At 43.9% G+C, this 144,179-nt stretch overlaps 2 protein-coding genes across 21 annotated transcripts; one reads left to right on the top strand and one right to left on the bottom strand.

Moving 5' to 3' along the window:
• The first annotated feature begins 31,074 nt into the window (after nt 1-31,074).
• Nucleotides 31,075-61,963, top strand: MAP7D3 (MAP7 domain containing 3). Of its 9 annotated transcripts, none has more exons than XM_070502174.1 (19): nt 31,075-31,422; nt 37,885-37,983; nt 38,078-38,158; nt 39,269-39,432; nt 42,397-42,511; nt 43,350-43,454; nt 46,220-46,315; nt 47,698-47,823; nt 50,062-50,714; nt 51,692-51,816; nt 52,172-52,299; nt 53,538-53,670; nt 54,919-55,057; nt 56,041-56,145; nt 57,151-57,204; nt 58,486-58,588; nt 59,623-59,818; nt 60,715-60,986; nt 61,592-61,963. In XM_070502174.1, exons 1-19 carry the CDS (start codon nt 31,350-31,352, stop codon nt 61,597-61,599), a joined length of 2,775 nt encoding a protein of 924 aa, XP_070358275.1. In that variant the 5' UTR covers nt 31,075-31,349; the 3' UTR covers nt 61,600-61,963. The 9 variants fall into 9 exon arrangements, with proteins under 9 accessions (XP_070358275.1, XP_070358272.1, XP_070358273.1 ...); XM_070502171.1 differs by having other exon boundaries at nt 52,094-52,299; XM_070502172.1 differs by having other exon boundaries at nt 50,062-50,762.
• A 5,474-nt stretch (nt 61,964-67,437) lies between these two features.
• On the bottom strand, nt 67,438-126,304 carry FHL1 (four and a half LIM domains 1). 12 transcript variants are annotated; one of them, XM_070503161.1, is made up of 8 exons: nt 120,805-121,185; nt 119,449-119,522; nt 105,170-105,240; nt 72,233-72,414; nt 71,556-71,730; nt 70,775-70,944; nt 70,116-70,302; nt 67,438-68,962 (listed from the first exon to the last, which is right to left on the bottom strand). In XM_070503161.1, exons 4-8 carry the CDS (start codon nt 72,386-72,388, stop codon nt 68,808-68,810), a joined length of 843 nt encoding a protein of 280 aa, XP_070359262.1. In that variant the 5' UTR covers nt 72,389-72,414; nt 105,170-105,240; nt 119,449-119,522; nt 120,805-121,185; the 3' UTR covers nt 67,438-68,807. The 12 variants fall into 12 exon arrangements, with proteins under 12 accessions (XP_070359262.1, XP_070359260.1, XP_070359263.1 ...); XM_070503159.1 differs by lacking the exons at nt 119,449-119,522; nt 120,805-121,185 and adding an exon at nt 126,111-126,304; XM_070503162.1 differs by lacking the exons at nt 119,449-119,522; nt 120,805-121,185 and adding an exon at nt 125,869-125,910.
• Between the last annotated feature and the right edge of the window lie 17,875 nt (nt 126,305-144,179).

Genomic DNA, 144,179 nt, shown 5'->3' with positions numbered 1-144,179 from the left:
TGTCCTTTTGACATATCCCCATGATTCTTTGAGCACCTCCTTACTTTTTGCACAAGATATCCCATGTTTACCTTGCATTTTGCCTGCTTCAGACCTAGAATCCACCATTTCTCTTAGGTGCCCCTGCTTCCATTGAGAGGATAACTGTGTCTAGAAACCAAGATCTGGGTCATTCCTGAGTTTGAAGCTGAAGAATAATGTGAGTCGACATGTTGTAAGAGGATCACTCAGGCTGCTGAGCTAAAAATTGACTCTAAGGGGACTAGGGAGAAACATCCCCCTCATGCCCCACTGCTCCCCTTCCTCAAATCCCATACTTTGCCTATAGTGGACCATTTAGAGTGCCCAAAATGCACCATGCTGTTTCATTCTTCTGTGCTTTTGCAAATGCTGTTCCCTTTGCCTAGAATAGTCTTTCCACAGGCTGCCCCTCTTGACCTTGGCCATCTGACAATTTTCTACTCAGTCTCCGAGACTTGACACAGCTGGTTTTTCCTCCGTGAAGCCTTCCCTGCGCCATTCCCTCCACTTGCATCCCCTCCCAGGCATAAACTAGCATTCAGGCCATTGTGGGAACATACAGCCTCTCCTTCAGTCACCTTTCTGGACTCCTAGGAGAGAGAAAAATCACCTTTTGGGGTTTCTTTTGTCCTAATGTATCAACAATAATGATTGACCCTGTTGTTGTGGGGCCCTAGGAAGCTCAGGTTCACTAGGGCCTGGCCCCATAATATAAGTGAAGCCCCAAGGCTGGAATGGTGGACTCCTTGAGACTACACAGGGGTAGCAGGACTTCCAGGAGAGCAGAAGTCTGCTCAGACAGCTCTAGCAATATAGGGAGGCTGGAATCCAAAGGAACCTGGGGCAGAGGGAATAGGGAGGTAGGCTTGGCTAACTAGAAGGCATGACTTAGCTGAGTTTTGAGGCTTATGTAAGAACATGCCCCGTCTCTTAGTGCCCTCCAAATCTTATCGGAGCCCATCAATGACCTTCCTCTTGTTATCTGACTATGAGCTAAGGTCAGCCAAGTAGGTCACACCTTTTAAATCAGCTGGAAAACTGTGTAAGACGCCTTAAGTTAATCTTCTGGAAAAGGTCTAGCTTTCTGAAACATTTCCTTCAGAGTCTCAGAGATGGGTCTTATTAGCAACTCTTGGGTCCCATCAAAGTTCTCCAATGTCAACGCCTTCCAGTCAAAGACCATGGAGAACACATCTGTAGTTGAACAAGTTGGGTTTACTGCTTATTGCAACAAGGGAGAACACACACCATGGGGAACCACGAGGCATCTCAGTAAGAGGGAGTTAGAAAAGACGTGTTACAGAATTTGGGCTTTGGATAGTTAAATCAAAGAGGGTCTAAGGAAGCAAGGGTTTGCTTTAAACTAGGTGCTGTCACACAGCGGGGACAATTTTATCATCGGGTATCTCAGTAAAGTTTATCTATAGGGAGGACAGACTAGAACAAGGATAAATATAAACATACTATAATTGGTAAAGAAGTAGCAGTCACTCATATTAGCCAGGAGAGGGAGATGTTTGGCATTTTGTGGGCTGCACGGCAACCTTGTTTTTGTCTCTGCTTAGACAAAATTATGAAACAGCCTCGTTTTGTCTTACTTTATCATGGTGTTAGAGTAACCTTGTCTGACACTGGTGTTCTGTAAGATTGTTGGTGTCTAACAGGAGAACAACGTGGTCTAGCTCTGAGCACCAGGCCAGCTTATACCAACGCTGAAGCCTGGCTGTGAGTATCAGACCACTTCCTGGATGTCAGACGCTGCTTCTTTTCTTTCCCTTTTGGCCAGGGGCGGATGAAGTCAGGCTGCAGGACATTACTCCGTAATATCCAGATTTCCCTACTGCTGGTCAGGAGCTTATTTAGAAAACATAGTCTGTACTTGGACTAGAGTTGGTCTCTCTTGCTTGATGCAGGAAGACTTGCTGCATTCTCTGAGACAAAAATGGCTGCACAGAAAGAAGTGAGTATAACAAGAGTCTGAGCAGGTTGCATCAGCCAGCTGTAACACAAGCAATTATCAGAAACATACATCGGTAACGGGTCTCAAAGTTGGGGGCCTAGATTATGAAACCCAGGCAGTGAAAACAGCTCCCAGATTCCAATAAGCTCTGTTTTAAAGCAAGTGGCTTTTCCTTTTAGCCTGGCCACAAACTCTTCTCCCTGCCCCGTATACTTATAGAAGTATAATAAGCAACATGTGCTATACCCCAAACTCCCCCATGGCTGGCTAAGAGGAAATCAAGGGCTACGTGATTGCCCGGGATAACTCTAGCTAATGAATTTAGAAGAGATTTTTGGGCTTCCAGAGCAGAAGTGTGTCGTTTATGACTTCTAGTAGGGGCAGAGACAAGTTTCGGACCACCTTTCTAGTTGTATTATCCCCATTATGGGAATTGCAGTGCACAGTGTAGGCATCAAGAGGGACTCAATTATCCCCCTTGGAAGTTCTCTTGAATACCTTGTGATTGCCTCATTTTGGAGGCCTCTGGGTGTCCTTCCCAAGGTATAAGGCTGACATCCACATAAGAAGTAGCACCCTAGCGGAGCACAGATTAGGATTATTAGGAGTATTATATTAGGAGGGTAACTATCATTTACCACAATGAGAGTGAGCCAATTTGTGTCTCTCGAGATGGACAAGTCCCTTTAGTGGAGTTAAACAGTTCCTGCAAAGCAGGTTGAAGAGAAGAAACAGACCATTGCAACCAGGATAGCCCCAATATTAGTGTCTACACCTGACTTACCAGGCCTTGCTGATTGGATTATAATCACTTCAGCAGAAGCATTTTTGTTTGTTTTTGAGGAAAATTAGCCCTGAGCTAACATCTGCTACCAATCCTCCTCTTTTTGCTGAGGAAGACTGGCCCTGAGCTAACATCCATGCCCATCTTCCTCTACTTTATATGTGGCACGCCTACCACAGCATGGCTTGACAAGCAGTGCAAAGGTCCACACCTGGGATCTGAACCAGCGAACCCCGGGCTGCCGAGAAATGGAACGTGTGAACTTAACTGCTGCGCCACTGGACCGACCCCAGAAGTGTTTTGTTGACGTGAGGTCGAGGTCCAATTTTTACAAGACCAAAGTTTGGGGTCAATGCTGTGAGGGAAACAAGTGCCAGAAGGGACTTGTAAAAAGGGAATCCACCTCCTGAAGTGTTTAAAGGAACAGCTATTAAATTTTTGCCGGCAGAGGCCGACGGGGGGTAACAGATCCAGCAGTCAGTTAAATTCAAAGTGGTGGTTATGGGAAAAACACATAGAGTTTTGTTTTTCCTTAAGTGGTAGGAGATCCAGGGAGGCAAAAATAATCAGACGGAAATAAGAGAAGTCACATTAGTGTTCTAGAGGGCAACAAAGTAGAATAGTAGGCAAGATTAGCAGAAGAGTAAAGGAACAGACAAAAGAGGGTTGAAGAATCAGAAAACTGATCTTGTTCTGTCATCTTGAGCGAAAGCTGTCCACCTCTGAAGTCAACAGCCTCTGGAAGATTCCTAAGAATCCAAAGCTTAAGGTCTCCAAGTGGAGTGGATGCCCAGTAATCAGGAGAAGCGACGTAAATCTTTTGAGTTGGGAACCATCAATCCAAGGCCCAACACCTGGGAGCTGTACCCGCTATGACACTTGTTAACAGCACCTCATAGGATCTTTCCCGCTGAGGCTCAGGAGCAGTTTTTTCTCTTTTCTAGAAGATATAATCTCCAGGTTGCAGAGCACGCAGAGGTCGTTTAGGTAAATATTTTGGAAATGCAGCTTGTATCCATTGGCGATAAAGCTGGAGGTACTATATGAGTCCCTGCATTAACTAATCTTACCTGTTTTTATTGGGTAGAATCTGAGACCGAGGGTGAAATTCCCAAACACATAAGGTGACCTGCTATTAATTCACAAGATAACTTGTGGGTCCCAGAGGGGGTTGATCTTACAGACAGTAAAGCTAATGGCAATACTTTAAACCATGGAAGTTTTTGGATTTCTGAGAGCTTTGCTAGTTTTGGAATTCAATTAATTCTTTCTACTTTTTTTTTTTTTTTTGAGGAAGATTAGCCCTGAGCTAACTGCTGCCAATCCTCCTCTTTTCGCTGAGGAAGACTGGCCCTGAGCTAACATCCACGCCCATCTTCCTCTACTTTATATGTGAGGCACCTACCACAGCATGGCGTGCCAAGCAGTGCCATGTCTGCACCCGGGATCCGAACCAGCGAACCCCAGGCCGCCAAAGCGAAACGTGCGCACTTAACCGCTGCGCCACCGGGCCAGCCCCTAATTCTTTCTACTTTTTATGAAGACTGGATGATAAAGACAGGGTAGTTTTTGGGTAAAAGGGAGAAGATTATAGAGCTCCTTAAAAACAGTGCTGGTAAAAAGATTTCCTTTGTCACGAGAATTAAGTTGTAATTCCCCAGGTTGGCAAAAATGAAATCAAGATTTTATCTTTGTTACAGTTAGGGCCTGTTACACGTTGAATTGTGTACCCCCAAAGTTCATACATTGACATCCTAACCCTCGGTATCTCAGAATGTGATCTTGTTTGGAACTAGGGTCTTTGCAGATACAATTAGTTAGGTTAAAATGAGGTCATCAGGGTGGGCCTTAATCCAATATGACTCACGTCATATAAAAAGGAGAAATTTGGGAATTTGGAAATAGTAAAGAAACTTGATGTGAAGAAACACAGGGAGAAGACAGCCATCCACAAGCCAAGGAGAGGCCTGGGACAGATCCTTCTGGCACAGCCCTCGAAAGAAACCAACCCTGCCCACGTCTTGCCTTCAGACTTCCAGCCTCCAGAACCGGGAGACAATTGATTTCCGCTGTTTAAGCCGCACACTTGCGGCCCTTTGTTACAGTAGCCCTAGCGAAGTAACACAGGGCTGCAGCCCTCTGACAGGAAAAGCTTTAACCCACCTTGAAAACAAATAACGACCAGGCATATTTATAGCCTATTGAGGAGACATTTGCATACAGTCCATTTGGAGGTGTTTGAAGGGCGCTCCAGGCTCGGGCTCCTGTCCACGACCCACCCTGACAGTTGAACCAGGGTTGGGCTGTTAGCAGGCAGGACATGTTTGGGAAGCATCTTTGACAATCCCTCTAAAATTACCCATCAGTGTTAGTGTAATATCACGGCCAATTCATCTCTTCTGTTGTGGATCAAGTCATGAAGAATTCTTGCTAAAGTCCGTTTTAAAGGATTTGGTGCAACCAGTTGGCATCCTGAGAGTGCCAAATATTGTCTTTATGCAGTTAGCCTTCAAACTTTTCCCAGATATCTTTTTTCAAATTAGGGGATTATCTCTGACAGTTAACAACAAGCTCTGACAGTTAACAACAGTCTTTGTGGAATTTATTAATTCCTCTATGGTCTCCCCTTTCGGAATAATTACACGAGGAATTACCTTGGCGAACGCTGCATGTTTAGCATAGCGGTCAGCTACGGTTTCATCATGAGATTCCGGATCCCTGCGCTTTGAATGACGTTCCACCTTGTTTTTAGCTATTTCCTTAACAGCTTCTAAAAGTTCTTTAATTTGTTCATTTTTATAAATGTTTCTGTCAGAGTCAGAAGACCTCTGTTTCAAAGCATTTTGAAGTCAGGTCAACCTAAAACCATACACTTCCTATCAATATAAATATTTATTCTTTTATCTTTTGTCAGTTGCTAAGTCTAGGCGGGGGCAACCAATTAAACCACCTGAACTGATTTAATGTCTGCGAGAAGTGTATACTTTGAGTAAATTTAAGTTCGCGATAGCCTATCCTGCTTGTCAATTTTGGGTTTTACTTTTTATCTGTGAACAATTAACAACCCACAATGAAATTAGTGTTACTCAAGGAAGCCTCTGGAAGGTCTGTGCAGTTTATGGATAGTTTTTTTTTTTTTTAACAGAGGTAAGCAATTATGAGGTTTCCCTTTTCAGGCAAAGGAAAGAGGCCAGGTTTATACTGTTGCAGCTGTGGACAGTGATGTTTGAGGAAGAAAGAAGCGAGTGAGCATCGTTTTTTTAATACAGGAGATTTGCAGCATGGAGAACCACTAAGCTTAGTTAGAAGTAAACTGAAGCTTTCACGTGCTTTGCTATTGCTGTTATAGCTCTTAAACGAGAGGGCTATGTCTTGGCTGCTGGGTCTAATGAAAGACTGAAATAAGCAATAGGCCTCCGACGAGCCCCATGTAACGGAGGCAGTATTCCTCTTGCCCCTTTCAGATTTTTTATGAACAAAAGCGGCAGTGGGCTTGTGAATCTAGAATTCTGGAAACACTTAGTGATAAACAGCTGTTGTATCAGTCTTTGCACCTATATTCTACCTTGAAAAGTATTCAATCATTGAAATATATTCATATATAACCCAGTCCTGGTCCACTTATGTCATAGTTCAGGCCCAGTCATAGTAGGTTGACTACACACAATAGTGCAACCTGGGTGAGGCCAGGGTATAAACACAGACTCGCCCATGGGACAGCTCAGACGCTGGAGAGGAGCCTAGATGAAGACATCAGAAACCCACCTTCGTGGTGAGGCTCGTATCCAGACAGTTACCAACATCCACCCACCCACCAGGCGAGCAGCTACACTGCCATCAATCAAGTCCCATCAGAAGAAGCAGACTTGTCCCAAAAGAGAAAAAGAACCAGGTAAGGGGAGGTGTGGTGGATGGGCGCATTGACCAAGGAGCAGAGTGGTCACCAAGCTAGGGCTTAGAGGTGAGACTCTCTGAGAGAGACTAGTTATTTATTTGTTCTATTTGCTCCAAAAAGAATTGGAGACAGCTTACAAGGATTCATTCAATATAGAAATCTAAACAAATTTTAAATAAAGTAGGAAACACAGGGCGAAGAAATAAAGATACTAAGCCAGGAGCAAGGTAAAGATCTAGTTCCGACGCTGGGTCTCAAATCAAACTAACAGTAAAGGGAAGCATCTAAACTAGGGGGTAGAAGGCTTCAAAGGAGATCATGGATGTAGACTTCGAAAGATGAGTGACGTTCATTTGGGTAGAGGTGAAGTAACAAGCATTCCAGGCGGGGGTAAGCGCTAATACCTACACCACAACTGCGTCCTAGAGCAGAGATGTTGGGGAGGAGCCTTGGGAGGTGAACGGGGCTGGAGGCGGAACAAGCAACAAATCCTCAGGGTCCTGAATGCCTGATGAGGAGCATGACTGGGCTCCGCTGCAAGTACTCAGCAGTTTTCAAAGGTTCTGAAGTGTGGAAAACTTAGAGATGTGCCTTAGCAAATGTGTTGGATAATAAGGTAAATGATGAGTCTCAATGTGACTGTGTGTAAATCCCTAGGTATGGGAAGGGACAGGGACAAGTGTCTTTAACAAGGGTCACCTGGTTACTGTGATGTAAGGAGTCCATGACAACACAGAATAGCATCAGGGAGACTGGATGGGGATACAAGGGGACCAGGGAGACCAGATGGGATAGAGAGACTTCAGGGACCTCCTAGTTAATGACGGCCTTCTGTATTTGCACTTTTGCCCCCAGCTTTGCTTAGAGGGAGAGATACATTCCCTGATATAACCATTCGTGTGTCAGCAACAAGGTGCTTTCTGAGTGGTCAAAGGACCCATGGGCAGAGATGGGGAGGAGCCGTGATGCCTCCATTGTGAGGCATTGATGGTCCTGAAAACTAGGCTTCCCATTGGTGGAAGCTGGCCAATGGCTGCCTCCTACTTAATCACAGCCTCAGTATCAGCAGCCAATGTGCTTGATTCCCATCTCAATACCTCAATCATAGGGTAAGGCTGTTAAGAGGAATAGGGATGGCCCTGGAAGGTAGTGGTTCCCCCATAAAACTTCCATCTTCACACACTGCACCGTGCCCTAGGGAAAGGAATAGAGGGTGGCAGAAGTCATCCCTGACATCACTATTCACATATCAACTCAAGAGTTCTCTGAGTGGCTGAGGGACCCATGGGCGTGAGGGGCCATGATGCCTCCATTGTGAGGTGGTGATGATCCTGAAAACTAAGGATTCCCATGGGTGGAATCTGGCCAATGGCTGCCTCCTACTTAATTGCATCCTCAGTATCAGCAACCAATGAGCTTGATTCCCACCTCAGAACCCATAACACAGAGTAGGGTCATTAAGAGGAATAGGGATGGCCCTAGAAAGTAGTACTCCCCTCATAACATTTCCACATCACACTGCACTCTTCCCTAGAGGAAGGAATAGAGGGTGGCAGAAGTCATCCACGACATCACTAGTCACATGTTAGCACAAGGTACTCTCTGAGTGGCTGAGGGACTCATGGAGGGTGGGAGGAGGAGCCATCATGCCTCCATTGTGAGGCATTGATGATCTCCCAAACTAGGGTCTCCCATTGGTGGGAATGGCCAATGGCTGCCTCCTACTTAATCACAGCCTCTATATCAGCACGCAATGTGCTTGATTCCCACTTCGGTAACCATATTATAGGGTAGGGCTGCTAAGAGAGATAGAAGTGGCCCTAGCAGGTAGTGCTCCCTCCATAACACTTCCATCTTCGCACACTGCACCCTGCCCTTGGGCAAGAAATAGAGAGTGGCAGAAGTCATCCATGACATCACTATTCATATGTCAGCTCAAGGTGCTCTCTGAGTGGCTGAGGGACCCATGGTGGGGGAGGAGCCATGATGCCTCCATTGTGAGGCATTGATGGTCTCTAGAGCTAAGATGTCTCATTGGTGGAAGCTGGCCAGTGGTTGCCTCCTACTTAATCATGGCCTCTGTACTGGCAGCCAATGTGCTTGATTCTTACCTCAAAACCCTATCATTGAGTAGGGCTGTTAAGAGAAATAGAGATGGCCCTAGAAGGTAGTGCTCCCTCCTTAACACTTCCATCTTCACATGCTGCACCCTGGCCTAGGGGAAAGAATAGAGGGTAGCATTAGTCATCCCTGACATCACTATTCATATGCACACTCTGAGTGGCTCAGGGCCCCATGGGGAACTGAGAGGGTAGGAGCCATGATGCCTCCATTGTGAGGTGTTGATGACCTCTTGAGCCAAGGTCTCCCATTGGTGGAAGCTGGCCCAGTGCTGCCTCCTACTTAATCAAGGCCTCTATATCAGCAGCCAAGGTGCTTGATTCTAATCATAGCACCCCATATTGGTAGTCAGGCCATCAGCAGCAATAGGGTGGCCTTGGAATGTAGTAGTTCCCCCAAGACACATCTACTTCCACTCACTAGACCTCTTCCTAGGAAAAGGATTTGAGAGGGTAGCAGAAGTTGTCCCTGACATCACTATTCACATGTCAGTACAAGGTGCTTTCTGATTGGCTAAGGAACCCATGTGAGGGAGGAGGAATGATGCCTCCCTTGTGAGGCATTGAGAGTCTCTCAAACTAAGGTCTCTCAGTGGTAGAAGTTGGTCCAATGTCTGCCTCCTACTTAATCACATCCTCAATATCAGTAACCAATATGTTTTATTCTCTCCTCAGTACCCATATCATAGTTTAGGGCCATTAGGAGAAATATGGATGGCCCTAGAAGTTAGTACTCCCCTCATAACACTTCCATCTTCACACAGTGCACCCAGTCTTAGGTAAAGGATTGGAGGATAGCAGAAGTCATCTCTGACATCACTATTCCTATGTCAGCTCAAGGTGCTCTCTGAAGGACCCATGGGAGGAGCCATGACACCTCCATTATGAGGCGTTGATGGTCCTGCAAACTAAGGTTTCCCATTGGTTGATACTGGCCCAATGGCTGCCTGCTACCTAATCACATACTCTGTATCAGCAGCCCATGTGCTTGTTTACCATCCCAGCACCCCAGATCACAAGGTCTGGCCATTAAGACAAATAGGGGTGCCTTGGAAGGTAGTGCATCCCCCATGACACCTCCATCTCCACACAGTGCAATCCACCCATGGGAAGAAGTTCAGAGAGTTCCAGAAGTCGTCCCTTACATTACTCTTCACATGTCTAACCAAGGTTCTCTCTAATTGGCTGAAGGGACCCATGAGGGGAAGAGCCATGATGCCTCCATTGTGAGGTATCGACTGGCCTCTGAAGCTATGTATTCCCATTGGTGGAAGCTGAGCCAGTAGCTACCCTCCTCCTTAATAATAGTCTCTCTCTGCCAATCATAGTGGGGTTTGTGTTAGATCTAAAGGTGAAAAGGTCTCTCCCCCATTACCACTCTCCTGAGTATACAAAAAGCATAAGCGAGTTTTAATGAAGGGATTATTATGTCTTGAGACATTAAGTGATAAATGTCGCTGAGAGTTTGTGGAATAGGATAGACAGTATTACACAAAGTAGGAAAGGAACTTTTAAATCTTTCCGCGTAATTCTATGTAAATGTATGCAATATATGGTCTATATAATTTATATACTATATAAACATATAATGTAAAAACATTGCCAGTCAGAAAAGGTATGGGCCTTTTCCTGACCCCATTTGAATCTTTTGAAACTGATTTTAATTTGCTTTGGGGATATATATTTGAATCGGGCCATGGTTGCTATGGAGATCTGAAAGCTCATCCTAACTTCTCTGTGGTTATGTCTGAAATGATGTCTTTGGGGAGATTCAAATTATGAGAATGAGAACTGTGGGTGTCTGCCTCTCAAGATGCCACTTGTTATCAGCTACCATCATCTACTAAACTAGAAAGACTCATAGATTCCCAATCTTAATAGATGATTACATTTCATAGTAGATCTTTTATCCTGTCAACCATCCTGAATAACACACGAAATTAATTTGGGGGCATAAATGGATGTGCTTTTTAGGAGAGTTTGGCTCTATTTTCAGCTGTGAATTATGCATTAGTAAGAATTATTTGGACAGCATTCATCACCATTTCCGAAGTTAATGAAATTCCATTACACTTCGGTACATTTTCATTTCACCCAGTGGTAGATTAATTCTCCCTCACTCTTCCTGCCCCTGTCTCTCACTCCTCTTGTGCATCATTTACAGTAGTTACAGAGTGGGAACATGGAGAGGGTTCATAACTAGCATAAGTTAAGTAAGGGCCAGGAAAGACAGATGTTACTGATTCCCTCCATAATCATGATGTGCTCTATAACTCAATGCCAAGAAGAGCAAGCCTGCTTGTTTTCACAGCTGTCACTGCTGTTTCCACTGCTTAAGAATTTAGGGCAGGAGCCGGCTTCAGGAGCTTAGCTGGGCTACAACTTAGAAACCTAGCACACATCTCGTCTCCTTAACACACAGCTCCCACTTGTGAGCCGCCCACAGCAGCAGCACATGCCACCCAGTCACATCATTTGGCCTGGGGAGGGTCCTTGGGCAAATGGGAGGGCCAATAGCATTGCCAAGTCCAGCTTTGCCCCACTGAGGAGCAGCAAATTTGGAGCTCTCCTAGGTGCTGGATATTTTCCTTTAATTATGGTTGGCCTCGTCCTTCCCTGCTCCCACCCTGCTTCCAGCCCTAGTCATGGCTCAAGCCAAATGCTGTTCCCACAGGTCCCCTGCCCAATGGGCAAGAAATCTCTTCTGTCTAGTTGTCCAGCAACTAACCAAAGTGCACCCTGGAAGCTACTTTGACCCTCACTCACAGGAGGCTCTGCATATTTCTAGACTCTTCTTTTGGCTAATAGTGTATTTGTTAAAAGGGAGTTCTGGCTCTGAACTCAGAAAGATCAGGGCTAGAGTGCATTGGATTACTTTGGGAACACTGCCAAGTTCTGTCCCGACTTGAAACACACACTGTGTTTCCACAGTATGAAATGGAAATAATCTCTCTCTCACAGACTCCTTATGAGGAAGACATGAGAAAATGTATGGGAAAGTATGGAGCATGGGGCCTGAAACAGTAAATGGCAGTTATTATGATCATGACTAGCTCATTCTAATGATGCTCACTGACTGCATTCTGATTCTCTGTCTTGTCCCTTCTATTTGCTGTTGTGCACAGCCTCCTGCCCATCCCCCATGAGGCTTAGAGGGGAAAGGGTAGGCACTAAAATGTGATAGATCCAACTCCACTCACTAACACCCCTGGCTTCCCAGTCTAGGTCAGTCTAGTCCAATCTTGGCTGGCCTAAGCATGCTATTTGCTCCCTTCCCCATTCCCCGATTCTCATAAATACGCCCAGACACCTTTGTTGACATCAACTATTTGGAGATTGGCATTCAGCCTACAGAAAGTTTGGGAAGTTAGGGCTTCTCACTATTCTCTTTAACTGTTTCATTCAGCCCAGCAATGAGCCCCATCAGGCACTGTGCTAGGCAAAGAAGTATTTATTGAGTGCCTGTCCTATCCCAGGCACCACACTAAATACTAAAGATTTAATGATCAGCAAAATTAGACATGGTCCCTGTTCTCATGAAACCTAGTCTACTTGGGGAGGAAGATATCAATAAAATAGATGCATTAATGATTTAATAACTCAAAACTAAGATAGGTGCTTTGTAGAAGCAGTTTTACCATAATGCTAAAAAAAGTTAATGAAGCTTCAGGTAAACTCCCGGGCCCTTCATTTGAACAGGCTCCTATAAGTGCTGGGAGATGCCGGGAGTCATAGAGTATTCTAGGTGGAGAGGGATGTGGATATTAAAGTCACTCCCAAGATGTTGCAGGACTCGACGTGAAGAGAAAGACCATTTTCAGAGTGTTCAATGATTTCATTATACAAGTAATAGGTGACGTACAAACTTTCAGCTTTCAGGCAGATGTGTATTTTATTTAAGAAAAAGAAAAGAACTTTTGAATCACTTATAGAGGGAAAGGGTTCCAAATTCCTAGATATCAAAACCATACAAAAACAAGTCTGTTTCCATGGATGAAAAAGTCCTCCGTCAATTCTGTCAGAACACTTGGAAATGACCACAGTCAGATGGATTGTTTTCTGGTGGATGGTGTTCGGCCAAACTAACCGGAATAAAATCAACCAGATGGCAATCCCATTGATTGTACAATCATCGGTCATTTTCTAGTCCAAGAAAATAACCCCCACGTGAGCAATTCAGGCACGTAATAACAACATAGACTCTGGCTTATAGTAGTCATCACTTTAGATTACTCTTCAGCTTAATTTAGTTGCCCTGTGTAACACAATGTATATTTACTCAGATTATTTGACGCTCTCTAGTTCAATTAACTCCAGACAGGTCCCCTCCAGAGGTAAAAGACAGAGAGCATAAGTTTATTTGTCTACGTTAACCAAATTGGCAGGTAGTCAGGCAAACACCACCATGGCAACTTCTGTCTAGTGTGCTGCCCACAGCTCCCAAGCCTGGAGGGTGATTTGAGTCAGGTGGAGATAAGAGATTACCTTGACTATAATTCATAGCTGTTGGGGAAATGACAGAACTGGGGAGGTGCCCTACTCTTAGTGAAAGCAGAAGCCATTAATGAGGGGAAGTAATCCGTATTGATCATGAAAGGTACGTAAATCCTGTGCCCACATGCATATCCTTATCAGGAGATGTTCTCCAAGAGTCACCAGTCCTGGGAAGCTCAGGTTGCTGGGACTGATTTGGAACACAGCAAATTCGTACATAAACCTGAGGACCAAAGGCAGCATGATGCAGTCATTAGAGGGAGCACTGAATTAGACCGGGCACCCGGAGGCCCAGGCGCTGGTCCTGCCTCCACCACTGTGTAACCTTAGGCAAGACCTTTCTCCTCTCCTCTCCGCCTCACTAGGTCCCTCTGCAAAAGAAGAAGAGTTACACCAGGTAGTCACCAAGGTCTGTCTCTCTCTCCTCTCTCTCTCTCTCACACACACACAATCTCTCTCTCTCTCTCAATGTCTCTCTCTAATTCTACAAGCTCTTAGCTACTAGGAGGGATCTAAAGAAGTGACCAATTTCTTAAGATTGAAAGAAGACATGGATTCTCTCAATGGTGGGAATTAGGTTTCCAGAAGTGTGTAATCTTAATAGAAAGAATGTCAAATAAACTCTACTCTTTGGACCAGGCTTCGGGCCGAGATCATGAGTTTAAGTCTTCTTGACGGTTCTTCATTTTACTCTGGAATGATTTAGTCATCACATAACACGTGGCCACTACTGTTTTTGGCTACTGTCCCTATCAGGACCTACTTATAACAATGCTTTCTTTTAGAGACCAAATTATTACACATTTTCATCCTGCCTTTCTTGAAGATTTCTCATCTCAGCAGGAATATCCGAGAGGCCCAAGTCCTCTGCATTCTTGCCGGCGTTCGATAGTATCAGTTTTGGTTTTGCCTTCTTTTTGTTTCAGCTACCCTGATTGGTATGCAGTGGTATCTCACTGTGGCTTTAATTTGCATTTCCCTAATGACTAGTGAAGTCGAGCATCTTTTCATGTGCGAATTTGCCAGCATTATTCCTGGTGCATGATAATTGCTCCCTTCCAAGGTTTCAGGTGGTTTCCACTCCTTTCTTTGCAAATACATGATTTTAACAGAGGCCATCGAGAGACAAGACCTTACCTCTCCACTCAGAATTTTAAGTAGCAGTGGCGTGCTTAAGGAGAAAGGCATGGAGGAGCTAGGGAGACGAGGGGTGTGTCTTTGGGAATTTCTCACACACACCACACCATGTAAGCGACCACAGGCTTCTGGTAGTAAGAGTTGCCCGCATTCTAAAAAGTCTCTTCAACACTAGCTTCTCTGGATGAAACACACACACACACAAACACACACACACAAAGGGGCAATTTCTTTTTTTAATTAAAAACTTCTGTCAGTGAAGTGTACAGTGAAGGTAGGCAGCTAGATTGGCAGGCAGCTGTAACAAGTCGCTGAAGAACTGCCCCCATACGCGCTGCTGGCTGCATTATTACAGCTATGATTCATATAAAATGAGACGAGGACATTTACTCTCCTTACAGTCTCCGCTTCACGCTCTGAAATGAAGTCTCCACAGTTTGCCATCTCTTTTGCTGTTTAACAACAAAAAGGCAGCTTGAATCTTGAAGCCTGGCACCTGATTACAAAGTCTCTTTTGCCTCACTAAATATTTATTAAGCATCAAAAATATAGACAGCTCTGGCGGTCTAGCGGTGAAGATTTGGCGCTCACTGCTGTGGCCCAGGTTCGTTTTCTGGTCAGGGAACCACACCGCATATCAGTCGGTTGTGGCAGCTGAGTGTTTCTGTGAAGCTGAAAGCTATGCCACCAGTATTTCAAATACCAGCAGGGTCCCCCGTGGTGGACAGGTTTCAGAGGAACTTCCAGACTAAGACAGACTAAGAGGAAGGACTTGTCCACCCACTTCCAAAAAATTAGCCATAAAACCCCATGAACAGCAGAAGAGCAGTATCTGATAGAGCTCCGGAAGGTGAGAGGATGGGGCAGAAGGACCGGACAGGGTCGCAGGGTCGCGGGGTCAGTAGGAGTCAGAATCGACTTGGCAGCACATGCAGAAACTAAGCCATACAACCTGGGGCAACTTAATGGTATATAAGACATAATCTCAACCTCCAGAGGGCAGCTGGTGGTCTGCTTGCACCTTGGGTTTATTTCAGGAAGCCTCTCAAGTTTTCGCTTATAGTCCAGACTTGGGGTATGGAGTCTAGGCATGAGGCGAGGTCTTTATTTTATATTTTTATGGGCCTTTCATTTTTGATGACCCTCCATGCAAACCTTCCTTTCGTCTGCCTCACTTCCTCTTTTTTAACAGCATTCACAGCTTGTGTTCGACTATTTCCTGTTCGCATTTTCTAAATGCCCTTGTTTATTATTCTCTGCCTTTAAAACAAACTGTAGAGAGCATAAAATGTTATATAAGCCTTAGCATATATTTTTAGCCTAAGGAACAGAAAAACAGTTAAAATGGGGAGGAGTGGGGCAGGAGTCAACCACTGTTGTGTATATTCTGCTCATATTGCACAGATTTACGTGTACTAGATGCGAGATGATAGACAGAGTCTTGTTCAAGGCACCTCTTCACCTAATTGATAACTCAATGGGAGGAAGAGGGGATCATGTTTGACAACAAACACTGCAAGGAAGTCCGTCCCTTTCAGTGAATAATTCTGTGCATGCTTGTTTATTACTGAAAAGAATTTTGTGTGTGAGAGAGGCAGGTTTGAACCACTCAGATACACAGTCAGTTCCTAATTACCCATGTTAATAGAGAGAAGCAATTGTTCTGAAACACTGAAAGAACAGATAATCAAAAATTCTTTCCCTTCATTAGTCACCTGTTCTCCTACAGTCTGTCTCCCCCTCAACCCCTGCCCAGCAAACAATTTGTTGTAAATGAGGAAACATGTTTTCCCGAGGTAATCTCTCCCCCTACAGGCAACTAGCCTACCCACCTGACGGATCACTTCACCAAGGAGAGGCTGTAGGATTATAACGCCTCTGCGTTAACTTACACTGGGGTCTGGGTGGCCAGGAGGGTGGTTTCCTAGGGATAGAAATGTATATGTCCACTAGCCAGAGTGTCCCCGCGCACCTCCTGCTTCCTGTATGAGCGCCTCGGGGAGGCTGAGCTCTCGGGGAGGAGGTGGGACAGGGTAGGGATTAAGGGCTGGGATAGTCAGGGGGCCCGTAGGACTCTGGGTAAACTGAGTTGAGGCTCAGCTTACTCAGCTGTAAAATGAGGATCATAGTTACTACCCATTGGGCTTTTGTCAGATGTAAATGAGATAATGAATGCAAAGCCCCTGACTCAATGGATGCCCTTGGTGATGTCAGCCATGATGACGATGATGATGATGATGAAAGGTTGTTGACTGCGCAAAGAATCATTACAAGAGTAACTGGATCACCTCCAGCAGGGGCTGTGTTTGTTGCAAGTGATTTATTGTAGTTGCAGTGAAAGCTTTCGATTTTTTAAAATACGTTCTAGCAGATGCAAGTTATCCAGCAGTAACTTTTGCTTTCCCTCTCCCTTCTGATCATTCCCGCTGGCAGAGGAAAAGGTAAGATTACACGTGGTACACTGGGAGCCCCAGGCACTCCCCCAAGGGTGGGAATGTGTCTCAGGAAGATTGAGCTCCCCAGGCTGGGGCCGGTGAGCGAGCCCTTCCTCCGCCCCAGCACTGAGTGCCTTCTAGCGCTTGAAGTTCCCCTCAGCATCAGCTCCTCCAAGTTTCTGGCCAGACCACCCACTCCTCCCCACCGGGAAGACTCAGCCTTCCTTTGTATATGTAAATATCCTTGATTACATCTCCTAATCTTCCTTCCTGTATTCTCTTCTGAAGGTGATTTTGCAAATATCTAATCTTGTCCGTTCTGGGTGGATTTTATCGGACCAGTCTTTAGAGTTCTGGGATCAGTTTGCTGTCACCCTTGCCCACATTAACTACCTATATGACCTTGGTCAAAACACTTTTCCTCTGTACTATGAAATGAGTTGCCCTAGAAATTCTCTGAGCATGATTCCTTCCTGCTCAGACTTTCTAGATTTCTGGGATTCCAGCTGGGAGAGGGAGAGGACCGTGGGAAAGGTCACAGGATGTACAGCTTTGGAGGAGGCCAAAGACCGGCCGGTCAGGTCTCCTTAGTAATACTGCCCAGGGGCTGGCCCCGTGGCCGAGTGGTTAAGTTTGCGAACTCCACTGCAGGCGAATCCTGTGCGCAGACATGGCACTGCTCATCAAACCATGCTGAGGCAGCATCCCACATGCCACAACTAGAAGGACCCACAGCGAAGAATATACAACTATGTACTGGGGGGCTTTGGGGAGAAAAAGGAAAAAATAAAATCTTTAAAAAAAAATACTGCCCAGAGAAGCTCTTCTCCCAACCTCATTGTAGTCAAAGGGAAAGAGAAAGGCTGCAGAAACACTGTGAGATTTAACATATCAGTGAAGTCTCATAAATTATCTGGTCAACTGGATGATTTCTGGTAGTTTGTCCCTAGGCCACCACAGAAGGACCAGACCTTGCATGGAAGCCATGCTCCTTTTCCTCAGTAGGTGGCAGCAACACTTAGCTTTGCCAAATAGAAAAAGTGTCCTTTCTATGATGATCTCTATCATCTATATGTTTGATTTGGAAGCACCTCGATCCTTCGTATTTCTATTTCTATTTCTATTTTTCTGAGCAACTAAACAAGTGTCATTCCAACGAGAAGTAATCGCAAATAATGCTACAGAGTTCAGGAAAAAGCATGGAATGTAAAGCCAGGAAAGAACCGAAGCAAGAACTGAGTAAGACTCCTTAATTTGTAGAGGGTGAAACAGAACTGGAGTGACTTGCTCAAGGTCATGCAGGCAGGTAGTGGCAGGGTGGGCACTAGAACTCGAGCCTCTTAATCCCAGTTTCTCCCCCTTTGCTTGGTTTGGGAGGTGAATATGCCCAATAGTTTCATTCAGTAACTGTGTGCCCTAGGGCAGAGTAGTTAACCTCTCTGGGCCTCAAGTTCCTCATCTGTAATATGGGCATAATTATAATATCTACCTCAGAGGGTTTTACTAGAATGAGAGACCATGCATGTAAGGGACAGGGAGGCACATCACACTCAGGGAGGCATGTCACAGACAGGCAGGTGTGTCACACACAGGGGAGCCCAAAGGCATTTTTTCCACAATTTCCTGGGACAGAGTCTGATACAACACACCACATACACGGTTTTCTTCTTCTTTTCCCCACCCAGGACAGTGCATACATTTTTAACAAAAACAGTAAAGCTGTATTCAGGAAATAAGAAATGGGAGAGGTCGGTGTCCAAAGAGAAGACATGGAAGGCCTCTTTCAGCGCTAAGAGTCTCCCAACTGTCTCTGGTTCGGGGATTAAGGTGAACTGTGTCTAACTCCAGCTTTCTCCCTCCAGAGGGGAAGTGAGTGGCAGCGGCTCCTTCGCTCGCTGTCCCCAGCTCCGTCACTCGGCTGCCCACTGCAGTGGGAAGTCTCTGGGCACCCCGCCCAGTCTAGGTCATCTACCTCTTTGAAACATGCATAAGCCCATCAAAAGGAACATCATCAAAGCAGGTGAGTCTCGCCCTCCTCCTTCCAGCTCGACTTGGGGAGCACTGCATTTGCACATATCACAGTGTAACCATAATCGGGGACCCACTTCTCAGAAATGGCTCTTAGGATAAAACTACTGAGTCTCTCCAGAAAGCCTGGGGCCGGGCCAGGTAATGTGGCCTGGTAGAGTCGCAGAGAATCGCTGTCGCTACGTTACATCCCGGTGACGACAACGCCTCACATTTATAAAACGCCTACACATCGAGACAACGTTTTGTTTCCTCTTTACAAAGGACTTAGGGATTTTCATTTCATTTGATCCTTGAAACAACACTGGAGTCAGTATGGCAGATAAGTCACTACCTCATAAGTGAGAAGAGTATGAGAGGCAAGACGAGATCAAGCACAAAGGCCTTCGAATCAAACAGACCTGAGTTCATGTCACAGCTCTGGCATTTCCTAGCTGTGTGGCTCCAGCAAGTTCATGTTTCTAAGCCTCAGTTTGCTTATCTGTAAAATGGGGATGATATTAGTGTCTGCTCCAAGGGTGGTTGTGAGGATTAAATGAGATGAGGCACTGTAAGCAGCAGAAGTCAGAACAGGTACCCCAAGTCCAGCGGGCCAAATGTCCCAATTCAAGCACATGGATACATAGATGCACAGCCAGCCTTTTCTTTCTGAAATGGCAGGCTTTTCTTGTCAGCTGATCTTTGAAACCAAAATCACCCTTTTGGCCATGATGGAAATTCCCAAGTGGATCTCCAGCATTTTATTTGGTGAAGCACTCAGGATAGTCACACTTCCGGGTGTTGCTTTTGTTAGATTTTGCGTCGGATTGGTACAGAAACTGTTCATCCTGTTCTGTATTAGCATGGTCACTTGTGCTCCCAGACTCCACAGAAGGAGGAAGTCAGAAAAAGGCCAGGAAAGCACGAAGACTGCCAAGGGCAGAGGGTGGGGTGAGTGGGGGCAGGGAAGGAAGTTTCAGCTGGGAACCCCTCAGTTCCTTTTCTACGCCTAGAGAAGAGAGTTAAACCACTTTTTCCCCCCATTGGTGCAGTCTTTCATCACTAGTGACACACAAACACAGTAAACTGATGGTATTTTTCCGGAGAGCAATCGGGTTTGAAAGCTCTTTATATGTCTCATTCCATTTTTAAGAACATATTCCAAAGAAACAACCCCAAAAGGAGGACGGGGGTGGGAGGGCGGCGAGCTCTGTAAGATTGTTCCAAGCCCCACTATTTATAAGGGTGAAAAACTGGAAACGACCCAAATGTTCAATAATCGTAGAGTGTCTAAAAAAAGCAGAATCTACAAACCAGATGGAATGTTCTTTGGGCATTAAAATGGCAAGCATGCAGGCTGTGTTAAGTGAAAAAAGAAGATCACAGTGTGGTATAGACACAAACATTACAACTATGTAAACCTAAAATATAGTATGGACATGAATATAAAGGAAAGAAAATGTGTAGTGGATAGAATATTTTAATTTAGTGTTGTTTAGCTGCTGTGCGTGCCACTTTACAGACGTTACTTCATTTACTCCTCATGACAACTAATCATCTTGTCCATTTCTACACACACAAAAATCCCCCTGCTGGGACCATAATGTGGGTCATGTATAGCAGCATTTTGAAAATGAGACTTCAAAACACATGGCTCTGCCATTTACTAGCTGTGTGACCTTGGACAAGTCACCCCCTCCAAGTTGCCTCCTTTGTAAAATGAAGAGAAAGCTGATGAAATTTTAAATCTCTAGCTCCCCAAATCGAGTGTCTCTGAGCTATCCAATAAGTCATCATCTCAATTTTTCTGTTTCTGGTGCTTCTGAGAATCCTCGCTCAGAATGCCCACCCCAAAGTGTCCCTGAACAACATGCTGTTTTGAAAAGTATGGTGCAAAATGCCGCTGGAGAAAAGAGTAACTGATTTTCCTGTTTTAAAACAACACACAACTCAAAATATTATATTACTATCATCCGTATTTCCATGAATTTTGGGGAGCAGACTGAAAGTGCTCCCTTTCTACCACACCCAGACAATTGGCAGAGGGGGAAGCGAACTCAGAGAGAATTTGGAACCGTGCACAGATCGTGTAAGTGAAAAATGTTGGAAATTCTGCGCTGTGGCATCCCCGAGGTCAAAGGGAAACTTGAATCTGCTTTGTTTTCAGTTACATTAAGAAAACCTTGCCACGGAGGAAGCAATCTTTCCCCCAAGTGCAAGCTGTCCTGCTGAGGTGGGTGGAGCAGTGTGTTTAGCCACGTGAACTGGGTTAACCCCTCCTAGCCCTGGGGCCACGTTCTCCCCTCTTTGCCTGAAACCTCTGAGGCGGACTGTGGTCGTCTGATTCACATTCTCATTTGATGGCGCTTCAGCTTCTGCCTTACTCTTAAGAGAGATGGTCTCTTCATGCAAGATCTAACTTCCCATAAGCCATTCCCGTTTGTGGGATGTGAGGAGAGCGCGAGCATCCTCATGGCTGCAATCTATGGGTTAGGACTGTATCTGCTGCCTTGTGTGCCTGGGGGTGGGCGCGGGTGGGTCTGTGACCACACTATGTGCTTTGCTGCCACCTCAAAGGAATAGGCCCTACCTTGTCCCCCTCTGAAACAGGCCTTCTCCCCAACAGCCGAGGGAAGCGGAGAAGGAAGTGGGGCGCAGGAACACAAAGGGTACTGACACTCTGGGAAGCGCCAGGATTCTGGTTTAAAACGATTTCAAGTACATGAATGACTCCTCTGTTTGTTTCCCCCCAAACAAGCCTCTTTGTTAGCTAGTTACACACAATTACTATTCTTTGCATGGAAACTTGATCTCTTGTCTCTGAAGGCAAACTCCTCCTCCAGCATTGGGGTTGCAAAGTGCTTGTTCTCTTGACTCCTGTCTTTATTCTCTATCACCTGGTGAAAACTCTGTAGCCCTCTGGCCGCAGGTGAAAACAGTGGGGGAAGGTGTGGGAGTGAGGCAAGGGAGAAAAAGCAAGATTAGAAAGAATAGAATTAGCTATTTCAAGCCAAGCTGTGTGGTATGTTATCATTATTAATAGTATTAGACATTTTAGAGGATAATTCTACTGACCTCATAGCATCACTGTCAAGAGCAAGTGAGACAATATGAAAAAAATGCCTACTGCACTGCCTGGCGTGTAGTTCATGCCTCCAGAATATTAGCTGCTGTTATTACTCCTAACTATTTTATATTGAGCTCCTACTGTATATTGAGCATGTTCCTGATCCTTTATATCAACTCATTTGAAGATCAATAAAACAGTTTTAAGCAACTATTATCATCCTCATTTTACAGATGAGGAAACTGAGGCTCAGGGTCAAATAGTCTTTTGAGTGGCAGGCCTAGGACCCAAACCCAGATGTCTTGAGCCCCAAAGCCCGTGCCTTTTTCATCACACTGCAACAGGTCAAGGGCGTGTTTGGGAGCTTTACCAGTTAGCCAGTCTGTTACTCAATTTCGAATGCTTATATAATGACAGCATTTCTCCCTGAACCAATTTGCTTCAAATGCCATTTCCTCCTTCTATAAACCGAACACATCCCTGACTCACATTTGAACAAAGTCATTTCACATTTCGAATTTTCTTTCCCTTTCAGGCAGCCCTATGGCAATTCCACAGGCCCAGGGCCAAATTCCAGCTCATAGCGGAGGATGTGTGAATACCATAGGCTAAGAAAATAGCATGAGACGAACTGACAGCAGTCCCCACAGTGCTATCTCACCCAGCAATTTCCCAGCAGGCTGTGGATTAAGATATAAATGAAACATATGGAGATGGGAAAAAGCATATGTCAGGCCTGCTGTGGCCCACGTTCCTGTCAAGCGCACGCACCGGGTCATTTTCAACCATGAAAACACCACCAAGCAGGCTTCCCAAATATTTCTACAGAACTAAAATTGAAATCAGTGCTTTATTTCTCACACCTTCCTTCTGAAGTCAGCCCCATCTGCAGTATCCCAGGGTACACACATCCAGAAGGAACCCGAATTTGGCACCCACACTCGTCCTCTTAGAAAGAAAAAAGAATTGGTTAGTTCCAGAAGACTGAACAGTTCCTCCTGGGTATGTTTCAGTTGAATTAATTATTTCCCAAGCATAATAATAAATGTCATCAACAACAACAAAAACACATTGAACACAAACCCTCTAGAGAGCCCTGAGGATAAGACATCTAAGAATTTACCATCCAATAAATAGCGACCGTTTATAAAGCCTGGTTTTAGGAGCCATTTCTTCCAGGAAGCCTCTCGGGCTACGCTAGCATTTGGCCATCTCACTCATTCCCACCCCCACCCCCAGATTCAATTAGCATTTCGATTTTGCCATTCTCTTAGCCCTTGGTGTGGGCTGCCAGGCACTGCTTCTAGCGGCCCTCTCTTGCTCTGGCTCCTCGTACCTCTGGAAAGCTTGAGAACTCTGGAGTCAGGTTATCCTGAATCTGAGTCAAGCCTCTGTGAGGCGGGGGAAGAGTAAAGACCTAGAGGCATGCATGAGCCAAGGTGATCGCCTAGTTTCACTGCTGTAGAAATGGGTTCCTGGGAGGAAGTAGGGAAAAGTGAGGCCGGAGCAGCAGGTAAGGGCCAACTCGTATTGGACCCTTCCCAAAAACAACAGTTGCGAAGCATCCTTTAAGTGTGCCTTTCACAATTTAGCACTGTGTCCGTCTATTTCCTTCCCATCTCCGTTTCAATTTCATTGGGAGGATATAGGTCAAATTCCAGCTGGATTACATAATGGTTCCCAGCCCTGGATCAGCAATTCTCACTTTTTTTTTTCTTTCTAAAGATTGTTTGGACAGCATTTCACATGTATGTAGAGGAAAGAGCATTAGATAGGGTATCAGGAGACCTGGGTTCCAGCTGTGGGAACTTGAGTCAACACGCTTCTCTGAGCTTCAGGGGGAAATGACAGGACTAAACTAAGTGGCCCTGACAATCCTTCCTAGCTTTCACATTCCCTGATCTGTCCTTGACAGTAGTATCTGGAAACTAAAGAAAAGCAAAGTCAGGGGTATGTGTCTTTCAGGAGAGCAGAGCAATATGGTCTATTCCCCATTGGCCTCAGAGATACCCTGTGGTTTTTCTCTTCTCCTTGGGGGCCTGGAGGAGCTGGCTGTTAGGCTAACCTGAACCTTAGAAGTTTTGTTCTATGTTGCTGAGTACTTCACCCCAGCTGCACGTAGAGGTGATGAGAACCCATTGGTGAAGCCTACTTGGGCTCTCGGCTGCCCATGTGTGCATTCCGATAGACCCGCATGCCCTGGAGAGTGTGCACACAGGTCCCTTTGTACTCTCGGGCCCTTTTTTCTCTCAAAGTACACATTCTCTAAATAGATCTGTGAGCTGGCCATGAAGAAACAATGAGGTTTATTTACAGTGCAGGCTTTTGACTACACAACTGCATCAGCCCATTAACAAACAATTGAGTTTTGCAAAGGGAAATTCTCAAGAAGAGCCAGAGTTAAGGACAGATTTTGTTTTTAACCATTAAAAATGGTTTCATCCTGAGTCTCAAAATCTTAAAGACCTAAGACGTCTTAGAACGCCATGTGGTCCCAGATAGAACTTGATGATTAATGAAGTGCCATGTATAACTAGGAATGAGATTCCTTGCAACCACACAACCTTCTAATGTCTAGGTTAATACCCGAAGCAACAAAGCCCTCTCTCTGCCACAGAGGCGTCTGAGTTTGCAACACGCCAAACTAGGGGCTGAGTGTAGTGGGTGAAGGGACACGATCTACCCTAAATCTGACCAGAGGTCCCTGGAAAACGTCTCTCTCGGGTCGTCAGGAGAGCAGTTTCTTCTGCATTTCACTTCCTGTGTGTGATCTGGGTGTCTTTATTTTCCCCTCATTCACCTAACTAGCTCCTTTCAAAATGTAGGCGCGTATGTGTATACTGGGAAAAGAGAAGGAAAACCGTGTGTGTATGTAGTGTGTGTATCAGACTCTGTCACAGGAAATTGTGGTATAAGATGCCCTTAGGCTTTCCTGCCATGCCTCTCTTAGGTGATGCTCCTCCCTCCATTGTGATGCCCCTCCCTGCGTGGGATGCTCACCGGCAAAGCCTTGGTGATAGCTTGGCTTTCAATACACCCTAGGGCAAAGCATCTGCCTGCCCTTAGTAAAAAAAATGTTAAGTATCAGGATGTACATGACACTAGATCTGTACTAGAATTTTTAATATTTATCATCATCGAATTGTAGTGGTATTATGTACTCAGCTGTAGTTGACATCGCCCGAGACATTATTCAGTACATTTCCTTGGAGGTGTGTGTTATACAACTAATAACACTTATAAAATCAGAAACTCTGGGAATGGGGCCCAGCAATCTGTGTTTTAGCAAACCATCTCGACCCCTCTTTTCTTCTCATTTTCTCCCATCTGAATTTTACCAATTTTTAGCTCTATTCGAAATTCTAAAGTGTCTTTAAAGGGCATTCCTTGCTATTTGATACTTTTTTGGCATCTTCTAAAGCTTCCTTTATATTACAGACCTGTATTTAGAATGAGAAGGCACAGCCCGTGTTTGGTCTACTTTATTTGAAGTCAAGAAAAAAAAATGAGGACATTTTCTTGCCCTTTAATAATTTTAACTCTAGACCTTTTCAACACCCCGGTGGCCATCCAAAATATTTTCATTTCTTCCTCCTTCAGTACTGTGGGGCTTTTAGTACTCTCTTTCATTCATTCAACAAATACTCGATGCAGGATAAACAGTGCTATAGATGTAGCACGTTTTCCTTTACACATTCATTTCAAAGTCAGTCTGGAGTACTCAGTGTTTATTGACTCTGCTGAGTCTTTCTAGAAGGAAGGTTGCTTAAGAGGAGTCATATTTATCTCCTTTGCAAGACATATATTAAACATCCATTTTCTTTTTAGATTTTTTTTTCCTTTTTCTCCCCAAAGCCCCCCCCACCCCCCCAGTACATAGTTGTGTATTTTTAGCTGCGGGTCCTTCTAGCTGTGGCACGTGGGACGCAGCCTCAGCGTGGTTTGATGAGTGGTGCCATGCCCACGCCCAGGATTCGAACCGGCGAAACCCTGGGCCGCTGAAGCAGAGCACGCGAACTTAACCACTCGGCCACGGAGCCGGCCCCATAAACACCCATTTTCAATGGTTTCTTATTGAATACTTTGAGTCAACTGTATTAAAGGCTCAAGAGACAGCCATCCGGATACTTGTGCTGGGAGATGTAATTGTAGGAAGACCCTGCCTATTATAGAAAGTGCAACTTTGAAAAGGTTCGCTGTATCAGCCTGAGTGTAGGGACTGGATCAGTGAAGAAGTGGAAGACGTGGGTTAGGAATGAAGAGTGGATTAGGGCTCACCACCTGGTAAACTGAGAGTCACAGTGGAAGGAGTACTGGATCTATGTGGGCTTGAATCCTGGCTTTGCCACTTCCTGGCTGTGCTAACCTGGGGCAAGTTAGTTAACCTCTCTGTGCCTGTTTCCCCATCTGTAAAATGAAGATGATAATAGAAGCTATCTCATAAGGTCATGGTGAGGATTATATAAAATAATCCATGTAAAACCTTTAGCACTGTGCCTGCCATGGAGTGGGGCACTGGATGAATGACAGCTCTTCCTATATACCCATAAGTATCCAAGACCCACCTACTGCTCCAAGCAGATTGCCACCATGCCCACCATACCCTTCCCCTCTGAGGTTTCTCAGGGTTTGGAAATACCCTCCAGACTGGCTGTGGTGGCCTCTTCTTCCTCTCCTCAGCTCACTGCCCCCACCCTGGTGCGTTCAGGTCATGAGAATCAGCACCCCCACCCCACCGCAGGAAAGACCAGGGCCTCCCTAAAAGGAAAGGGTACCGACATCAAGGTCACCCTGGTCCTTCATGCAAAGGGGAGGGGGTTTGGGAGGAGGGGTACAGAAGGGTCACTTAGGGGAGGCATGGGGTGCGGTGCCGCAGTGGGAATCCAGAGCTGGGAAGGCTGCCAGCAACCAAGCGAGAAATGACCAGAGCCTGAGGTAAGTCTGTAACTTAGGAGAGAAAAAAAGCGCAGATTTGGGAAAAGAAAGGAAAATGTGAGTAGATTTGGCAAGAGATGAGTCCAGAGTGAAACATCACTCTCCTCCGTCATCACAGCCAAGCTGCAGCAGATGCTAGGCAAGAGGCAGAAATGAGAGGAGAGAACACAAACCCAGAGCCGGCTCGGCTGTGTGCATGACGGATGAATCTGACAGGTAGTGCAGGAAGGAGACGAAGAGCCATCTCATGGCTGTGGAGCTTCAAACTCCTAGTACGGTGCTGTCGTGCTGGCAGTTCAAATGCACAGTTGTTAGACTTGGTAAGTCCACCAAGTGTTTATTACACGTGAATTCAACTCTTTAAGACTTCATCATTTAATAGAAAAAAAATGTGACAATTCCTAGACCTATTACGACTGTGGTTTCTGAATCTTTTTCCTGCGGGTGTCAGGTTTAAGGGAAAAAAATAGCCAAGTAGGAAAAAAAGTGAGCAGGATTCCAGTTCTCTTTTGCTCACTGAGAACATCCGCTTTCCAATACAGGAGGAGCGAGGAGGCGCCTCCTGGGTTCTTTCCCAGCTCTGAGTCTGGGTTTTCTTCAGAGTAGACTCACTCTCCCCAAGCTGGCAGCCTTCAGTTCCAACATTTTTCTGAGAAATGTACAGACAGTCTTGTGGGGGCTCCTTAGGGAGCTCTCCTAGCCCCAAGGAAACATGTAAGGGCGTGCTGGCGTCTAATCCTTAGCTTAGAATCAGTGGAGGGCAGGGTTACTTCCCTGTCTCTCTCCCCAACCTGCCAGGCACAGAGTAGGTGGTCAGTAAAAGTTCCACTGAATGACTTACCTGCTGAATGAATGAATGAGTCCTAAACTTCACAGGATCTGTCAAAGATGTTAGCGAGAACTAAGGGTGATTGATAGAGTAAAAGAGACTTAAAAGGCATATCAATTAAGGCCATGTGTAGACCTTGTTAGGATTTTTATTCAAACAGAAAAAAGGAGACAATTTACAAACTTGAACACTGATTAGATATTTGATCATTTGATTTACCCTGCACCATGTTTTTCAAAACTTTCTCTTTTTTTGATGAGGAAGATTAGCCCTGAGCTAACACCTATTGCCAATCTTCCTCTTTTTGCTTGAGGAAGATTTTCACTGAGCTTACATCTGTGCCCATCTTCCTATATTTTGTTTGTGGGATGCTGCCACAGCATGGCTTCATGAGTGTGTAGGTCTGTGCCTGGGATCCGAACCCGAGAACCCCTGGCTGCCGAAGCAGAGCACGTGCACTTAATGAGTACGCCACTGGGCCAGCCCCTCAAAACTTTTAATGTTGTCAACATTTTTAAAATAAGAGATTTTACATTAGGGGTCGGCCCAGTGGTGCAGCAGTTAAGTGCACACGTTCCACTTTGGCAGCCTGGGTTTCACCAGTTTGGATCCTGGGTGCGGACATGGCACCGCTTGACAAGCCATGCTGTGGTGGGTGTCCCACAGATAAAGTAGAGGAAGATGGGCACGGATGTTAGCTCAGGGCCAATCTTCCTCAGCAAAAAGAGGAGGATTGGCAGATGTTAACTCAGGGCTAATCTTCCTCAAAAAAAAAAAAGAGATTTTACATTAAAATCCAGATTTCCAGCTTATTTTGAAAAACAGGAAGATCTGGCCACAGAAGGTCCATCTCCTCACTCAGCTACCTTGGGCTGGAATGAGGAGTGATTGCCCTCTTTCGGTCCTCAGGGCCAGAAGAAGTGCCAGTTCTTTCACAAAGGCTTCTCTGATCACCCCAACCAGGAGTGACTTCTCATCCCTCTGGGCTCATGGAATACATTTTAATTACTCCCCCAGCTCCCAGCATATGCTGCCTGTGTTGAGTTTTCCTAGACCTCTTATGGGCCCTCGTCCCCACACACCTGGGCCAGATTCAGGCCTTTAAGAGACTAAATGTTGAAGAGATTCTGGAGGATGCCTCCCCATATGTAATTCCAAGCCAAATTTGATCTTTCAAATTAGTGGTGCCGACAAGTAGGCTGAAGGCAAACTTTCTAGGTTAAAAAAAAAAATTCTCCAACTTCTTATTTTGAAAAACTTCAAACTCACAGAAGAGATGAAAGAATAGTAAAATGAACATCTATGTAACCATCTAGAATCACCAGTTTGTAACTTTTTCTGATATTTGCAGTTTTTTCCTCTGAACTACTTGAGAGTAAGTTTCAGACATTATGATGCTTTACCCCAAATTCTTCAACATTTCCTTCTTTAAAAAAAGGGCGTTTTCCTGCATGCCCACAATAACATTCTCACACTCAAGAACTTTGACCTTGCTACAAACAATATTATTTAACATACAGTTCATATTCAAATTTTCCCAATTGTCCCAATAAGGAATGCCCTTTAAAGCTATTTTTTTAAAGCTACTTTTTAAATTCAGATTCTAATCAAGGATCATGCGTGGCTTGATTTCTTTAGCCTCCTCTGATCTGGAACACCTGCGTGTGTTTGTTTTTAATCATTCCTGACATTACGTTTTGCAGCATCCTGGCCAGTGGTCTCTGTACATACACAGGAGCAGGGCTAGAATGGCTATAATGGGCGCTTTAATGCCACTTTCTTCCCCACTAGTATTAATCTACAATCTCACCAACACTTATTTTCTTCTCTTTAATTGTTGCTAAATCTATAGGCGTAACATGATATCTTGTGGTTTTCATTTGTATTCTCATGACTGCTAAAGAATTTGAGCACCTTTTCTTATGTATATTGACCACTTGTGTTTTCTTTCCTGTGAAAAGCCTGCTTATGACTTTTGCTCACTTTTTTTTCCGTTCTTCCCAAAGCCCCCCAGTACATAGTTGTATATTCTGGTTGCGAGTGCCTCTGGTTGTGCTATATGGGACACCGCCTCAGCATGGCCTGATGAGCGGTGCTAGGTCCCAGCCCGGGATCCGAACCAGCGAAACCCTGGGCCACTGAAGCTGCTGAAGCCCAGCGCGTGAACTTAACCACTCGGTCACGGGGCAGGCCCCTTTTGTTCACTTTTGGAGGTTGTCCTTTTTTTCTCTTTTTTTGCTTGAGGAAGATTGTCACTGGGCTAACATCTGTGCCAGTGTTCCTCATTTTATATGTGGGACACCAGCACAGCATAGCTTGACGAGTGGTGTGTAGGTCCACCCCGTGATCCGAACCAGCAGACCCCAGGCCACAGAAGTGGAGCTCAGGAACTTAACCACTATGCCACCCAAGCGCCCCTGGAGGTTGTCCTTTTCTTATGTATTTTTAGATCTTTATGCATTCTGGATACTAATTTATCAATTATGTATATATCTCAACTCTCGGGAAACAGTATCACATAAGGCTAAGCACATAGACACAGTGGTTAGATGTTTGGGGTTCAAATCCCAGTTCTGTTACTTACTAACCATGTGACTCTGGATAAATTATTTAACCTCTCTCTGCTTTAGTTTCCTCATCCATAAAATAAGGGTGTTAGTGGTACCTACCTCATAGGTAGTAGGGGGATAAAATGAGTTAATATATAATGCAGTTAGAACAGCGCCTGGCAATAGTAAGAGTCAGTGTTTGCTGTTATTTAGCTTCTTCCGTTTTACAGCTCCCATGTAATATTCAGACACAGGGGCTCCTCAAAGTGCTCGTCCCACAAGGAGTCTCCCCACCATGGCTACGGCCCCATCCAGAAACTGCACGCCGCACTAAGGACGGGCTGACTCCGCTCCGAACAGGCAAGCACTCCTGAAGGGATGTCCCCCATCAAAGGCGCCTCAGGCCAGTTACGTTTTTCCTTGTGAATGGGGAAAACATTCTGCAACCTCGAAGGACCCCTCCAAAATCTGGAGAGATTAATGCCAGGAAATCCTCTCCTTCACTTTACAGACCCACAAACACCCTAAAAACAACTCGCAACACTTTGAGACCTAAGTGTCATGATTTATTCTGCAACAATTTCAGAAAGACTCTACTCATGATCGGGCCCCTAGCACCTCCCAGAAACCTCTCTCTCTCCGGACCTCTCCCCGGGCCTCTTCCCCCAAGTTGGGCCTTTCTTTCTGTAGTGTTTCAAAGACTAGCAAATTCATGATACAAGTGCACCCAGGAGGCACTCAGTAAATGCTAAGTGAGTGAATGAATCAATAGAGGAAGGAACGTTGCTGGTTCCCAGGGAGAAGCGAGGTCAGAGAAAAAGGAACGCTGGATGCGCAAGCCGGGTGATGATTGGCTGGCCCCTGGGATGGGGGGGAGGCCTGGAACGTAGGAGAGAGTTGCTTTAGACAAGGTGGTCGCGGTCCCGCCCGTTTCGACGTGGTGCGTGGAGAGCGACGCTGCCGACTTTGAGGGTCCAAGGAGGGTGGGGCGGCCCCCTGGGCCCCGCCCCGCTCCGCCCCCGGGCGCCGCGGCCACGACCGAAGCGGCGGCCTCGCCGGAGCCTGCGCACTGGGCCCCCAGCGCTGCCAGCGGCTCTGGGCTCTGCTGTTTGGAAGATGGCGGACCGCGCCGGCGCCGGCGCCGGCGCCGGCGGCAGCACATCCTTGAAGGGGCTGCGGAAACGGATGGGTGAGCGGGCCGGCAGCTCCCGGGGGGCTCAGGGTCGCACGGGGGGCGGGCTTCCCGGGGCCCTGGGGACCGCTGGAGCAGCGCGGCGGGCGCCAGGAAACTTTGCTCCGGAGTCGCCCCGCGCCGTCCGGTCCTCCCCTCACCCCCTGGGACGGGATGGGTAGCCGTTTGGGGATTGGGGCGGGAGGGGAAACGGCCGGCCAGCGCCGCCAATGACCCAACTGCCACCAACGGGCGAACCCCGCAGGCGGGGCGCGAGAGAACTAACGGGCGCTGCTGGGGCCGGGGGGGCCTGGAACCCCTGTCCCCGCGGACGCCCCGAGCCCCGCCTGGCGTTGGGGGCGGTGGCCGCCCGCGCAGCCGCCGGAACGGACGCGCCGCTGCCCGGGATGTGCGGGCGCCCGCCCCGAGCCCGCGCGGGGACCGCCCCCGAGGCGGGGCAGCCCTTCCAGGCGCGGAGCCGGGGGGATTCTGCCCGGGGCGCTCGCGCTTTCCTCCACTCCCACGATCGCAACGCTCCTCTTTCCCAAAGGCTTCCCTTCCGCGCCCTCCTGGTCAAGGTCGAGTGAGGAGGGCGCCTTGGGAGTCCGTGGCTTTGAAAGTTGGGGTAAAACTTAGCTCTCTGCGCCTCCTGATTTGCCTGCTGTAGCACATGACTTCGCCAAGATGTCACCTTCTGTGGGACATCTTACAGACCCTAGGCTGAGCTGCACGGGAATCAGCACTTCAGAGTGGTGTCTCCTAAACTGATCCCATCGCCCAGAGCTATTTTCCCCTAAAATTGTTAATTTTGTAAAATTGGGCAGCGCATTGCTTAGCCCAGGAGATTGCCCCACTACCTGAGGGACATAGTATGTATTTCTTGCTTGTGGGAGGTTGCTTTTAGCTTGTTCTCAGCGTAGTTTCCTCCTATATGAGCTTGAATAAAATCATCTTATTGAAATCTTTAGAGATTTTTTCATTTGCAGTTGAAAAATTAGATTGGCTGCAATTGAGAGGCTGTATGTTACTTAAGAATGCTTTGAATCAACTCCCCAAAGAATGTGTCAGAAACCAATACACTTTGATCATTTCATAGGGAGAAAAACTTTTTTTTTCTGTCTCTACCTTGTGACGGTTCACCTGGAGACAGAGTCTGCAATTAATGAAGGTCGTTTTATTGCTTATTGACACCTAAGGCTCTCTGATTTTGGTTTATTTCAGTGGTTTAAATTAACCAGCATTCTGGATAACCCCCAAAAGCATTTGTATTTTGAATGTTGACAAGTATCTTAAAATTTTGTATGGGACAGCTGCTGGAATCCACAGTGTTTCAAAGCAAAAACTTAAAGCCATGCAAAAAAGGCTTAACCCAGAATGCTTCTTGACGTCCCTGCTGCCCATTTCGTGTTAGGAACTGAAAATGTCACCTGTTAGACTTTCACAGAGCACCAGCTTGACTAGAACTGCCCTCACGGTCTCAGCGTTTTCCTGAAGGGGAGAAGGAGTCAATGAAATGTTTTGCCCACTTTGTGGCAATTGCTTCTTTTTATTCTGCTATCTAGGTAACAGTGAGCAGCACTTAATCTATTAATCTGCTCAGTTTCATCTCCTGGGAGCCTGGCTGCAAGAGTTAAAACACTGTTCTGAATAAGTACCTTCCTTAGGCGCACACTGCAATCTACATATATTTATTATATACCTTCATTGTTATGTTTTCTGTGCATGGCGCTGTGCTAAGATTGTAGTGTACCAAAGAAGTACACTTATTTTAACAAAAGGTGTTTTGTATTTTTATACCGAATTGTTGTAAAATAAAAGTTTATGTGACTATTTCAACCAGAAGAGCATAAGAAATGCCGCTCCTGACTCGTCACCTTTCCCTTGTTTTTCTAAATTCGCAAATCCTTTCTCAGTTTAGAATAAATTATTCAAACAATATGTGCTAACAAATGCAGATAAAGGTACTAAGATTGACAGCCAGATCATCATAGAATTTTAGAGCTGGAGAAACCTAAAGATTATTCAGTCTAGCATCCAGAGTCCCAGCTGTAAAATCCTGGGCAGCTTCTGCAACTTGAATATGTGCTCTAATGGGGAGCTTAATATTTTTCCAAGTAGCCATTCCATTATAGACAGCTCTAAATGGTGGGAAAGTGTCTCTCATTTTCTTCAAGACACGGTATCTTTGGATTGGGTTTAGGGGTTTTCCAGAACTTTCTCTCAGCCCTTTGACTTTGTTGCTTTTTTAGGCAAAACTCTGTGAATCTGCCTTATTTTTGTGGTTCCCTGATTGCAGATTTCTTTGCTTTCTTCTTTTTTCTTAATGCTTTCTCGCCCTCTCCCTGGCCTAATGACGGGCAAACCGTCATAAGGCCATGAAGAGAGATCCTTGGTATGGGTGGAATGGATCTGCCAGGGACCACGCTACCCCCAACTGCTCTCCTTTGAATGAGGGTGGATCCAGGACAGGGCCAGCAGCTGTGGGAAAGGTCAGCTATTGGGCTGCTGGAAGAGGCTGCCAGGCCCCCCAGCGGGCACTTCGCAGCACTACACCCAGCAGCTCAAGACAGGACCTTGTGGCAATTTCCTCTTTTTCTTCTGTTATCCAAATAACAGTGAGTAACACTAAATCTATAAATCTGCCACAGTTGATTTCATAGTATAATTGTTCTCTGCCACAACCATAGCCCTTTTTCTAATAATAAAACCTTTCAATCATTTTTTGCAATCTACGCCCTTTGCTACCTAATGAAAATAGTAGTTTATGCGATCTAATATTTCTGAGTACAGGAGAAAGGATCTTGGGGAAGAAAGGTCATGGAGAGCTGGGACTACAGATTCAATGTGGAATTCTGAGAGTGATTTCAAGAGCAACAGCCGGGGCAGACAAGATAGAGTTGCTGAAGAAGTATTGGGAAGAGTATTTATCGTGAGATTAGCATTTTGGGGTGATTGTGCTTGGCGCAGCCTTAGGAAGATTATTATTCTTGAACTACTTGTCATGGAGAAGTGTTCTTCCTTCCTTTCTTGCATTTTAGCTTGCCCTAGTGGAGTGGAGCTCTAGTGACACAGATTGGGGGTGTGTGTGTGTTTTGGAGAAGGTGGGGACCGGGAGAGGTAGAAATTTTACACTATGTTGAAGTCAGTAATGAGCTAAAATGCTTTATGTCCCAAAGGAGCCTCAAAATTTCAGTGACTTTTTTTAAAAAAAATCTTCTTTTTTTTTTAAAGATTTTATTTTTCCTTTTTCTCCCCAAAGCCGCCCAATACATACTTGTGTACTTTTAGTTGTGGGTCCTTCTAGTTGGGGCATGTGGGACGCCACCTCAGCAAGGCTTGATGAGCGGTGCCATGTCCGCGCCCAGGATTTGAACTGGTGAAACTCTGGGCTGCTAAAGCAGAGCACGCAAACTTAACCACTTGGCCACGGGGCTGGCCCCCCAAAAATCTCTTAAATGTAAAGCATTCTTTAACTTTGGCATCGTAGTTGGCCCCTGCTTTTGTTCATTTCATTCTGAGGCTTTTATTGGGCTAGATAACCAGGATGATTGAATTTGTAAGTTTTCCCCTCATAGGAGAAGGCTTTTCTTCTTACGTCTTACACATTTTCTCTAAACTTAGGCCTTCCGTAGCCATGGCATAGTAGTGTTTTCTTTAAAAAAAATGGTAAATACTTTATTTAAAGATTTTTACGTTGCTGTATTTTCAAAGTATATTTTAAAGCAAAACCCATATATTTCATTTATTTATTGTTGAGTCAACTTTGTGCATTTAGACCTTGATTCCTTCTTTGTGATATTTTAAACAGAAGTAAATTTAGAAGTAGCTGAGGTGGGAATAATGAATTAAGTCCTATAAGAGTTAAAGTGGGTTTTGTGCAGTCTGGTTCTTGATAATTATGTAATATTTCAAAGTCAAGTTGCTTCTTAATCTACCAGTGAATCAAGTTCTGGCTTCACCGGGTACTACCTGTGTGACCTGGGAAAGCAGTGTTTAGCTTCAGTTTTCTCATCTGTAAAAAAAAAAAGGGGGGGGGATAATAATAAATAATATCCACTTTATGGAACTGTTATGAGACCTTAATGAGTTAATACAAATGAAAAGAACTTCGTAAGCGGTGAAGTGATACACGTTATATGTTATGGCAGTTTTCAGGAAAGTACCATAAATATAGATTAAGGTTCATAATTCAGTTTTAGTTAGAAACTCTACACATTTTCGTATTTAATCTCCGGGCAAAAGGTAACTTTTAACTTTAATTTGAGATTCAGAATTAGTAAAACAACTACAGAAATACTGTAGTACAGTTACTGCAGCTCACTCCTTCTTTCAAATGAATGCTCAGTAAATTCCGTCATTCAGTGGAGTTGAAGAAGATGGCCACTTTGTTAGGGTCAGACATAAAAGCTTTCTCCCATTGCCTGGGCATCTTAAATAATTTTTAGAGCCTGTCCTGTTGGTGAATGTATTTCTTGCCAGTAGGAATTTGGATATAAAGTTCTAAAAATCAGACTTGTTATTATGACCACTTTAACCTTTATATGATTTGGTTCATTATTCCCACTACAGCTACTTATAAGGTTACTTCTGTTTAGTAGAACCTTTAAATCTGGTAAAATTATGCATTTTGAGAGAAATTGACCTTATGGTCAGCTAACTTGTGCCAAAATAATGGACTTTCCTTAGGACTTCTAAGTAGGAAAACCGAATGTGCAAAAACAACTGTTGTTTTCTTTGTGCTCACATAGAAATGTTGTGAGTGGGAGGGGTGTATGTAGGAGGGTTTAATTAATTTATAGACTATATTTAGGAATTTTTCTTAATACACTAGTACTCAAGTTCAGAGGACAATTGGTGGTCCACAAAATTGCCAGTAATTGAATTATTAAGGAAGCTGAGAAAACTCTAATCTTCAAATTTAGCTAGGTCATGGATTATCTGAGCTGTCAGTTCTCTGCAGTAAAAAAAAGTCCTTTTTTCCTTTTGAAATGGCGAACCTTATGGCAGCAATTGTGATGTCACTGTCAAGGTTACTCTGTAAAATGACTCCTGGCCATCTTTCCTCAGTAACAACTAATGCTCAGAGTCCATTCATTCTATGAGTACAACAGCACCTCTAATCCCTTAATTTTTTTTTTTTTGAGGAATATTAGCCCTAAGATAACTACTGCCAATCCTCCTCTTTTTGCTGAAGAAGACTGGCCCTGAGCTAACATCCGTGCCCATCTTCCTCTACTTTTACATGTGGGATGCCTACCACAGCATGGCTTTTGCCAAGCGGTGCCATGTCCTCACCTGGGATCCGAACTGGCGAACCCCAGGCCGCCGAGAAGCGGAACGTGCAAACTTGACCGCTGCACCACCGGGCTGGCCCCAATCCCTTAATTATTTTACTTACCCATCTTTAACTGATATGTTTTTCTTGAGATATAGAAACCAGAATTGTATGCGGTATCGCAGGGGCGTATTTCCTGTGCTTTTATACAAGGGTAGAAGACAGTTTTCAGTGTTATTCTTCAGATCCTTCCTGAAGATGCCCAGCATTGTGGGGCTTTTTAGATACAGCCATACTTGGAATTAAAGGGTTCAGGGAATCCCCTATAATGACTCGTATGTGTATCATCCTGGAATTTTAGTTTTTCTTACTTTCTCTCAACTTGCGTTCCCCTAAACTTATATTTAAATCTTATTGAAGTTTATTTACCACTTTTCTGCCTTGTTTACACAAGACGTGTAAATTTATATTGTATAATTTATGCTTGTTTGCTTGACGTTTTTCTCCCCACAATAATCCCCTGTCATTGGAAATGCCTTGAGTGGTTTTCCACCTTCACTGTGCATCCGAATAGAGCTTTTAGCAACTGCAAAAGGCCTGGGCCCCACCCTCGGAGAGTGGGGGCAGGGAGGGGCAGGCATTGCTAATTTTTTTGAAGCGATTTAGGCGCCTCTAGTCTGCATCCGGGATAGAAAGCCCCTGGGCTAGGTAATTTATGAATGTACTCCTTAATATTGGGCCCAAGCTCTGGATGTCACTGTTGACACTTTTGCTTCCAAATTCAGATCCATAACTCCAAATCTTTTCTAAATTCCCAGTTTGTGGCGAAACATTTTTTCCAATTCCTTGCCAGCTCAGTTTTTCTTGTACTTGGTGTAATGTCTTGTCTGAGGCATTTTTGAAGCTATTAATCATTAGCTCCTACTCATCTACAAACTTGTGCTGCTACTCCCACTAAGGACTCTTAATGTCCACAGATATGCTGGAACATCCACAGTAAACACTTTTCTTTGTCAAATTATTACTGAACATAGTAGATACTCAGTATGTCTTTGTTGTTGACCCAGATTAATCTGTCATGATTTTGCCTTATAGCAGAGATGCTGTCCTTTATCATCAAAGATACATTGTATATTGCCGCCCCCTGTATTAGCTGTTTACATTCTTAATATTGTATACCTTTTCTTTATCTCCCTGTATTTTAGTTGCTGCTGCTCACGCCATTGCTGAAGAAAGACGGAATCAGAGTGGCCTTAGCTCTCTTCCGTCCCAATCCTCAAATATAAGATCAACATTTAAACCAGGTATAACTTCTAGAATGTGTTGATAGATGTCAAAGTGTCATATTATTAAAATTTGATATCCTATTAATATCTAACTCTATTCTCTTTTTTTCAGTAATAGATGGATCTGTGCTTAAAAATGATGTAAAACAAAGGTTAGCGAAAGAACGCAGGGAAGAGAAGAAAAGACAAGATGGTATATTTTAGACTTTTTAAAAAAATCAAAATGAATGAATTTTATGTTAAGGTTATATATTTCCCAAGTGGTTTTACTTACTTTTCCTAATCTGTTTATATGATAGATTACACTTTTTATAGTATGTATTATATTGGATTAAATGCGATACTAAATCAGGTAAAGATGGCCTGTGAAAAATATTTGATTAAATTGTTTAAGTTTTGAAGCAGTAGTTTCTGTTAGCTTTAATTTTCTGAAAATTAAGGTATGAAAACTTCTTGAACATTTGTGGAAACGAGCAGAATGGGCTTTCAGTAAAAATGATTCTAAAAATGGCAACGACAGATGCAGTATCTTTCACTGACTGCTGTGTTTCTCTAGGATAACTTTGTATCAATTAGGATCTAAAAGAAGAATCTCTCTACACCTGGAGAGAATGCTTTTACAACCATGCATTGTTCTCCTCTGGGCTTCTGAATCCAGTCAGAGAACTGGTGCTGAACCTCATTCAAATGGAAAATCACGGTCTTTGTTTTGGCGAGGAGCTGGTTCTTCCTGTAGCTCTTTAGGAGAGCATTTTACAACTGCATAGATGCTCTCCAGGCTTTAGTGAGGGGCCATCTGAATACAGAAAAACTTCCTGCTGTTCGGTAATGTGGTATGGAACGAAGCTCAGGAATGTAAAACGGGCATGCCTAATAATGGTCTGTATGGATGAGGCCTTTGAAAGAAGTTTCCTAGTAGAAGGGAAAAAAGAAGATAGATTCTGCCCATGTGGTCTTTTAAATTCTTTAATGTACAGCGTGTTAACCTGGTGAGGTTTGACTTCACCTCAGATCGACAGAAACATCACATGAGAGAAAATATTTCTTCTTAATTTGGAATTTTAGTTCAGACAGAATGAGAGACATCTATGCCAATTCAGTTCTCGAGTTAAATGAACACCCAGTGAAAATGATTCTGTGGTGGCCATCTCTTCACTTATATAATAAGTCTTTAGTTATTAGCACAGGTTATATTATTTTTAAGAAAGAGAATGAGCTGTGTCAACTTTTTCCTTCTCTGTGTGTAATGTGGAAAACTTAAATATTTCCTTGGCTCTCACACCTTGTATGTGGAATATTTCAGCTAATAAAGAAATACAACTACTTGAAAAAGAAAGAAAGTCCAAGATCTACTATGAAAAACAGATGGAAGAAAAGCAACGAAAGCTGAGAGAACAAAAAGAAAAGGATGAACAGCGGAGAGTATCTGCAGAAGAAAAAAGAAAACAAAAATTGGAGGAAGAAAGGGTACCTATTTTTCTAGCCTCTTAATCAGATGATACAATACTGCCTGGGTCTAGAATACTTTTTTCTTAGCCCTTGTCTGCCTTTGCTAGTCCAACCTGTGGAAAGGGGACCGAATCCCAATTCTTCCTTTCTTCCCTCCCACATCCGAGGCTCTTGGCCCTGTCCTCATCAGATCCCTGAGTGTAGACTCGGCAGCTGAGGTGAAGAGAAGCCTTGCACATCCAAGAAGAGAGCCCTCTCTACCTTCAGGACTTGGCACACAAGGTGCCTGTGGCCTGGGGTTTCCTCCGAGTGGCTCTCTATCCTACCAAAAAGCCTTAGGTGTTGTCCCATTGCCTGGAATTCTCCCAGCTGCGTCAGGCCCTCTGTGATAGGCTCCCATCTGCCTGGCTTACTTCCCACGACTCCTCTAACTGCTGACTGACTCCCACCCTACCCAATCCGAGCTCTCACTCTCCCTGACCTCATTCCCTGGCTGCTCCTCGTGTGTGCTGGCTCTCTCCTCTCCCTCTTGTTCCTCACCTTCGCTTTCTTTCTCTGTTTTGTGGCCCTGCCGCTCTCTTTTCCTTTCCAGACTCTTTTTTGGTGTCTTTGGCACTCTGTGGTAGGCTCTCTCTTTCCCTTCTGTCCCTCTTCAGTCAGTTTGTCTTTTTTTGTTTATGCTTGGGCATCTGGCTCCCTGTCACATTCTGTATGATTCTCTCTGGCAGCTCTGTAGGTCATTCCACTGCTTCATCCTCAGTGTCCTTGACTCCTTCTTCTGAAATTGGCATGTTCTCTGTGACACCATTCTCTTTCCCACAGGCATTCTCTCTTTTTCTGTATTTCTGTGACTCTCAAGTGTCCATAAATGTCTTATTCTGTCTTCTGGTTCTTTCTGACTCTGACTTTTTCCTACCTGAGGCGCCTCACTGTTCTTTCTGCTTTCTTTGTCTTAGCTTCTCTCTGTTTCCCTCTCCCCATCTTTGGACTTTCTGCCTTTTGTTCTCTCAGTGTGTGTGTTTTAATCTGCCTCTCTTTTTTTCTGTTTCTCTCATTTTTAAATTTCTTTTTCTCTCCTTTTCTCTTTTCTTCCATTTCTCCCCATGAGCCGCCTTCTCTGCATCTTTCTCTGTGGTGCTCACTTTTCCTCCTTACTTGTGCACACAGTTGCTCTTGAGCGTGCCCCAGCCCCAGCCCCTGCATCCATCTGAGGCTCTTCCAGTTCTTTCCCGTCCATGGTCCACTACCACTTTCTGTCTTTCTGAGCCTTTTGCTGTGGTTGTTTATGCTCTTTCACATTGAGTATTTGATGGACTCTCATTCAGAATTTCGATCACTCTCTGTCTTCCTCTGTGAAACATTTTCTTAATTTACTTATCTGTGGTAAAGAGAATGAAGACCAGAGAGAGAGAATGCGCTAAGACAGAGAACCAGAGAAAGTAAAATAGAAAACTTCTGTGTGCAGAGTGGGGGAGGGTCCCTGGTGGAGAGAGGCAGTTCCAGGGACTGAGGGAAAAAAAGCGCATCTTAGAGAAAGAGGAACCTGAAAGGGCGAACGCAGACAAAAGAAGAGAATGTAACAAAATGACAGTGCAGACCCAAGGGGAACCAGAGACGTGGTGGGGGAAGAGGCAGAAAGACAAGGAGAGAGGGCAAGAGGGAATCAACCCCAGAGGGTTCGTGTAGGGGAACCCCAGGCGGAGCAGGGATCAGGGACACTGTGAGTAGGCTGCACGTAGGAAAAAAGAATAATTCCATAGAGCAGGGAAAAAACCCAAACTCGGGTGCGGAGGAGGGGCAAGTGTGGACAGGAGATGCATTGAGCCAGGACAGTGGCTTACATATGAGCCGCAGGAAGGAGCCTGACAGCACAGAGGGTCCAGTGCATTGGGAAATTCTTACGAATCTGAAATGCTTTAATAAGACCAGGTGAACATCTGTTTTTAGTCTTTATTATGCTTTCTGGGTTTATAAGTAATTTAGAACAACTTACTTTCTGTTAGAAAATATACTTTTAAAATATTGCCATTAGAGAACATTTTATTTTAAGGATTGCAGTTGCTTTCCTCCTCAGAGGATGTGGATGACTCTCCACCTTTCCAGTATGTTTACCCGGTATGTTTGCCCTCAGAGAAATGGGGGGGGACACTGTAAGGGCGATGTTGCTATGGAACGGTTGTCAGGAAAGACTGGAAAACCTTCTGGCCTTGAAGTTGATTTGCTTAGCTGATAGAGTCCGTGGTTTGTTGCCGCACAGGGCTGAGAAATGCCTTCAAAAGGAAAACTGCCGCTCATTTCTCTGCAGTGGAGTTGTTTTGCCACTGTGGCATTGACATTTGTATAGCTGTCATCATGAGCAGTTTAAATTGAAGTTAGTCCGAGACAAACAGATCGATTATCTTTCTTAAAACTTTATCAGTTGACACCAGAATTCCAGATGCTACATTGTGGGTATAATAGGTAACTCTGGCATAGATTTCAGTTATATGTATGTTCGTTGATCTTTTTCCTGCCTCATTCTGCAAAGAATTTAAGGTGTATTTTAAAAAACACATACCAGAACCAGATGATAAGATAAATGGTTGAGGGAATCAAGCAGAGGGGAAAATTAAAGTAGGAAGATAATAAAATATAAGGTATGATTAGCATACACAAAGTGTACCACTGAGTCTTTGAATAGTTGCTAGAAATAGGCTGCAGATTTGGTCCTAAATTTCCTAATGAGATAAAAAAAGAGGGGAGCCTCATGGTCAGTTCCTCGATTCAGGTCCGTAAGATAAAACCTGGGTTATTCAGGAGAAGCGCTGATAGTGATTGCTACCTGAGACATGGCTCCAATTCTTTTAAAATTTTACCAGGTACAAAAAAAATTTTGCCTGATACAAAAATATGGTGATGGGGTTGTTTTATTACCCACAGATCAAAATTATACTAACCAATGTAATGAATGTGTGATAATTTGTTGCCATTTATTTTAAATAGGAGAAATTCAAAGCTGTTCTTTATCGTACATTGGAACGCAGCAACCGAGTGGATAATCGTCAAAAAAGATGGTCGTGGGAAGGCTCTATGACGATGAACTCTGAGAGTAAAACTGGTAATCAATGCAACTGTTAAACTTCAAGTTCACTCATGTTCATATTTAAATATTGACTGTTAGTATAAGGTTGCATTTACGACAAGGTTTTGAGTTTTGTCCCTTAAATGAAAATGCTGCCATGTATTCTTTGCATGCACAGTCAGTTGACATTTACATTTGTGTCATGTGAGATTGCAGAAGAAACAAGTGACATTTTATAATTTTTGCTTGAGGAAGATTAGCCCTGAGCTATCATCCCATTGCCAGTCTTCCTCCATTTTGTATGTGGGTCGCCAACTCAACATAGCTGACGAGAGGTCTAGGTCTGCGCCCAGGATCGGAACCTGCAAACCTGGGCCGCCAAAGTGGAGCACCTGTGCTTAACCGCTAGGCCGCAGGGCTGGCCCCTGTAATTTTATTTTATCCAATATATCCAAAAATCTTACCGTTTAAACTTGTAATCAGTATAAAAATTGTTAATAATTAATTAGTAAGCTTTACACAGATTATTTATCCAGTATATCCAAAATCTTACCATTTAAACTTATCAGTATAAAAATGATTAACAATTAGTAAGCTTTACACAGCTTTATCCAATGCATATTTTAAAAATAAATTGCCTGCCTTGTTTACTATGCATGTACTGTAAATTTTCCTGTGTGTGAACGTAATTCTACACAATTTCATACAACATAAGTGGAATTTATATGGTTTGTAAGACAGGACTGATAATGAACATTGTGTACCTAATTACTGCACATTTACATGCCATAGAACTACATCGCAGACTCATCGTGTTTCAGCTAATGATGCTTTCTTTAAATACAAGCACAGTAAATACTGTATTTTTTCTCAGCCCATAAGTGTTCTGCATCTACTGAAAAACTTGAACAGGAGGCTTCCGGTGTACACAAACAAATGTCCATGTCATCTGCAGGTCTTCAAAACTCTGTTGCCAAGAGTAAGTAGTTATTTCATGTATTCTACTGAATTTAAAACCAGTGAAATCAATTCTTACTATGGATTTTTACAATATCATTTATTTAGATTGTAGAACATTGAGATTTATTTCAGAAGAGCACCACATTGTTTTACAGTAGGTAGAAATGGTCGTTACTATTTTGTATTTTCATCAGTATAAATCCATGTTTGGTGATTTGTGTATTGATCGTATCAGATGGGTTTGTTAGGCTCAGGTAGCCCAAACTGAAACATTTTGACCAGAAGATGTTACCATTAAGTGGCACAATAATTTATTTTAAAATTAATCCATATTCTGTATAACCTATAAATGAAATCATTTTCTTTAGGGACTAGTTAGGCTAGTCATTAAGTTTCATGAATATTACCTAATTTAAGGAAAATAAAAGCATCATATAGCAGTGGACAGGTTGATCTGCTTCTCATGTATCATATTGGTTATTCACAACAACCTTGTAAAGTTGATGGGCAAGTATACTTACCTTCCTGGTTTTATAGTTAAGACCCCAAGGAATTCAATGATTTCCGTTCTACCATGCTTTTTTGATTTATATTTTGGTCATTTGCTAGATGGATTATGATATTTAAATGATAACATTTCACTAATAAGCACATGCTTTTCCCCAAAGCAAATAAAGTGATAACAGTGTTTAATGAGAGAAGCTCCACTTTTTAGAACTCTTTGTAGTGGTGATGTGACGTTCTTTAAGGTAAAATGAAGTTATCTATTATGGGTACTTCAAATACCTTTTCCTCCTGGTGTTTGCCCTTGTAATGAGTGTTCCTTATTTGAAAAGTCTTGCCCTGAGTGTGTGTCGATGCCCATTTCTCACTTGTAGCACATGGTGCTTCTCACTGATAGTTTTAATGAATTAGGCAACCATACTCATCAGTCAAAAAGATTTTTTCTTTCTTTCCAGAGGAAAAAATAGAGATTTTCACAGGAAAAAGACATGGCAAACATATTCCACATCATTCCCTCAAACTTAAACATTAATAAAGAAGAAATAGTACTTTTGGTGCCTTGTGAATTGGAAAAAAAACATAATTATAGTCTGAATTTAAAAATGTTTCTTTTGTATTATTTAGGGAACTTGACATTTTTTTGAGCAATCTGATTGCTATAAAATTCCATTACAGCAAAAGATCCTGGATCTCATTTAAAGTATAATTGCAGCAGTGGTTAACTTAGTGTGAAGGATTTCCATTTTTGTCTAAACGTTATAGCTTTCCTATGTTAAAGGATTTTTGTTTTGTTCATACTCACATTCTGTGTCACTTGTACTTTCAGGACTCTTAGAGTTTCCAACGCTGAGCTTCAGAGATATTTTGTTGTGTGTCAGTCTGGGTGCATCCCATTTTCTCTTCTAAAGGTCTAATAAAAGTTGATCTGCTTACCCCCGCCGCCCCCCAGTATGCTTTCCGCAAGCACTTTTATATATAGCCTGGGTTCATTCACAGATTCATGTGGGAAGATTTTTCTCTAGCACTTTGCTTGACATATGGTAAAATTAATTATTCACCAACTCAACCCTTTAGAAAAATGAGATAACATTCATGGCAATGTCATGTTTATATACTTTCATTTTAATATACCTTGATTGTTTTGCAAGCATTGACTATGTTTTCCTATCTTTGCTTTGAGGAATTAGCACAGATTTCTTCCACAGACATTACATTTGTAATATAATGAGCAAACACTAGTATGCTTTCGTTAATATGTCTACTTGTCGTATTAGTTAGACATGTAAAGAGAATGGACAGGTGATGACTCTCGCGGTAGTAATTAGTGAAATTGCACTGAAGGAGCAGTCCCAAGAAACTTGTTAGATGATTTCTTTACTGGTTTTTAATACAAGAAGGTTTGTGTGGAAGATACTTTGTGAAATAACTTGCTTATATTGCACACTCTGAAATGATGAATACTGTAATTAATGATTCCAGGGAAAATTAAATCAATGTTGGCAGTGGCTTACCTTTGTTAAATCCCTTCAATAGCCCTGTTTTAAATCTTCGCTGATTCAAATCTATTATTCTTCTGCTCATTGCTGACTCATAATAACCACTCACACTATTTTGTCATTTCTTGCAGTTACGATAATAAAGGATATGGGATAGAATCACGTGATTGAATTGAATACACCTCTGTGGTTCATGCTGCTCAATTACATTAGCAATTTGAGAATTTTCAAATGATGCTGTGTTGTCCATATGTACTTTAATTTACAGATGCCCGGAGGAGAAGTTATTTTTTAAACAGACATTCCTCAGTATTCTGAATCAGTGAAATGGAAAAGTGTCTACAGAAAACAGATTATTTTCCCTTATGAATAGTTTGAGTTGCTAAAATTGTGACATCTATACCAAATGTTAATGACCATTTTTGTTTAAAAAATACTAGTGACAAATAAAGTATAAATCACTTGAGTAATCGATGTCATGGATCAAAAGTTGTATATTTCTAATTTGGGAACTTGGGTGTTGTCAGATAGTATCAGACATTTTTCCTCTTAGTTTTTACCGTATTCTAAATAATTTTATTTCATTTCAGATAACTTATTTAAAGAGTGAACTAGTTTTTAAGTTTGGGGACTTGGAATCTCTATATAATATTTGAAATGTAAATAAATTCTTACAAGCAAGAGTAGAGAAGATTAAAAAATGTTTGTGAAAAGGAGTGGCTTACTCCTGAAATAATATATTTAAACAGTTTGTAAAAAATATTTCTTTGCCCTTGATCTCCAGAAAAAACAGAAAAGAGAAGAAGCTCGTCTTTGAATAGAAGATATAGCAAACTAAATTCATCTACGGAAACAGAACAAGTAGAAGAAAAACCAGTTGGTTAGTTATTTCTGAGTACCAATCTTAAATAGTGGTTTGAAAGAGATGTATTTATGTTGACATTCAGTTGCTTGAAAAGTCATTCCTAAAATTGGAAGCCAAAATAATCCCGTTTAACTAAAAAATGTACTTTGGTGCCATGCTTATTTGGCTGAAGCCAGAAGAGTCTGTCTTTAAATGAAATAGATCGTTGTGCCATCATCTGAGCAAGGAAGGAGTCTGTAATGAAACTGAGCAACTAGATCACAGAATGTTGGTGTAGATTTGTACTGGAGGGCTCGATGCCCTTCAAATGTTGCATCAGTTTGCGTTTAGAAGTTCTAAATTACTGGCCACATTTTGAGCTTTGAAGCTTTGCTCTGTTGCTTCATAGTGTTACCTACATCTCTCCCTTGTGCATATTTTCCCTGCTGATTATTGCATGCCAAATTTCATAATTATCACCAGAGTACTTTAGTTTGTAACACCTTCACACCTAACTCTTCCCTGTCAAACGTGATTGTTGCTTTTTGTTTCATACTGAACCATTCATTTACAGAAGATTCTCCACTTAATTGATTCATGTCACATCCTATTATAACGGATGTCATTGTCACAGGGAGCTTTCTGAACATAAAAATTTATTGGAGCAAGATATTTTTTAATATATTCAAATTTTGTGTACTTTGGATATAACTATATATTTTTTTGTTGTTGAGGAAGATTCACTCTGAGCTAACGTCTGTTGCTAATCTTCCTCTTTTTTGCTTGAGGAAGATTGTCACAGAGCCAGCGTCTGTGCCAGTCTGCCTCCATTTTGTATGTGGGTTGCCGCCACAGCATGGCTTGATGAGTGTAGGTCCACACCCAGTATCCAAACCTGTGAACCCGGGCCGCTGAAACAGAGCACACCAAACTTAACCATGCTGTGGAGCCGGCCCCTGGAGCAAGATACTTATAACAAGATTCACTTTGAACAAAAGAATTCAGTCAGTCCCTTGCAGCTTTTGGCAATGGCCTTGACCAGTACGACTGTCAGTGGCAGATATCTGTAGGAATCCATGTCAAAGTTGTTTTGTCATGTGCAGCTTTTTCTCCATATGAGAGTTCCTCCGCAGAGTCTCCATACATTGGGTGTGGTTCTGTTAAGTGTATCGCCTAGACTCCTTCACTGGGGTTATTTGGGATGCTGGAGTCGTCGCCCCTTTGTTCAGCTCCTCTCTTCCCTGACGGTGCCGTTCCATCAGGTGGCAGTGTTCAGTCCTATTAAGTGTGTGTTGGTTTCATTGCCTCTACTTTTAGGCTAGGAGAATTATTTGCAGCAGTTCACATTGCTCTTTCTTGCTTTGAGTTTATTTGTGAGACTTCAAATTGAATCCTTTTTGTTTGTTCTCGTTATTTAGCTCGTCAACTGTACACCAATGTTCGGGAGAATAATTTAATCACTCGCCTGCTTGCGCCCACAAAAGCTTCAATAGCCAGGAGCAGAAGTGCTGCTTCATTATCAGTCCCTGGAAGAGATACTCCAGGTAACAGGCATAGGGTAGAAAGCCTGGAAGGGCTAGTGTTTGCACTTAAAAAGTAGATTGCATCACTTAATTTATTGTGGTAAGGCGTAAAAAGAATTCGAATCAATAGTTTCCAAATGAGTGATTCCACCCAACATTTTATGTTGTATATTTAATAACTTCCAGCATGGTAGAGTAGTTATCTGGTAATAGGTAATTTATAGGATAAGGGAGGTAATAATGGCTGTTGTTGAATTTTAAAGCTCCGTGGATTTCTTGACCTGTGCTAAAATGTGGCACAGTACTGTAAAAAGTACTGGATTTTAAGAATATAGAAAAACCTCAATGATTAGGGAGAAAGCTTCCTACTGCACCCTCCTTTTTTCCCTAAAATATGGAAGGATAACACTGAACCGCTCTTAGGCTTTTAATTAAGAATGCAAAGATTGTTAGTAAAGTAAAGCAAATCTTCAGGGTTATAGACTGTTAGACACGCCTGGGGACAGTAAGAAGTCGTCAGTAATGGAGAGCTCTAATAATGCATTGTTCCCATCATTTTTTTCTTTTTTTCTCTCCACTTTTTCCTTTCCAGAATATATCTACCCCCTTGACTTGTTTTTCTGTCAATAGTCATATAATTAGTAAAATAAATCGAAATGCTCTCACAGACTTTCTCATGGGCAGCCTTACTTTTTTTGGTTCAAATTCCTGACTTTGTTTATGCCCACTTATATGTATGTCAGATTATTTTCTGCCAGTCTCCCCCTAATCTGTTGTAAGATATTTCTAATTACTTTCATTTTGGCTTAATATATTACTCCCTTCAAAGAACTCAATATTTTGTCAGAAATTTCTATAAGTAATGGAAATGTAGTTATTATACTTAATATATTTCTTGTAGCACAAATTGTTGGTGTGAAATAATGTTGAGGCACATGCAGATATGTAAGTAAAATGCTTTCTCCACCAAAGCAAGGGACTACAAAATAACATTTAATTTAGTCAGATTTTTTTATCCATAGGTAGTCAATCTTTGGTAATTTGTTCTATTTTAGTTATTTGATGAGATCATGTAAAATTTACCACTCATATCTAAAGATGAGGTGACAGATAAATTTACCAAGTCTTAAGAAAGCCACCACCAGTTACCTTTTTAAAAATGTTTACTTTATTATACAAGCAATAAATATTTAGTGTAAAACATTTTAAATATAATCTCCTATTATCCCAATACTCACTAATAACTGAATATTTCTCTTTGTGTTTATATACTTTTTTCACAAAATGGGGTCAAAACCTGCTTTTGTTTAAATTCAATATATACCATTTTCTATGCCCCAAAATTACATATTCTTTCTCTTAATGACTGCCTTAGTGTAGTCCAAATTTACTGTTGAATATTTGAATTAAATTTTCAATTGTTTCAATATTATAAACAGTGCTGTAATAAGTAACCTTGTACATACATTTTCATTTATTTATCTCATTTTTCCCCAAGGGTAAACCTAGAAGTGAGATTGTTGAAACAAAGAGTATGTACTTTTTAAAATGGCTTTTTAATGCATTATTGCCCAAATGCCCCCCAGGAAGCATGTATAAATCCACACTCCCCCCAGCAGTGTATGAGGTTGCCTGGTTCCCAACACTGGTATTAGCTCTTTCTTCCATCTTAGCTGGTACTGAATATTATCATTTTTGTCCATTTATCAGGCAACAATATTCGGATTGTTAAAACTGGAAGAAACTTTGGAGATCCAGCTCATTCTGATTAATATTGCAATTTTTAGTATGGGTGAGAAGATGCTCGCTCTTACATTGTATTCTAAAGCAATCATGTAGAGTGTCTTCTGTAATCATCTATAATGATAAAATCTCTGGCCTTCATGAAGTTGTTTAGATTACTTTCAAAAAGTGTTAAATATCTTGTAATTTTTCATAAAAATCATTCTGAACTATAGTGTGATTAAAATAGAAATGGCTGATTGCAAACATCAACTTTGGAGAAGCATCTTATTTTTATCTGTAGTGGACTGTTGCCTTCACAACGCCTCCCAATTGGTGCTGGTGCTTTTGAATACCAGCTTTGGGATGCTTCTGTCCTCTGTCTGATTCAGTTCACTAAACACTTCTGTGTTGTGTGTAATCCCTGTGATTTCCTAATAATCTCTCTTCTCTTACTGTTCTTATACATGGTACGTTTCTGTCTTGTCTGCTTTCTAACTGTATGGAATTTTACTCTCTGTCCTCATTTACTCACAGGCATCCACAGTACTTTGATCCAGTATGTAAATGTGCCCTTGCATATCCATGGCAGTGATGAATTGAGGAAGACCAGAGTGCTTCGCAAGTCAACATGGGCAGTGCTTCCTCAGCAGAAAGTAGAAACACCCTCTGAGGTGAGCCTGGAAGCACCTCCTGGGGCAAACATGGAAGTGGCCCCCAAGGCAAGCTTGGAAGCGGCCCCTAAGGCGAGTGGGGAGACGCCCCCCGAGACGAGCGTTGAAGCTCCCCCCAAGGAGAGCACGGAAGCAACTGCCGAGGCAAGGGGTGAATTACCCCTCCAGGCAAGTATGGAAGCAGCTCCAGAGGCAAGTGTGGAAGCGGCCCCCGAGGCCAGTGTGGAAGTGGCCCCTGAGAGCATGGAATCACCTGAGGTGAGCATGGAATCACCCAAAGCGAGCGTGGAATCACCTGAGTTGAGTGTGGATTCATCCCTTGAGGCGAGCGTGAATCCATCCCCCGAGGTGAGCATGGACTCGTCCCTCGAGGCGAGCATGGAGATGTCATCTGAGGCGAGCATGGAAGTGTCCCCCAAGGCGAGCGTGGAAGCCCTCCCCAAGGCGAGCGTGGAAGCGTCATCTGAGGCGAGCGTGGGAGCGTCCCCCAAGGCGAGCGTGGAAGCGTCATCTGAGGCGAGCATGGGGGCGTCCCCTGAGGATAGTGTGGCAGCCTTCCCCAAGGCGAGTGTGGAAGCGCCCCCTGAGGCATCCCCTGAGGGGAGCGAGGGAACTTCTTGCAAAGTGGAAGTGAGAGGCTCTCCACAGGTTTGTCAAGTGCCTTTTATTGACAGATTTTCTATTCAAGTCTGTATTTAGTTGTATAGATTATGATAGGCAGATTTCACAATATAAGCAACTTCTTTTTATTTTTTTTATGCTTTTTTGGTGAGGAAGATCAGCCCCGAGCTAACATCTGTTGCCAATCTTCTTTTTTTTTTTTTTCTCTCCGAAGCCCCAGTACATAGTTGTATATTCTAGTTGTAAGTGATTCCAGTTCTTCTATGTAGGACGCCACCACAGCAAGGCTTGATAAGCAATGTGTAGGTCCACGCCCAGGATCCGAACCAGTGAACCCCAGGCTGCCAAAGTGGAGCGCGTGAGCTTAAGCATTTGGCCCTGGGGCTGGCGCGACTAATCATTATTTATAGCATTCTGTAAGAAAATTAATAAAATAGGATAGCTCACTTTAAGTATTTAAAATTCTCTGCTATTTGTTGTCCCAGAGTTTCCCCCCCAAAGCTGAAATATTAATTTTTAATAGAAGGGAGAAAATGTAACAGTTTATATGAACTATGTTTCTAAATTCTGAAGAAAAAGTTTTTGAGAACTATTGTATACCGTTAGTTAGGATTTAGAAATAGAATTAGGTTTTGAATTAAAAGCTTTTTTTTAAGTTAATTATTTCTCATGACTTTCTTGAATTATATGATATGAATTATTAGTCTGGAAGAATGTCTCTCTGTACCTAATTCTCCTGCATGAAAGGGAAATTGGGAGTTTAAGGTGCTACAATTGTACTTTATTCAGAATATTTTTCTCTTAAAAAGAAAAGCCAGCTGCAGTAAGGTAAATGCTAGTAATTTCGTATCTGATTGTGTTGATCTGTTCAGAAACCGGAAATAGACAAACAGGCCTCGGACTCTGTTACCGAGAAGTGCCCATCGTTGCACATAGCTTCGTATAGACAGTCATCTCCTGCAAGCGGATTGCATCCACCCTCGCCCATCAGTGCTAAGTAAGTCGCTTCTTTGCAACTGTTCCTGATAGTTATTTTACCAGGGTAAATTTCCTGTCAGTGCTTCATAAGTGAAATAATGTATTATGCATGGTAACATTCAATATAAAGAAAAAACCCTTTAAAAATGGATTTACCTTTGTCTATTATAAAATACCATTATCTTATAGTATCAAGACCTTATATTTTATGAAATGGTACACTAAAAATTAATTAGCACATATTTATTACAAAACCATATTGATTTTCCTCGTTAACTATTACTTTTTCCCAACAGGCAAGTCCAAAAGAATCGTCCCCCGTCACCTTCACCTGTCACGTCAAAACAATCAGGACAGTCTTCTCCTTCCTACAGAATAATTTCTGTTCGGGCGCCCCTATTTGTACAACATGCGTCAAGTACCATGGGAAGGAAGAGAGAAGCAGTTGCTAAAACCACTAACAGCTCTGAGGCTGCGAGTCAAAAGCCTATGGCCTCCGAAGGTAAGTTCCTTTACTAAGAAGTTTATTTTGGCAACACGGAAAATCTCAAGGTAGCTTGGGAATGGTCAACTTCATTTTGTTCCCCAAGTCAGAGAACTTTAGGGAGTGAGCTTTCTTTTAGATGAAGAGAGCTTAACCCATCACAGGCACGTTGCTTACTTTTCCTTGCCAGAGCTTCTTACTCACCCCTACCCTCATAGTTTTGGAAATTCATTTTTGGAACTGATGATAAAAGTAGTGGTTGGATGAACGCATTCGTCTTAGGTGACCCCTACGGTTGCTTCCAGCTCTCATTGCGGCTGGTTCTATGAGTGGTCCTAAGTTGTTTTCCATCCTTGGAGAGAGCACATCTAGTCCTCTGTGGCCGAGCAGGTTTCCACTGGGGGTGGTCAGTCAGTTTCTGTACATAGGCCGTAACGTGTGTCCGGGCAGTACATGGATTCCTGAAAGCGGCATAGGTCTTTTGCCTGTCACGTGCCTTCTTAATCTCCATGGACATTATTTAATTTTAAATATACTACAAAATTTTGCTTTTTAGAGGAATTCCACAGTGAATTCTTTGTAACAGAAATAATCTTTTTATTATAAATTGTTCATTCCTGGTGTCTTAAAATCCTCATTTTCCTATGTGGTTTATTTAAAAATACAGAAATTAGTCACATGGACTAAAATAATATGCCTCCACGTGCTCACCTTATTTTACTGATAGTCTTGGTTTCTTTGGTTATCTACAGTTAGCCACTTTATGATCAACCAAATGTAGTAATATACTATTATTAATGGTTAGCTAAACAGTAATTATTTAGTAAAAATGATGCACAAATTTCAAAGTGTATGTTGGATTTCTTTTTGTTTGGTTGAGTTTTAAGATTTGTATACTTCAGTTGGACCAAGCATAAGCTGATCTTTTTCTGTATTCAGACCATCTTAATCTGTTTTCTCATCGGGTCAATTTACTCAGGTTCCTTAGAACAGCTAAACCAAAGTTGGAGTACATTATTTCATTTTGGAACAAGTAGTTGTTAAAAAGAAACAAAGTGCTACTTCTGTTGTTGGGGAGACAGTTGGGGTTTTGAACAAAATCTGTTATATAATCATGTATAGATTGCTTGTGTATAAATTTCAGACCTTGTCTATACTGTTGGGCTTTTTAATATTGTTGGTTGTCTTGTGCCTCTGTGTTGGACTGAGAGGCAGGAAGGTCCCTCATAACTGTTGTACGTCTGAATTTAAACTAGAATCTGGCAATAAAAGTGTAGCAGTGACTATGAATGCCGAGGAGGCAACAAAGATCTTGGCAGAAAAACGACGCCTTGCTCGTGAACAAAGGAAAAAAGAAGAAGAAAGACTACGAAAAGAAATAGAACAAAGGTCAGCACAAAATCCTCTTTTCTATAATACAAATCTTGATAGGGGCCCAGATTTTGCAAGTCAAAATTGACCATCATGTTAGATATCCTGTAAATTATCAAAGAGTAACTGAGTTTTTCTTCAGTGTGAATCAGAGATGACTCATTGCCTTCTGGGCATGTGTTGGAAGGATTTCAGGCGGAGGGGACACTGGCATGTAGCTGATGGTATCGTCCTCTTTGGTCTCCATGAGTTGTGTGCCAGTAAGGTGTGCTATAAAGATGCACACAGAGACGCTGACTCGTGTCAGGGTTTCACTCCTCGGCAGCAGCCCCTGAGTGATCACACAAGATGCTTTCTGTTGGCATTCACTGGTGTCAGCCTCTTTCTGTATTTCAGAAGGTTTCTGTAACTTTCGAATTTATAAACCTGGAAAGTGGACTGCCTCGTGTTTTACTAGGGGTGCTTTCCATTGAGCTTCGTGACGCCTGCATCTCATCGGTCACTGCTGAAAGGATTTCCTGTGGGCAGCAAATCTCACGTACAGTTGTGTGCATTCTAACTCAATCTAAAGGTTTCTTGATCCTCGACCTGGAGGCCTATTTGATTTGGGGCCCTGTACTGTAAACCTCTGTCCACTGCTTACAAAGAGTAACTACAGTCCTGACTGTTTTTAAGTATTAAGTGTTTTTGAAATATAATTGCACGCTTTCCATATATTTTATATGGGTTTGGGAGAAAGGAGAAGGGGATATTGTGAATAGCTAAAAACTATGACTTGAAGACTGTTGTTCATTGTTTCATGTAAACAGAGCTAATTTTAAAAGCCCTGAGTACTGGTCACTGCCACCTGGGCTTTCCTCTTCTGGGTACCACCAGAGCCTCCACTAAGTTACCCCTCTCACACGCCTGTGTGAGATTGGGTGTGAGCACGTGTAAATGAGACATTTTGCAGGGTCCCATGTGTCTGAAACAGTTAAGAAGGAGTGATAATATCTCTCGTGTGTGTGTGTGTTTTAAGATGCAAAGTAGCCTACTACTTGATAGAAATGTTTTTCCGATCCAAAAGGCTAGTTTCCTCCATTTAAAAAGGGTGAAATTGTGCAAATCCTGTGTAGTAACAACCCAGAAAATGTAGTGAGTCTGGTATAAACATAAATTGTGTTTACACAAGCAGTTTCACTATAAAAATGTACATACTACTGTGAGCTGTGGATGGTAGAGGCCAAGACCCACACTAAGATTTATATAAATATTCTTCATCATTAGGAGGATGAAAGACCTAGCGAAGAAAGCAGTTGAAGACCAAGAGGAGGAGTTCTCAAAATCTGAAGAAGATGGGCAACCACAAAAAGAGATAAAGAAGAAAGGATGTCAGGATCAAGGAGACCAGGAGGGCCTGTTGCAGGTTTGCTGGCTCTGCACTTTCTGGGGATGAGAACCAGATTATAAAATGCACTTGAAACCCAAAGCAGAGATGTGTTTCTCCAAGCACGAAGATGCACAGATGCAGCCCTCTCCGGCTGCAGTGTTCCATTGCAGTCTAGCTAGTACCCAGTACGGCTGAAAGCCGTTGCCGGTCCCCCTTGGCAAAATCCTAGAATGTGCTCCAGGTGAAGCAAAAGCAGAAGGCAGCACGTTAGAGCTTAGCAGCCCTTTAGTTTGCCTGCGCAAGCAATATTGCAGCTTGGCTTCAGGAAATCCAAATTGCTCACACAGGTCAAATGTCCTATGTGAGTTTTCCCAATCCTGCATTCTGTGGTGACATTCACAACTGCACCCCACACACCCCCCGACAGAAAAGATAAAAATTAGGAATACCTCTACAAGTGTCAGGTATCAGGTTTACCAATAAGAATGTCTTGCCCGTGTAAATTCAAATCACCGGGTCAGTAAATCCCCAAACTGAGCTCAGGCTAGGCTCAAATTGAATTATTAACACAGCCCAATTTATATTCCACTGTTAGTGTCAGTTATGTGTTACATAAATGATTGCGTGCATTTGTATTCCTTGAGAGGATACTTTTAAGAATCTCCTTGGTGCTTTAGAGAAGTGTAAGACTTTTGGCTCCTGTTGCTATGTTGATGGATAGCTACACACATGCTTTGAAACTGTAGTGGTCTGATGACCCCTATAATGACAACCCAGAGGTCCTGGAGGGGGCTAATAACATCCCTTCCAGGTCCTCAAGGTAATAGCCGTTTTGTACTTTGTAGCTAATGCTTCGAAAACTGATAATCCATGAATGCTGTATATATAGGTACTGTCAATTGAAAGGTTGTATTCTTTGATGCTGGATATCGTTTTACTGTTTAACTTTTTAAACTAATGCTCCCCGATGTCACTCAGATACATTGCGATTAAATGATATTTTTATATAAATTTCCTAGAAAGGGGATGCCAAAGTAAAAGCTCAGGAGGAGGCCGACAGACGCAAGAAGGAGCACGAGAGAATTATGTTGCAGAATATGCAGGAGAGATTAGAGAGGAAAAAGGTACTTTCTCTGTTGTGGGGGGTTTGGTTCTTTGTGTAAAACAATGTTGGGCACATGGTTTCAAAACGTGTTTTTGAAAATCACAAGTAAGTGATGCCCTGGCCCCTGGTTGTTTTCCCACTACACTCTCTGCCTTACCCAGGGATCTGACCTCTCCTTCCTAGAAGGGTCTCATGTGATTGATCATACCTGTCCCTCATGGACTGCTGGTGGCCATGACAGTGATGCCTCAAAGTAGCAAACCTCTGGGACAGTGCCCCTTTCAGCAGAACTACTCGGGTCATGGTGGGGGTTGGAGAAAGTTAGAGTTTCTCTGAGCTGAGCTGGGAATTGCAGCCCCTGAGTGGGCAGAAGCAGAAGGCGCAGGCGCCTCTGAGAGTCTGGGCTGCAGGCTGTTTGTAAGATAGGACCTCACTCTTCTGGGAGCAAGGGAAGTGCCGGGCCAGGCTGAGGTGCTGCAAGGCCTCGGTCAGGAGATCGCTCATCCTGAGGCCAGAGAGCTGCCGTTCTCTTCACTTCAGGGAGAGAAGTGTAACACTGGAGAGAGAACTCTTATCTCTCCTGCGTGTGCTCTTTCTAGTAACAAAACCTCTGACAGGATCACATCATTGGGGTGCATTCTTTTCATTAACATCGGCTTCAGTCAGGGTCTGCTCAGACTAAAACTCTGTTAAAAAGTTCTAATTGGTTTGCAATCATACGTGCTTTGTCTAAATAATGAATTTCCAAGTCTGCAAAATTAGGGGTGAGAAGTCATTTGGATTTCTGTGTTACAATAACAAGTAGACCTGTCACCTCTCAAGGCATTTTCTAGATGACTGAAACCAGGATTGGAAGGAAGAACCCAACTGCCACCCCCCAGGTCTTGTGTTGGTTAAGTCTGTGGCTTTGGAGCAGTCACTGATACTGTCCTCTTCTGGAAAATGGAAACAATCAACTTCTTCAGGACCACTGTTTTGTTTCTAATCTGTTTTCATATTTGAATTTTTATTTTCCTTTAAATAGAGAATTGAGGAAATTATGAAGCGGACAAGAAAGACAGATTCGAATGCCTCAAAGGTAGTCCCCGAGCTCCTACGAGCAGTGACTAGAATGCCTCTTGCTTCACGTTCTTGCCAGCTTTTTAATGTTTGCCAGTCTGGTGGTAATGAAATAAAGTATCACTTTGGCATTTCACTGATTATTAAAAAGGTTGAGCATGTTGTCACATCTTTAGCTAGCTTTCATGTGTGAAATGCTTGTTCAGATCTTTTGCCCAAAACTTTTGGGCTGCTTTGTGTTTTTCTCACTGATTTGTAGTTCTGTAAACGTTCTGGATGCTACTGCTTGCTTGCTTGCTTATGTGTGTGGCAGGGACCCTCTCCTAGCTTCTGGCTTGGCTTGTCTTAATACTGTCTTTGCTGCATAGAAGCCCTTAATTTTCACATCGTCAAATTTATCAGTGTGTTTGGTGACTATTGGAGCTGGGTGCCTTTTCATATGCTTCTTGGCCATTTGGAAGTTCACTTTGGTGAATTACCTCTTCGAGTCCTTTGCCCACGTGTCTGGTCACCCGCCTATTTCTTCTTGCGCTGGAGGAGTTTCTGCCTGTTCTGGTTACTAGCCTGCTGGATGTGTGCGTTGCAGGTGTAGGCCCCCACTCTGGTTTGCGTCATGCTCTCCTAAGGTCTTTTGATGAACGGAAGTTCATTTTACTGAACTCAAATGAGCCCTTTTTTTTCCTTTCTGGTTAGTGCTTTTTGGGTCTATCTCATAAGCATTTGCTTACCCCAGCATCCTGTCTTTGGATGGATCACATGATCCTAGGCCATTTTTCTCCAGATTCTGTACTCTTTACCCTCTGTGCTACAAAACTGATGTTTTGCCTCTTGACACTTGCCCAGTAGTGGTTATTCATATCATTATGAAAATTTCGAAATGTCCTTTCTGAAAAGTGCTGGGAGTCACCAATCTCAGAGATCCTGTAGCCCACTGGCCTGAGGAGTTTTACCTCAAGCAGTGGCCGAGAACTTTTTTAGCTCTTCACTTGTCGGCCCCACCTTGGAGTAGTTAGGACTCCAAGCAGGCAGAGACCGCGTGCTAACAAAGCTGTTGTCCCTTGGCTCCCACTCAGGGAAGTCTTTCATTCCTGAGTGTCTTTCCCTAGCTGAAAGACCCAACGGGGGCCACTTGTCCTGTCCCGTGCCCATTCTTGGGGCCAAAGAGGTTACATTTTTTACCTTTTAATTGAAATGATGAAAATTAGCCTTCAGTCCAGCCATGAAATCTGTCTTCTTTGAAATAACTAAGTCAGGATGATTGAGTATTAGGTGTAATCATGACTTTCGTTTTTTGTCGTAGGCTACAGACACATCCGGCAATGACACTTATGATGAGGATGAGGCAGATGATGAGGAGGAGTCAGAAAGTGATGAGGACTCCTTCGATGACATGCATCCATCAGGTTTGCTTGCATTTTGAGTGCTGTCACAATTTAGTCACGATTCAGGAGCCACACTGCCTGGGTTCCCCCAGGAGCTTCTCTGCTTGTACACTGTATGTCTTTGGGAAAGCTACTTAATCTCTCTGTGCTCTGTGTTCCTGTCTGAGAAAGGGGAAGCTAATGTCCTCCTCCTAGGGCGGGCATGAGATTTCAATGAGACAATCCGTGTAATACTAGAATAGTGCCTGACACATAGTGACCTCTCAGTGACTATTGGCTGCTGTGCTGCTGCTGTTACTATCTTTCAGGTTGTGCTGATGGACTATAGCTGGCAGCCCTTAGCCAAATGTGAGGCTTCCTCGCCATCTCATAGCTCTGGGCCTCATAATGCATGCGAGATTGACCACAGGTGGAATGCCGCTTTCCACCGCATTGAGAAAAATTAAAATCAGGTCAAGATGTGTGTGCCCTCTAAAATGTATTGTTGATTCCCTTGTGAGCAGGAGCCAGTATGGCAGCAGGAATTGGCATTTGAGAAAACACTGTTCGTCCCCCATTTATCCCACCAGCGGGTACTGGACACACACGTCAGGCACTCGGTACTAGGGAGATAGAGAGAGACAGTGGCTCTCTGCCTAGAGTCACTGTAGCCCGTGGGGAGACAGACATATGAGCAAATGGTGAGACTGCCACAAGCTGGTCACAGGAAAAGAAGTTTGGTCAAAATGCCAGGAGAACCTAGCAGGAGGGTGGGGCAGGTGTGCATCTGCCGTCAGCTGCTGAGGAACAGGTAAGGCAGGAGGCAGCCTTAGAGGCAAGACGAAAATGCGAGGCCGTGTTGGCAGCTGGGGAATCAGGAGCAGGGTGAGGGGCATGCCGCAGGCCTGCCCTGGCCTGGCAGTCTTGCCTGGCAGAAGACAGGGGACGCGCTCCTGAAAGGGGACCCTTCGTGCTTCGAGGGAAGAAAGAGTCGGCGACAGCACCACAGCCTTCTCCGCTTTTCTTGTCTTTGTTGTTGAAAGTCCAGGTTTAATCTTTTTCTCATTTTTTTCCAGCCTTTATCAATGGCATGGATGCATCCAGAAGACTCAAAACACATTTTAAAAATGTGAAGAACACTCCCAAGCTGGTGTTTTTAGATGCCACTTCTGGCCAAGTCCATAAAGAGACAAAAGCATGTTTTAACGGCGACACGGAAACCTTCAGACAAAAAAGCATGAAAGACCCATTGAGTCAGGACAAGGGGAGCAGGTGAGGCCCTGGGCAAGCCCGGCCGAGTCCGCCGGGGGGGCGTGTGACTGGCGTTCTCAGAGGGACGCACGGTCAGTGAGTGAGCAGTGGCTTACAGAAACGAGCTAATCCCCACGGCAGCCTTGCTGGGTACGGGTCAGCATTCCTATCTTTATAGACAAGGAAACTGAGGCACGGAGCGGTTGTGGGCCTTATTTTGCCCAATGTCGACTGTTAAAGGGCAGAGCCCAGATTCAAATCCAGACACACGTGACTCCAAGCTGTGCTTTTGTTCACGCTGGTCAGTGTTGTCTCATAAACCGGAGAAGGGGACGCTGAGTGGCTGCTGTGTACCAGGCATTTTACGTTACCTGTTTTCGTTCTCATGGCCACTCTTGAGTTTGATGTTAATGTCCTCATTTTACGTATGGGGAAACTGAGGATCAGAGATTAGTTTGAAAGAACAGGAACAGATTCTTGGAAAAGAAGGCTCCTTGGGCCATGGTCTGAAAAGACATTAACCTACAAGGCCCATGAAAACAAGAATCCGGTGAGAGGCACAGTGGCGGTGTGGAAAGAGCATTGCAGCTGGAGCACCCCCAGTGGTCGTCACTCCACCTTGCTCGCCTGTCTGGGGTCAGCTTCAGGCAGGGGTAGGGTTCCCAGAGCCCTGCACGCTTAACTGCTCCTAGCCCCTCTTGGCGTTGCCATGGAACCCTAGGACTTTGTGGACCCAAGTGGGAAGGAATTGTGCTCTGTGACCTCCAGGGTCCCTTCCAGCCTTCCCATTCTGTGATTCTGAAAGTTCATTTACTTCTGCCGCACTTCTTAGAAGTTAATTAAAGGATAAAGTTTCTTTTAGGACAAAGCCTTGTTTTTGGGATATTCAGGATTCTAACCAAAACATCTCTTTCCAGACTGTCCACCAAAAGAACGACAAGCCGAGCAGCAAAAAGCGGAAAGACAAAGGAAGCCAGTAACACCGTGGGAGCTTCCAGGAGTTTCCATTTGCAGGCGCAGGAATGGATCTCTGAGAAGATGGACACGAGAAGCATGACAGAGCCGCTGATGTCCACGGGCCCCCCTGATAACCAAAGACATCATCCGAAAGGTTCCATAACATTCCACCCAAGTGCCCAGAGGCCTTTAGAGGACAAGAAAAGAAACAAATCTGTTTCTGCTCGATTGCGTAAGGCCTCATCCATCTTCACTTGGCTTGAGAGGCAGTTGGCGTTAAGCCCTCCCTTGCTCCTGGTGGTTGTCCCAGGGCCATCTTGGCCCCGGGTAGCTTTGGAGGCGAGGGAGAAGACAGTGGTAGCTCCAAAGGCTAGGCTGATTTCGAAGTCTTCCGTTAAGTTAGTTTTGAGAGAGTAAATGACTTGATTCTAATTTGTATGTCCTGCATTTCCGGCCAGATACACAAAGTAGGTTCTTTTCACACCCCTGATGCCTCAGATTCCTGAGATCCTGATCTGCCGGCTGCTTTTCAGCCCGCACGTAATCATTTAGGGCAGAGGGCTGGTGAGGTCTTCGGAACTAGTCGCTCAACCTGTGTTTCTAAAAGCAGAAGGCCTTTGTTTTTCTTTCCTTGAGAAGCTCTCTTTGAAATTGAGCAGCAGCTTGGGTCCATTTGGAGTTGGGGATGTGGGGAATATTTATAAGAGCACCAATGTGTCAGCAACTGCAGGGGGGTTGGCGAGGGTCCCGGGCCTGACCTGAAGGAGGCCAGGGCCCAGTTGCTGTGAGACCAGCATCTTCTCTACTGATCTTTCTTTGCTTTTTCCCTCTGCTCAGATAAGTAAACCTCGTGCCGCCTGGAAGAGACTTCATCCTCCACTCTGGATTTCAACTTCCAGGCCCACCTCCCCCAATTTTTCCACCTCTGCTTTGAACCTGGCAAAGAAAATGACCATCAAAAAAGAGAAAACATCAAAGAGTCGCCTTAATGTATCTCAGAAGATGCTTATACCATCTTGACTCCTGCCAACAAGCAACAGTTCTGAGTAAAGAGGCCCTTTTGTTTTCCTATAAAAATCGCCCTTGTCTCATTTGTATGTTTTCCTGCCAGCACGTGTGCAAGTGCGCATCAAGGGTGTCTTTACAAGTTTCTGAAAGAATCTCTACCAAAGGAATACTTTTCTTTCAGTACATATTTGAAATCTTAAACTAGTGTTTATTCTGTTTAACAATGACATTAATTTAGCAATTAAAAACTCACATTTGATCTTGGAGAGAACATAATGGGTTATGTGAGGGACTCCAGGTTACACACGAGAGCCCTGTTCGATTGTCTCTAGTATACAAACACTTCTGTATTTGTATATTGCAAAATAGAGGAAGTCACATTTTACCAATATGTATATTTTTTATTGCCGTCGCCTGCCAGCTGAGTGTGCAGGTGCTGATGCCCCCGATGCTGGGCGTCCTAGAAAGCATGATCTTGGAACACTGAGCTGCTTTCGTGCCCTGGTCAGTGTTTCCTTTCGAAGTACACATTGGGGTCTATTTACCAAAACATGGGTTCTTTTTGTTGTGTGCCTAAAGCCGTATTTGGCTGTTGTCTGGTGGGCCAAGTTTGATTCCGCGAAACGTTTACTGTGTATCTTTTTCTGCTTGTGCGCTCCAGTCCTGCTCTTCAGTGTACACTCAGCCTTGGGATATGGCCCCCAAATTTGCTTGCCTTTCTCTAGCCACTGGCTGCAAGTGAGGACAGGAGCAGTGTAATTCTTCAGTCCCCATGACAGATGGACACTTGTACACAGACACACATATACACACACACGTGTGCACACAGGATATATGTTTCCTGAACTCCATCGAATCCTGCTTAAACCATTGACTATAACTTGAATGCAAATTAGTTGTCCTAATGGTAATAAGTTTCCTGGTGAACCACAAACAATTTGAAGCAGGGCCGTGTTCCTTTCTAGCCACCAGTCTTGGGTTACTAAAAGGAAGGAATTATTCTTTCTGATTTCTCTAGTTCTTTGCTATTCAGAGTACTGTACCTTTGTTATAGATTAGAGCTTGGTGCCTTAGATTTTGAAACTATTTTTATACACTAGGTCTTTTATATAGACAGCAGAGACAATCATCCTAACGTGAGTTTCTGGTATTTTTCTGCACAAATGTCACATGTTGAAACACTCTGTTACACTTCCTTATAAACGTGTGCTCTATCAAATAAACTTTGCAGATAAAGCAAGTTTTCTTCTCGTTATAATAAAAAATGTACTGATGGTGGTATAAAAGCTGACACCAATTGTTAACCAAGCTGTGAACACAGGCAGCTGGCAAGTTCAGTAAATAGTCATCAAATCCTCTGATGGCCGTCTTCTGCTAGTTGGTGCTTTGGCAGAGTTCCCCTTGTGGGACATTAAGATGAGAAGTTTCATACTCTAGTCTTCTTCCTGCACTTCTTTCAATGCTTTTTACTCTTCCCTCTGACAGCTCTGACTTACATTTGAGGCCAGTGATGAAAGTGTCTTTACTGTGGTAAAACGCACAGAATGTAAGTCACCACTCAGTGGCATTTAGTACATTGACAATGGTGTCTAGTTCCGGAACACTTTCATCACCCGAAGAAGAAACCCCTTAGCCTTTAAGCAGTCACTCCCGATTCCCTACCCCCTCCCACCAGCCCCTTTAAACCTCACATTGGGGGGCCGGCGCCGTGGCTGAGTGGTTGGGTTCGCACGCTCCATTTTGGTGGCCCAGGGTTTTCCTGTTTAGATCCTGGGCGCGGACATGGCACCGCTCATCGGGCCATGCTGGGGCAGCGTCCCAAATGCTACAACTAGAAGGACCCACAACTAAGAATATACAACTATGTACCAGGGGGCATTGGGGAGAAAAAGGAAAAATAAAATCTTAAAAAAAAGCACATGGGGTTCTTGCCCAGGATGAGGAAAACGTTTGCTTTTTAAAGTCTGAGTGTGTGCTGAGGCAGGAGTCGGGCTCTGTTACACATCTCTTCACGGCATCACTTGCTGTGCGAGGCAAAATAGATGTTCTGACCTGCCCATAAATGCTTAGTTTCCAGTCTTGCAACATGACATACTGCACTAGGTTTGGGTTTTGGTAAGGCAAGTTCCCCGTTTACCACCGGTCTTTGGGGTCTGGTGCTTATGAGAACGGCGGCAGCCATTCTCCACTTAGCATTCCGTATGTACTGTTGGTGCAGCCATTGGAGCTGTTGAGCCGGAAATTCCCTGGTGTGCACACAGCCTGAAACAAAGCACCCTGTTTACAGCTCCAAAGTGATGGACACTGATCTAGCCTCCCCCTCCTGCCTGGGCTGGTACCCTTGAACCTGTTAGGGGACACATCAGTGGCCTCAATTTCCCTTCCTCTCTGGATAGCCTCTTGGTGTCTTCTCCCCAGAGAAACTGGTCCCTGGCCTCTGTCAGTGGATTCTGCACAAGAGCACTTTGCCTACGCCTGTGTCATCTCGCACACCGAGAGTGGAATGAGGCCTTTTGACAGCCACAGTGCCCTCCGCACCCCGTAGGCCTGGTTGGTTGAAGCAGGCCCCAGAAAGGCCGCCTTGCCCTCGCTCTCCCCGCCAATCCAGCTCCAGTGTTTCCAGATGGGTGTGTCTCCTCATTTCCCCAACTGTTTTGTAATAACTGTAGTTACAGTACATGTACCGTGCGACAGGTACTAGTGGCATCGCTCTAAACCCTCATGACAACCCTGTGAGGTGTGGGGATTCATTTTGACCTGGGAGGACACAGATTTGTGGAGCTTGGCATTCGTTCAGGGTCGCACAGAAAGAGGCAAGTCTGTCTGATTCTAAAGGCAACACTCCATACTGCTCCGGGACTGGGGACAGTGGCTTGTGGCGTGGTAGCTAATAGACCGCCTTTGGTGCTGGAGATAAGAGTAATTGCTGCCATTTGTTGGGCATTTGTATTGGGTGTCAGTGGCCCTGCTAAGCACCTGTAGTATCATGTAATCTGCATGTGATTCTGTAGGGTAGGAAATCTGTCTCATTTCACAGGCGAGGAAACAAGCTCAGAGAGGGTAGGTAATTTGCCCAAATTCTCATAACTCGAAAGTGCCAAAGCAGCCAGGATTTGGAGCCAGGCAGTCCGGCTCCAGAAGCTACCCTATTAAGCCCAAATAGGCATGTTCTTTTTTTTTTTTAAAGATTTTATTTTTTCCTTTTTCTCCCCAAAGCCCCCCGGTACACAGTTGTATATTCTTCATTGTGGGTCCTTCTAGTTGTGGCATGTGGGACGCTGCCTCAGCGTGGTTTGATGAGCAGGGCCATGTCCGCGCCCAGAATTCGAACCAACGAAACCCTGGGCCACCTGCAGCGGAGCACGCGAACTTAACCACTCGGCCACGGGGCCAGCCCCAGGCATGTTCTTGATAAGCTGATCCCCTTAATTATGAGGGAGAAAAAGGTTCTCTGCTGAAAATTCAGTAACTAGGAATTTCTCCTCCTTCCTCCGGAGTCTTATGGTTGTTACTCTTTAAGTACTGAGGGGCTGGCCCCGTGGCCGAGTGGTTAGTTTGTGCACTCCGCTTTGGCGGCCCAGGGTTTCGCCAGTTTGGACATGGCATCACTCGTCAGGCCATGCTGAGGTGGCGTCCCACATAGCACAACCAGAGGCACTCGCAACTAGAATATACAACTATGTACTGGGGGGTTTGGGGAGAAGGGAAAAAAAAGATTGGCAATAGATCTTAGCTCAGGTGGCAATTAAAAAAAAATTAAGTACTGAACACTGTGCATGATAATTTCCTCATTGTGATGTGTCAGACACTGTCCCTGCCCTAAGGGGCTCACCGTTTCTATGGCAATGTGATGTCATAAATGATAGGCTAGATGTGTGCCCAGGGTGGTGATTTGTCATTAGCTGTGTGACCTTTAACCTCTCCGAACTTCAGTTTCCTCATCTGGAAAATGGGGATGATGCCGCCAGTGTTGGCTGCGAGGATTAGATATTACGTGTATAATGTGCCTGCTTCTCAAGATGCCTAAGTGTTCAGGGCAGGCCTCGTGTGGCAAGCCATAGCTAGAGGCTGGCCCCTGATGGGCCCGTTTCCTGGGTGAGGAAGCGGAGGAGGCAGTCTTCGGGGAATGTGGAGGAAGTGGTGGAGTGGTGATCCAGGGCACTTTAGGCAGAGTTGAGGCCCTGGCAGGAGTTCACACGGTGCTGGCGGCTGTGGTCTATAGTTGCGTGGCTTTTTCTCAGCAGAGCTCTTTGCCCCTGTCGTGGGCTGGGGTTTTGCAGGCCAGGGGGGATAGGAAGGCAAAAGCGTCAGAGGCCTGAGGGGGGACAAGAAGGGTTGACGTGCTAGGGCAGAGAATCCAGGGCAAGCAAGGAGGGAAGTTAGGGCGGGAAGGGGCTGAGAGGAGAAATTGGAGCAGTCAGTGGACTGAGGGGCAAAGAACTAGCAAGGTGAGAATCAGTGGGAGGACTAGGCAGGGCAGGAGCACGTGGGGAGAGAGGTGAGTCCGGATGCTGAGAGAGTCCAGGCTTTGCCGACGTGGAGGGCACCGGAGGTGTGTCACAGTCTTTCCCTGGGGAGGAGTCCTGAGAGAAGCAACGGAGGCCCGTGGGAAGGCGCGGTCCCCCCTCTCCATCCCAGGCTCATCCCCTCTGGGCTCTGCCCCTCGACCCCAACCGCAGTCTTGGTAACCCAGCCTGCTCCCTCGGGAAGTGGAGGGGCGCCACCTCAATCCCCACCCCATCCACTTCCTTGGGGGCCCAGAAGATGACCAGAGAGACTCTTCTCATTGTTTAACGGTTTTAACTGCTAACTCCTCTAGGGCCAGACACACACACAAGGGGATGTTCCCCATTCATAAAAACGCTCACGCCTTCTTGCGGACAGGTTTTGACTCCCTTCCGACATGGCAAATGTTAGCACCAAAGGGGTCCCGCTCTTCGCTTTTCCTACGCTGGGCCTGAGTCTCATCGAAGACTAACACCCTCTCCTCCCAACTCGGCCTTCAGCTGACATGTTGTTTGACCAGGTGCCCTAATGGCCTGCTGCAGACACTAGAAACGACCACGTGGGTGTGGGCAGTGTGGATGGCCCGAGAGCATGAGCCTCAGAGGTGTGTGGCAATGATCTAGAAGCTGCAACCTCTACCTCTGCCTACATTGTCCCTGTGCCCCTGACCCCTAACAGGCCCCTCATCTGGGCCCCCCAAGGAAGCACCATCCACAAGGGGATCAGGGCTGTCCCGAAGGCCCGACGGTGGAGGGAGTGGCAGTTGAGGACACGGCAGTGTTCGACGTGGATCCGGGGCTCCAGAGCGCACAGGGAAAGGGCAGCCAAGAAAAGAGGGACCGTCATGACTTCCTGATGACACGCTTCAGCTGCGATTCCCTCCCCCCCCCCGCCCCACCTCCCTGGCCAAAGAAAGTCAATTTACTCTTTTTAAGGGATGTGAACATCTGGGAAACGCTAGTTTGGGTCAGAGGGGGTTTCTGTCGTCGTTTTTAACTGGATCCAAGTGCTGTTCTAGGTTTGTTTTCTGTTTCTAATTCCCATGTTTCCCGCAACTGCATGAACTGAGTATGTCCTTGAAGGACGGAACAGAAGTGATTCCAGTTTCCGGATCAGGAGTATCACCCTCTAGCAATTCCACCCGGCAGAATGAAAAGACAGGAAGCAAGTTATTGATTATGCTGCTTTATTTCTGTATGGATACACTGAAAAGTTAGATGATGATAGCTAATGACAAACTGTAGAAATGAGGCATCGGCTTCTCTACCCACTCCTACGAGAATGTTAATATGTACTGTCATTACATGTTTACTGTTGATATCGTCTCATTATACTATGGCATATAACAATGGAGACAGAATACAGTAAGTGGGTGCTCCTGATCCCAGGGGAGCACTACGTGGAAATCCGGTTCTGCCTATGAGGACGGCGGCCTCCCTACTCCCCCCGAGATCCAGCTAAGCTCCTGAGGGACAGTCCTAAGAATCACGAGAGAAGGGACTTAGCAGGCCTCCTCAACACACGGACACAGAGCAGACAACTACTATGTTACAAGGGAGTCAACTCGTCACTGTTGGGAGATGTCATACCCGTGTCAATGACAGTCCTGGTGCCTGCTCAGCTACTCCTCTAGAGTTTTATGGTTTCTTCTGTAGGATGAACTTCAAAACCGCAGGAACGTTTGGGGGGGGATAAAATATTTTCATGCAAGTCTCCAAACCCATAAACTACGTTGCTATTAATTAAAACAAAAACATTACTAATTAAAAAAAAGAAAAAGGACAGCTGGGTTAGTTTTGTTAAGCTTCCAGAAGTATTCGCTGTGACGATGTTCCTCTGACACAGGGTCGTTTTCTCAGATCTGCCTACACTTCCCAAATCACCTGCACGTTCCATGCTTGAAGGTCGGAACTCTCAGAAAACACGCCACACGGGGAAATCAAGTGTTAGTAGGGGAAAGGTCAGTTTAGAATTACAGCTAAGTTCAAATGTTACTTTTCTGGAAATTCGGATTAGTCATTTGAAAGCACAAAAGAACAGAAGGGAGGTTTGATGAGGAAGTTAAACCATGCATTTCAGTAAGTTCTCTTTCTGCTCACGGAAAGGGTGAGCAGCCGAGTTGGAGCAGCCGCTGCAACTCTTGCGTGTCCCGCCGACACGGGGGTCCCAGCTGAGCCACGAGAGGCATCTCAGTGGGGGCTTCATCTCTTACGCTTCTTGCTTACATCACTAAGCGGCTAAATGGTCAGCACTTTTCTGCTCTATGATAAACATGCAGAAGAGTCAATCTACCTAAGTGTTCGGTTTTAACTGCAGCTATGGAGAAATGAACTTGGCTGCGACGTCGCTGTTCGCTAAATCCTAATATGATCACTGTGCGCCCTTATTTGAGTGATACTGTAAAATGGGAGAAAAGACAGAAGGAGCAACTTTGAAGAGGTGAAAGGCCACTCTATCCCTGTGGATGGTGCAGGGCAGAGGGCGAGGACACAAAGAACAAGACTCAATTCCATTTTACAGGACAGGAGCCCCTGTCACTTTACAGCTTTTTGGCACAGTCGGGGCAATACACTTGCTCCTGGTGGAAAACAAAGCGCTTGTTGGCCAGATTCACGGAGCATTTTTTGCAGTGGAAGCAGTAGTCGTGCCAGGATTGTCCTTCATAGGCCACCACACTGGAGCCTTTACCAAACCCTGTGGAAAAAACAAAAGAAAAGAAGAGAGACAACTGAGTGAACGCAGTGCGAGCCCCGCCGCTGCCGCCGCCGCCGCCGCCGCCGCCTTGCCCGTTCACGGAGCCAACAAGCACGCAGGGGCCGTGTCTGCCTGGCCCCGGGCCACCCTCTCCACCGCGCACTGTCCCCCACGCCGCCGCGACCCTGCTACGGCTCTCAAGGACCTGAGAAGATGCCAGAGCTCAGCCAAGGGCTTCCGAGTTCAAGAACCCACACTCCCATGCCACCGCTATCGCCCTGTGACGCGCACCGACCTCCCAGCATAACCAGTTTCTTTGATTTAGGTCAGGGCCATGGCATCAAAGTGGCCACCAGGAGGCAAACTTGGGCTGTTTGTGGGGTGTGCACTTACCGGGCCTCGAGGAGCTGCTAAGCTTCGATTTTTTCTATAAAGAACCACCACCCACGAGGGACAAGTCCTCTCTCCACCCGGATGCCTGCCCCGGAGGTTGGCGCTGGGAAACAGGGTGAGAGGCAAGCGTTTCCCGTGGCACACTGGGGGCTTCCTAGCTTTAGAGACTGGGTGGCTCACTCTTGACACAGTCCTTTTCCCTGAGGATGGCAAAAGTCTTCTCAAATGTACATTTCAAGGCTCCCCGGGGAGATGGGAAAATTGGAGGCGGGGGAAGGGCCCAGGGCACGTGGATCGCGGCCGCGAGATGAGGAATGAAGTGATCAGCTTGGCTTCTGATGGCCAACACCTGCCCACAGGCACCTCTGAGCTAGCCTTCCGCTATGGGGTGCTATAAGCCCACCTTATCGCTCTCCAGCCGCCCCTCCCCTCCCCTCTCCTCTCCCCTCCCCCCACCCCTGCCCTCCCCCCCATCCCCCCAGACGCCCCGCGCAGTGCCTGCCCGTGGCCGTGGGTCTCAGGCTCGTGAACGCCGGCAGCATCGTTAGTCAGCAGCAGTCAGAAGTGTTCTGTATTGCAAAGGCTAACCTGGCCTGGGGGAGAATCCAAACTATTTGGGGGCCTTCGGGAGCACAGTGGCAGGGGGAGAGGGCATTCTGTGGGGCCTTTGTGGATGAAACCGACGACGGAGGAAAATGAGAGATGGTTACCATGCGCAAAACCTAGCCTGGCAGACTTAGCAAGGACTCTTTAAGCCTACCAGTGATGGGGTTCTTGCATCCAGCACACTTCTTGGCCACAAAGTTCTTGTAGCAATCCACGCAGTAATACTGGTCCTCCACAGCGGTGAAACGCTGCCCAGCCAGCTTCTTAGAGCAGGTAACACACACAAAGCACTCGGCATGCCAGGGCTGATCCTGGTAAGTGATTCCTCCAGATGTGATGGCCTAGACCAGGGAGTGTAGCACCGGATTCAGATTCAACAACCAGTTTGTTGAATGCCTATTACGTGCCAGGCACTGTGCTGGGCGCTTGGGTATACAGTATCTCATTTAATCACCACAACAGCCATGGGAGGCAGGTGCCATTATTACCCCCGAGTTACAGATGAAGACACCGAGGCTCAGAGAAGGCGAGCCCCTGTGCGAGGTCACACAGCCACGAGGCGGTGGAGGCAGGCCTCTCGAGCCAGGGCCACCCGCGCCTCCGAGGGGAGGGAGGCCATGCCCGGACGGCCTGACTTGGCCCGGGCACTGCTTTCTACTACCACAGTCTCCTCATCTGTAAAACGAGAATAATAATTCCTACGTCGCAGGGCTGTCGTGAGGATGGAATGGGATAGTGTGTGTGCAAGTGCTCTGCCAACTCTCAAACGCTTTTAGAAACAACAGTCAATGCAGAACTCCCTTGACAACGTACCTTGTTGCACTTCACGCAGTGCTTGGCAAATTTGGCCTCGTGGCAAGTCACGCAGTAGAAGTCCTCCCCTTTAGGGAAGAAGCTTCCAGTCCCGATGACTTGCTTGCAGTTGCTGCAGGTGAAGCAGTCCTTGTGCCACACGGTCCCCTTGTACTCCACGTTTTGATCTCCTGCGGGGGGAAGCGATCGGATAGCCCCACTGACAGTGTTCTGCAGGGGGCTGCATCCGCCAGCTCCCGCCCTGGGCCCGCCAGAGCGGAGGGAATGCAGGCCCTGCAGATACTGGCCTCACGCTTCCAATTCCCCTACCCATGGGGGGGGTCTCTACAATGTCCTCCTTGTGGTTGTGCCAACCCCAGTTCTGTCAGGGGAGGGGACCCCAGCGGCAGTGTTTCAGGATCAGAGCCCTGACTCCCCACGCCCCTCCAATCCCCTTCGTGGACTCAGAGATGCAGTATGGGACTACCTGACCCACACTCACACCCTAGGGAAGAAGCATGCTTTGATCACTTACTATACCCAAATGAGAAAGCGCTACATACTTTTCACTTCTTTCTCTTGCCAGACAGTTCTCTCCAGTGTTCTTTAGTTTCCGAGTGTGTGCGTGTGTGCGAGCATATATGTGTACGCATATATACGGGTATATATATGCGTGCATATATATGCTAAAATCTAAAAGCAGCTCACAGCAGCATTAGCCCCATCATCACAAGCAACCCTGCATCATCTCTGCCCTCAGGGCCTCCTCCCTGGCCGCCCCGGGGGTGAGCGTGGGCAGTACCTGCCACGATCGGCTTGAAGCAGCCCTTGCACTTGGGGGAGTCCTCCCGAGTGGTGCACTTGTTGCACAGGATCTTGTTGTCCTTGGCCACAAAGGTCTCGCTGGCCAAGGGGTGAAGGCACTTGGCACAGCGGAAGCAGGTATCGTGCCAGTAGCGGTTCTTATAGGTCACCTCCTGGAAACCAAGCACAAGGGAGTGGGTCGCTGGGGCGCTGGGGTGCCGGGGCAGCAGCCCTCCCATCAAGGCTGACTTCCCGGGGCGGACTACTGAGATGACAGTCCTTACACCCGGGGATGCCCTGAGGTGAACGTTCTTGTGAGTAACACGAGGGACACTGAGGTGAGGATGAAAGACCCACAATCCTGAAACAAGGGGGAGACCACGACCAGCACAGCTGGCCAGGGCTTGACGCCCCTGCCACCCAGCCCAGTGTTAGACAGCCAGCAATGCCCCGACTCGGGGTGTGGCCAGGGAACGGCACTAGGAGCAGGGCCATCTCACTCCTCGGCCAGGGCCTCGCTCCTCATCTCCATGCCACTGCCTGGCGTGCCTTCCACACGGATGGCCACGGAGATGAGGAGAAGTAAGGACAGAGTGGGCTGCCGTAGTCTCAGCTGCAGGAAAACCACACTCCCGAGGCCGGCCTGCCCCGTCCCCACGTGGGGACCACCGTTACCTTGGCGTCCGCGCCGATGGGCTTGCGGCACTCCACACAGGTGTTGGCGCAGAACTTGTCAAAGCACTTCAGGCAGCAGTGGCGGCCATCCTTCTGCACGTACTTCTTCCCCTGCAGGGGGTCCCTGCAGTAGTGGCAGTCAAACTTCTCAGCCATGGTGCCCACCTTGTGGCTGGAGGGACCTGTGGGGGCAAGCAGGCAGAACAAATGACCAATGGAAAGGCCAGAACATTCTGCCGTAGAGGCTCCTGGGGACAGCTGCGCCCTCCCACATGGGGCCCAAAGGCCAGGGTCCAGCTGCCACCTGAGCCTGGCTGGCCACGGGTGCCAAGGTAACGGATACTTTACTATGACTCCTGGGAACAAAGAGCCCCTGGGTGTAGCTCCCCAGGGGCCAGAAGGCCAATGACCAGTGAGTCCCTGGGGACTTGGGAGAAATCCCTGTTGGGACATCCTACTGTACTGCTTCACAGAGGGCGCTGAGGGGGACAAGTGGATCAGAGCCTGTGTTGGCTGGACAGGGGTTCTGGGGTTGTGGTGGCTTTGAGCAGTGATGTGAACCAGTGCAGGGGTGTAATGGAGCAGGCAAGAGAGAAGCAGTGGTTTACACAGAAGGACACACAGCTGTGGGCACTGTCCGCACGCGGCAGCCCCTCGGAGGAGAGCTGCTCCGCTCGCTCACAGGCTGGCGGGCCCACCCTGGCTCGTGGAGGAAGGAGGTGCCCAGACCCTCTGCTTCAAGGGCTGCCTTCTAGATGGCGAGCCAGAAACCTCCCTGCCAGCTTCTGGCTCTCCCTCTGTAACTCCTTACTGGGGATAAGACAGCATCCTCCTGAGACCTCACTTTCCTCCTATCTGTAGAATTCAGTTCGTCTGAACAAAAACTTACTACTGACTCTAGACTACACTGGGCATGTAAGCGATCCTTATTAATTTGTTGAAAACATCTGCATTTACTTTAAATCTGGCAGAATACTTCTAAATCCCTGAATGGATCCGAAAGAGTCTTGTCCCAGACAGTTTGCTGACTTTTGAGGCCTGAGCAATGAAGCAAGAGAGGATTTATAAAAATGGCATTCTTAATTGGGACCCGCAAGTTTGGCAACTGTGAATTATTTGTCACAATGACGTGCAGTTTTGTGACATGCCAAAATCTATCCCCCTTTGTTCAAGCAAGTGAGGATCGACACAGTCAATGAGGTGTTACCATTTAGGACATTTGCTGTTTTAAAAACCGCAATTTTAAAGGATAAACTGGGGAGAAAAATGACTTTTAAAAACTGTTACGCTGATTATTCCAAGAACCCCCTTTCACTGCCTTCTTATGAACAACTCCCCTTGTCCCCGACCCGCCCCAACCCCAGACCACATGGCCGTGATCACCAGCATTGCAAAGGCTGGTGAATCCTGCCACCAAAAAGGTACCAAATGTGAGCTTCTGTTAGCTCTCAACATCTTCAAACATACGCTAATTTGTTCCTCTCTCCCTGAACAAGAAACCTACACGAGTAAACAGACAGCAATTATTGAATTCGCGCTGGAAACACGTGGATGGACACTGCTTTCTCCAGCCACCGCCTCCCCCCCCACCGCCCCACTCCCACGGTTACTGTGCTAGCAAGTACCCCTGGCGACACGGCGACACTGACAGCAAGAACGAGGGAAACAAAGGAGCGGCTGCCCCATACTCACCGCAGCTCTTCCACTAACTGAATGGCCCCAAACTCCCACTTTGGGTCCCATTCCCAGGTTTTTTTTTTATACAAACACATGTCCAAGTTGTTTGGATCCTGTTGCCACAGGCAACCAAATAGCAGAGAGTGAGCTAAGGAAACCACACCCGTGTCTCAGAAGCCGCCTCGCTGTGGCTGTGAACTCTCACTCAGGACCCTGCGTTCCAGAAGCAGCTGCCGATCAAAGGGAATCAGACCACTGAGCGGCCTCACACCCGGGCCAGCCACGGCTCCTGCTCGTGTTGACACACACACAGACCCCTTCGTCTCCCGAAACCTGACCATCGGAGCAAGGGAGCGACAGTCCTGTGCAAAGACAGTTGCTTGGGACAGTTGTGTCACAGTTCAGAGATTTAATGAGCCCAGAGAATGGTTCTTACTGGTACTTCTGCCCAAAAAGAAAACTGGAATGTTCCCTTACATAGGTGGGTTACAAAAGAAAAGTAGAGACGCAATGAACCAGGGTCTGTCTCCTTGAACTACACACTGTTTACGTACGGCAGCTTTTAAACTGCCTTTAGCCCCTCTGTGTATACACAAAAACGCGCCTGCCACAGTGAAGGCATGTTGAGACTCACTCTCCCCAATTCATTCTTGCTGGCTTTTCACATGTCACATAAAATCCTTGTCTTATTAGCTTTTCCATATGGAAACTGTGCACTCAACAAAGATTTACTTTCTTGTTAAGAGCTGAGTAGAGAAACCAAATAAATCTCCCATTACAGTAAATGCCAGGAAATGAAATTATCAGTGGCTCCTAAATGCCATTTGGCAGGAAATCAGAATTTGTAAGATTAGACAGTCCTGGCTTCCTGCGTGGCTGGTAACCACAGCTGGTTTCGCCCTTCAGAGACTATCTTCTTGGACCATACTTGAAAAGCCCTCCTTCTCCCTTAACCAAAGTCTCTGTTTAGAATAAAGCTTTGAACCCTACTCATTTTAATATCACTCTCTTTTGATGTCTTTCGAAGAAGGAATGAATTCCAAATATTTCTATTTTAAAGTACCATCTAGAGTCCCACCTGAGGGGACTCCCATCTCGGGGTATTTTCAAGTCTTAGCTTTATGATAAAAATACAGGTATTAGTGTCACACAAAGAAGAAACCACTAGAAAACACAGTGAATTTTCTTTAGAGGGATTCAGAGGTTTCGGAGCAAAGGAAAACCACTATGGCTCAGAGTACCAGAGAGATCTTACCTGACAAGCCTGCCCCACTTCAAAACCAAATGCCTTCAAACCATTATTTCACCCATGCCAAGTTCTTCACTGGTCACTTTCATAGTTCTAGAACATGACTCACTCAAGAGTTTCTAGGCATCCAGATGATGACATAATCCATGGCTCACCAATGAACATGGAAGTACCAGAGTGTGTTGAAAATGGAGTCAGGCAATGAAGTGGCTTACCACTTTATCATTCCTATAGTACAGGGTCTTAAACCAAGCAAAAGGAAAATTAAATGAATCAATTCCAAATTAATGGTACCACCAGGGAGAGTCCCACTTCTTGGTGTCCTCGAGTCCTAGCTTTAGGCATTGTTTCTTCTTTCTGTAGTATGAAAAGTCCAGGGTCATCTTACATTCCCTACCACTGATAGTGAAACCCAGAGTCTGCATCCAGATGGAGAGACAGATTTCAAAGGGCAGATCCTTTCAGAACTGATTTCCACGGTTGACTCAAGCCTTTTTCATGGGAGTGGAAACACTTATTTGTCAAGATAAAGTAGGCACTTCTAGGAATGTTGGCTTTATTGCCTAATAAGTAAACAGGCTGGAAACACTTAAAGCATGTTAACAATGTCGATGTCAAATGCATGAACTTTAGTAATTTTTTTTTGGCAATAAATCCAATTAAGCGGAACTTTGGGCAACTTGAATTAGCCTACTTCGTGTTTTTCTAACCTCATGATTATTTGGTCCAAAACTATTTCAAACCTCCACGTAATATGCTTAGGATGAAGTCTGAGCAACACATTCCTGCTGCCGAGAATAGCGACCATGCCAAACTTTGCATAAGGTATGGACGATGTGTGTAACAGCAAAATCTTTTGTGAGTACTTATCTTCAAAGAGGTTAACAACTCTAAGAAAACAGGTTATAAATGACAACACTGAGACAGACAGAAGCTCCTAAAAGACAGCAAATACCCTGATTTGTGGGCTCCACCAAAATGAGCGACAGTGAAGCTTTAACTTTATGAGGATAAAAAACTTCTGCGCTCTCCTTTCTTTCCCTTTGTTAGAAATAAGAGAATAGAGAAACATGAAGCTGGCATTTCACTTCTTCTTTGGGGCACTCTTTAATCTTACTGAATTACATATACTTAGGCATTTCTCTCTTAGGGAACAACTTTTTATCCCCTTAGCAATTCCTAAGTACATGAAGTATGAAGCCTTTTAACCTTCCAAACCTTCCAGATCTGTTTGCCTTGACCTACTGCTGTTACCTGGGAAAGGGCATGTCATCAATCACTAAATGAAACTCTGGATCCATATAGTTACAACGCCACTTCCCTTCCCGCCTATCTCTGTCCAGGCCATGTTCGCCCTGGGGTAGCCCTTTGACTCATTTTAACCTCACAGCGTGGCCCTCATCCCTATGTAGTGATGTGGTTTCTCAACCACAGAAAACTTTGCGAATACACTAGGAGCCCCGGGAACCTTGTATACATGGGTCACACAGCATGTGCCTGTTGATTGACAGCTGGAGATAAGTCACCACCATTAAGCTTCTAAAACCTCTTTTAAAAGCATCTTATAATAAAGATTTCTGTCTAGAAAATCAGGGGACAGCTCCTGTGACCCTCAAGTGCTGATGTGGGTCACATCTAACCCACAGTCCTTTAGAGAGTGAGGAGGGTAGAATGCAGTGGGAAATGTGACCGGGTGATCAAATTTCAGATACAGTCATACACTGCTTAACGACGGGGATACTTTCGGAGAGAAATTCGCTGTCAGGTGATGTCATTGTGTGAACATCATAGAGTGTACTGACACAATCCTACGTGGTATAGCCTCCTACACACCTGAGCTACATGCTACTAACCTTATGGGACCACTGTCGTATGTGCGGTCCGTGGTGGACTGAAACGTCATTACGTGGTGCGTGACTGTATTTATTCCAAGACGGTAGGCGGCCTTTCTTGCTACACCTGCTTTAAAAGACGCACCATCCTTCACTTACTAAACAAGTTTTCTCTTTAAGAAAATTCCTAAACTATATCCAACATGCTAAGAAGTGCCTACACAAACCTCAGTAACTCAATAAAAAGTTGTGGCTTTAGATTTAATCACATACACGTATGAGAAATATCACTTTGCAAAATTCATTTTTGTACTATAAACTCTCATCAGAGAAGATTCAATTTGTAGTTAATAATCTTGCTTGTGTTTTTATGTATATTTTCCCATGTATGTCTTGCTAATGTTCATTTTTTCCCCTTGTCCCCAAGTGGCTCAAAATAAGAATATTTGAGGAAAAAGTGAATAGTATGACTAAGCAGCATTTTTCTAACGATGTGCTTTCCCTAAGTGGTATAATGTATAGTGTAAACAATCACCAGCAACCCAAATGGAAAAAAAAAGTGCAGGTTATTTCTGGTTTGTTAATTGCTAAACCCAACATACCAGTACGTTAGTCATTCCACATATAAACACTGGCTTCTAAAGAAAGGGTATGTTGCTTTCCTGAGAACATTCAACAAACGGAACGAAGCCTTAGCCGATGAATAGGACACTTGTGCAGCAGACATGCTAATGCTCCTGGAGGTGTCGTCAGACATTTGGGAATAAATACCTAAGTAGCTGCAATGAGACGGAGTTCATGAGTCACGGCTGAAAAGTCACCTTTCATAGGGTTTCATAGAAAATCAGAAAGTGTTTTGCCCCTTAAAAACACAACATGTACAGGATGATGCAATGTTATTAGCAACTTCACTTGTACGCTGCATTTAGGAAAAGCCCTATAAATCTCTCTTGGGTCTCTGATATACAAGTACCACAGTTTTAGATTCGATCTGGTAACAGGAGGGTTGGATAGAGATTGTTACATGAAAAATTATGTGCCGATGAACTGCCGCCAAGCCAGATTCTATTCCAGCACAATTCTGTCCAGAGATGAAGCTTTTCTTAATGTTGCACACCTTACGTGCAGCAAGTTCTATCTGTCATATAGGGAAAAAAGTGCTTCTGACCTGGCAGCAACAGAACGCGTGTTTTTAGTTTCTCCAGTTGTGGTGAAGTAGTAGGTGGTCGTTTGGTGGTCAGTAAAAGAACAAAACGTTTAGTTTCACCCTCGATCAAATCTTCTGACTACCATTTGTCGCCCACTTGAAGAAGCCAGTCCAGTGTGCTTACTCCCTCTCACTCCCGTTTCATTTTCCATCCCTGGCCTGAAAAAGCCTGCCGGGTGTGTGTAACAACACTGGGCAGCGCTGGCGACGGGAATCATGGCTGGATAACACGGCAAACACTTTTACTCCCCCCCACCCCATGCACACCCCGGTCCTCAACGTGAAAGGCCAAAGGCTAAAGGAATTGAATCCATAGAATCTTGCAGACTGTAGGTGTTCAATAACGCAAGTATAAATTCTTGCCCTCTGAATGTCCTCTCAGCATGTGGATGGTCACTAAAAACGGATTCTGATCCAATTCCCCGAGCCTTTATTTTGTCCATAGAAAGCCCATTTCAGAGCAATGTGGATTTTCCTCCTGTGAGGACTTTTCTCTCATCTGCTTTCATGGGCCTATGAAGCTAACGCAATACAAGATGATAGTTCCTGATTTTAAAAATCATCCAAAAAGTGTCAATAATTTGTCTAGTTTAGTCACAGTTATATGCCTCCAGATTTAGAGAAGCAAGAATAATGTCAGGATTTGGTACAATTTAAAACCCAAGGTTGAGTGTACTATAAATATGTCACCTTTTAAATGCATTTCCCTATTCTGTCAATTATTTAAAAAATAAAATGGGGAGTTACTCTACCAGTTAACATGTGTTCAAGGTCCACTGGAACAACTGGCACAGCTGAATAGTTTGCCTACACCCGGAGAATGTGTATGGTGGCCAGTTACCACAGTCTCAGGCATGTGGTGCCATGTTTGTAAAACGGCTCCTGGGCAGTGAGGGGAAAAACCATACAGCTCTTCAACACTCGGGAACCAGAAAGACGTTGCATACAAATTCATTAAAGCAGGGAATTCCATTGCAGTACACTTGTTTTAAAACAACACAAGACATTTCAAAAAGTATTCCCATTATTTAAATATCGACAGGCAATTACAAGTTTTCAAAAATAATTCTTCCAAAAGACTGCCACCGACAATTACTTTGTCCCTTAACCTCAAAGCCAGGAGACAGGGCAAAGCGCCTGGTTTCTAAGCAAAGGGCCCGTTACTCAGGCAGAGGGCACTGGAGCAAGAGAGCGACAGCGTCGGAGGGGAAGCAGGCTGACTGTGGAGGACCGGCTTTCTGGGGAAAGCGCCCATCCTCGGTCCTGCGGCCCCCATCCCACGGCTGTCTGTCCATGGCCAAAGGGCTTCCTTAGTGCCAGGTTGCAAAACAAGGGGAAGACTCTCATGGGAATGATGGTCGAGAGGTTCCAAAACTTTGCCCCTTTTTCGGATAAGAACAATTAATAACCTCCTTGTCACATTGAAAAGATCATAGCTGTTTCTTCAGGAAGACTAAAAACACTGTTCAGAAAAAGGGAAGATGTGGTGAGTGATTATGGACTCTCTTAGTTATAAATACTCCTCCTTCCAGCTCCATATTCGATTGACCTTTTCTAAACACCTTAAATTTGCTTTAAAGCACTGTTAAGATGATCTGTATCTGATAAATAACCACAAATTCCTAAGCAAAAACCCACACACACCTTCTTTCCTCACACAATCTCTGACAGTTTCATAAGATGTCCTGAAAAACGTACAACACAGTAATATGTCTACTATTTTTAAGAAAATAAGCCACTCAAACTGCTAACTTTCCTTCAATAAGAACAATCTTTTGTCTTTGAAACAGCGTTCGAAGGCAAGGACAGAACAGAGACAAGCTGTGACTTACTATTTAGCCAAGACTAAAATCATTTCACCACAAAGTATCTTTTAGGCAAATGATGGATTCACTGCCCTAACAAAACGGTGCTCGACAGAAGACAAAGAACAGGCAGCTTTTACCTGAGTGTCTGTGGGAAGCCATGGCTCAGAGAGCAAGTTCAGGAGCAGCACCTATACCCGTCTTCCCTTGACCCCAGCTGATAAGGCTGTGGCTCATTTGTGAACATACATTTAAGGGGAAGCGGCTAACACAAAAATAACCGAGAGCAGATGGCCCACCCCTCCCCAGAGATCACAACCTTAATCCCACTAGAAAATTCTTAACCATTTTAGGTGATCCAAGGGAGAAGAATAGGACCCAGTAAAAATACCAAACACTACATATAAATACCTGTGGGCCTACTCAGCATCCAAATTAGCTCCAGAGCCAGAGAGGCCACATAGAAAGTCATCCCTGTACTAGAATAAAATTTGGACTCCACTCTGGCATAGCTTAACGCTGAGCCACCCTTATTAATCCACTTTATGTGCCCAAAGAGCTTGTATTTGGCCCTATGAAGAATTGTTTTGGTGCCGTCAATAATAAAAGTAACTATAAGAGATAGACATGTTACCAGTGTAATTAAAAGGGATTAGACACGATGAAGACAGAGATTCAGGGCATTATCCACATCCTCCTTGAGATGGACCTTAGTGTCAGACAGAGCAGGACAGGGCAGAGAGACATACACACATGTACCCGTTACGTACACAAGGAAGATACTTTGTCCCACAAATCAAACCTCCTGGTTTTCACTGTCAGGAATAACAGTAAAAATATGGATGAAAACGAAGACGGCAACCTAACACGTTACAACAGCTCAACTGGCCGCCTGATGGCTGGAGGCTGGTCATCCAGAAGGAGCTCGAGGAAAAGGCGAGGTCCTGAGGATGGCCTGGAAGTCCCTCCATGACCCTTGCTCTGTTTCTTCTCTGGCCTCATCCCTGCCCCCCTCACTCCCTTCGCTGGACCCTCACTGGCCTTCTCGCTGTCCCCCGCACCCTCCAGACACATCCCGCCTTAGGGTCCCAACCCCGGTTTCCTCAGCACAGTGCCTTGCACGGCTGCTCCTCTACTCCCTTCAAGGCTTCGCTCCAAGTCACTCTTCCAGTGATGTCGTCTTTGCCCACCCTATTTAATACTGCAACCGTGCTCCTCGTTCCCGCTTCCCTACCCTTCTCCTCAATTCATTCGCCACAATAACTACTTGATGAAAGAATGAAAAGAAGCAGAAAGTGTTAATCGAGCCTCATACAAAACCAAACACAGTCCCCCCTGGAACTCTAAAAGTGGCTTTGGCCACTGAACTTCAAGGAGGGCAGCCGACCTTCACTCTGGAACAGGCCCTGGGCTCAGTACCTTAGACACAGGGTCTTGCCTAGCGCGTGTCAGGGGTTTTGGCCCTCTTCACGCCTCTCCCCTACCAGGGGGAAGGCCAGGGGCACGTGTTACCTGTCTTCCTATGCCCAGCACACAGGAGGTAAGCAATAAATGCTTCACAGATAAATGAATGAACGAGCTTCACAATTCTTATGCTCTTCAAACATTTAATGAAAAGCTATTCAAAGACAGCCGAAATTGTCAGTAACTCCTAGTTAGCTGGAGTTGCTTACCCATCCAAGCCAGGATGTTTCAGGCAAATTTATTACATATTAAGGGCAAAAAATAAGACTGGGAAAAGAAGGGAAGTGATACGGTGCTCTCCTCCACACCCCTCTAGCATCTTTCTTATCCAGCCTGATAAATCACGGCAGGGAGGTGAGCCCCGTTTGAACACTATCGCACCCCTAAAATAAACTTAAGCTTTTCACGTAGAGGAAATGCACTGATTTGATTAGATAACTAACCTTTATGAACCCTAAGTTTTAGCGTGTGGTGAGGTATATTTTTAGGTAGAGACAAGGTATTTTTAAATGCGCCTCTTGTTGGGCTTGCTCTGAACAATAAGCTTAGAGCTTGCCCAATGCTCTCCTGGGGGAGTCAACTCTAGTTCAAGCCGGACATCAGGAGGAGCGTTCCTCTGCCAAGTATAGTCGATCCTTTAGCTGTCTGACCATTTTGAAAGGTGACAACAGAATATGGACAGACTCATATCCTTACGAAGTTAGCAAATAAACATAAATCGATTTTGCCTGAAACACAAGAGAAAATACAAAACCAAGAGAATAACCTTCTGACCATTAATTCACTAGTCAACAAGGAGCAGCCAGTGTGAGCTTGGAGCTCGGCGGTATAAACACACACTGACTTCATCCGCACTTTACAGCAACCATTAACTCTGCCTTCCTAAAAACTTGACGAAGCACGGCCATTGCCTGCTCTGACATTTGTCCCCTCTGCCCACGTCCTCAAGCCATAAAACTACACCTTTCACAAAACCAAGATAGCAAAGGCCCTTTGCAAGGTTAAAAAGCCCTGCTCGGTGAGAAGAGCTGGTAATTTTGCCCTGTCTTGGATCAGTGGTTCAGAAACCTTGACGGCTGTTTAGCAGACACCCGAGCGGTCACTGAAACAGATGGTTTCGTTAGCGTCTGAGTCAAATTCGTTACACATTAACAGTACAATGTTTAACAGTGTCCTTAGTAATCACTGCACTGTTTACAGAGCGCCTTGATATACTGCTGTTGGGGCCGGCTGGTGTTTGGTGAACAGAGCTCTTCAGTGTCTGAAGGCCACGTTTCAGACCATTAGTGTCTCACGCTCTAGCGTACATGCATCAGGAGGATTTTTCAGTGGGTGTTACGCATCAAAGCCCCTAAGTTCCCTCTTGCATGTGATCCTCTGAGAACCATTTACTTCAGCCATTATCTACACATTCACGTCTTCCAACTACCCTGCAGTTATATTTTAACCCACCTTTGGGCTCCACTTGTAGATGATACCACCCCACCCATTCATTTATTTTAGAAGATGAACACTTATTGAACAGATGTCCTACTATGTAGTGCAAGATATTTTGCTGGTCACAAAGAATAAGATACAGTCCGTCCTTCCGAGTGTACCAAGGTCAATATACAAATGACTACCATGCAAGGCAGACATGGCGAGTACTACAGGAGAGACATGAGGTGGTATGGAGATTTACCCCAGGCAGAGAGAATATAAGGCTTGGCGGAGCACACAAGCTTGATGGATGTGATGATATTTGACTTGGTCCCTGAAGAATGGGTAAGGGGAGCACAACAGAAGGAGAGAGGGCATTCCAAGAAAAGATACAGTGAGCAAAGGCATGAGAAGGGCCTGCTCCAGAAGCAGGAGGCAGCCGAGTGGGGGTAGGAGCACAGGATAAGGAAGCAGTGGCACAAAGGCTAGAAAGGAAGGGAAAGACAGAGCAGAGAGGGCCTTTTTGCAATTGGTGCAAGGGAAGGGTGAGATGAGAGTAATGCAAGCAGTGATAAGAAGGGTGGATCTCAGAGGAAGGGAGGCTGGAGGCGGGGAGATAGTCTGGAAGGGTACTGCGATTGTCCAGACGAGACATGAGACAGGACTGAAGGAATGAGAGCAACAATGGCAATGGGCACTGAAAGGAAAGAAGAGATGTAGGGGACACTGTGGGGCAGCACTGAAAAGACAGGTTAGATGGATCAGAGGGGGGGAGCTGGTGACCCCTCTGAAGTTGTGATTCTGCGTGATCGGGGAACTGATGGGGGACTGAGGAGGTGGAGCTGGTGGCGAGAGGAGTGGCACTTTATTTGGGGCTTTATAACGAGGTTCTTCTGAGACGTCAATAACTAAGCTCCTTAGTGGGATCCAAGCTATCAGGTCGAGAGAGAAATAGGGCTAATGGTGAGGTTACGGTGGAATCACGTTTGTGGGGATTCTCTCACTGCAATCTAATCCCAGACTCTCTCCCTCAGAAGCCCCACTGGGAGGATCAAAATTCCAAAGTTCAAAGTGGTGCAACCTAAGAGTCAAACCCGGCAAATTCAGTGACCCAGTTGGCCCACAGCTCAGGAGTTCCTCGTTCACAGCTTGGCTTGTGGTCACCCTTCTCCCTTTCCTATATTTTTCTTCTACCAAAGAAATTTCCAAATGGTTGAAAACTTATTCAGATAATTAACTGGCCATTAGTCACAGCCGGAGGCAGGAGACTGATAACAGCCTGCAGTGGGGTCTTTGTGGTTTCATCTTCATTTTTCTCCTTTACATTCTTCTCCTTCTCCTCATGCGTACTACTAATAAATTAATACACTGCAAGTTTTTTCTCAATATAACTTTGTCAGGCTACTAGTCCCTCCGCCAACAATTTTACTGAGTGACTCCAACTGCAAGATTAAGGCATTGGCCACGTGATTCAATGTTGAGCCTGCTGGAGTATTGCTTGTCCTATGTCCTCTTGCCAGAAAAAACCCAGTACGGCTTCAACCATCTCATGTTCCTGTCAATCTTTAGGGTGAGAAGAGTACTTTTTCTTACTGACAAATCAAATTTTGCAAAGTCACTGCTTAAATGTCACCATTCAGGACATACTCGTCAAAGAGTAAAACGAGAGAGCCCCCCCCAGAACCACATGGGGGTGATTTCATCATGCAAGATCCCAATGAAAGCAAACCTGGAATTCTTCCTCCCCAAAGGGTCTCTGAATTTCAGAGCAAAGAAAAGGGCGGCTATGAGAGGAGAAGACCTGTTACAAATGAGGTAAGATACATGAAATAGAAGACCCTGTAAATAACAAAGCACCTTGAAAAGGCTAGTTCACTCCATGAAGACCTGTTCATTTGACAATTAACCAGGGCTTAGAAGGTTCCCTTCTAATACTCACTCAGAGATTAAGAATTTAAACACGTGCCATGGCCTCTGCCATTTGATATTTGAAATGTCATTCCACGATTAGTAACAGTTTTAAATGTCTCCTGTCCCCAAATTTTGCCCCTTCCCATACTGCCACTAGACTCTCACCAAGATGTAGGAACGATCCCAACCACACCCTATAGATATTTTTATGGGCCTCTAACCAGAAATCACCATCAGGACAACACTGAATAAATGACTTTCAAAGCAAGCCACTACGATGATCTCAGATTTTTAAAGAAGTTCGAAGTGGCACTTAAAAGAGAAAAATGAGAGAAGAAAAAGAGAAAGCAGAAAGAGTTTTAGAAGGAAATATATACTACGAATACGGAATCTCAGGTCAAGGGAAAAATGATTGTTTCATGAAACTGAGAAGCTGGTAAGGGATAAATCTTTGTCATATTTTAGGTGTTAAAATTCTCTTCCAGTCTATTTCTACCACCCACTTGTGAGATATCGGTTTTATTTCCATGTTGCCATGTGCCATGACTCATAACACCCTTTCAATCATGCTAAGTCCTGGCGTCCACCAAGCCCACCTGTTATGGACATTTCAACCCTCTGATAGATGCTTGAGGGCTAAACATTCCAGGACCGTAGTCTATAATTTGCCTAGCTGATTAATATCCATAACAGGAAAGAAGAACAAATCAAATAAGCTTCCATCTCTTTATTCTTAAAACTGCTAACTGAGATCGACTGCCTGGACCAGAGGTGCTATCATAATACCCTAGGAGCCCTGCTTCCTGGTCGGAGATTCAACTAGTAACATATAACCTGTCTTCATTCACCAAAGGACTGTGATTACTACTTTCCTTATTATGCACTGGTGTTTTCAATTCCCAAACAGGGGCTAGCCCAGAATTCAGGGTAAAAGTGGGAACACTCATGAGTGGTCTGTGGCATTTGGTCACGGAGCACAGACGCGGGAGTGGGAGCATGGGAGGAGGAAAGAGATCAAGCAGTGACCTGGGTGTCACTCAGGAAGTCTAGGTGTTGTTAGGCAATAAGGTTGACTGTTCGATAGCAGGGGCAATCCGGAGTTCTGGAGGATTGAAAGTACCTAAGGTGAAAACCTCACTTGGTCTCCATCTGCCAAGGTTCCCTGAGGGCCATTATCTGTGTGGCTGAGCAGTGTCTCAATCCAGATTCGAAGCAGATACTCACAGGCGGACTCAGAAGGGTGGTGGTCCATGGTGATTCCTGTCTGAGAGCAAACAGGATGAACTGTCTGTGGAAAGGGCCATTCGGTTTACAAAGGACAGGGACCACCGTGTGAAAACTCAGCAGCAAGACCAGAGTCAAGGCCAGTGTTATCTTACTGGGTGTGGCCTGCCATACGTTACTGCCCCAAAGGGGAGCTTGTTTTCCTTGTTTTCCGTTTGCCAGGCTGTGCATGGTGAGGACAAAGTACAATGGGTGGGGTCTGTGGGTGTTTCCACCTTCATAAAGACCGCATAATGATAGAGTGCGAAATGAGCTTAGATATCGTCTACTCCAACCACCTCGTTTTACAGATGGGAAAACTGAGGCAGACAGATGGGAAGATGACCTGCTTCACTGCATTAATGGCAGCTGCAGGTCTAAATCCGGGTGTCGGGACTCCCAAGGCACTGTTCCTTGCCCCTTATCAAGCTGCTTCCACTGAGGGCTCTTTACTCATGACAATGTAAACCTGGGAATGCGATTTATGGTAACTGGGGTTCAAGGTCCCTCGACTTTGGATAATCATTAGCAGAGGCTAGGTGTCTGGGTCACAGACCCCAAGACTAAGGGACAGTCGGTGTGATTTGCAGATGAAACACTATGTAGATTCTCTCGTCCAAGAGTCTAGTCAAAGAGACCAAAAACTTGAGCTAAGTGGGAAGCAGTAAGTGACAGACAGCCAAGACATAAGGACCAGGCTGATGGAAGAGCAGAAGGTCTGCCTAAAACAGCTGACACTCAAGGAGCACAAGTGAGTGGCTTCAAAGCTCTTGAAGCCAAGCAATAGGTTCACCATGCCAGGCAGCGAGTACGTGAACAGAATGACAGGAACACGAAGTCCAGCAAATAGAATGCGAGGAGTCTGCAACTAGAGTGGCAGAAGCCATCACAGGTCATGCGATCAGAAAGATTACATCACATTTACCACAAATCCCAACCTTTCTTGTTCATTTGCAAGCAGTGTGATAATCGAAGAGAACAAATATTTGAGTATGTACCTAGTGTAAATAAGACCAGATTATCTAAGGCACGGAAAACTAAACAAAGAGTGATGGTGATTACTCTATTGCATTCAAAGGAATTCAGATAACATGGTTTAGGCTGGACCATAACTATTTCTGAAGGCTTCCGTGAAAAAAATTCAAATCTTAATTTTACATGAGATTGAACAACGAACCTTGTTCTAAGACAAATAATATAGAATTTGCCCTGAGTTTAACACAGATATATCCATTTTATAAAGTTTCAAGGGAATACAGTGTAGTGGCTAAGGGCATGGACTCTGGAGCCAGAATGTCTAGAATCAAATCCTGCCTCCACGACCTACGGGTTGTATGCGAGCAAGTTTTACTTAACTTCTCTGTGACTCAGTTTGCTCATCTGTAGAACGGGGCTAACAATAGAACTTATGTTAATAGGGTTGTCATGAGAAATAAAGTAGTAAATATTTGCAACCTTTAGAACAGTGGCTGGCACACGGTAAGCACAATATATTATTATTTATTCAATTACACTCTGAAAATGTGCATGTCGCAAGCAGCAGATTCCCGCAAAAGTTGAATTTATCTTCAAGTTGACCAGCTCACAGGGGATACACGGAAAAGAGAGAAGCGCTCAGGCTCTCAGCCAAGACCACAGCTGTAAGCACTATGGGCCTGAGAAAGACTGGGGCACCAGAGAGCAATTCTGAAAGTCCCAGAACTCAGAGGAATCAGCCTCTAGAAGCAGGACAGCCCAGAGGGGAGAGCTGTGTATCCCACATGGATGAGGAGGGTTTCTGAACAGAGGACAGAGACGTAGGGAGAACGAAACTCTGTTCTCTTGATCCTGTAGTGAAAATAAAAGACCCACTAGGCCCAGGTCACGTGCTCAGCCTCGGAGTGGGGAAGGATCTTCGCTAGCTCCCTCCTGCCGAGTAAGGGCCCAGTGAGCCCCATGGACTAGACTTTCCAACACGACGAATAAGGACTTGCTCTGATGAGACTAATTAATGAGGGAGGCCACCCATGGTTCGCATCTCTGATCTTAGGTTGGCCTAGGAAGACCAACAATGAAAAGAGGCTACCCACACTATCAGGGACAGCAGCTCCAGCCAGAGTGTAGGTTAGTTTTCCACAATGTGAGTTAACTCTGAGTGGATGCCAAGGACACGGATCTGAAAGACCCTGTCTTACTAGGCCACTTACAGGAAGGACTCAGCAGCTCAGGTGAGGTAGGAAAGCTTTTGCAAAGACTTAGCCTGAGTGACCACAGAGAATACAAGACCTAAGGTCTCAGGGGTGGCAGAAGCAAAATACGCATTGTCTACCCTACTCCTGACCAAAGGTATATTGTGGTCAACCCCCCATGCCCACCCCAAGATGAATTCAGGTTAAAGCACCTGGAGTTGGGAAGACTGACAGGAGACTGTCATCTGACCGAGCCATGGACAGGCCAGATGCTATGACGGCAACTGTCCTGCTGGACAACAATCCACAATGACCCAGCAGCCATGAACGGTTAGGGACTAGAAGAGAAGCTACATTGCCAGGTCCACCAATCTCATCCCAGGGCCCCAAAGTTAATCCCCTCCGATTAGGAAGGGCTCCTTAAACCCTGTGACTCAGCTCAACCCAAGAGAACACAGGGAGGGGGAGAGGGCCAGCTCACGGGCCCACGGCGGCAGGATAGCAGCAGGGGCAGCTCTGGGGTCGGCTGTGAGGAGAGGAAGGGCAGACTGGTCCAAAAGGCTCTCTGAGACTCCTGTGAAAACTCCCACATCCCTCTCTCCCAGTGGCAGGGTCTGGGGAAGGCCTGCGGCCACAGTGCCTCAATCCCATATAATTGAAAATTCTTTATTTGGTTAATTTGCCTAAGATTCTATCAATCAAGGCTTCCTTTGGGTTAAGAATATCCTCCTATAAAATGAAAAGATCACTGGTGTTAGTGAAAGGAGCTAAAGGATATGAAGTCTCTGGCGTTATCAGCGATACTAGTGTAAAAAATATTTTACAATGGGAATCTGTCTTAGGTGGAAATGCAACAAGTTGTCCATTGTTGAACACGTTCACGGTGGTTCTTAAAAGTTTCCACGTTCATGACTTCACCAAGTTGTTTTTCACTTTATTTTATTTATTGAGATATAATTCACACACCATAAAAGTCACCCTTTAAAAGGTGTACACCTTTTAAAGTGTACACTTCAGCGGTTTTTAGCAGATTCATAAGGTTGTGCGGCCATAACCAAGGACATTTTCACCACCAAAAATGAAACCCTGGACCACTTAACAGTCACTATTCCTCCCCCCCCCCCAGCCCCCGGCAACCACTATCTGGTTTGCGTCTCTATGGATTTGCCTATTCTGGACATTTCATATAAATGGGCTCAGACAGTGGCTGACCGTTGTGCCTGGTTTCTTTCACTCAGCATCACGTTTTCAAGGTTTGTGCGTGCTGCAGATGTGTCAGTACTTCATTTCTTTTCATAGCTAAATAATATTCCATTGTATGGACACACCACACCCTGGTTCACTCATTCATCAGTTGATGGACATGAGTTGTTTCTACTTCTTACCTATCATGAATAATGCTCCTGTGAACATTCTTTTCTGTGTGTGGATTTTTTAAATAGGTATTTTTGAAAAGGTGCAAAAGAATATATAGCGAAAAGTCTCCTTCCCTGGCCTGTCCCTAGACACCCACTTCTCCCATCAGTAACCAATGACACCAGTGTCGTCTTTATGTTTCCCGAGATACTGGGCATACGAAAAACAGGAGGCTATATACACTGTTTCTTTTTCCTTTTTATAAAACCTAAATGGAAACACACCATACATTCTCTTCTACATCTTGCCTTTTCTATTTAACATGATTTTAGAAAAATTTCCATGTCAGTAAATAAAGAGCTTTCACTTTGTTAACACGTACATAATATTCAACTGTGTAGATATGCCACAGTTGGCTTGACCGGGCCCTTAGTGACAGACGTTTAAGCTGTTTGCAGTCTGTTACTACAAACAATGCTGTAAGAAACACACAAAGTTTAAAACAATGGAACGAACCACTAAAAAAAATGTAGGAAGTCAGTTTAATCAGATTGCCTTCCTCTAGCACCCAACAAAGGTCAGCTGCACTAAAGAGGCGAGAGCCAAGATCTACAAGGGAAGGGGGAGAGGAAAAGGATCAGGATGGAAGGATCTCAAGTGAACCAGGCAGCACCCACCAAAGCTTACGGAAATAGCCGATTATTTTTGTTCAGGCAGAGAAGACACCATCTGGAAATCCTACAGCAACTATGCTAAGGTTACCCTCAGTTAATAAGCCACCCAGACAGGAAGTGGCTTTTGATTCCAAGTCTAGTGCTCTTTGCACCAAACCACAATGCCTGGCCAATGAATTACAAAACAATAAACTGAGTAAAACACTTTTCTTGACAACACACACATGCTCATGCAGTGCTGCACCATGATGGGTCAGTGGCCCCGGACGGTTTACGCCTTGAAATTAAGGAGGCACTTAGTGTTCATCAAGTCTTTAGGCTGAAAATCTAGAAAATACATCTGGTATTTGACCTTCAAATGCTCGTGTTCTCTTCCTTATCTATTTTAAAAAATGAAAGGTGGCTTCTCAGCTGCGGATTATAATGGAGCAACCTGAGCTGGGCACAAGCCCTTTGGGACTGTTAGACTGGCAACATGTCACTGACACATACACCAACGGAGTGCACGGCTCTGAGTCACAGGGCTGACCTTCACTTTGCATGCTGGGAAAACAAAACACCATACTCGTTCATTATAGAAACCTGTCGGGGATTTTTCAACTATATCGGTATCAGAGTTTTAAATTCACCCTGTCAGTATTCCTTCTTTGAAGCAGAAGAGTAGCCCAATGTCTGTGGTCTTGAAAATCAGTCTTTTCTGAAATGGGCACTTGTTCTGTAAAGGTCGAATAACTAACTAAAGCCAGGCGGCTCGTGATCAATTTGTCACCAATTTACCAACTTAGACTATACTCTCCTGTTGCTATGGATAAACAAGAAAATGTCACTAGCGCCCCTACTCCAATCTCACAGAGAACAGGTGAAAAAGTAACTGGATTTCAGGAAAAGGGGCTGATGTTTATAAATCAGCTCAGTGGATGTAAACCATTTTAAAAGTATGTCTGCCAGCTGTTTTTGTTAGACGTTAAAACAGGGAGCCCCAACTGTGGCAATTAAGTGTGGCAAACCAGGAGTATTATAAAAATCACACCACCTAATTAATCTTAATCCACTTCAAACTGTCTACTCATTTAATGTCACAAATAAATGCTAAAGCCTGTATATAAATGATCATACCGGACTACAAAATGTACAGAGATTAATTCAGGAATTGTGAAATAGGATATTTACTTTTAAGACATTTTTAGCAAGTTCAAAGTCAATCACAAGTTAGCTTTATAAAAATAAATTGAGACAACAGTATAAAACTTAAACTCATTTTAAGCTTTCGTTTAATGAAAAGAACAGTGACTGTTTTTTGTTGACTTTATTGTTTTATAGCTCAAGGAACGAGCAACAGACGTGGAATCAAAAATCCTGGACAGAAGCCCTGACTCTGTTGAGATGCTCACCAGCCAAGTTAATTTTTCTTCCTCATCAAGAAAATGGGGACATTCACACCTGACCTGCTTTCCCTATAGAACTGTTTTAGGGTCCAAATTAAATCGTATGTGTCCAAGTACTGTACAGACTGAAAAGTTATATCAAGAGAATATATTTGTAAAAGAAAAAAAATACATAAATCAGGCTTTGTACCTAAGTTGGTAGTGTCTTCTAATTTTTCAAGTGGATTTAATTTTCCACATGATTTACGCATTTTTGCAATAAACACACACACATTTATCATGTACCATAAAATCTAGTGGCGGAGCATTGTGAAAAGCCTGATAATCTCCATGATAGGGATTCTCTCTCTCACCTTAGCCCCAACTTTCAAGGATACAGAATTTAGAAAACAGTAATATGGGTATTTTAGTTTTTCTTAGGGTCTAGCTATTTAATCCTCTTGATATTTAGTTAATATTTAATTCTTTTCAAAGGCACAAGTAGCTGGAAACAAGCGTATAATAAGCAAGCTCTACATAATCTTGATTCTTTGCTTTGATCTGAAAATCAAAAGCATCCTCCTCTGCACACTTGTAGTGCGTATTTCAGTTGCTTTAGTCACTGACATGGTTTCTCCTTCATTCTTTACAAAGAGAGCAACTTGGAAGGCTCTCAACACAAGAAAAAATTAAGCTAGGTTAGCTTTAAGACTTTTACTCGGGAAAAATTAAACGAAACAAGGAGCATTTTTTATTTCTGTTGTTGAAAGGGCCAGAGATTTAGTAACAACTTGAAGAAGTGAGTTAATCCCTTTGTAACACGGCCAAGACAGGGTTTATTTTCCTACTGTTATGATGGTAACTTAGAAAACACAGGACAACAATATCAAATATCAATTCCCTCCAGAGTTGTAACTTTCTAAATGTAGCAATTAGTAATTTGTCAAGATTATCGTTCAACATACAAATAATTTCTACTTAGTAATCTGAACCTCCCTGCCACCTTCTACATCAAGTCCGCAAATGCCATCAAATGTAAACCAGGTACTGTTTTCGTGAAATAAGACTACAGGTGTTATAGATTGGTAAACTGAGACATTAAAGAGATTAAGTGTCTTGCCTTAAGAGAGGGGGGCGAGGTCAAACTAAGAATAGAAGCTCAAATACTGTCACCTGTCCCAATCATAAATCTAGAAACCTTTCCGCCTTCCCGCTAGCAATAAGTATATAGTCTAATCAATTTCTGTGTTTGAAACATACATTTTGCAGTAAGAAAATTAATCTTCTCAACTGATTTGTGAAAATATCACCTAATAATAAAAGGTGGTACTGTACATACGAACTACAGAATACAGCCACACCCAGAACGATTTTTTCCAAATAAAATTAAATCTGATTAATGTTACTATCTAAGTGTTAATAACTTAAAATCTGGGGCTATAACAGAAACCAGATATAGTTTTAAACTCCTCTATTGTACTATATACAGTAAATCAGTTTTATTATCGGTGCTTATGAAACCATCACAGAATAAGTCAGTCACATTCTGAGATCAGAGAGTAAGCCAGTGAGGGAGGAACCAAAACCTTTGCAACCTAAGAGTCTCTTCCAAGACCGAAGGACATACTCTTCCACGGTGCCAAGGAGGTCTTATGGGTTTTCAAGTGTAATGTGTCTGTCCGAGGAGGTGGGTAATTTTTTTTTTTTACAACTCCCAAGATATAGTTTTTTTTAAACTTACGTTCTATTGACATATTGAAAATATATCTGATCACCCAGTTCCCAACAAATCCCCCACTGAATGCCTGCCCCGAAGATTTGCTATCCTAACTTTTTGTTCTTACACATTACATTTTCTGAGAAGGTCCAGAGATTGGCAACAGAGCAGAGACCTGTTGCCACCCAAGCAACAGCAGCTGGAACTGACGTGGAAACTACAGGATTAGCCCCTATAGGGAGGGGGAAATGGCTTGGAAATGCTTCTAAGGGCTCTGCTGCCAGCTAACTCAAGAGTGCGAGTGAAGATTTCCAGAAGGAAATATACCCAGCCAACCCCCTGGGCCAAGGGCGAGCGTTTGGACGCAATTCTGGGGATTGAGAATAAAGGGAACAACAACACAGCTTTGCAAGAATGCAGGGCGTGCTTTCCACATAAACAGGGGCAAGAGCCATACGCTAAAATCTTTCATCTCCATCCCGCTCTCACTGTTCCAATTGTAACAAGAGTGAGGGTTTTTTTAAAAATAATTTGCACTTAACACCTTGACACCAGGGTTTGGGATCGGATCCAGCATAGACCAATTTCGTCCTCAGTTAACTGCTCCTCTGCCTTCCAAAGCCAATAGATTTTGCTGGAGTGAGCAACACTGGATGTTTATAACGCTTTTAAAGATGATCCTGCCTCTCTATAAGAACTGGAAGTTATCTGGCTCCTGTCTCAATGATGAAAACAAATTTACAAGTATGACCCCTCTCTTTATTAGGGGTCAGCAACGTCTGAGTCACGAAAAAGTTCAGATTTAAAAATAAGCCAGTACTCTTTTTTAACTCCAAGCCAGAATGCCAAAAAATCTGTTCCTTTTAAAATAAGGCTCATAAATGTTTTCCCAGTAAAACTGGGGTATTTATTTTACATCTTCTTTCACAGGAATCTATGCCAATTTATGCACAGTTGTGTAATGTTCGAAAAGTCAGACTCTAAGTGTGTAAACTATATGAAGTTATTTAACTGGTGAAATCTACTACATATGCTTTGAAATGCATCCCAAAACACTACGGACTGATGGATAAGTAGAGGGATAGATAGATCTGTGATTGGACAAGTAGAGTAAGATGTCAATGGTAGACTCTAGAGGATGGGAATACAGGTGTTCATTGCAAAATTATTTCAACTTTGAAAATCTTCACAGTAAAATGTTAGGGGAAAATGAAATATAGATAAGCAAGCGTTTTCAAAATTGACCGCAGCTACACCCAAGCAAGTACTGGCTCCTCTTTGGCACAGAATGTGGCACAATCCAGAACAAAGGGACCAAAGTGAGGAGCATAGCCTCCAAGCGAAAGAAATCTGCTAAAGCCATTGTAAGGCTTTTCAGGCAGAATCAAAGAAGCCCCCAAAATCTCATGATGCACTGCAATACTGCACACCTACATTGGCAGACCTATGTTGAGCAGTTTGAGCTATGGGCCTTCTTGAAGGTTCCCCAGGCCATTCGCACGGCCCCAGCTGAGGGATGACACCAGAGCCAGCCTCCAGCCTCTTAACTACCTTTCCCCTTTTATGGTCCGTTCAAGTTGAAAGCATACACTTATCTGTTTCCAGATTCCTAAAGGTCCTAGAAAAAAAAATCTAAATATAACAGATGGGTAAGTGCTCATGGTAACAAGAAACCAAAGTGTAACTTCAGCGCTGGCAGGCCAGTGCCTTAACACCATGGCTTTAGTGTAATGGTCTTGCTGAAGACCTTTTGTCTTTATTCCCACAACAGAAATACTACCCCAGCTTTGATGAATGACAGATAAGTGTCATTCAAAATTTTATTTTAAGTTGACATTCACAACCTTTACTTAAAGCCAATCAGTAAGTCTCTCCAGTCGGTTAAAATTTATGACAAAACACAGTTGGCTATGTCTACTGTTTTTCATCATTTTTAATAGTTCAATACACTTAAAAAAATCTAATTCAAACATCGGTGAAACATTTCTATGAGTTCCGGGGTTCCATGGACTATAATGTGAAAACCTTACATTTGTACTGTTAGTGTTTAGTAAATCTATGACCCTGAGGTAATGTAAACAGCCACCGAACTCTCTCTAGACTTTGCGTAAGTGCGTGCTCTCAAGCTGGTAACTTCGTGATTCTGAATCTCTTTCCCCATCCCTTATGGTATCCAACACTAACCTTTTGCCTCGCTATCCTCAACCTCAATTCTCTGGTTTTACTCACATAAACAAGCCCCTCAAGTCTATTTCCTAGGCTGGCCTTCCAAGTTCGAACAATACAAAGAACGTGATGGTGTAAGAAGCGTGGAAAGGGGCAGTGATATATGTGTGCTTGTATACTTGCTGGTAGTTAGAAACAAACGAAAACTTCCCAGAATCTGAAAACGGACCTTATTTCACATTCAACTTACCACCTCTTCTTGGCCACCACCAAAACAAATGTTGGAATCTTAGCAAATCTGACAGCAGCTCTAAGAATGTCAAAGTTGAAACCACATAATGATACGCATGCTGAAGTGTCTAGAGGTGAAGTGTACGGATGCCTACAGCTTACTTTGAAAAGCATCCAAAGAATTAAGATGGACTAATGGGTGGATATGTGATAAAACCAATACAGTAAAACATTTAATTGTAGAATCTGGGTGGTGGGAATATGAGTGTTCGCTGTATAAGTTCAACTTCTCCGTTTGAAAAACTTTATAGTAAGATGTTGGAAAAAATGATGCCATGCTATAATGAGGTCAGAGGGACTCTTCTATTTGAGAATATACTCCAGTGATGTCAAGAATACTGATATTAGAGGAAAAGGGAGTTAGACAAAGATCTTCAGATTGTCCTGTGTAATACCATAACAATACTATGGTTTGTAACTTATAAAATGCTTTTCTTTCAATGTTTGTATCTCCAGTAAATGCCAACTAAGCCTCTGGCACTAAATAATAAATGATATGGAGGACACCAGAGAAAACATTGGTATTCTAGCTCCCAAGGAGCTTCCAGTTCCCCGGGGAAAGCAGAGAACAATTTAAGACAGTAACCCCAACCAAGTCCTTGACTCTCTTTGTGCCTTAGATTGTCCCAGCAATAAAAATTGAAAACGCCCAGGAAAGGACCACAGGAGTTGGGTCAAGATCTTGTGTAAAGTCTGTGAGGACTGACAATATGGAGGACGCAGCTGGGAACATAAAGGATGGGCTAAAAATAATGGAACATGTTGTATTGTTTCCAGGCTCAAACCAGTCATGTGCGCCCAATGCCAAGGGTGGAACTCATTCTCTCCAATTAGTCAGCATTTGAACCACTTTAGTGAGCAAAAGGCACTGTGGACCACGACTCTCCTAGCCCATGTACACTAACAGCTACGTGTTCAGACTCCTCAGCAGAATCCACAGGAAAAGCTCCACTGGTTCTGGGAAAGAAACACTTGGAATATCTTAAGTAAATTATTAATTCATAGCCCTGAAGAATGTATAAAAGTGGTCACAGCACATACACATATTGTACAGTTTAAGAGATGTCCACAGACTCACAGAGACCACAAATTCTAACTAACCTAAGGACCACTGCTTTACTACTTAGGTGAGGAACCGTTACAGAAGCTAACAGTTCATCCAATAAATGGATATCCTTCAGTGAGAGATGTCATACAAAGTGTGAAGCTCATCTGGCTGAGAGGAGAATGAAGTTACTATTCTAAATATATTTTTATAGATTTCATCTTGTTTTATTTAAATTGATTTGATCCCTAGAGCTGTTTAAATGAAACATTAAAAATTAAACAAATAATGAAATAAACTATAACTATTATTAGCACAGTTCTCCACACTGGGCTTTCAACACATAAGACTGATATGATGATGATGATGATGGCAATGACAATGATGATGATAAAAGTGCTACTCTTTCCCAAGCATCATTAAGGGCTTCAGGCCTTAACGTTTTGACTTCTGTAAAACCTTTGACCTCAGCTATGCTTACTGTACTGACCATAATAAAATTTATATGATTTAGCTATGACTTTAATCTAATAAATTGTCTAAGTTCACGGTTATATGACACATGAGTCAAGGTTTCAAACCCAGAACTTAATGAGTATCCAACATTCATCTCACAAGTATAGATCGATCTCTTTCACAAGTGAGCATCTGTTGTTGGGCTTCTCAAGTCTGTCCTATAGATAGAAGAGTTGACGATGGAAAAAACCTTAGAACACCTTATCCGTTGAGTTTTATGATGTTAAAAAATCTCATCAAAAACATTAAGTATTCACAAGTTCCTACTGGACTTGAGCTGAACTTGATGATAGATCTGAACTCTAATATCTTCTTGGGGAATAAGGATGTAATGGGCACTTATGTTGCTTCCCTCGTCTCAGTTTTTGTGCATCCCTATTAAGCATTTACTGTCTCCTTTGCTTTGGTTGTAAAGAAAATTCACATATGTGAGTTTGCTCCTACAGAAGATGAAAGGACTTGCAAATAGATAAATTATCCATGAGTAAACTAACACAGTATACACTAGCCTTAAATAAAGCACTCTGTCTTGATTTTGGATAAATCATTAAATTTCCTAAAACTGGAGAATCCTTGTATACAGCCTCAAAGAATCATATGGGAGAGGATAAAAAGCTTTAAAGGGTCATTTGAACCATGATGGTTTGATGCCAGCCACCTCAGAGGTCAGATACCCCTGTCTTCATCTCACATCAACAGGCGGAGATGGAACACCAGATCTGACTTTCAAGATCCAAATCTCACTTCTTCCATGGGACTCCTAGTCAAACCCAGCCTTTACTGTGACTTCCACGGCACAGTTTAATGCACTTGAACTCTGAAATATGGCTTGCACATTTGGATGCATACAAATTTATAATCCTGCAATGGATAAAGGAGCTACTTTTTAAAAATAAAAAAAATTAATAATATCCCATCAATGTCTCCATTGATTTATATTCTTACAAAAGGTCCTCTTATAAAAAGTTCTCATGTGGCTGGCTCCGTGGCCGAGTGGTTAAGTTCGTGCGCTCCGCTGCGGCGGCCCAGGGTTCGGATCCTGGGCGCGGACATGGCACCACTCATTAGGCCACGTTGAGGCGGCGTCCCACATCCCACAGCTGGAAGGACATGCAACTAAGATATACAACTGTGTACAGGGGGGGTTGGGGGAGATAAAAGCAGAAAAAAAAAAAAAAGATTGGCAACAGTTGTTAGCCCAGGTGCCAATCTTTGGGGAAAAAAAAAAGTTCTCATGGACAGTTCATTCACACTTAATTAAACAATACTTTATTTCACTGACAAGAAAATCATTTCCTGTGGCCATTAGTAATGTTGTGTGCACGTGTGTGTTTATCTAAACGACTTCTCAGCTCTCTTTACAAGCGCTATATGAACTCTGACTGAAGACAGCATACGAATCAAGACTCTGGAGACTCCACTTTGCAAGAGCCTGGTTAGGACCGTTTCTCTAAGTGAGGCAGTTTCTGTTCTAAAGTCAAAATGAATTCCTTCTATCTCAGAGGCTGGGAAAGTTAGGAGATGTACCAGAGGTCAAAATGAGTCCACTAAATCCCAGCCCGGCTTTAGTCACCATGGAGACAGGGAAGATAAAGAAACCAGTAACCTTAACAACTGCGCGGCACCTTTGCCAGATATATCTCTGACTTACCATGCTTTTTACTTAAGTATCTTTGAGTCCAAACACAACTGGCGATGAAGACTACAAAACCAAACAGAACTGGGCCCAAAAGAAATAGGAGCGCTCACGCAGGCAAAGGGCAGGCAAGGAGTCAAGAGCTACCCCCTTAGTAATGTGCTCTCTGTTCCCCTTGAAAAACGATTGCAACATGAAGCTCCAGAGGCAATGACATATGGGGAAAATATGTGGTGCTCAAGCCAGAGGAAACCATGTCAAAAAAGAAAAACAGACATGAAGTAACTGACCTAATTAAAGGAGAAAAGTATACTTATAGCAGGGAAACAAATATACGTGAGACAGGGAACACAACTGGAGGGGAGGCGAGGCCGCAGAAGGCTCAGGGCACGAAAGGGAGTTTTTGTTACTTATCTAAATGAAACCAGAAGATGAAACAGGCCCTGCCCTTGAATTGCAGCTCCATTAAGGTTCTACTTAAGTGTACATTGCACCCAGAGACGCGAAGATTCATTCCCTAGCACCGATACACGTTCACGAAAGCTCTGGGACAGATATTTCTACTTTGTCACGCGGGCTAACAGGATGCCTCCCTCCCAACCACAGAAAACAGAAGAAGAAAAACGGGAGCTCGGGATGATGGAACAAAGCAGCGAGTGGGCACCGTATAGTCAGAACTCCAGGTTGACGCTCTGGGCAGGAGTCCCTGAAGTGGTTTACTGAAGGCCTACTGTGTGAGCAGTGGGAATATCATTGCTTGCGAAATGGAGTTGAGTGAAGTCGGTGAAGCTGACAATTCCCAACCACTACGCGAGCATACACTTATGGTCAAACGTACAAACAATATGAATAAAACCTTAAATGAAGTATTACTTACATTTGTCCACGTGCCTTCTAGTTCTTGTCCATATGTACCTACCACTTTACAAGGTTATAATCACAGCACACATACAATTTTGCATCCTGCATTTTTTAGTAAGGCTGTATTATACAAATTCTTCCATATTGTTTTGTAAGTGTCAAAATTATAATTTTGAACAGATTCGTGGAATTCCACCACAGAGATGTATCATAATTACTTAACTCAAAATATCTATTGAATAAACGAACCATTTCTCTAATGCTGGATGTTTCAATTCTTTCTAATTTTTTGTCCTTACAAAGGACACTGTGAGGAATACCCATAACAGACAGCTGTTTTCTTCTTTTCTTAGAACAATTTGTTTCTTAGAACACATTTCCCAAAATAGGATGACTGGATCAAGGGGTACCAATCTTTGTGACTTTCGCCATATATTGCCAAATAATGTTCCAAAAGGCTTTTTTATCAACTTATAATGCTACCAGCAATGAGTAAGTGTTCATCAGTTTCAAGGCTATCATATTAGCATTGTTTTTTTTGTTTTTGTTGACTTAATAGGTGAAAAATGTACCCTGTTGCTGTCTGAATATGCTTGTCTCTGCATACCAGTGAGGCTGAACGTTTTTCCATGCATTTACTTACTTTGTGATAAAACATGAATGTCTTTTACTGGTCCAACTACTGAAGAACTCATTCAGCTAACAGTTATGAAGCATCTACCATGTGCCAGGCCTTACAATCTATATGGGTTCTGTGCATCATATGGAAATTAATTATCTTGCCAAATTTACCGCAAACTTTCCCTGGTGTGTTTTCATTACTTATTTTTTCCAACTTTATTGAAGTATAAATTAACAAAAATTGTATATATTTAAGGTATACAACGTGATGATTTGACGTATGTATACACCGTGAAATGCTTACCACAATCGAGTTAAACAGCATGTCCATCACCTCAGAGTCACCAATTTTGCGTGTTTGGTGAGAACACTTGAGATCTACTCTCATAGCAAATTGGTATATATTTAAACCTGTTGATCTTCCTTTCTGACTTCTTCTATCATTTTGTAGCTTACAAGGTATCTCATATGCAAGGATTTGATAATTATCCTATTTTCTGTGGTCTTACCCTGTAAGTTTTCTAAGAGTCTCATAAATATATTCTCCCAGAATTATAAAATTGAAAGCTCTAATCCCTACTTCGTGATTCTTGAGCTTCAAAACATCTAGCTTTTTTACTAGAAGCCCTGAATTTAGAACAAGTTTTAAAATACAAGTTAGATTTATCTTTTACATAGGCTTGGTTGTACTAAAAATAATTGAGTCTTTTAACTTACCCTGCGGCAACTAGAACTGAACTCAGGTTTATCTATGATGGTTCAACCCAAAATAGCCTGGCTAGGCTCTCCTCTGTCTCAGGCCAAAGAAAAAGATATTTACAACCATCACCGCATGACTGCTCTTTCTTAGGACTGCTTTAGGGTCGAATCCCTTGGCTACTCAGAGAGGGGGGTCGTCAGACTAGTAGTGGGCGAACCTGGTGCTTGTTGGGACTGCAGACTCTTAGGCCCTCCCCTATACCTGCTGCATCAGAATCTACATGTTAAAGTTTGAGAAGCACTGGGGTAGACCGCAGGATTCCTCCAAACTCTGCTGATGTTCCTTCTCTGAATCAGACATCATCAGGAGGGATCCCTCTCCTCAAATGTTTACCCTCGACCCTTTGAATGCACCCCCTTAAAATGAACATCACCCAACATCGTGTACCTGAGTATGAACAAGTTGTGTGGGGTTGTTTTTTTTGTTTTGTTTTGTTTTGTTTTTGGTGAGGAAGATTGGCCCTGAGCTAACATCTATTGCCAATCATCTTCTTTTTTCTTTCGGAAGATTGTTCCTGAGCTAACATCTGTGCCCATCTTCCTCTATTTTGTATGCGGGACACCACCACAGCATGGCTTGATGAGTGTGTAGGTCTGTACCTAGGATCTGAACCTCTGAACCCTGGGCCGCTGAAGAAGAGCACACAAACTTAACCACTACAGCACCACGCCAGCTCCAATGAGCAGGTATTCTGAGAGAAAGGATGGCTCTTAATTTGCAGCCTCAATTTCATCTAGACCTGGGGTTGAAAACTCGCATGCCTGTAAGAGCCAAGCAGGTCTTATAAAGGAGTAAAACATTCAGATAATGGCAAGTGACCCTGTCCTTGGTGTCAAGGAGGATCAGAGAGTGGTGGAGACTGTGGCACATTTCAGAGTTCACGTTCCATCTAATTACAGCAGCTATTTGGCTCCAGCCTTTGTTGCCACAGGAACGCAGGCTCAATGTTGCCAGATCTTCTGATATTTCAAGAGAAGCTGAAAACCTGGACTTCTTCAAAATGCGAAATCTCTCAATTTTTAAATGCTAGCAATTCACTTAAAATTTTAAAAGAACACCTCTGCGTGCCAGATCCAGCCCACCAGTTTGAGACCCTGGTTCTAGACTGATGATTTCCAAACTCTTTAAGCCTGGGCAAACCATCTGTGCAGATTTTTCATGCTTACTGCCAGGGCACCAAGAAGAGAGGTCACCTCAATATTAATGGCACAAGTCGAATCACTATGAACACTGTATTTTAAAATTTTGTGTTTTGTGAATATTAAAAAGTGTCAAATCAATAATGAAACTGACCATATGTCAGGGATACAAATATTTCCCAGGTGTGGAAGACTGTTCAATTAATGAACAATATTTCACCACTACAGAAACAAATACACAGAGCGCCCAGCTCAAGTATGCGTTAAGAATTACGTTGTGTTCAAGTTTTTGCTCCAAATAATTCCGTAGCTAAAGGGCAGCCAAACGGAATAATTTCATGTTCCTGAATTGTAAAGTTTACCTGTGATAAACGCTGCATTAAACACAGAATGGGATACGTTATCATTTAAAAAACCAAAATATCCTCATGCGGAAACCGCAAAGTCCATTTCCCTAAACTGTTCAATTATTCCAAACAAACGTTAAAAAAATAGAGTGTGAAATACACAGCTTACATCTGGTTTTGTGTGCGGAGCAGTTGGGTGCCAGGCACAGCTGCATCCCCAGCAATTATCGCACATTTTATTATTTGCACATGCTTAAATGGAGGTGGCATACATCACAGGCTCAAAGAGCACACTGGAGACAGGAACTCTGAATTGTACCCATGAACCCATACTGGTGTGCTCAATACTGGGCAATTTAATTAAAAAAGGAAAATCAATGTTGAGTTTCCTCATCTGCCAAAGGGAAAATAATCTAGGGATGCGCTATACTTGAAGACTATCAGACCAAAATGTATTACTCTTTTTGTTTTGCTCACTCCTACATTCCTGGCCTGGAACATAGTAGGGCTGCATGAATGAATAACTAAAAGGAAGAAAGACCTCAAGGTACAAGGGCATGGTGACTGTTGAACCATTTTACATCCGTTCCATACATCTCTATCACGGGGAAACAGAATTTAACAGGTTCTATTTAACTGACTCCCCTGAGAAACTCACTGCTCTAAAAGAAAACCCAATGATGCTAAATTTTGGTCAAATTAAAGCTATCATTGGGGTATTCTTAGTATCACAAAACCGCTTCAAACATGTGTTCAAAAAACTTCAATTGAAACGTTCCATTTTACAAGAATACAGTCTTGTACACACAGTTTCTGTCGAAGTTTTCTACTGATGAAGTGTGTCAAAGCTACAGATGGCTGTGGAATTACTAAGGGCAAACAACGCCCGTGAATGGCCTCGGTCCGCCGGCCAGCGTTTGCAACGAAGGTGGCGGGAGGACGTTTTACCCTTCTGCGTATCTCCTTCAACAATCTAGCCTGTTTCCGTGGAAAAATCAAAATAAGAGCTGTGGAAGGGCACAGAGCTGAAACCTCCGCTCTTTAGACAGAGCACCGTGCTTTCCAGCTGTGCCCTAGGGCCACCGAGGAGTGCGCGTCACAGCCTCCTCCTCGAGCCACACGGCACTTCGGCTTTGGTGTTCTCTGCTGGGGTTAGGTGTGAGCTTTGATCAGAAGACAGGTTTCTCTCACCGAAAAAAAAAAAGTTTGAAAACAACCGTTTTACGTAAAGGCGGATAGCTATGTCACAGCTTAGACCTCAAGATGTAAGAGTCGCTCTCTGGCAGCTGAACGAAACTGCTGAAGCTTTTGTCCTCGGGCCAGTTTAAGCTCCAGGCTCTGGGAAGGACTTCTGACTACCCCCACCATGGATGAGACCAATAAAACTCAGATTAAACACTTCCAAAAATCTGTCCTACGTTTTTTTACTCTTTAAGGTTTAATATATTTAGGTATTTGAATATATATATTTTTAAAATCTGTGAAGAATTCTGCAGCAAGCAGACGTAACAAAGCCAATTATCATCACCTGGTGAGCATCCACCGTAAGAGAACTAAAAAGACCTACACTGAATGAGGGACTGTGCATGGAGGTGGGGCAGGGTGGAGCGGAAGGCACAAATGTAGCCACCTTTTGGCGGCTGAAACTGGGAATGCTGACTGGTCTGGCGCTGGCAAATGGTACACCCTGTCTTGTAAATACATGGAGACTGGGGCCCCTTGCGTTGTGCCTGGATGCGAGTCCCTCCTTTCATTACTTTCAAAGGCGAATGTCCCATCTCTCAAAGAGAGACCTGAGCAACCCTCAATCGTCATGGAGTATCCACAGACCACTGTGGCTAACCCAAGAGGACAGAGGAGGCCTTCCCACTGCATGGCAAATGAAAGGGCTGCTCAATCTCTAGTGAGAGCAGCAATGCCTTGAACTTTAGCACTAATCTGAAAAAAACGTGCTGGCCCATGCTCACGTCACTCTTTGGGTTCCCATCACCAGATTTTGCAGTGGCAGTCCCACACCTTGGCTTCTTTCACCCCGAGGCATACAGGTTGCTGACAGTTGATTGGTGAGCCCAACCTCCTCACGGCTATCAGCAGTCTCTTCCCTCCACCCCAGGACTTGCTCCATGCAGCTTTCCTGCTCCCTACTGTCCAGCCTGCGACATGAGCAGAGCTTTATTTTCAAGCAGACCTTCTAACAGTTCTGTTGTGCTTGGCACATTCAGTTTTCATGCCCTCAAATTAAAAGCAAATGAGATTTTTTTTTTCCTTTGAAAAGGCCTCCCCCAGAGAGTTAACGTTTAGGGTAAACAGTGATATTGGTTGGGTCAATTAAAAGGAACCCTCCTAAACTACTGTACAAATAAAGCTTTTGGTACAATTTCGACCTTAACACCACAAATTGGAAGGCTGGAGATCAGCGGAGGAATTTGTGGCAATTAGTAAAACTTACCTCACACTGGATGTGTGGAGAATGGGATGTATTCTGCAAGGGCTGGATACGGTTGACAACTTCTGACGTGCCTAAGTAAGAAAAAAACGAGAATCAAGAGGCAAAGTTACCTTTTCAGAAGAAAAGTTAGAAATTCGAAGAAAAATCAGTCAACTTCCTTTGAAATGGCTCATGGGAACACATTCTACCCTGTATGTACAACTTTTAAAGTTAAAGGAAAACTGCCAAGATGTTCTGCGTATTTCCCCAAATGTCTGTTTATCATATAACATTCGCCCCAGCAGTGGATCTGGCCCCTCATTATCAAGCTGTATTAGCTCGAACACTCAGCATTGTTAAGCGGAGTGAGCTCATGGCCTATTTCGGTTTTAAATTAACATTTGGCAATCACCCTGGTAATCAAAACAAATGACTCAGTCGTTTAGAATAGATTTATTAGTTGAGCCCTTTTTTCCCCTCTTTTAACATCTTTAGAATATTTTGCCACAGGAGGGCTCAGATCCAGACAAAATGTAGAGCACAAGTCACCAGAGGAATATTTAGAGGCGTTGCCATGGAGACGAGGTGCCTTGTGACTGCTGAAGTTATCTCCAATCAACAACAGGATTAGGATGCAGGCTGCTTGGGCAGGTTCATCCTGGTGCGGATGGTTCGACATCACTAGGAAACAGGTGTGCCCTGTGCATTTCCCATCACCGACAAAGACAGTACACCCTGACGTGCTGCCCTCCCCGTGTCCAAGGGGCCTCCACACGGCACAACCACTGCCTCACCCGCCCCCCATTATTCAGAAAGGACTGGCTGGGGCTAAGGAGAAGGGAAGTGTGATCACTGTATTAGGCCCAACGTGTGAGATCCTGAAACTCATACCAAAAGCACTTTCATATCAACTGTGAAATGTACACAAGCAAATGAAATCTGAGGAAAAGACAGCTCCCTGGGGGGGGGGGGTTCTGTGCTGTCCTCTACTCTATCCCCCATGCCCAGAACAGTGCCTGGCACACAGGAGGCTCTCAAGGAGTATCTATGGAAGGAAACAGGACAAACGTAAGCCAAGGAGGACAACCAGGCTCGCAGCCGCCCCCCACCCGAACCAACCGCTCCCAGGCTGATCATCAAACAAGCAGTGGTTACAGTTTAAAAAAATGTTAATGTACTGGAAAAGAAACAGCTGGGCCACTTAGTTCAACAGGCTAATGAGTTCATCTGTTTAGAGAGCTTAATGACAACTGTCATAGTTGAAAACAACTCTTCCGAACTCAAAATGGCCAAGTCTGCTGACGATAAGGACAGGGTTCTTGTCTGCCAGGTCAAAAGCCCAGGGGAAGTCGAATTTGTGCCAGGAGCAAAGAGCTAACTTTCAAAAGCGAATGTTTAAAAGTGACTGACTTCAAAAGAACACCTTCTAGTCCTCTTCCCACCTTTACTTAAGTAGAGATAATACTTTCATATTCTATCATATGAACATGCACTATTTATTTCATGTTAGGTCTCCTTGGTCTCACAGGACTTTTAAGTTTCTTGGTGGCAGGGGCAGCAATCCCTTACTTATTTTCTATCTCCCAGTGCTTAGCATGGTATGTACATACAAAAGGCTATTCTGAGTCTTATCTCCCACCTCCCACACCCCACTCATAGGGAACTCACTGTTTCTAGAAGGTGCCACACCCTTTCATGCAGCTGCGGTGAGCATGCAGCATGGCACAGCTGTTCACAGCAAGGGCGCCAGAGGCAAACTGCCGGGGGTCAAAGACTGGCCCTGCCTCAGCCTCACACTCGCCTCATAATGGTAGCCGACCTCACAGAGAGGCTGTGAGGGGACAAGAGGGCAGCGCCTGTAAGCACTGTCCGGTGCCCCACGCTAAAAGGTACTCACTGAATTTCACAAGGTTGTAAACTATCATAATCTTAATAAAAAGTTAAAAAAAAGGTACTCACTGAACAGCAGACATGCAATCATCACTATTATTATAGCAGGCTCACAGAAAAATGTTATCAAACTTGGATAACGATTTCACATGCTGCCACAAACACTTGGCACCAAATATACCCCTCTGTAGATTCAATGCAACTGGAACTTCAAACCTGACTCCATCACACTCTACCCTTAATACACGATTTCATTTTGCTCACCCTTCCAGAATTGATTTTTCCTGGAGATAGATTTGATCCCTACCGGGTTTTCCTTGAAGGAATCCCATCCTCTACTTAAAGAAGGAGAACAGCTTCCTCCTAAGAGCCCAGCCCTGCCAGTCCCTTCCCGTCTCCTCTCTGTCTGCTCCCCACCTCTCCAAGTCCAGGCTTTGCGAGGTCCCTCGGCAGTGGGGAGCGGGGGAAGGGGCAGAGAAGTTGTCTTTTAGTAACCACACCAAGAGCCTGGGCTCTCCTTTCCAGAGGAAGTCCTTGCATGTCATGTTCCCTGATACCCTCCAGAGGGCAGAAGAGAGAAAGGCCCAAAGGCTGAGCCGGCAGAGCTCTCACACTGGGGTCCAACTTGGGATCCTGTCAGAGGTGTCTTGTGTTCCACAGTTCATGGATTTACCATTAAGAACTAGTCACAAAGAACGATAAAAACGTACAGCGAGATTTTACCAGCATTTGTATCTCCGTTTCACTTTATTGTCTGTGGCCCACTTAACGTTTAGTTGGAGTTGGGAGGATCAAGACACTCGTGGCAGGTAAAGTTGTGTATACTTTTCGATCTGCAGTGTGTAACTGTGGCTTTGACTAGACATAACACAAATTGTGCTGACGATATTGCGCAAGTCAAAGAATAAAAACAGAACAGCAGCCAAACACACTGGGTAAAACATGATGACAGCAAAGAAATCCAAAATAAAACGCAAACGCTTTAGGGTCGGGGTCATGCTTTAAAATAAATCATGTTAATCGCATCCCACCCTGACAGAATTATCATAAGTGAAATTAGATAAACCATTTACATTATTCCAGAAGAAGCCAGTAGCCATGTTCTAGCGACATTTAACATACACAATGTTCTCTTTCAGGTTTAACAACAGTATTGTGGTCACAGACACTGGCGACCCCATCACTACTGACAGACAAGCTTAAACAATCTCCAAATCACCAATCAATTGGGCGCATTATGTGGAAAAATAAAACCCAGAGACAGCAGCTGTTTGAATGAACCTAAAAGACCAGATGAATCAATCAAAATGGACGAGCCCCACAGATTCATCAACTCCTCTAAATTCTTTGAATGTGATTATCATGGTAACCGTTTCTTAATCATGTCCTTCAGAATATTTTCTCCCACCTAAGACACCAAAGGGTGGTGAAGCCCAAATATCTTCTTAATTAGGCACACTTGTGATGGTTACGGACGGCTCAGACTTCTCATTTCTCCTACTTTCATACTTTTATTCAAATGCTTACACTACTGTGGTAGTTAGAAAAACTGGTATATGCACCGTTCAAAACACATTTGAATGTTATGATAAAACACAATAATAAATACAAACGAGATGGCCACTGGCTCATTTCCTTCAGCAGAACAACTGATAAACTGGCTCTCATTCAGCAAAATGATTTATTGGTATAAATAAATGGTTCAGATGAAACATACATTTTTAATAATTTCAAAATAATCAAGATCTGCAACATAATCAAATCTTTAACAATATATTAACTTAATAAATAAAAACAAAAGGATATTATGTTACAGAAATACAATAAAATCTAATTTTATGTTCTTATATTAAGATTTAATATTGAGTATATCATCAGATATTCTCTATAGTACGTCTGGAAGATCATTTATTCTGTGCAAGTTTCCACATTTAATTTTATATAATATAATCATAACCTTCTTCACAATTTGAAAAGAGAAAGGTTTTATCCTTATTCAGTTTGGGAAAAGACAGGTACACATTTAAAGTTGTGATCTGTCTAGATTTTTACAGTTCCTTTAGAAATCCAAAAAGCAGAGTTTTACCTGAGTTACAGTGGTGAGCCATTTTTAAACCTTGCATTGGAATATATATATAGCCCTTTAAAATATTGAATTTGCTTTCATAGGTTTCCAAACTAGTAAGTAACAAGTGTTTTTCCTTCTGGATATGGCACAACCTATGAACTAACACAAGGTGGAAAGGCGAACAGTGTTCCCACTGTGCTCCAAGCAAACATTAAGAAGCTCTTTCAATGAGCCACTTCTGGACGCAGATTTAAATAATTTTTTGGTCATAAAGGGGGGGATAAGAAATAAAAATATATTTGTTTATATTTTGACTGGAGTATTAAAACATTAAGAATACTTTTGCAAGAAAAGCAAAAATAAAAAAGTGAGACTATATCATACTAAAGAGTTTCTGCACAGCAAAGGAAACCATCAACGAAATGAAAAGGGAACCTACAGAATGGGAGAAAATATTTGCAAATCACATATTTGATAAGGGGTTAGTATCCAAAATATATAAAGAACTCATACAGCTCAACAGCAGGAAAACAAACAATCCAATTAAAAAATCGGCAGAAGATCTGAATAGACATTTTTCCCAAGACATACAGGCACATGAAAACATGCTCAACATCACTAATTACCAGGGACATGCAAATCAAAACCACAGTAAGATATCACCTCACACCTGTTAGAACAGCCATTATCAAAAAGACAAGAAATAACAAGTGTTGGTGAGGATGTAGAGAAAAGGTAATCCTTGTGCACCGTTGGCGGGAATGTAAATTGGGGCAGCCACCATGGAAAACAGTACGGAGGTTCCTCAAAAAACTAAAAATAGAACTAGCATATGATCCAGCAATTCCACTTCTGAGTATTTACCTGGAGAAAACGAAAATACTAACTGGAAAAAATATATACATCCCCATGTTCACTGCAGCATTATTTACAATAGTCAAGATATGGAAACAGCCTAAGTGTCCACTGATGGATGAATGGATAAAGAAAATGTGCTATATACATACAATGGAATATTATTCAGCCATAAAAAGAATGAAATCTTGTCCTTTGGGACAAGATGGATGGACCTCGAGGGCGTTATGCTAAGTGAAATAAGTCACACAGAGACAGACAAATACTGTATGATCTCTCTTATATATGCAATCTAAAAAACACAAGCCCATAGATACAGAGAACAGACTGGTGGTTGCAAGAGGCGGGAGGGTGGGAGAAACGGGTGAAGGGAGGCAAAAGGTTAAAAAAAAAAAAAGACTATAGTTATTTTTCCATATATTTCGTTGCATAATTGCTGGCTAATGAGCTCTATGAGAATGAAGAAAAGTAAAAAAATACAACATTAAGAATACCTAAGAATAAAAAAGCCATCAATAACAGAATAGAGGAACATAAAATTATCAGGCATTAGGAACAAATGAGAACACAAAAAAACAAACCAAATGGCAAAACCCAGCAAGAAAAATGGAGCGGCAAATATTTGCTAAAGTCAAAAGGTAAAACCTTGAAATTCTTGTCCTTTGCCCTAATGTTCAATGGTATTTTTGTTTTGTTTTAAAAATACAGAGATTGATGTCCTTTCAATGACTATTACAGCAGCTCCCAAATAAAACAAATGACAAAATAAAAATTCACTTAATTGACTGATAGGCTTGAATTAGTCATTGCCAAGTTTGCAACTTTCCCACAGCTCCAAGCATTCTTTCATTAAGGGAAACAGGATTTTTCCCTGCCATGATGACCGCGGGTAGCTTTCTGGGTGAATACAATTCTGTATTTTTATATAACTCACTGGGGACTACCCGCTCCCCGAATTAGAACTCCTCAATCAAAGCAACGAGGGACAAAGGATGAGTACAGATCCATAGAATGTGAGAATTCTGACAGATGCATCTAGACAGCACCGGCTACCCCAGAAGTCTCAGATGAACTCCTTAGCCAAGGACATTCTAACCCGGCCCTCACTCCCAAACCATCACCCAATCTTGTCCATTCGTCCTGCAAAGAGCTTTCATACTTTTCCTTCCTTATAATTTCATTTCAACAATCCTAATTTGGCCCATCATCACTTCACACCTAGACTACTTCATCGGCCTTTTTAACTATGGACATGCGCCCTTCTTCATATAGCTTCCAGAATCATCTTTCAGACAGATCACTCCCTTTCCCCCTAACCTCCCTCCAATGTGATCTAAAGGCCATATTTCTGGCATGAAATTTAAGGCCTTCCAATCAGACTCAAACCCACTTTTCAGCTTCCCCATACTCAGTTCTGGTGTTGGCTGCCTCCCTGCCTCTGAGGTCTGTCACCACTGGAGAATACAGGTACTTTGGCTCATGCCACCCTCCCCTAAACCAGCGATTCTCAAATTGGCTGCACCCGGGGAGCCAGAGCCACTAGTGACATCTGGGTGCACTCCCTCACTCCCCCGCAACAAGCTCCGCTAGATGAATGTTGTATGCAGCCAAGTTTGAGAACCACTGCCCAAAATTACCACAGCCCACAGCCGTCAAAGTGTAGGGAGCATCAGAATCTCCTAGTGGGGGCCTGGCCTGGAGTGTAGCGATTAATTTCATGCACTCCACTTCAGGCAGCCTGGGGTTCGCCAGTTTGGATCCTGGGTGCGGACCTACACACCACTTATGAAGCCATGCTGTGGCAGGCGTCCCTCATATAAGGTAGAGGAAGATGCGCATGGATGTTAGCTCAGGGGCAGTCTTCCTCAGCAAAAAGAGGAGGCTTGGCAGTGGATGTTAGCTCAGAGATAATCTTACTCAAATAAAAAAAATAAAGAATCACCTAGGGGGAGGGGGTTGTTAAAACACAAAGTGCTGGGCCCCATCCCCCCAGTTTCTGATCCAGTAGGTGTGTGGTGAGGTCCATGAGTTTGCAGGTCTAACAAGCTCCCAGGTGATGCTGATGCTGCTGGTCCAAGGACCTCACTTTGAGAACTACTGGTCTTTAGTTGTAATTAGCATAATGATATAGTATAAATATATGTACCATATATGTCTAATAATAACTTACATGTACACTTCATTTGGCAAAAGGGAATGTGCCATGGTCTGGAATCTCTTCTATTATGACCTTGTACTGTTGTTTAACTTTTGAACACATCTGTTTATGAACCAACCCACAGAGTGTCTTACAGATTATCTAGTCCGACTCCCTTTTTATAAACTGAGACCCGAGAGAGAAAGTGATTTGCCCAAGGGATCAATCAAATGGTTCTTGGCAGAACTTGGGCTAAGATACAAAACTCCTGACTCTCCTCCTCCCCCTCAGTTCAGGACTCTTTCTACCACGTCCTTAACGCATCTCTAACAGCTTCTCCCACTAGAATGGACATTCCTTGCTTGAATAGATCACTTTTGCTTTTAATATTCCCCACAGCATCCTGCAGGCCTAGCAAAGTGCCTTGCACATAGAGTAAGTACTCAATAAACGTGCTGATTTCATTTTATGAAGTTCTCAGCCTCATACTTTATAAGCTGGGTTTGGCACTGCATGAACTGTTTCCTTAAGTGCTGGCAATTGGGCAGCCCTGCTCCAATCCATTAGCCATAGAGGAAATTCTTTACATCAGCACGCACGCTGCCTGCATCTGCTGTAGGGACACTAACAAACACATGAAGAAAAATTACAGGAGTTTTCAAAGTGGAAGGAGTGGGCCAGCCCGGTGGTGCAGTGGTTAAGTTCACAGGTTCGGATTCTGGGCGCTGACCTACACACCGCTCATCAAGCCATGCTGTCGTGGTGTCAGCAAAAAGAGGAAGACTGGCCACAGATGTTAGCTCTTCCTCACCAAAAAAAAAAAACAACAAAACAAAAGTGGAAGGAGCGATATGTTTATAAGGTGACACAATTCAACTTCCAAGTTGTGTGTCAGAAAACGTTTACAAAGTACCCTAAGTTCCATTTTACACCTAACAAGCCAGCGCAGCAGTAAAAACCTGGCAGTTAGGAAAGTCTAAAGCACACTTCGCTGGTGGTTTGAATACTTAGGCCAATGGTCCTCCAACGTTTTTGTGCTGAGGCTCTGCCTCCTTGTTCCTTAACAGAAAATACACAAGTAACTGAACTGAAGGTAAAGAGGGGAAGAGAGACAAAAAGGGGCCAAAGGGTGGTGAGAAGCAGTTGGGTGAGCAGCAAGTGGCAAGAGGATGTTGTCACATACCTGCACAGTATGCCACTGCCACTAGACCTCCCCGGGCCTTCCAGCCGCTTGACTGGAGGGAGAAAGAGCACGACCATGCCAGGCCTCATGGCTGACTGAGCCTGTCTATACCTGTGATGCGAATACATTATGATCTGGTCAGACCGTGACCTTTGCTCTCTCTGCAATGGACAGGAGCTGCTGCACAATGAAATCAGCTGCAGAGCCTGGTGTCGATCGTGAAGGCGACCACGAGGAATGCACTGGCTGTGCCACCGTGTGGTTCACCACCGGCACAGAGTAACCCGTGATCCTGGCAATGGGACTGGAATCCCCAGCCTCCATCATGGATTGTGACTCGAGGGAGAGGTTATTTCTGTCCCTTCTCTTCTCCTTCCCCTGTTAACGTCCGCGGACTCTAACAGAGGGAGGACCACATGCATAGTCAATCAGGCAAGGAGTGAAAGCAAGAAAAAATACATAAAAGTTTGTCTAATAACGGGTGTGACAATGAGTATACATAACAGATCCATACACAAAAGTTGAATTCTGATATACAAAGGAAATTTAGTAAGTTAAATAAGTGAACTCTATAACCAATTCCCCCTTTTATTAGTATTTTTTCAGGTAACTGGATGAAGTTTTTCAGCCTGGGTCTAACCGCAGACCGGAGGGACACATTCCATGAGCAACCACATCCCCAAGAGATCCACCCCTTGAGCGATCGCCCTCATTTATGTTCCAACCCTTGGTGCCTTGGCAGTTTTCTCTCCTCCAGGGACTTTATCATCACCATAATGGTTGCTTGTCTCCCTCAGTCTCAACATTCCTCTCTGACCTGATTCCCTCTCTGCTTACCACCGCCTACCAAAGAATGTTCTATTTCACAGGCAGCTCAAGAAAGCAACAGATACTTGTAGTTGCTCACAACAATCACCCCATTCCAATATACAGAAACTATTTACAATAAGACCTTAAAAACCCTCATCTTTTCACACGGGTCTACTGTAGAGCTGGCTACACCGAGTTCTGGCGTTAGGTCTCTGCTACTACCAGCTATGCAAGAGCCTCTGGCCCAAAGCGATCAAACTCCGACCTGGATATTGGCTCAAAGAGTTGGCATGAGCTCATCAACTGTCACTGTTGCTAGTGTCACCACAAATGCAAGAGTGGCAGAAGAGCTCACTGGGTTGTAGGGGAGGGAATTTGTCAAGTCTGGGGCTCCACTCCACCGCAAAGATGGCATGATGCCCCAGTGGTGGCAGATGAAGTCCCAACCCAGTGCTCACGCTGACCTGTCCATACTTCATATTAGCATTCACTCTGTGTTGTGCGTTCTACAGATTTTGATAAATGCTGAAGGGTTTTAAGAAAACCCTTTACAATACATTCTGAGGAGCAATAAATCACCTTACTTCAATACAATTTTAATTGCTTTAGTTTTGTAAAAGGAATTTTCACAGGAACATTATAATGTAAATCATTCATTTCTTTCTCTTTTTCTTCTCTTTTCCTTTTTATTTTGGTGAGGAAGGTCTGCCCTGAGCCAATCTGTGACAATCTTCCTCTATTTTGTATGTGGGTCACCACCACAGCATGGCTGAGAAGCAGTGTAGGTCTGTGCTCAGGATCCGAACCTGCCAACCCTGAGCTACCAAAGAAGAGGCTGCGAACTTAAGCACTACACCACCAGGCCAGCTCCCCATTCATTTCTTTTTAATGATTCACCATTTTAAAGACTGTCTACAACACAGCCCCACAAACATACTTAACTTTGATAATCTGAAAACCAACGATTCACAACTCTCAAACCTCCAGCACAGCTCCAAACCTGAAAGGAGTTTCAAGAAACTACTGGACCACAAAACAAAAAGGAAAAGAGCCTCCAAGACGCTATCTGACATGTTGGAATTTGTCTACTGATGGCTCGGTCTGAAGATGTTTAGAAAAACAGCTTTGTCGGGAGAAAGCAGAGCAGTGTAAGAGAAGTAGCATTAGGAGAAGAAAAGAAAGGAAGAGGAAGAAAATCAGGAAAGGAAGACAGGGGAGGGCAGAAACAGTAGAAATCAGGAAGACACATGGAGACTAGATGCAGGACACAGCAACAGCAATGGCACGGAGAGCCAACTAGACACAAAAAACAGTGACACGAATTTCTTTGAGGGAGTGAGGAAGGGACAAACTGCGTCTCAATACTATAGCCCTTAAATTGCCTAATTATTCCTTCAATTGGATATGTCAATGAGAAAGTAACATTTAGCATTTTTTTTTGAGGAAGATTAGCCCTCATCTAACTACTGCCAATCTTCCTCTTTTTGCTGAGGAAGACTGGCCCTGAGCTAACATCCATGCCCATCTTCCTCTATTTTATACGTGGGACGCCTACCACAGCATGGCTTTTGCCAAGCGGTGCCATGTGCACACCTGGGATCCGAACTGGCGAACCCCAGGCTGCCGAGAAGCAGAACGTGCGAACTTAACTGCTGCACCACCAGGCTGGCCCCACATTTAGCATATTAAAAGCTTGATTTGCACATGTGCAAAGATGGTACACCTTCCATCCACAGAAAATTCTCATGAAACCTGTTTCAAATCTTTTGGAAGCTTCAAGGGATAGGGTTATTCCTGTGTAATGATTATACGCATACGCTAGCTGGAGGTATAGATATATATAGATGTAAAATATTTATTCTCATTTTTCATTTTTACTTTATGAATAAGTGTGAAGCACAAATCAAATTATTTTATTTGTCCTGTTCTTGGGGAATTTGACATCTCACTGTAACTACTTCAGAAGAACATATACCGCTTTTCCATTTTATCAGAGTTGCTTCTCTCCATCCAAGTATGTAATGAGTCTGTTTAATAAGGATGCTGTAGTTTACTTGCAGGCAAAATTCTTAAGTACTCATCTTTAGGCAATCAGGAAAAGGTTCTAGGAAGTCCTACCTGGAATCTCCTTGTAATACTATTTTGTCTTAAACACAGAGAAGAAAATTGCATTTTAAATATACATCTAGTCTTTGGAGAGAGAAGGATCCACAAACTTTCAAATCTAAGTTTAGAATGTCGTTCTCCCACAAAAGCCGATCACTGGTGGCCTGTGGACGGGGCAGAGGGAAGAAGGGCCCTGTGCAGAGGGCCACATGAGAACTTCGGGGGAGTGATCAAAATCTTCTACAGGTGACTGTGGCAGTGGTCTCTTGTGTTCATACACCTGCCAAAACTCATCAAATTGTATGCCTTAAGCGGATGCAGTTTATTGTACATAAACAATATGCAATAAAGTTGACATTAAATTATCTTGACGATCATTCCATAACGTAAATCAAATCATCACATTGTACCCTTCAAATACATACAATTATATTTGTAATTCTTCCTTAATAAAGTGGGGGGAGTGGATACTGAAGAAGTGGCTCTAACCAGGGCCGACTGACTGCTTTATCTAGAGTTGCAAGTATAAACTTCCCCCTCCTATTAGTTTGTCGCTTGGTTTCTTTCTTTAGCGGGGTTAGGTGTGCTTACTATGTTGGACAATTCCTTCCCAGTTCCTTTCTTACAAGGGGCAGAGCATCTTGTGGCCTAGAAGGGAGGGGCCTAGGATGTGAACATGTGAACTGACCCTGGCATTTGGAGATGCAGAATCTGTGACAAGGAACTTAGCGTCTCCTTAGGTTCCAGAAGCTATCTGGTCAAGGGCTTTATCATTTTATGTATTTTAAACTACAATTATTTACAGGGTGTTTCTTGAAGCTGTTGAAAAACACAAAAAAATTGTTAATTCAAATGTCTAAATCCAATATTATGGCTTAGTGATATAAATATCTGGAGACTTTATAATTTGTTTGTGTATGTCTGTGCACACTGTTTAGTCCCTAAGGAACCGGGAGAAGGGTGGGGTTTGTGGCCAGCCCCGTGGCCGAGTGGTTAAGTTTTGCACGCTCCACTTCGGCGGCCCAGGGTTTTGCCAGTTTGGATCCTGGGTGTGGACATGGCACCGCTCATCAGGCCATGCTGAGGCGGCATCCCACATGCCACAACTAGAAGGACCCACAACTAAAAGTATACAAGTATGTACCGGGGGGCTTTGGGGAGAAAAAAGAAAAATAAAAAAAAAAAAGAAACCTGGGGGGACACCTGTGACTTCAGTCCACCTGGCCAGCTGCAAGTGCAGACAACTGCTTATGTCTATTGGCAGACGCCAGCCATCAGCTTCACAAACAAGAATGATGTGTAAAACCGGAGCTGGCATGGATTCACTGGAAAACCAATCCTCAACGTCCTCCTAATAAATCACACATTTGAAATCTGATAGGAGTCAAGCAGCCTCACCCACACTCTAAAACTGAAAGTGAATGACAAAACTTATTTATGAAGTACAGAAATCTAGTTTTGTACCATCCTAGTCAATACAACCTTGATGACAAACCTCTGTGTCCCCAGCTAGCAGACACTTCCCTCAGTATTGAAAAGTCAATTTAAAACCTTGTGGATATTACGAATTCTTTTGATTAGAATGTCCATGGAACATTTTATGTCTTGGAATATATATAAGATCCAGAGAGTTTTTATGTGGAAAAATAAAATATAAATTCGACAAGCAGCAAAATGCTGACAGCAAAGACTTAGTTTGATCGTCCTTTTCTTCTAGGTTTCACTGCTTTAAAAAAAGAAGTACACTTGTATCTTCTAACGGTGCACTGGATACCCGTAGTAGCTCAAATATGAAGTACAAGCAAATCCCAGTGGTTGAAATAGAGAGGATACCCCATTTTTAGAAGAGAAAGACAGCCTAGTAGGGGAAGCTGGAAGAGCTCGCTGCTCGCTGACAGTGCACGTATTTGTTAGCAGGCAGTAATGAAGAACAGGAGCGAAACCTACTGAAGAACACACCCCTAGGCGAGGCTACAATTTTCTCATTTGTTCGAATAGTAAGCCCTTGGCAATGAGCATCCATATTCACTATTTCACGTAGCTTTAGCATTTGCTGGGGCCCTGGCTGCAGAGAAGGGATGATTTTGTGTTCACAGGTTTACATGTATATGCAGCCTGTGTAATCTCTGTGCATGTCTTGTTTAAGTCTATTCTATCAGTGACATTTCCGTATCAAGGAACACCAGCTCTTCTCACCCCACGCCTGCTCGGGGGAGAACAGCTTTCCTGCCCATCCTAGGCTGAAAAACAGACCCGCCCCAGTCCAGGCTGGGGTAACTGTCTTGCTGATAAATGGGGACGGGGGAAGACGTACCAGCAGATGCACATGATGATGTGGATAGACCCAGAGCCCGGAAAAAGGAAAGCGGGCAGTCAGCTGGACCGAAAAAGAGGCACTCAGAGTCAAACACACACACACACAAAGGAGACACAGAGAGAATGACCCACACAACTACAGAAAGAAACAAAGAGGGGCAGGGAAAGAAAGGGAGGAAAGTTTAAGAACTTATTTTTTAATAGTGCCAGATTAAAACAACCACCATGTGTATGTGTGTGTTTAATGGCATCATAGTGCCAGCATGGGCTACGATCTGTTAACTTTCTAAGTTTGGAAGCAGAAGCAATCTTTAAAATTTCTTTCCCACAATTTTAACAGACACCTCATTTTATAAAGAAAAAAATACTTTCATGCTGGAATAGCTCTAATTGTGGTCTTCCAGGCTAGCACGTGTAAAGACTCTTAGAGAGTCATTTTTCATTTCTGCGACTACAGGTGGTTCTTGCCCCATGAGCTGGAGGAAATGAAACTGAGGGCTAGATGCCCGAAAGAGGTTCCCTACCACGAAAGTTCAATTTCAATAAAGCAAATAATATGAAAAATTCTTGCACGGCTCGCAACTGCTCTGGTCATTTTCTGAAATTTGGAAATACTTGGCCTTTTTGGTTTCCTTTAGTATAGTTAAATACTTCCACCGTGAAAGCTTGTTCTTTTGAGGGACAGGCCAACAAAAAGTTCTTGATTGTAACGACTTTTTAATCAGGAAATAAAAATTTACCTAGGTATGGAGGACCTAAACATTCAAACCAGAACTCCGTCATTAACAAATTCTATGACCTTGGAGCAAGGGCTTGACCTCTTGGAGCCTCAGTTTCCTCCCGTGTAAAATGAAGGGGGGTGCGGATTGACAGCCCCTTGTAGCACTGAAATTCTATTACTCAAGTTGGAGGAGGAGGAATTATAAGGAACTCACCTGAGGAGGTCACAGGATAGTTTTCTAACTTCCCAGCGGCCTCCCATTTCACTCCTTGTGACCCTGTTGTCAATCTAGAGATGCAGCACTAAGTCAGAAAATCTTTTGGTAAACTTTAAAAAAATAACATAGACTACATTTCTAAGTTGGAGATTTTGCAATGGACTTGAGTCAACCATTTAAAAAATCACTGTATTTTAAAAAGGAATACTCATGTACTGAATAACGACGGTTCGGTCAATGACGGACCGCATATACGACGGTCGTCCCATAAGTGAGTACCATACAGCCTAGGAGTGTAGTAGGCTACACCATCTAGGTGTGTCTAAGTACACTCCATGACATTCGCATAACGACAAAAATCACCTAACAACACATTTCTCAAAACGCATTCCCATCGTTAAGCAACGTATGACTATACAAAACACTGTCACTAATTTTTGGGTGACGGATTATAACTCATTTTTATTTTCTTCTTTAGGCTTTTCTGTATTTTCTGAATTGCCCTCCAATGAAAAAGTACCACTCTTATCATTAAAAAGTTAGATTTTCAAAAGGATTAGTGCATTCTTGCAAGTTTTATCAGATCTCTCAAGTCTATTCTAAAATCATTGGTGGGGGTAAAAAATCAGGCTGTATCACAATGCGTGTCCATACCCAGTGGCTGATTACCCAAGTGGCTGATTGCTGCAGTCGGAACCATTATTATAATCAGAATCTAGGGCTCACAGTCCTGTGTGGAAATCAAAGCACGCATTTTATCTAAATAACATTTCTTTTTTTCCCAGCATCCTGGCCCTTGAGAATCATGGTTAAAATTCCTTCCCAATTTAAAGTAAATGAAATGAAACATGAGGTCCTTCTTCTACCCACAAAAAGAAAAAAAAAAGCTTGCCAGACAAAATATGATTGCTATTGGGCTTTTTATTTTTCCTCTTTTTATGCTGTAAAACACAACACATCAAAACTTAAAGTAAATATTTAGCTCTGAAAACAAAACACACCCCCCATATGGAAAACACAAGTATGAATTTGATGACGTTTATTATAAAAACAACTGACATGGCAAACACAAATGTTTAAAATGTGTAAAAAGACGACAAAACGAAATGCTGTCGTCACTAAGTTCTATGGGACAGTCGTAAAAAAAGGTAAAGGGGAAGCTGCTGGAAGGATACACACACAGTCAAGTAACTTCCAGGTTCACGGTCATCAAAACAGTGTTTGAAAAATTCAAGTACGATAGTAAATGAAGTTCTCCAAAGTGACAATCGCGGTCTCAATTTGGGGAGATCTCTAGAACAAAGTCCACGTGGAACTCAATTCTTATCAGTTAAGGAAGGTGCAATGACTCACCTCTCCATTCGTTCTCTCCCGGCGTATACTCCATCGTCTCCCACACGTCACCTCTGAAATTACTTTTTATCCAGGACCAATTACTCAGCTCTCTGCAGCATGCTCCTCTACTCAACCCCCTCCGGCAACCCCCAAGCTTTAGAGCAAGCAGCCAGGGACAGTGGCTCAGTCGCGGGACTTTTCAGTTCAAATCCCAGCTCTGCTGCGCATCAGCTGTGCAATCTTAGAAAGTTACTTCACTAACCTCACCTGTGAAATGCACATCATACCCATCCTGCAGAGTTGCTGCGAGAATCAAATTACATAAGTGTAAACTCAACTAGCATATTTTCTAGAACTACAGTAGGCCTTCGAGTAAGGTCCGTTCCCTTTCTCCCCCTATTCCTGGCCACTCACTCCAAGTATGACCAAATTTAACATTCGTGGTTTTAATTACTCTCAAGCAAGCTCAATGGTATATAGGACATGCAGTCATTTTAATTTTGTTAAGTAAAATTTTGAATGGAGCATGCCACAAGGGAGACAGTATGACGTTGTGCTTCAAAACCATGAACTTCTAAGGAGTAAGATAATCTTCACTTTGATGTCTACTTTCAGCCTGGACCAGCTGTGAGACCTAGGGCAAGTTACTTTACCTCTCTGAGCCTGGTTCTTCATTTATAAAATGGAGAGAATTTACAATATATACAAGTGCCTGGCACAGAGCAAGTACCATAAATGATAGCTGCTATTGGTCTTTTAATTAATAACTAGTTACTGTTAAGACAAGTGAAGTGACTCCAGCCAACTTCTCAGTCACATCAAGACAGTTATTGTTTTCCACTCTCCTAAAATACATTTTACTGCATTTTCTTCCTAAGGAAGATTGGTCCTGAGCTAGCATCTGTTGCCAATCTTCCTCGTTTTTTTTTTTTGCTTGAGGAAGATTGTCACTGAGCTAACATCTGTGCCAATCTCCCTCTACTTTATGTGGGACGCCACCACAGCGTGACTTGATGAGCGGTGCCAGGTCCATGCCCAGGATCTGAACCCGCAAACTCTGGGCTGCTGAAGTGGAGCATGCGAACTTAACCACTATGCCACTGGCCCCTATATTTTACTGCATTTTGTAGAGGAAATTACATCAACCTCAGTGCTATTGACGTTTTGAGTCAGATCATTCTTTGTTGTGGGAGGCTGCCCCGTGCACTGGCCCTACCCACTAGACACCAGTAGCACGCCCCACTCCAAGCTTGTGACAGCCAAAAATGTCTCCGGACATTGCTCAATGTGCCCCGGGGGGCAAAGTTGCCCTGGTTAAAAATCAGTGGTCTAGCACTCTCCACAAACAGGGGAACCCTCAAAGATCTCAGGAAGCGGCCCTGCAGGAAGGCAAAGGTTCACTCAAGTTACTATTTAGTATTACTTGTTCTCTGGGCTCCATCACCCATTTTTTTTTTTTTTTTGAGGAAGATTAGCCCTGAGCTAACTGCTGCCAATCCTCCTCTTTTTGCTGAGGAAGACTGGCCCTGAGCTAACATCCGTGCCCATCGTCCTCTACTTTATATGTGGGACCCCTACCACAGCATGGCTTGCCAAGCGGTGCCACGTCCGCACCCAGGATCTGAACTGGTGAACCCTGGGCTGCCGAGAAGTGGAACGTGCGAACTTAACTGCTGCACCACCCGGCCGGCCCCTGCATCACCCATTATTATCCACAATTCAATGCTGGTCACAGAAAAATAATTCTTTTGGCCCAATGTGCTGTCAGCAGACGCTTTAAGTCATAGGAAGGAATGCTGGCCTGACCATCTTCCTCTCATGGCTCAATACAGTGACACAAAACGCTGAACTTAAATCTCAAGAAATCTGCTATGTCCTATCTACTTTACATAAAACTTATCTTTTCAAAAAAGGCCACAGGCCTTAAGATGACTTATAAACTGCGTTATTACCCAAAATGAAAAAGTATGTCTTAGTTGGGAAGGTGAGAGAGAATACACGCAGTGAATAATTCCCTGGAAAGAAGCGACTCACTGTTTGTGCGGGTGAGGCATGAGTAATGCATGTGAAGTGTTATGTTAATGTCCAAAAGACTCCGGACAACTCTTGAGTATTCACAACAAATAAATTCACTGCCTAGTTTCCATTTTCATAACCGCACCAGAAGGCAGGAGCCATTTCTTATCCTCTGCGTATCCTGCACCCAGCACTCAGCCTCCACGGAGGCGGGCACTCGGTAAATGTTTGTTGAATAAATGAATGGTCATACATTCTGCTTAATTAAATACTCCGGTGACCAAAAAAAGAAGCTTTCTGTGCTCTGGTCCAACAGCAGCTGAAAGAAAAGATCTTTTAAGAGAAAATAATTACAGTCCACTCTCTTTTACCCCAAATCCAAACAACTGGAAAGTTCAATTAACCAAAAAAATTTCGTAGGCAAAAGTTGGGGAAAGCAGCCAAATAGATAAGGCCTAAAGTTCAAGCGAGCACGAACATTTGTTCAACTCCCACAAGGTTATAAAAGCCAAAGCTGCTGGCACCAGAGGGGAAGAGGCAGGGGGGTGGGGAAGGCGACCCGGAGGTAGGCGAACGCAGGAGTCAGGAGTCGGGAGCAGAGGGTTAACTTCCATCCCTCCCACTGTCATTGCTTTTAAACGTTAAAACTTTAGGAGTGGTGGTCAATTTCTTACACAGAGGCTTGATTTACAAATTCCTTTTCTAATGGATAGTAGCAAAATCTTTAAGAATATTTTGAAAGATATTCGGTCACACTTTTGTTCATTTCTGAACTTTGTTCATCTTTTTTCCCTCCACTCCCACAGGGCAAACAACAGGTTCTCAAAAAGCTGGGTGACAGACACGCCATTTACTCCTTTTGTCTGGAGAAGCTTAAAGCCCACCACTCATCAACAGGCTTCTCTCTGTAAAAGACTTCACCCCTCTCAGCATCCTACTCAGAAGCGAAAAACAATCAGACTTAAATTGTATTTTTATATGCACTATTTTTAGATTGTTGTGTGTGTATAGAATGCGTATCACATTAACATTATAAATGGTGCATACAACAGTGCTTATTTAAATGCATTTTCGTCTATCTTTGAGAACAAAAATCTGTATTTCCAGTTTAGCATCGCCAGTAAACAAATAAAATAATCTTATTTAAGCGGTCCATTAGATTGATACATACTAAATTAGCTCCAATGCACTGGTATCACACAAGAGGAATTTTGCCCAAGTAAATCTTACACAAATTTTAAGTTTTACTCGAAAACCTAGACTTGGTTGAGAAAAACGTGTTCCATCTCCAAAAACTCAATATGGGAATGGTAGGCTTGGAATTTCAAAAGCCATCTATGCTCACAGAATCTATATGGTAGTCTTAGACTACACACCTTTCGAGGCGGTTTGCACAAATCATGACCTCTCTGACCAATTTCCTGTTGCATAAAGATCATATTCTGCTCTTAAAAATGTTAAACAAGCATTTTTAAAGACTGAAGATAAAGACCGGGTTAGAACCTTCCGTAACCAAAATGGGAAAGCACTATAGCCTCACCACCTTAACGACCTAGGCCTTTTTAACACTTGTTCCTCTTAAGCAAATGTGAGCACGAGTTTCCAAAGGCCACAGTTCCGTCCCAGGAGCCCTCGCTTCCTCGGGGTAAAGAACCGGGAGGGTTCTGCTCCTGGAGAAGGTGAGCTGGGGAGGGCAAGGCTTTGCAAACGTCCAAGGGGCCCATAATTTAAACTTCTATTCTGCAAATGTTCCCACTTCCAAGGAACAACATAAAATTTACATTAAAACTGTCTTAATCAAGATAAACAAAAAAAAATTATTCCTGCTGCTCTATAAACTTGCCATAGATTTGATAACCCAGGGAAGAATTACAGGCAATTACAAAATGATGGCTCCAATTAGGAAAACTGGATCTGTTCCAAATTCAAATCAAAGGGGGCTCAGATAATCCCGATGGAATAATTTAAGTGACTATAGAGGACTTCAGCAAAGACATGCGTTTATTCTATTTCCACCTCTTCTGAAAGCCAAGCGAAATGGTACTGCGATGCATCTCTTGCCCTTCAGGAAATTCAAAAACCAAAGCTGGTCCCCTTAATAAAGCTTAGTCTCTTCTTTTCCCAAGGGGTCTCCCGTACAGGGTTTTTGTTGTAAAGGGCAATCAAAACAACCCTGAGAAACTCGCACAGTCCCAAATGCAGAAAATAACCTAGCACTGAACACGAGCCACGCACAGTCTTCCCTCGCTGATTTTCAAACCTCTACCTCGTCCCGGACGACTGAGAAGAGGCCGCGAGGAACGGAAGAGAAAGAAACTTCGAAAGCAGAAACCTCTCTCCCAGAGCCTAGAACAGACGGCACCTTGTAGGGATTGCGTGCTTTTTGAGACGGAGAGGTCACACCCTGTAGTTTTGAAAATCCACCATCTAAGGCTCAGCCCACGTGATAGAACCTTCCTCTTGCTTCTCTAGGTTCCACGCTGGAGCTGAAATCCCTCGCTCTCCCCACCCCCATTCGCCAACCCCTCACCACCCTCTTAGAGAGAAGAGCCACAGCGGGCCCTCCCCCTCCCTCCTCATTCTCTCTGCACCCCACCCCCACTCCTCCAACCACCGCCCTCCCCCTGCATCCCCGTCGAGTAAACCAAGAGGAGCCCCCTCGCCTCCACTCCCTCTCATCCCCGACCCCAGCCACCCTCGTGGAGCAAACCAAGGCAGGGCCCCCCTCACTCCCTCCCCAGTCCCCGCCATCCTGGATGAGAAACCAAGGGGAGCCCCCCACTTCATCTTCACTCACTCCCCACAACCCCCGCTAGCTCTTCTGGTTGAGAAAACCAAGAGGCGCCCCCACCTCGCCCCACCCCCACTGCCCGTCATCCTTGGTGAGAAAGCCAAGGGCCCCCTTCACTCCCATCCCACTCCCCACCATTCCGCAGTGGAAAACAGGGAGAGCCCCCTTTGCACTCCCACGCCCCCCCACTCCACCCTCCTCCCTCCCCAGTCGCTGCCCATCCCCATCGCCCGCCACCCCAGTGGCGAAAGCCCACGGGAGGCCGAGGCACGCACCACAGGGGACCCCACGGTCGGCCATCCCGCAGCCCGGTGCGCCCCCCAGCCCCCACACCCGCCCGGTGGCCGAGGCCGCGGCCGCGGCCGCAGGGACCCCGCCCTGGCAGGCCGGGCAGCCGGCCGGCGGGGGCCAGCCCGGGAGCGGCGGCGGCGGGGCAGGAGGGCAGCGGCTCCCCCGGGACGCGGGCCGGCGGGCGGGAGCACACACGCACGCACACGCGGAGAGAAAGCGGGCTTACTGCCTGGGGATGCTCGCCCGCGCAGCTGTCTCGGCGACGGCCGCTGCCTGCACCGAGGCCGAGGCGCGGCGGCGGCGGCGGCGGCTGCGGACTGAGCCCCCTCGGCCGGGCGGTGGATGTAGGGCGCGGGAGGGGCGCGAGGGGAGGGGCGCGCGGGGGAGGCGGGGAGGGCGGGGAGGGAGGGCGCGCGCGCGGGGGCGGGGGCGGGCGCGGGCGCGGCGGGCCTGGGGCGGGGCGGGTTGCGCGCCAGCCGGGCTCTGCCCCCGGGGGCTGCGGTGCGGGGCGCGCGCGCGGGGGCCGGCCGGCCGGGGGCGGGGGCGCCACGCACCCCGCGCGGCCACGCGCCCCCGCCTCGGGAGCAGCCCGGCTGCCTGCAAGGCGCGGGCGCGCGGGGAAGGTGGCTGCGAGCTGGCGGTGGCGAGCGCTTCCCGGAGGGCCGGCTCCCGTCTGGAGGCCGAGAGGAGGGCGGGCTGTGGGCGCCCGGGGCCCCCCTCCCTCGCGCCGCAGCCTTCGAGGCCGGCAGGGAGTCACGAGTCATTGTAGGCAGGGGAGGTGGGAGCAACAAAGACAGTGGAGCGAAGGTGGCCTCTCCGGGGGCCTCGGCTAACCTGCGCACTCCCTGCAAATCGGCCTGGGTCGGGAGCGCATCCCGTTTCAGCCCCCGACTGCGGAGCCCCCTGGTTTGGAGCAGCGCCGAAGGACCCACCGGCTACCCTTCCCGTTAGTAACAAGCTGGAGGGAGTGAAAGGAGTCCCATCCATAAGCCCAACGCCACCATCCAGAGGGCTTTACATCAGAAAAGCACGGATGGCAAAGCGGCACGTGGCTACTCATTCATTCACTCAGCAGCCAGTTTACTGAACCTTCACCATGTGCCAAGCACTGTGCCAGGTGCTGGGGATACAGAGCAGAGTCCAGCAGAACACTATTCACCCTGCCCTAGGAGCTTGCAATCTAGTGCGGGAGGCAGACGATAAAGAATTGAAAAAATAATGACATTTGGGATAAGGCCTGTGCAGGAAAAGAAGAGGGTGCAAATTGTGTAGTTAGCAAAGGAGGAGGTGGCATTTAAGCTGAGCCCTAAAGTTATGAAAGATGCAACCCTGGGAAGAGTCAGAAAAAAGCTTTCCAGAAAGAGGGAGCAGCTGTATGAAAGCCAGAAGGAGTGGGCAATCTTGATGCCTTGGAACTAAGAGGTGGTGATTGTGATTGGCACCAGGAGAGCCGGGGAGAATAACATACTGTAAGCCTGGACAGGTTGGCAGGGACCAGATCGTGGACTACATCCTAGTCAATAAGCAGACCGTTTTATTCCAAAGTCAACGGGAGGCCATTGAATGGATGGCTTTACCCCAGGGCGTGACATGATCTGATTTATATTTCTTTTGAATTTCTTTTTTGGGAGATAAATGTAGATTCACACACATTTGTAAGAAATAATACAGAGATCGTATGTACCCCTTGCCCAGTTTCCCCCAATGCAAAACTAGAACAAGAACACAACCAGAATATTGACATCAGTAAAATCTACCCATCTTAGTCAGATTTTCCTGGTTTTACTTGTACTCGTGTGTGTGTGTATGATTCTATACAATTTTATCACGTGGTGTAGGCTCATGTGTCCACCATCACAGTCAAGATACAAAATAGTTCCATCATTACAAGGATCCAGCCCGTTGCTCCTTTATACCCACAGCCAGCTCCTCAGCCTCCCCAGTCCTTCGCCATTGGTGACCGTTAATGTCTCCCATTTCTATAGTTTTGTCATTTCGAGAGTTTTATGTAAATGAATCATACAGTATGCAACCTTTGGGGATTGGCTTTTTTCATTCAGCTTAATTCCCTTGAGATTCTTCCAAGTTGTTGCATCCATAGTCCATTCTTTTTTATTGCTGAGTCGTATTCCAGGTCTGATTTATATCTTTAAGAGACCATTGCCGCTACCATGTGGAGAAAGGTCCAGAGGAGACTGAGAATCGAAACAGGGGGACTAATTAGGAGGCTTGCCCAATAGTCCCTCTCAACGCTGATGGTGTACATTAGGATGGTGCCTGTGGAGGGAAGTGGAAAGATTTGATGGAACAGGTTTGAAGAGAGAATCGGAGTTGAAGTGGAGGCAGCATAGTGTAGACAGTTGTTTTGAGACATTTCACGGTGGAGGTGAATAGAAGTGGAGTGGAATGAGAAGGAGAAGTAGAGACAACAGGAGGTTCCTGTCTCTTTTAATTTGGGAGATGAGAGCCTGTTGAGGAATAATCAGTAGGGTGGGACTGCTGATGAGAGAAGGGCTTACTAAAGGAGTCGAGTCCCTGCCTAGCAGAGATGAAATGAGAGCTGGATTCCACGTGGAGGATAGGCCCGCCACCTGCTGAAAGGCCTTTCACTGTAAGGACCATGGATGTCTATGCTGATCAGGGGGCCGGCTGTATGTATAGATCAAGCGAATCCAGTCTGATGACTCCTGTTTTCGCCTGTGGTGCACAAACTGGGCACTGGCCTCCCTTAGGAGAGAGCATAAGCCCTTGCAAAGTTCCCTCCTCTCTCCCTGGCACCAGGGGCCTGGGCCTTCCCTTTTCCCATTCCAAGCCCTCAGCAGCAGTGAAGTTTGGTTTTGGGGGATGGCAAGAGCTTCACACTTGTTAGGAAAAGAAGAAGGCCGTGTGCCCCACCCTGATTTCGAGAAGGCTCTGAATGTTCAGCTCCGCTTCAGGCAACTCCCTGAAGAGAATACCAGCCCAGTGCCCTGCCCCAAAATAGCTAAGAAGCACCCAGATCCCAAGATGGAGGGCTCTGCATGAAGGGCCCTCTCCCAGGGAACCTTCTGTCCATCCTTTGGTGCTCAATCGGTGTTAGTTGTGGCTCATTGTTCACAAGATCCCTTTCTTCCTCCCCCTTCCTTTTCCATCTTTACTTCCCCCGTCCTTTCTGCCCCCCACCTTCTTTCCCACCTCCCCCACTTCCTTCCTCTCTTCCTCCCTTTTGCAGATATTTACAGTGTGTTCCTAGTAGGTTCAAGGCACGGATCTCACATGGCCCCTGCTTGGTTTACACCCAAGGCCAGTCCCATCTGCCTCTTAACAGTTCATCTCCTTGGATTTGAATTCAACTTTTGTGGGTCATGGAAACACATGGTTCCACTTGAAATATATGGGGGACTGTGTTGCAGACTAAGCAAAACGGATAAAAGGAAAGAGGCTGCCCAAATTGGGAACTTGTGTGCTACATTCTGGTAATGTTTTTAGCATCTAGAAGCAAAAAGAAATTAAATAGACTACAATCAGATGGTATGAGCTCATATCTGATCTTTTTCATTTCTGTTTGAGTAAGAAAATAGACATGAGGAGAGGGTCTTAGATTTTAATAGAATTTAAAGCACCCTTAGAAGGAAATATGAAGCATTTATCAGCATACAAAGCAATCAAGGCCTTTGCCTCCTCTTCCAAAAGTACCATGATGACAGATGATTCTAAGTGATTGAAAGTGTGTTACTTAACCAGACATGCATCATTTTATTTACTCTTCGTTTTATTTACTCTTCATGTCAGATACTATTATCCCTACTGTACAGATGAGAAAACTGAGGCTCAAAGAGGTTAAGTAACTTTGAGTCAGAATTTGAAACCAAGCAACATGGCTCCAGAGCCCACAATGCAAACCAATATACTACACTTCCAAATTGTTCATCACTTTTACTGCGGTCCTCCAAAGTGGCTGCTTCTTTCTGGTAAGTGATTTTTTTTTTCAAAGTGATGCTGAGTCCTTCTTCTCAATGGCTTTACTACTGTCAATGGAACCCACAGAGTTCAAGTGTCTCCTGCTACAAGGGGCCTCAAACCTACAGACAATTACTCCATTTCTTGCTCGTCACACATGGTGGCAATGGTGGAGCCCTGCGCAACTGCCATTGAACACATGCACCTCTCCGGCCAGCCTTACTTCCCACCTCTTCCCTATGGGCCGTCAGCCTAGGGTGTAGGAGGATCTTGACACGCATCCTGTGCGCTCCCCTCTAGAAACCTTTGTTACTGGGGCTCCTTCTTCCTAGAACACAGTTTCAGTGACTTCCGGGACATCTCCTCATTTCACGGATATCTCCCCGCTGCCTGCCTCCACCCCGACCTGTTTCTCTTCCTGTATTCCCTGTCTCCATTAATAGCATGCCACCCGCCCAGGTACCCAAGGTAGTAGCTTCCCTTACCTTCGGGCCCTTCTTCACATCCAAAAGATCCCCAGGTCCTGCAAATTTTATTTGTGAAATAGTCAAATTTTTCCTCCTCTTCCAAGTCGTCCCTGACCAACTCAGACAGAATTAGTTGCTCTCATGGCACTTGGTTTATGCTGTTAGTACAGCAGGTAATCATCTACAGACCTGATGATTTCAGGGGTCTATTTCCCCATCAGATCATAGGCTTCTTGAGGGCAGGCAATGTGTCTTTCCTGTTTCTACCTCCAGTTTCATGACACGTGGTAGGCATTAAATTAATATTTCTTTTTTTTTTTTTTGAGGAAGATCAGCCCTGAGCTAACATCTGTGCCCATCTTCCTCTACTTTATATGTGGAACGCCTACCACAGCATGGCTTGCCAAGCGGTGCCACGTCCGCACCCAGGATCTGAACTGGCAAACCCCGGGCCGCCGAGAAGCAGAACGTGCAAACTTAGCCGCAGTGCCACTGGGCCAGCCCTGGCCTATTTTAAAGCAAATGTAACACATCACATCATTCCATCCAGAAATACTTGAGTATATACGGCTAAAAGAGAAAGACTTTCTTCTTTTTTTAACGTAAGTGCAATATCATTATCACACCTCAAAGCCATGAACTAAAAATCCTTAATATCAACAAATACCCTCTCAGGATTTAGAATTCCCCAGATGTCTCCCAAATGTATTTTACAGTTTGTCTATTCCAACCAGGATATTTTTAAAGCCTCTTTTATTATATTTGGTTGATTTGTCTCTAGTTAATGGCTCAATGAATGGATGGATGGATGAGTGGATGAATGAATGAATGAATGAATCTTCCCTACCTTCTCTCACCCACACCTCCCCCAGGCAAATTCTATTTTACAAAGACCCGTCTATCTCATGCCAGAACCTGCTCGAGCTTCTCTCTGATACCCCAGCTCAAAGTAATCTCTCTCTGTTCCTATAGCATTTTTCATAAAGATCTCTTGCTGTTATTACATTTAATCTTATATTAAAGATTTTGGGAAAATACCCTATCTCTTGTGTAATTTTTTCAGCTCCTCGAAGTAAGTAAAATGCCTTAGTCACTATTGTGTATCTAGTGGCACCGAGTACAGGACCTTGTTCATATTAGGCAACCAAATAAATTGTTTCTAAACTGAATGGCGTTTAATTAAAATCAATATTCACAGGATCCTTTGGCTCCCCTCAAGATAGCCAAAGGATCATGAGCTTTGGAATCTTGCAGACATGGATTCAAGTCTAAACTAGGCCACCTGTTGGTTGTGTGGCCCAGGGCAAGTTATAAACTCAGCAGTCTTCAAACTTTTTCGCTGTTGACTATAGTAAAAATGAAAACAAGAAAAGATTAGAAAGAAAAAAAAGTTTTGCTCACATCCTCCCTAAAATAATTTTGAAAACCTGTTTACCCCTCACATATTGTAAATTGATGTCTAAACATTTTCATCTCGTGTTTAAATAGTTACCTGACAAGTTATTTGTGGTATTTAGTAAATATTGACATTCCAAAATAAAATGGTTACATCACTTTTTTGAGTCCGTGCAATTGAATCTGAATACAATCGTCATTTCATACCTACCATCAGCTATTTAAAAAAGACACGATTAATGTCTTTAATTGGAAAATTAAAGTTGGAAACTTTACATCATTCCTTTTTTCTCCTTAAACTCATATCTCCATTACACTTCTTCCACAGAATTCTGTCCCAGTGTAATGTACTTTATGCCTATGACTCTGTGATCACTCTATGTGCTTCTCTGCAACAAAAATATGACACAAATTAAAATTAATTGTTTTTCTTTTTATCTTTTGACCCTCTTCACCCATTTCTCCCACCCCTGACCCCCTGCCTCTGGCAACCACCAAGCTGCTCTCTGTATCTAGGAGCTTGGTTTTCTGTTTTGTTTTGTTTTATATTCCACAAGAGAGATCGGACAGTATTTATCTTTCTCTGACTTATTTCACTTAGCATAATATCCTCAAGGTCCATCCATGTTGTCGCAAATGGCAAGATCTCATTCCTTTTTTTTGCGGCTGAATAATATTCCATTGCAGGTATATAGCACACTTTCTTTATCCCTTCATCCATCAATGGATGGGCACTTAGGTTGTTTCCATATCTTGGCTATTGTAAATAATGCTGCAATGAACATGGGGTACATATATCCTTTTGAGTTAGTGTTTTGACTTTTTTCAGATAAATACCCAGAAGTGGAATTGCTGGATCGTATGGTAGTGCTATTTTAAATTTTTTTTTTTTTTGAGGAAGATTAGCCCTGAGCTAACTACTACCAATCCTCCTCTTTTTGCTGAGGAAGACTGGCCCTGAGCTAACATCCGTGCCCATCTTCCTCTACTTTATATGTGGACACCTACCACAGCATGGCGTGCCAAGCGCTGCCATGTCCGTACCCTGGATCCGAACCGGCGAACCCCAGGCCGCCAAAGCCGAATGTGCGCACTTAACCGCTGTGCTACTGGGCCGGCCCCCTATTTTTAATTTTTAAAGGAATATTCATACTGTTTTCCGCAGTGGCTGCACCAGTTTACATTCCCACTAATAGCCAGAGCAATTAAAATTAATTTTTAAAATTTCCTATCACCATAAGGCTCTTTGTGTTAAAAAAAAAAAGCTTTCTGGATAAAGTTATCCTTAGTACACAATTGATCAAAAGAACTTAAATATTTTATAAAATTTGAAATACAATTTAAATATACAATGTAAAAATGTTTTGGAAATGTATTTCTTAGAGATGAATAAGGTTTTTTCACTTAGTTCATGCATCTGTGGATAAATATTGCTTATTGCTAGAATGAGACAGGGTTTGGTGTCAATTTTATTTTGATTCTTTTTTTACTTTTTAAAAATGTAAACACTAGGAAGCTTTGTTCACAGAAATAGGTAAAAGGAAATGAAAAACTTTTCTCACAGCATTGTCACACAATTCTTTGTATTTCTTCTGAGTTATGTACCAAAAGTCCCATCGTGATCTGTCATCAAAAATTAATTTTAATGATTTATTAGCTGACAATTCCATTAGATCCTTCAGCAACTGTGTTGAAAGCAAAGAATTAGAAACCACCTGTGTTGCAAAAGGTCTTGTTAAGTAATGAGTAGGGTCATTCATTTTTCCACCTCAACACCCTTCTTTTGGCTAGTCCCTTTGTTTGGTACCCGAAGGTTTCTGCCCCCCGCGGCAACGCACCAAAGTCAGATTAGCGACGGAGAGGAGTGGGGGTGGGGGACCAGGGAGAGGATTGTCTTTCTTTTGAAAACTAAGAGAAGGGCTGCTGAGAAAAAGGAGGTGGAAAAGGAGAACCTTCTTGCCAGAGACTCAGTGTTCTCAGGAGATCAATTCTAAGAAGTTGAGTGTCTAGAAATTAATTTTCTTTACAACTGAATTTGCCCACAGACTCCTGGCAAGTCTTCATGTATCTCCAATAATATTTGTAACCTCGTTTGACTTAATTTACCTCGTCCCAGTTTCGACATCTGCAATTTTGGACTGGCATTATCCAAATCACAGGATTAATATGAGGATGGAATTATGTTACATATTACACGTAAAGTACCTAGTACGATGTCAGACATATACTGGGTATTCAGCAAATATTTGATTCCTTCCCCACCTTTCTGCCTTGACATGCCCATTTTTATACAAGTACAATTGATAATGTTTTTACCGTCTGAAAAGCATGTTAAAAAAAGCTTGTGACTTCGTCAAGACTACACATGAAATCAATAAAAGTGGGCTGAAAATCTAATTCAGGACATTTCCCTCTGTATTTTTTTAACTTTCAGACGTTAAAAAAAGAAAAGTACAAAGAATAATAAACCAAACACTCATGCTCCCACCGCTCAGAATTAACAGCTGTTAACAGTTCATATTTACTTTAGGTCTCTCTTTTGGCAAATAAAAAATTAAATATTACAGATAAATATTTAATATTGGCACTGCCTTCAGTTCCACCCCAGTTCTGAGTCAACAGCTATTATGAGTTGGTTTTGTTTATGATTTTATATTTAAAGTACACTACTGCTGCCATTAGTATATATCATTCTGTAGCTTAGTTTTATCCGTTTGACTCCACATCACGGCTTTATTTATTCCTCTCTTTCTCTCCCCGCCACCATCATTTTACAAGTTATACATTCTATTTATATCATTTAGCCCAATGCAATGAGTATCTCTGTCCTCCTCCCAAACATTGTCTCCCACCGCCACCCCCTGCTCTCGTGTTTTTGTTGTTTGTGATTTTCGTTCCAGTTTTTTATTTTGTTTTGCACAGCATGTTGCTTTTGGACAATATGTTGACTTGATACATTTATGAACTGCAAAATGATTGCCATTGCAGACTTATCTAACACCTGTTTGTTTTTTTATTTAAGATAGAATTAAACTACCCTAAAATTCACCCTTTTAAAGTATATAATGTATTGGTTTGTAGCATATTCACAGAATTGTGCAACCATCGCCACTATCTAATTCCAGGACAATTTTATCACCCAAAAAGAAGCCCCACTAGGAGTCACTTCCCCGGTTAGTTCCCATCCCCCAAGTGCCCCTGCCAGCTCCTGCCAACCATTAATCTACTTTTCCTCTCTGTGTATTTGCCTATTCTGGATGTTTCATATAGATGAAGTTATACAATATGTGGCCTTTCGTGTCTGGCTTCTTTCACTTAGCATAATGTTTTCAAGGTTCATCCTTTATATTCCTGTATAATAGGCCATTGTATGGATATTTTGTTTATCCACTCATCAGTTGAAGGACATTTGAGTTGTTTCCACTTTTTGGCTATTATGGATAATGCTGCTATGAATATTTGTGTACAGGTTTTTGTATGGACATATGTTCTCGATTCTCTTGGATACATTCCTAGGAGTGTAACTGCTGGGTCAAATGGTAACTCTATGTTTAAGCTTTTAAGGAACTACCAAACTGTTTTCCAAAGTGGCTGTACCGTACCCAACAGAATGTATGAGAGTTCTAATTTCTCCACATTCTTGTCAACACTTACTATTGTCTGTCTTTTTTAATGTGGTCATGCCAGTGTGTCTGAAATGGTATCTCATTGTGGTTTTGACTTGCATTTCCCTGATGACTAATAATTTTTGTCAATTTCTGCAAAAAAATGAGCTGGGATTTTGATAGGAATTGTATTAAATTTGTAGATCAATTTGGGAAGTATTGTCATTTTCACAAATTAAGTCTTCTAATCCATGAACATGGGATGTCTTTCAATTTATTTAGGCCTTCTTTAAGCACTATGTTATGGTTTTCAGCATGTAGGTTTTATACTTTTTTTTGTTAAATTTATTCCTGAGTATTTTATTCTTGTGATTGCTGTTATAAGTGGAATTGTTTTCTTTCTTTTTTTAAAAAGATTTTATTTTTCCTTTTTCTCCCCAAATCCCCCCAGTACTTAGTTGTATATTTTAGTTGTGGGTCCTTCTAGTTGTGGCATGTGGGACACTGCTTCAATGTGGCCTGACGAGCAGTGCCATGTCTTTACCCAGGATCCAAACCAGTGAAACCCTGGGCCACCAAAGCAGAGCGTGCAAACTTAACCACTTGGCCATGGGGCCAGCCCCATGGAATTGTTTTCTTTTTTTTTTTTTAAAGATTTTATTTTTCCTTTTTCTCCCCAAAGCCCCCTGGTACATAGTTGTATATTCTTAGTTGTGGGTCCCTCTAGTTGTGGCATGTGGGATGCTGCCTCAGCATGACCTGATGAGTGGTGCCATGTCCGCACCCAGGATCTGAACCGGAGAAACCCTGGGCCCCCGAAGCGGAGCACGCGAACTTAACCACTCGGCCATGGGGCCAGCCCCTGGAATTGTTTTCTTAATTTCACTATTGGATTGTTCATTGCTAGTGTGAAGAATTACAATTGATTTTTACATGTTGATCTTGTACCCTTCAGTTTTGTTGAATTTGTTTATTAGTTCTTATAGGTTTGTTTGTAGATTCTGCAGGATCTTTCACATACAAGATCATGTTATTTGCAAGTAGTGATAGTTTTACTTCTTTCTTTCTATTCTAGATTCCTTTTATTTCTTTTTCTTGTGTGATTGCACTGGCTGGAACCTCCAGTACAACGGTGAGCAGAAGTGGTAAGAATGGGCATCCTTGTCCAGTACCTGATCTTAGAGGGAAAGCTTTTGGGTTTCCACCAGTAAGTATAATGTTAGCTGTGGGTTTTTTATAGAGGAAGATCCTCTCTGTTGCTGTTTTGTTGAGTGTTTTTATCATGAGGGATGTTGGATTTTGTCAAACGCTTTTTCTGAGTGTATTGAGATGATCGTGGATCCTGTATTCTATCGATATATTCTATATCAATTCTATTGATTCTATTGATATGTTGTATTACATTAACTGTTTTTCTGATGTTAAATTAACCTTGCATTCCTGGCATAAATCCCACTTGGTCAGGTGTATAACACTTTTCATATGTTTATGTGTTGCTGGATTCACTTTGCTATGATTTTGTTGAGGAATTTTGCATCTATATCCATCAGAGATATTGGTGTATAGTTTTCTTTACTTGTGGTGTCTTTGTTTGGCTTTATTATCAGGCTAACACTGGCTTCATAGAATGAGTTAAGAAGTGCTTCTTCCTCTTTTATTTTTTGGAAGAGTTTCTGAAGAATTGATATTAATTCTTCTTTAAATGTTTGATAAAATTCACTGGTGAAGGGGCTGGCCCCGTGGCTGAGTGGTTAAGTTCACATGCTCTGCTTCGGCAGCCCAGGGTTTCACAGGTTCGAATCCTGGGCGTGGACATGGCACTGCTCATCAAGCCTTGCTGAGGTGGCGTCCCACATGCCACAACTGGAAGGACCCACAACTGAAAATGCACAACTATGTACTGGGGGACTTTGGGGAGAAAAAGGAAAAATAAAATCTTAAAAAAAAAATTCAGTGGTGAAGCCATCTAGTCCTGGGCTTTTCTTTGTGTGCATTTTTAAAATTATACATTCAATCTCTTTACTTATCATAGCTCTATTCAAGTTTCCTCATTGTTTTGAGTCAGTTTTAGTAGTTTGTGTCTTTCTAGATTTTTTTACTATTTCATCTGGGTTATCTAATTTGTTGGCATATATTTGCTTACAGTAGTCACTTATAATGGTTTTAATTTCTGTAAGGTCAGTAGTAATGTACCTTCCTTCATTTCTGATTTTAGTAGTTTGAGTCTTTTATATTTTTCCCTTGGTCAGTCCAACTGAAGGCTTTAAATTTTGTTGATATTTTCAAAGAAACGTCTTTTTGTTTTGTTACATTGTTTTTCTATTCTTTATCTAATTGGTTTCTTATCTTTTTCAATTGATTTCTTATTGCATGTTCTGATTTCATAATTATTATTATAGTTGTATGTGTGCTAATTTCCCTTTTTATCTTTGGAAATTTTGGGGTTTTTTGTATTTTTGTTTGTTTTTCTTGGCTTTTTATTTTGAAATATTTCAAACCTTTAGCAAAGTTGCAAAAACAGTATAATGAAAACCCGTGTACCCTTCACCTAGATTCATCAGTTGCTAATATTTTTCCACATTTGCTTTATCTGTTTGTAGATGTCTGTATCTCTATCTATTTGAACTATTTGATAGTTGTAGTGGCAGATGACATGACACTTCACCCCTAAATACTTTAACATGAATTTCCTAAAAATTAGGGTATATGCCTACATAATCACTGTACAATTATCATCACACTTGGGAAATTTAACATTGATATAATCTCATTAAATTTGTAGCCATAATCAAATTCCCTAGTTGTTCCAATTATACCCTTTATAGCTGTTTTTAATCCAGAATCCAATCAAGAATCAAGCATTGCATGTCATGTCTCTTTAGTCTGCTTTGATTAAGAATTATTTCCCAGCCCTGTTTTTGTTTTCATGATATTGACATTTTGAAGAGTCCCCGTCAGTTTTTCTTCTAGAATGTCCCTCAATTTGGATTTGCCTGACTGTTTACATTTTGGCAGGAATACAATGTCCCTACGTGATGTGTTCTTCTTAGTCCATCGCATCAGAAGGCACATGATGTCAGCTTGTCTCCTTATTGCAATGTGAGGTTTCATCACTTGGTTCAGGTGGCTTCCACCAGACTTTTCCATTTTAAGGGTTCCTTTTCCCCTTGTAATTAATAAGGAAACTGTGAAGTGATATTTTGAGACTGTGTGAATATCCTATTCCTCAACATGCTTTCACCTCATGGTTTTAGCATCCATTGATGAGTTTTGCCTGAATCAGTTATTGCTATGGTGGTTATAAAATCATTTTCTATTTCCGTCATTTCTTCTACATTTCTCAGTTAGACTTCTCCTATAAACAAGAACTTTCCCTTCTCCTTCCACTTTTTTGGAACTTTTTTTCAGTAACAATATGGACTCACGCGTTCTTTATTTATTATTATTCAATGTGTTATAATTCATTCCTGTCCTTAATCATTTTGATGCTCAAATTATCCCAAATTTGGCTAGTGGAGGCCCCTTCTAGCTGGCTACTGTGTCTTTTTTTACATGAGTCTATCAGTTTTTGAGCATTTCCTTGCTTTCTCACATGACTAGCTCACTTTGTACTTTCCTTGCCCTGGATGTGGAATGAGCCACTTCTACAAGGAGAGCTGGCTCCTTTTAGTGGGGAACAGCGTGGTGGACATGGAGATCAGCCTTCAGGAAAGGACTTGCTGCCCAGCTGTGGGGCCTGTGGTCAGTGGGCAGCCTCCAGCTGTCAGCTCCTTCAGCATCTGCCTCAGCTGCAAAACCGCTTCACCTTTGCTCCTGCCCTCCTGAGGCAGCCCACATGAGCCCACATCTAGCGACTGAGACAGGGGTATAAAGGCCCAGCTTTTCAACTTGATGTGGAGCGCTCTGTTGGGGCAAAATACCAGTTCCAGAGCTCTCTGCTGGGTTGACTGAAGCTTTGTCAGGCTTACAATCTTTTTTCTCTTCTCAATCCTGCTTCCTCCCCTATCTTTATACTTTTGCTGATCCCTAGTAAATATCTTGTACTTCAAGCTCCACCCCAGTGTCTGTTTCCAGAGAACCCAACCTGAGGCATGTGGTATTTAGAACACAAGATCTAGGTGCTGTGTGCTCATTGCGACTGGAATGCCATTACTTCTAGGCCCTTTTAGTAGACAGATATATATTTCTAAATCATGAGTTCATACTAATAGTTATATTTCAATCCAATCCCATATGGTTCTTCTCCTTCCTCCATAACATAGTTTGTATTTCCCTTTACCTACAGTGAGAACCCTGACTCCCAATATATTTACTCATTTGTAGTGTATTTATTTATTTGCTCAATTCAATAATACACACATGATAGCTTCAAAATTGCTGTAGCAATATATTACCAATAATAAACCTACTAAAAATGTTCAAGATTGCTTTGCAGCTATTTTTCAAATCTGTATAATACATCCCACTGAGGGTATACAAATACTGTGTCAAAAGTTATTAGAGTAATTCCTTTTTATTTTGCTGCATAGTCATATTTTCAGGGTGATATGCACTTAAGTTAATTTATTTGTTTATATTGAATTTTAGTTTTTTTCTCATATTAATTCAAATTTATTTTTTGAATATGCAAAATATTAATGTAATTAGACAAAATATACAAAAATATATTCAGAGAAGTCCCATTGCCCTCCCTTGCATCCTATTCACACCCATTTTGGCAATTAATTTCTTTTTTTTTAATTTAACTTTTATTGAGTTAATGATAGGTTACAATCTTGTGAAATTTCAGTTGTACATTATTGTCTGTCAGTCGTGTTGTAGGTGCACCACTTCACCCTTTGTGCCCACCCCCCACACCACCTTTCCCCTGGTAGCCACTAATCTGTTCTCTTTGTCTACGTTTTTAAATTCCTCATATGAGTGGAGTAATACAGAGATTGTCCTTCTCTATCTGGCTTATTTCACTTATAATTCCATCAAGGTCCATCCATTTTTTTTTTTTAAAGATTGGCACCTGAGCTAACAACTGTTGCCAATCCTTTTTTTTTTCTGCTTTTTCTGCCCAAATCCCCCCAGTACACCATTGTATATTTAGTTGTGGGTCCTTCTAGTTGTGGCATGTGGAACACCGCCTCAGCATGGCCTGACGAGTGGTGCCATGTCCACACCCAGGATCCGAACCGGAGAAACCCTGGGCCGCTGAAGCAGAGCACGTGAACTTAATCACTCGGCCACGGGGCCAGCTCCTAATTTCCTGTTTGTCCTTCCTGCAAAGTATATTTTGCAGATATTAGCAGATACATATATGCATATTCCCCTTTCTTTCTTATACAAAAGGTAGGGTACTATATGAAGTATTATGCATCTTGCAAACACAACATAGTCTGAAGATTTTATATAAGCTTGTTTGAAAGTCCTTTTAGGTTATTCTCTTATCTCCATTTCCTCAGATATTGGCCGTGTTGACCACTTTTCATGGTGTCCAACTTCCCATAAGTTTCACAGTTTCGTTTGGAAGCTAGCCTTCAATGGGGATTTTCTTCAACACGCCCATCCTTGTGGGTCTGGTTTCTCCGTTGCCTCAGGTCTGGCTCCTCAAGTTAACAGCGTCTCAGCTTAGAGCTTCTTCCTGCAAAATTTAGCAGTTCTAATGCCCATACCCACGTGGCACAAACTCAGATATAGGTCTCATGTTAGTCAGAGTTCTCTGCTTCAGCTGCTGCCTAAGGCAAGCCGGAGACCCTGGCCCAATCCCAGGGGGTAGGCAGAGCTCTTTCAGCCACGGCTGCCAGGGAGCCATGATCCTAGGCCCTGGCTTCACACTAGGATCCTGGTTCCACACACTGGGCATTGTTGCCATGCCCCCACGGACCTGAAGCCCTGGCCTCAACTGTGCGCGGCTTATCACTGTGGCTTCTCTCTCTGTTTAGGTCCATGCTGATTTTCCTCTCACATTTGATCATTATGTGCTTTTAAATATATCTTTAAAGACCTTATAGATCATTCCTATGTGTTTGAAGTGGAAGAATTATGCATATGCTCATTTTACCGTATTGACAGGAAACCTTCATTCATTTATTCAACAAATATTTATTGAGAACCTACTATGTGCCGAGCACTGGTCCAGGGTCTTTGGCTACAACAGAAAGTTAAAGAAATTAGCATAGCTAACCAAAGCTCACAGTTTTTTTCTCTTTACACTTTGTTTATTACAAATGTGCACTTTGCCTTCGCAATGCTATAAAACCTTTAAAATATATTAGGATTGCTAGGCTTTCTTGAAGGAGGGCCCATCTCCCCCACTTCCTCCTCTCCAACCTATACCTGGATATACACTCTCAAGATAAAAGAAGCTTTTCTACAGAAAATAAAAACTCACCTGGATAAGAGAGCTTTCCTTTTATTTCTTTAATCCTTCCCTTTGATTGCACTGATGATACCCTGGAGCCCTTACATGCTAAAGCAGACCACAGGAAACTGCTTCTAGAAAAGAACCCTGTCACCTACTCCATATTTTGTATTAATTCCTAGGACCTCTTGCATAGATGAGAGTCCTGGCTTTTTTAATGGTAAATTATTTTAAAGAGTTCACTTGTGATGATGAATTCTGGCTTCTGGACAGACCTCTTAGGCTGTCACTCTCCCAGAATTTCTCCTCTGACGAATGTGTACTTAGGCTGTGTGTGACATTTTTCGTGATTATTGTGTTTCACATCTTTTTATCCTACCCTGGAAAGGCTAAAATTAGATGCATTTTCAGTCTCTGGTTGAACGCTAAGACAAAAGGCCTCCTCTCCTCTTTGATATTTAGCAGGCTGATGTGCTGACTAATTCTGCGGCGGCTTTCTCTATTAGTTCAGTTACTAAATATAGCAGCGGACCTGGTGTCTGATAAAAGCGAGTTAATTAAACATTACTTTTCACCCATTAATTTTTCAGTTGTTCACTGTTTAAGCACAAACAAATATCATCGGAGAAAAAGCGATTCAAAACGAAAGCACATAACATGTTCAGAATACTTAAATGTAATATTCAACTATTTTTCTGTGACTCCAGAACCAAAAGCCACTGATAACTGCAAGCTGCATTTTTTTTCAAAATGCAGTCATACACAGCATAGGCTAATGCTCCTGTTTTAGAATTAGGAGAGCCGAGGGAGGCCAGAGAGACCCACTGAGGAAAAGCCAGCTTTGGCTTGGCACGTTTGTCCTGTTTGGGGTTAAATCACGTCAGTGCAGTTACTTTCTTAGCCCAGATTGCCACATGCAAACTTCTGCCATATATGCTTATGGTACGAGCCTGCAGAGCTCCTCCCAGCCTGGGTTTGAACCGAGCTTGGAGTCGCCTGGATCTTAACAGCAGTCGGATTCTGAAGAGCTAGATAATTTATGTTGTTTATTGACTAATGGTTTTGGCAAAATTGAACAAAAATGGAGGCGAATAAATTCTTGACTTGTTTTTTAGACCGGAATGATTTAGGAGCGAGAGCCCTTCTTGGTGGAGATTAGGCCTATATTTGGGAATTGAGCAAGAAATGCTACTCTACAAAGCTCATGAAGACAGCAACCAAAATTACCATCAGTTTAAGGAGTTACTTTTGCTTTTCTGCCTCACCCCCAAATATCTTAGCTCAGATAGCACATTGTTAGTTGCTGCAAATTCAGTATAAATGTAAACTGTTTTAATTCTGTGTTTTTTAAAATAAGGCAGGAATAAAGAAAGAAAGAAAAATATTGTTTGTTGACTACTCTGTGCCTGGCATTGTTTTAAGAGCTTTACTTGCATAGTCTCATTGAATCCTTACAGTAACCCTATGAAGGAGGTACTACATTATTCTATATTTGTTTATTTATTTATTTATTTGCTGAGGAGAAGTCGCCTTGAGCTAACACCCGCTGCCAATCCTCCTCTTTTTGTATGTGAGCTGCTGCCACAGCATGGCCGCTGACAGATGAGTGGTGTAGGTCTGTACCTGGGAACCGAACCTAGGCCACTGAAGCAGAGCGCACTGGACTTAACCACTAGGCCACCAGGGCTGGCCCTATCCTACTTTATAGATGGGGAAGGTTCAGAGAGGTTAAGCAACTTGCCAAGAGTCACACAGTTATTAAGAGGGGTTACTGGTATTCAAACCCAGGCACTCTGATGCCACTATGCTGCATACATAGACTTCTTGTCCTGTACGAGTTCCTCACGTTGCACATAATTTTTTAGAGATATTGGCTCATGATTTGCCATTGTCTTGCATAATTGTTTGCAGGGAATTTTTGATCATACATCTGCAAGATTCTCTTTTCCCTGTCACTTTGAATAAATTGGTGAATGGAAGGCTCAGAACTCTGCGAGTGGAGCCAGAAGGAGTTCTCAGTGGAGCCCCTTTAGTTTTCACTCAAGGTACTATTTAGTAATCATCAGATGTGACCAGCGTTGGCTTCTCTGACTTCTATTGGGAGAGGGCTGTCTTAACTTCTGAACTATTTCAACGGCCTGAGCAGATTCCACAGGCCAACCCCTCATGCACACACACACTCGCACACACACACACACCCCACTCACACTAACTGCCGCCCACAGTCCTCCAAGGGCCAGATGATAAGAGGCTCGTCCACAGCCAACAGTGGAGCCCCAGCTGATCACTGCTCCTTCTCTCTGAGGAGCCCTGTTTCTATCGTTTATGCCCAAGAGGATGGACGCTGATGACATCCAATTATAACTTCCCCTTTCTCCTTCGAGGCCCTGAGTTGCAGGCTTGCTCTCTTTTCCATAGAAGCATTACAGAGTTCTCACGACACCATGTGATGACTAAAGGACTCCTCACACTTATTTCTATTCCCCTTGTTTTATCCTAGGGAAATTATCTTTTGCAAATGGGGTATTCCTAAGCCCTGC

This window comes from Equus asinus, chromosome X (assembly GCF_041296235.1).
Source record: "Equus asinus isolate D_3611 breed Donkey chromosome X, EquAss-T2T_v2, whole genome shotgun sequence".
NCBI classification, from domain to species: Eukaryota; Metazoa; Chordata; class Mammalia; order Perissodactyla; family Equidae; genus Equus; species Equus asinus.
This window is presented reverse-complemented; position numbering and strand designations above follow the sequence as displayed.

What these genes read in the sequence shown, in the direction of transcription:
- MAP7D3 (XM_044763520.2), top strand. Translation starts at nt 31,350, where the DNA reads ATGGCGGACCGCGCCGGCGCCGGCGCCGGCGCCGGCGGCAGCACATCC. An exon ending in GGGGCTGCGGAAACGGATGG is followed by an intron (nt 31,423 to 37,884) that starts GTGAGCGGGCCG and finishes CCTGTATTTTAG; the next exon opens with TTGCTGCTGCTCACGCCATT. An exon ending in AGAGAAGAAAAGACAAGATG is followed by an intron (nt 38,159 to 39,268) that starts GTATATTTTAGA and finishes GGAATATTTCAG; the next exon opens with CTAATAAAGAAATACAACTA.
- FHL1 (XM_014853040.3), bottom strand. Translation starts at nt 80,164, where the DNA reads ATGGCTTCCCACAGACACTCAG. An exon ending in GGCTTCCCACAGACACTCAG is followed by an intron (nt 72,415 to 80,142) that starts GTAAAAGCTGCC and finishes TTGCCCCCACAG; the next exon opens with GTCCCTCCAGCCACAAGGTG. An exon ending in TAGCAGCTCCTCGAGGCCCG is followed by an intron (nt 68,963 to 69,355) that starts GTAAGTGCACAC and finishes TTTTTTCCACAG; the next exon opens with GGTTTGGTAAAGGCTCCAGT.